Source organism: Ammodytes marinus (genome assembly GCF_949987685.1).
Source record: "Ammodytes marinus genome assembly, chromosome: 18".
In the NCBI taxonomy this organism is placed as follows: Eukaryota; Metazoa; Chordata; class Actinopteri; order Uranoscopiformes; family Ammodytidae; genus Ammodytes; species Ammodytes marinus.
This window is the reverse complement of record NC_137222.1, coordinates 12172439-12291963: the sequence shown is the minus strand read 5'-3', so window position 1 is coordinate 12291963 and position 119525 is coordinate 12172439. Positions and strand designations below refer to the sequence as shown.

General features: G+C 40.1%; 8 protein-coding genes across 9 annotated transcripts; 5 read left to right on the top strand and 3 right to left on the bottom strand.

Annotated features, from left to right (window-relative positions):
• Positions 1–7283: 7283 nt before the first annotated feature.
• ssh1b (slingshot protein phosphatase 1b) lies at positions 7284–23420 on the bottom strand (the record flags this gene model as incomplete). Its single annotated transcript, XM_080046781.1, has 15 exons — positions 23337–23420; positions 21430–21467; positions 17759–17859; positions 14605–14669; positions 14160–14281; positions 13987–14055; positions 13529–13594; positions 12663–12857; positions 12247–12340; positions 11651–11779; positions 11259–11305; positions 10295–10441; positions 9309–9509; positions 8517–9138; positions 7284–7916 (listed from the first exon to the last, which is right to left on the bottom strand). Exons 1-15 carry the CDS (start codon positions 23415–23417, stop codon positions 7284–7286), a joined length of 2610 nt encoding a protein of 869 aa, XP_079902907.1. The 5' UTR covers positions 23418–23420.
• A 960-nt stretch (positions 23421–24380) lies between these two features.
• Positions 24381–30523, bottom strand: svopb (SV2 related protein b). Of its 2 annotated transcripts, none has more exons than XM_080046304.1 (16): positions 30428–30523; positions 30080–30207; positions 29210–29295; positions 29019–29117; positions 28844–28915; positions 28636–28760; positions 28487–28550; positions 28047–28172; positions 27063–27191; positions 26863–26936; positions 26462–26538; positions 26249–26353; positions 25845–25956; positions 25673–25754; positions 25499–25588; positions 24381–24785 (listed from the first exon to the last, which is right to left on the bottom strand). In XM_080046304.1, the coding sequence occupies exons 1-16, from the start codon at positions 30487–30489 to the stop codon at positions 24597–24599; spliced, it is 1620 nt and encodes a 539-aa protein (XP_079902430.1). In that variant the 5' UTR covers positions 30490–30523; the 3' UTR covers positions 24381–24596. The 2 variants fall into 2 exon arrangements, with proteins under 2 accessions (XP_079902430.1, XP_079902431.1); XM_080046305.1 differs by having other exon boundaries at positions 25845–25932.
• Positions 30524–34240: 3717 nt separating this feature from the next.
• Positions 34241–49294, top strand: myo1hb (myosin IHb; the record flags this gene model as incomplete). Its single annotated transcript, XM_080046328.1, has 32 exons — positions 34241–34270; positions 38270–38431; positions 38831–38946; positions 39566–39764; positions 39867–39947; positions 40439–40618; positions 40705–40803; positions 40917–41030; positions 41131–41202; positions 41316–41435; positions 41532–41599; positions 41686–41791; positions 41873–41953; positions 42058–42149; positions 42288–42382; positions 42741–42787; positions 42964–43044; positions 43150–43255; positions 43379–43496; positions 43655–43768; positions 43876–43952; positions 44039–44107; positions 44224–44308; positions 46820–46982; positions 47116–47199; positions 47406–47499; positions 47838–47893; positions 48070–48205; positions 48341–48411; positions 48877–48974; positions 49083–49182; positions 49268–49294. The coding sequence occupies 32 exons, from the start codon at positions 34241–34243 to the stop codon at positions 49292–49294; spliced, it is 3141 nt and encodes a 1046-aa protein (XP_079902454.1).
• A 1812-nt stretch (positions 49295–51106) lies between these two features.
• On the top strand, positions 51107–60439 carry LOC307265045 (sushi domain-containing protein 2-like; the record flags this gene model as incomplete). Its single annotated transcript, XM_080046614.1, has 16 exons — positions 51107–51167; positions 51618–51819; positions 52340–52491; positions 52593–52760; positions 52861–53035; positions 53156–53357; positions 54342–54427; positions 54899–55167; positions 55272–55406; positions 55588–55746; positions 56498–56746; positions 57084–57267; positions 57583–57677; positions 57768–57947; positions 60162–60258; positions 60394–60439. 16 exons carry the CDS (start codon positions 51107–51109, stop codon positions 60437–60439), a joined length of 2460 nt encoding a protein of 819 aa, XP_079902740.1.
• Positions 60440–61980: 1541 nt separating this feature from the next.
• Positions 61981–63793, top strand: LOC307264760 (heat shock protein beta-1-like; the record flags this gene model as incomplete). Its single annotated transcript, XM_080046257.1, has 3 exons — positions 61981–62371; positions 62500–62563; positions 63186–63793. The coding sequence occupies 3 exons, from the start codon at positions 61981–61983 to the stop codon at positions 63355–63357; spliced, it is 627 nt and encodes a 208-aa protein (XP_079902383.1). The 3' UTR covers positions 63358–63793.
• Positions 63794–67969: 4176 nt separating this feature from the next.
• taok3b (TAO kinase 3b) lies at positions 67970–73475 on the top strand (the record flags this gene model as incomplete). Its single annotated transcript, XM_080047103.1, has 8 exons — positions 67970–68080; positions 68890–69126; positions 69274–69402; positions 69492–69695; positions 70349–70588; positions 71252–71464; positions 71863–72045; positions 73314–73475. Exons 2-8 carry the CDS (start codon positions 68941–68943, stop codon positions 73473–73475), a joined length of 1317 nt encoding a protein of 438 aa, XP_079903229.1. The 5' UTR covers positions 67970–68080; positions 68890–68940.
• A 5139-nt stretch (positions 73476–78614) lies between these two features.
• On the top strand, positions 78615–79337 carry m17 (IL-6 subfamily cytokine M17; the record flags this gene model as incomplete). The annotated part of the gene is made up of 2 exons (XM_080046613.1): positions 78615–78740; positions 78870–79337. 2 exons carry the CDS (start codon positions 78615–78617, stop codon positions 79335–79337), a joined length of 594 nt encoding a protein of 197 aa, XP_079902739.1.
• Positions 79338–81970: 2633 nt separating this feature from the next.
• Positions 81971–85795, bottom strand: tescb (tescalcin b). Its single transcript, XM_080046181.1, has 8 exons — positions 85560–85795; positions 84709–84778; positions 84402–84482; positions 83739–83878; positions 83594–83655; positions 83081–83188; positions 82624–82671; positions 81971–82423 (listed from the first exon to the last, which is right to left on the bottom strand). Exons 1-8 carry the CDS (start codon positions 85618–85620, stop codon positions 82346–82348), a joined length of 648 nt encoding a protein of 215 aa, XP_079902307.1. The 5' UTR covers positions 85621–85795; the 3' UTR covers positions 81971–82345.
• Between the last annotated feature and the right edge of the window lie 33730 nt (positions 85796–119525).

The following is a 119525-nucleotide window of genomic DNA, read 5'->3' as shown; positions in this document are numbered from 1 at the left end:
ACTTTAGTCAAATGTTGACCCAACTCAGGCTCAAAACAGGCTGTGGGGGAACTCTTAGCATGTGCTTCCAGACCGTCAGTCATGACTGAAAGTGTGCCCGATGTTCTCCTGTCTTTCATGTCATTACGTTTTTCTTTAGGGGCATTCCTGGAAGGTTCTGCCGAGGGGTCTTCCTCTACTGTTCTCCTAATAGATGAGTGAGGATTCTCAGTTTTAATCCCATTGACAAAAGTGTTCTTATTTTCTCCGTCACATGACATCCACATCTCATCCTTTTCGAGCACCACAAAGTCTTCCTCATTAGTGTTATCGCAAGATGTTAGACTTCTGCTTTGACTTCTGGATGGATCCGGAGTGTCAGGATCCAACTTGCAATGATCAAGTTTGGATTTCTTCCCGTTTCCCTGCTCTCCCATGGTTGTGGTCCCAGGATAGGCCACAACCTTGCTCTCAAAGTCTCGCTTTTTGTTTGAAGATGGTCTTGTCTCTGCAGGGATCAGGACCGTTTTTGACTCCTCTGCGGTTCTAAGGACACTCTGCTGCTCCCTGTCTCCTCCCACCCACTCAACCCTGGTGTTGAAAGGGCGCTCCTGCTGACCTAGAGGCCTGATTGGCTTCCCAGTTTGGGGATCTGTTCGTGCAGAAGTCCCTGTGACCTCCCCTGCTTGCTCAGTGGCCCAGCCGCTGACACTGATCCCACTAATCCCACCTATACTGTGAGGGGGCGCTAAACTGCCATCGTCCCGATCCACGCTCTTGTCTTGTTCTGCCATCTCTGACTGTTCTGTCTCCCCAGTCTGCCCAGACCAATCCGAATGATCAAGTGACTCTTCATCTTTTTCCGACAGCTTCTCCAGTTTCTGGCCCATGGTTGTTGTTCTGTCTTGGCATTTGGAAAAGGGAGAGACAAATGTCAATAAGTCACAATGTCGTAATGAGGATTGCTTCACTCCCCATCCCAATGTATTTAAGTCACACAACGGGCATACCTATCTATTCTTAACTATATTGAATGTTCCTCTATTTTTGTATATTCTATACCACTCTCACTTGCCCTCCCAAGGCATCTATATCTATCTCTCCCTATTCTATTGGAAAGGAATGCTGTGGTGGCTATAATTAAAGCAGTTGGACTGACTGCTGCCAGTGAGTCAGGAGGCCAAAAAAGAAACAAGACAAGTGAGATAAAAGGTCAACCTTGAGGTGCAAAGGTCAATTTAAACACTCATCTAGAAATGCTGCTAAATACATGATCATTTGATTTTTTATAATGCTCTGTAACACTCAATAAATATGTCTTATTTACATCAAAACCTCCTTATTATATGAATTGCTACTCTAATAACTAATTCTGTAAACATGTCCCTTCTGAGGTGGCACAGAGTGCAACATCATGCACTGTCAATAACTGCTTTGGAGACAAAGGGTGTTTGTGGTGTGTGTTCTTCCTTTCCAACTTAATGCATGTTTATGGTTGTTTTGGTTACCAGGTCATTATGAAAGGTCACCTTGAATACGTGATTCAAGTCACAAGTGCTTGGACTTCTGAACTGGATTGTTTGTCCGGTGCTTGATGAGAATAGAATTTAACCACCAACATGATGGATGTTGGGAGAGAGATTAGTACAAAAGGAAAACGGCTCAACAAACTTAAAAGTGGCATGTGGAATCTGAGTATTTTTAGCTCACAAATAACTACAGTTACATCACGTGTTGTCAGGAGCATACACTTAAATGAATCCAGACAGTTGACAAAATGCTAAGCTGTCCTCTGATGTTGTCGGCTGAAAGGTGAGTGATAAAAGAGTTGACTGGCCCACTCTACGTCCTGCATCTGCAATCATGCGCTCTGCTGTTGAAGCTATTTAAAGCCTGAGAGGTGTTGAGTGACCCTTCATTTCCTTCAAGCCTATATGTCTATTTAACAAATGTGCTTGACCACAGAATGTAAATTAAACTATTCCCCTTGAAGCTTGGCTCCTGTTCATCGATAATTGATCTCCACACCAAGCCAGGGTCCTCGTTAGTGGAAATATGGTGGATTCCAATCATGTGGAAAAGACGGCTGTAACATTTGAACACCAGGTGCTGCAAGTACATGAAAAAGATTGCAAATAGCAGAGAAGGTAGCTGGTGGATGGTTAGCTTAAACTGATGGATAAAGGGTTGAAATAGTTAACTAAATATACAGGATAAATCATTGAATAGCAGCCGTCTTCTGCTTTTCACATAAGAGGTTTGGTGTGTCATGGCACTAAGCCTACTGTGTCCCTTACAAGGCTCCCCCAGTTATATAGCGTTCATCTTTAATCAGCTAACATTGTGAAACTATAGCTTTGGTTTTCTGGTGTAATGCGGCTAACAGCAATCCAACAACCTGACAGATGCATGTGCTTGCAGCTCTAGTGTAGCTGAAGTTTTATTTTGGGATGGATGTGTTATAATGGCAGCAGTGGGAGGCATCTGTGACATTGGCCTGTGAAACTCCCTCCATCATTCTCTCTCGCTCTCTCTCTCTCTTTCCATGTCCCATTCTGTCATGCTTCCAGTATAAGCACAGTTTATCAGAGACTCGTGACTGAGTTCCCAAATTATTAGCCCGGACTTGTTTTTCCCAACAGGGTAGGTTACTATGCCTTTCCTTCAGAGAATTAAGTGTATCAAATGGTTTAAGCTCAAATAGAAATAGTCAGTACAACATTATATTCAGAGCCACAATCTACTTTGACAGTTACATTTGTATATCATTCAGTAAGGCAGGACTAAGGGTCATAAAAAGATTAATGTTCTGCTACTGGCCCGGTATTTTTGCAGTGTACCAGCTCATAAGTTCCATGGCTTGAATAACTATGTTCAGTAAACATAACGACAGGAGTGTACAGTATCACCATATACAATGCAGGTATGAAATGTTAACTTCTAACAAACATTTAACATTTCAGTTCTCCTGGTCTAGTATAACATTTACAATGACAATCTATACTGACTGCAATAAACTGTGAAATTACACTGACATGAAATTGAATATATTATGTACTTACTGACGCTGGAGTTTAAAACTGATGCTCTGCTTGCCCGTCGTTCTGTAGGACTTTGGTCTTTGTGAGAGATCTTCTCCAGCCGTCACCTGCCCCTGGAAGTCAGATGGACTTCATTTGACTAATTCGATAAGGAAGCTCTCTGCCCAGTCCATTGAACTTAAAGAGCAAGTGTAATCCAGAGGCAGACAGAAGCATTTCAGTTTTCAGATACAGTTAAATTATAGGATTCAATAGATAATCTAAATATAGATTTTAGTTTTTGCCAGAGATGTTTGAGAGCACAATATACAACTTAACTGAATAAACAGATTATGCAGAGGAAATGGTTTATTTCCATGATAAACATTGGACTGGACATCATTTTAACAAAATGTAAAAAAGAAAAAAAGAAAAGTGCATTACACATGAACATTGGCAATGTACAGTACATTACACAAAAGTTAACAAAAAACAATTAACGTAACAAAATCTTACTCCCAGGTAGGTTTTTCATGTTTTAAGTTTTCCACTTGTCTCAACCTTGCATGCTTTGGGGCAGACTTGTGCTCTATAAATACACTCTATAAATGCCTGGATCCCCCATTAACTTAAAATGCATCTTGATATCCTTCCTCAAAAAGTCCTCAATGTCTGGCTCTTCAGTAGGATTGTCAGTTTGATGGCTGCTGCCTGGGAATAATGCAATAAATAAATAAAATAATTTAAATTTTTGGCGAGCCTGAAGACATTTGCCTAAATAAGAGACGGCCCAGAGTCTTTTGATTTTTTTTTTGCTGTGGTACAAACACGAGAACTTAATTATATGGAATTTGTCAATACACAGTAGCATTATCAGTGCTTTTCTTAATATTGGCCACATCTGCAAGCTAATGTACTCAATAGCAAACTGTAGAGAAAAATATATACATACTGGCAAATTTCAAATACTTAAATTAATCCTATCTATTGTTTTAATGTAAATGATAGTTCTCATTCCAGCAAGTACGGTTCTTCAGCCAGCTATTGAACCAATACAGTGTACCACGATTTTCAACAATATCAAACAAATACAATATTATTATAGGCTATTGATAAATGGAAGTCCATCAAGTATGTGTGTATTGGGGCGGAGGAGGCTGATGTGCAGGATGTGTTGTGTGTTTGCATACAATATATAATGTGCCTAGTACTAGGGAGTATGTATAATATTGGGAATGAGGTTAATTAATGTACAAAAAAGCCAGACCATCAACACACACACAGAAACTTTGCAACGCCTGTGATGCTTTATGATAGAGCTAAGGCCAAGGCTAAGGCACTTAAATACAAACAAATTCAAAACATGAGGCAAATAACCAAACGTAGGGCTGTGGTCTGGGAACGTAACTAAAAGAGGATTTAGTCCCCCTCAAAAAGGACGTTATATTAAAGGGATAGTTCAACATTTACTTTCTTACTGAGAGTTGACTCCTGTCTGTCAGCAAATATGAATCTAAAGCCAGTTAGCTTAGGTTAGCATAAAGACTGAAAAAACAAAAACAAAAAATAAACAGGGTGAAAACAGCAAGCCTGTCCAGCAAGCCAAAGACATTTTCCACCGAATTGGACCTCTATTGCTCACAATTAGAAGTGTAAAAATGACTAGTTGGTAAACAAATTAGATGTAAGTTAGTAAGCTTCAGAGGTGCAGGCATATGAATACTGTCAGCTTCAGATAGAGCCAGACCAGCTGTTTCCCTGTTAGTCAGTCTACAAAGCTAAACTAAGATTACGAGCTCCTGAACTTCTCACTCTCTGGAACAAAGTGAATGTGTATTTCCCAGAATTTTGAACTATCCTTCAGTTTGTGACTTTTTCCAATGTTGTCAACAACTTTTTGTGTTTTGTAACATCATGCTCCATTTGAACACGTGAAGATGGGAACGGTTTAAAGGCAAAACCAAATTATTTAAATCTAACTAGTGGAGCAAACTTGCAGCCTGCTGTAATCCAGTTAAGGGCAGAGAAGAAACAGAGGATGCATTGTTGTTTTCTACCAATCTAAACTAAAGAAATGCAAAATTTACACACAAAAAACACACTAACCCCATGGTTAAAGAAGATTACATCATTTGCATTCATTCCTTGTACAGTTTTCATGTATTCTGAAGCACTCCTATTAACACAGTAATAACACTCACCTGTGCTTTTCCTGTACACAAACAGGCTTCATTCAGTACCATTCCAGCACACCCAGCGTGCCAAAAATAGTAAGAACACAACTCAAACCAAACAGGAGAACTTGCAGAGTAAAGAGCAACTTTGGATTGGCGGCACAATTTGAACAAAATATGCCTTTAGCTGTGTAAAAAATTTACAAAATGAAGAGTCTAATAATAACTAATGAAAAAAAGGCTTTAAGAAACTGATTGTAGGGGCAGAAGAGTGTGCATTTTGGGCTTTGCAGTTTTTTCCACAAGTTATTTGTTTACCACTTAAAATAGAGAAAATCTAACAAATTAGGAATATCATTTATAATTTTCACACTGTAAATAGTAATATTTCATTTGGTAATTTGAAAGTCGCAATAATAGCTGATAGCTAAAGATTTTATTTGTTTCACAAAAAAAGTAATTATCAACAAATATTACAGCAGCATCTGCTGACTGTAACTGCTTATTATCAGATCAAATAAACTACTCATAAGGATGAACTGCAAGCAAAGGACGTTACTACTTTGAAGCATATTGTAGATTTTTATATTAAGTCTCCATTTCTGATTTAGTATTGTCAAATTAATCAAAATATGTAGAGAGCTGCAATATGTTTGCTTGTGCACTGTATGAATGGATACTAGAGTTGTGCTGAATCTATAAATGATTAGTGTGCCTCTGCAAATTGAGTTTGGGGAAAGGTAGACTAGGTTTTTCAACATGTGACCAAAACCAGGGAAAAAATGACTACCCAGATGCAAACTGAGTTAGAAAATAAGAACAGTATGCATCTTATAACCGAGGAAACTGTGTTGAGCTTCATTGCTGTCTAAAAATAATGACGGTGATTTGTTGGATCTAGCAACATGATATGGCTTTCATTATATCAGGAGTGGAAAATAAATCTACAATGAAGCTTGTGAATGTTTCTTGACATCTGAATGAATGAATGAATAATGTCTTCCAACAACTGATACAGTGTTCTTTACTTTGAGGGATTAGGTTCATTTTCGATGTATCATCAATCTATGTCACTTGAACTGAATGTTGAATGCCAAAGGTTTTCAGTATTTCAAAATGTTTTTTGTTTAAACATGTTGAAGATATGTTTCGTAATACTGCAAAGTCATGCGTGGGCTAAAGTTATCACTGTAAATGCATGATTACATTAACTTTAATCTGGGTGAACCAGCCACTTAGCAGACAACAAAACAGTCTTTGACCAAAACAGTCCGAGATGCTTGTGGTCCGCGGTACGGCGATTTACAAAGAGGCATAAAAAGGGCTCACATATGCTTACATCCTTTTCTTTCTTTCTTTTTTTTTAAAATTATGCTTTCAAGTGAATTTCCCTCTTGTGATGCAGAAGCAGCTGCAGCAGGGATAATGGAAGTCAAGGTAAATGAGTATTCAGCTATCAGTGGTACCATGAGGAGATGCAATCAACCAGGCTCAACTGCAAACATTCACTGAGCTCCTTCATGAACACTGTTGATGAGTTGGATAGAAAAACATACATCACACTGACAGAAGCATGTTTCTTCAGGTATTTGTCTTTCCATCAATATCAAAGGGCTAGCCAGAGCCTTTCTCAGGAGTTAGAAACCACCACTGTTCTCCTGATTTTGGGAATATGCCAAACCTGTCTGTTGAGGGTAAAATGGCAGCATAACGCTCATCTCTACTGGGCTGTGGGACAGAGTGATGATCCTGTGTGTGATGTAGGGCTCAATAGAGAGTTGGGACTCTGGGTCTCAGGGACAAATGGAGGTCACAGAGAAGTCTTCGGGCCTTGCCTGACCAGAAGCATTCAGACTTTTAGCGTATGGTCAAACAACCAGCCTAATCTGGATCTTAATGCCAGTAGGCAATGACAGCATCCCCCCTGTACACACAGAGAGGGCTGTTGCTATTGTTACAGTGCAGCTATGAGGCCATAAATGACAGTAGAGGTCAAAGCAGAGCTTTTCTGGCAGGACACCACAGCGACAGGCCCACAGCCATCAAAGTGTACCTGGTGGAGGCAGTGGTAATCCTGCTCCTCCATCTCATCCATGCTCAGGCCCCGGGATTAAGGCAGTGGCCCCACTGGGAGCTGGCCCTCCATGGCCAAGTTTGGCAGCTTTTCGAGCTGCTCTGCCCGCTGTCGCATCAGCTCCAAACCAAATCCTATCCCCAATCCTGGCATTTGCATCTGGGCCAAAGCCTGCTGCTGCAGCTCCACTGCACCACCAGGCTGTAATTTTAAACCTGCAGCAGTAGCACTGATAGCGCCTATACCCTCTCTTGATATTTGTTGTCCCACGTCGTCCCCCTGTGGTTCGTCCATGTCCTCTGTCTCCACCAAGCTGCGGTCAGGAGGCGTCTCCTCACAGCTCATGGGTGAGACCAGTTTCTGGCAGCTAGTTAGTGGGACAAGTGGGGTGCATGTGGCACAGTGGTAGAGTAGATTACAGGGCTGGACCATGTTTGTCGAAATGATTGCAGGGCCTTGCAGAGAGTGCAGAATTGGGGTGGAGGCAAAATGGGTCCCAGGAGGATCTATGCATATGGAGGGGACAGTGCAGTGGCGGGAGGGGTTAAGGCGGTGGGAACGGCCTCCTGCCGGACGGTCACAGCGCCGCCCTTGTGGTAGACGCAGGCAGTCTTTACAGGACTGATAGGAGGGCTTCACTTTTAAAGGGTTTCCTGTGCTAGCACTGTCCTAAATGGAGAAACAGAACACAGTATATTGTCAGTAGTGCGCAGACGATTTAAAAGTTAATAACATAACAAAGGCTTCAGCCATGAATGCAGTTTTGTTAAAGGTCACATGTAATGCTCGGTTTAAAATTGTCATTTGGGTTTCTACTAGAAAAAAATTTCTTGGTGTAGTGTCTAAAAAACCCTTTATATTTCTCACAGTGCCATTGTTGAATCTCCTTTTCCCCCTCCATTTTAGAGATTGTCTATTTAAGCCCTGTTTTCCAAAAAGCCCACTCTGCTCTGATTGGCCTTGAATTCAACTGGCGGTTTGAATCTAACTGGCAGTTCAATTCAGGAGGGGGGGGGGGGGCTCATCACAGGTGGAGGTAGTGCTAAGAGCTGGCGTGGCTTCACCCCTGAGAAGAATCTGATTTGGGCTTACATATTTTCAGAAAGGTGGAGGTGAAAAAGAAAAGGGAGAGGGTGGTTTTTTCTCATACTTTGGGAGTCTCGGGTCACACCGGGGACCCATACAAATGTTGAAAAACTATGACTTTTTTGCACATTAGGTGACAAACGCATACAATGACAGTGAAAAACTGTACTTTTCTCAACTCACGTCAAAAGTTGCAGGGCAGCTGCGCTTGGCAGCGAGACGGTTGCTGTTGTTGGTGTTCAGGTTGGCTAGGCCTAACCGGCTTTCCTCGGCCTCCTTCCCATCAGAATTTCCAGGCGCTTGAGCCAAGGCCGCCATCTCAGCCTCCTCTTTCTTGGCCTCCTCCTCGTCCTCTTCCTCTAACGTACTGATCTCCAGCCTATGTCTCATGTCCTCCAGGGGGTCAAGGCGGCCGCACGTCTGAGCTGCCGTGCCTCCACCAGGCAGGGCTAGATGGGCCATGGGGAAGCCCTCATCCTCCAACAGGGCATCCCGCTCCACATCCTCAATCTCAATGAAAACTCTTTCCATACCCAGCAGAGGGGGTCCCCGCACTGGAGTGGAGGGCTCGCTATCTAGTGCAGAGTCTGACAGACGTCTGAAGTAATAATTGTAGTTAAGAGAGTCGAGGGGCTCCATCTCCAGACCCGTGCCCCTGCAGGGAGATGCCCCGCAGCCCCCCCAGGCTTCTTCCCCTCTGAGCCCCGGTGTCTCCTCCCCACCTGTGCTGTGGCCAGAGGCTTGCAAATCATCTGATCCCTCCTCGTCTGTTTCAGGCCTCCATAGCTTGTTGTGACGGTGTTTACTGTGAAGGCAAATAATACGTTTGTATACATATGAAGAAACAGAGAACATCACAAAGCACCATTACATGTTTTTATGCCAGCAGCATGTGGGTTATGGCTAAAAAAGACCTAGGTGACTGCAGGTGGCTAAACAAAGTGCAAACCTGAGTGAAACTGTAGACCTGCTTACCTTGCGTCCAGGATTCCCTGGTATTCGGCCAGTTGTCGCATGAAAGCAGCATTTGGCTGAGCTATACTCCGTTTCAGCTTGACACCGTTGTAGGCTTTCTCCAGAGACCAGCCATACTCCTTCATTGCATAAGCAATCACTGTAGAGGCAGACCGGCTCACCCCCATCTTACAGTGCACCAGGCACTTGGAATTGTTCTTCCTAATGGAGATACATTATAGTTGGTAATGGTGAGAGGTGACAGTGTGGCAGTATACTAAATATTAATGGGTTTATTTTTAGATTCCATGTTTCAGGATTTTGCTCTGACTCAACTTTCCATTGAATTTAACTTTTTCCACTTTCAGTTTACATGCTTAGACAGTTGCATAGCAACCGGACGGATTGCACCATTTCATCTCTCTCTCTCTGTTACTAGCACAGCTCTGTGTCTTGCATTTGTGTGGGAGAAAAATGTGTCTGGTGTGATCACAGCTCCAGCATCCGGGCAGAATGCTTGATGAGCAATTCAAACTTTGATGATTTAAAAATGTCGTCCAAAACTCCATCTATAAATACCCAAGTGCAGTCGGAGCACAGTTAGGTTTTGACTGTGCCTTTTTGAATCTGCATTACAGCCCCCCATCTCACCTTTCTGTCCAAAGCAACACACATTTAATTTATTGTAACTTGTGTAAAATATGTCCTATTTTTATCAATGAGCGGGCAAACCTAGCCGAAATGAAATTGACTTTTCAGCATTGCCAGGACCTGTTCATAAATCAGAGTGCCAAAAAAGAAAGAAGAAGAAAAGGAGGGAACTGGCAGGGCCTTTAGACCCCAATAACAATGTTCTAACACGTTTTCTTTTCAGTCAGCAAAAGCTACTAGCAGCTAGCCTGGTGAGACCAGCCTGATATGGCAAGCTTCACAGTCATGAAGGGGGCCAATTCACTGGATCTTTTCAGGTCCCCACCCATTGGTGTGGGTGGTCTGTACGATCTTACTTGGCTTTGACAATAAAGTTGTAGGTGTCGTTCCAGTGCGCCAGCAGGTCGGTGGCCTCCTCGTCGTACACGCGGACATTGTGATAAGAGAAAATCCCCGGGAAGAAGTTGTCAATCTCTCTGGTAACATTCAGGATGTAACCAACCCTGCAACCATAATTATAACATGTCAGACTAGATTTTACCGGCTTCTTCTCAGTTGAACTGTGATGACAGTCTATACACAACGTAAAAATAAATCAGTTTTGCATGGAGAATCAGACTGAATATCTACATATCATTTGATCAGTGATATAACTTGATTCTTTGCCTGCCAAAGCCTAAGTTGTACGACTGAAATATACATTTTTCAACCGTCACAATGTCACATTTCAGTTTTATTACCTCATGTAACAGATGAGGCATGGTGTTGTAGCTCTAGGCTTTTTCTAACATAAATAATTGCCTAACATTGTCACACATCTCACTTATTAACACGGAAAACCCCTTCACCTTGCTTCCTTCCACCCACCTTCTTTTAAAGATTTTTTTGTCATTTTCAAGCTTAATTAGATAGTACAGAGTTGAAATGGGGAGACAGAGAGAGAGGGGGGACAAACTGCAGCAAAGGTCCACGGGCCGGACTCGGACCCCCGACCAATGCAAATAAGGCCGGAGCCGGTATGGTATGCACTCTATCCACTACGCCACCGGAGCACCCGATTGTTTTTAAACTGAGCTTTGATTAATTTTTCACATTTGAAATGACATAGTAATAGACTTTATTGAATGGAATCAGTACAATCACCCAAACACAACAATACCTAGTCTACTAGGATTTATAAAAATCCCTCGTGTAAAGGTAATAGCAACTTTCCAGTTAGAAATACGCATGTATAGAGATAATTTAATGCTGTATGAGAAAAAACTGATTTAGGAAAGAATCAAAACGTCATGGTATGCAAGTGCTAAGCCAACAGCTTACCCGCAGTTACGTAGTTCTTCGAGGTTGGAAGCGTTCCACTCAGAGCCCTACAGAGGCAAGAAAAGCAGGAAATTATTAAAAATAAATTCTCAAAATGACTGTTCAAGTTCATTGTGTTTTACTGATGTAAGTTTAAACAGCAGTGCAGTATGTATATAATAATAATAATAATAATTTTATTTATAATGCACTTTATATTCAAGAATCTCAAAGTGCTTAAAAAGGGGGAACCTCAAAGAAAGTTTAGCTAAATGCTCTTTTAAAGAGATGTGTTTTGAGGTTCCGTTTAAAATATATGCGTGGAGGGAATTAAAAGAAAGTTTCAAATAAAAACATGTAAACATAGCATAAGTAAACATAAGGTAAACCTGTATAAAAGAAACAGTTCTCACCAAGTACACATGGTCAAAGATGAGTGTGGCCTTGTCCATCTGACCCAGGATCAACAGCATCTCATTGTCTATGAACTCTTTGTACTCTGTGAGGTTACAGCTCATGTGCTGCTCCAGCACGTTGCGGATCTGAGGACGAGGGCAGAACATCTTTACCAGAAACTCTTTACTTATTGGAGAGAAGCAATAAAAGCATTTGTATTGCACAACGAAGCTCTACTCCCTGATTTTACTTACTCAACACAATTGTAACATGCATCTCCAACAATAAGTCAAATAGTTACTTCTGTTCTTAACTTCTTCTTATTTATTTTCTAAATTTTGTTATCAAAGCACAAGGCCGTAGCAACTTTGAATCATTTCCATCACATGGTTGTGTGGTACCTGAAAACCACAGTTTGACAAAGTGTATAAAAAACATTAATATGATAAATGTAGGCAGAATGAAAAAAAAAAAATGTGTAGTTTAGAAAAAACAACAAGCAAAATGTGCTTCCTACAGAATGTGTCAAGTTAATGAGTATTGCATAAATAAAGGCAGAGAATCAAATGTGTCTTCTCCTGCCGTAGAGGTGTCGGTTTGGCACATACTGTACCTCCTTGGATGTGATGTTCTCCAGATCTTGAAACATCATGATGTTGCGTAGCTTGGCTTGAATGAGAGACTCAGTTCTCTCTCGTTCGGTTGGCCTGCACAAAATGAGTCAACCAGTCAGTGCTGCTTTCTGAAAATGTGCGTAGCAGTTTCCATAGCAGGAAAAACAAAAGGACGGTAACCAAAAGGCAACAGACTTAAGATTTTTTGTTTTCGTCTGATGCAGATTCCCACAAAAATCCCACCATAATCATTTTAATATGTTTTACAATGAAAATGAGAATAATGATGTAAAAGTGGTAATTCCCTCTATTATTGCTAATCATATTTCAATTGAAAAATCAGTCACAAACATTGCAATTAGAGACTATATCTAAATCATGCAGTGCTAAAAAGAAGCAGCGTGCCGGGTCTCACCTGTCTACGAACATGGTAGGCGAGTCAGGCCGAGTAGTCTCCAGGTCGGTCATAGCATTCCACTCATTGATGTAGCTTTGCTCCGAGGTCATGCAGCTCTCATAGAAGGCCATCCATGTGAGAGCAATGCCCCCCGGGAAGTAGTTGAACCGGCGCGACACCTCGCACGCCTTGTGGAGGATCTGCAGGGCAGACCTGCAGCACAGGAGAAAATGCTTTAGCATCACAAGTCACCATCAGGCCGAATCAGAAACCTGCTGCCAGACCTGTTTATTGGTCATTCTCAAAAGTGACCAGCAGGTGGCGTGTGAAAACAACAAGACTGTCAGAAGTCTTTGAACAAAGAGCAGTGACAGAAGTGACACAGTAGCCCAAAAAGTCTTACTCAAATAGTAATAATCAAATATTCTGTGGTTGTTTCGAAATATATTTTCATTTGGTAGATGTGTGAGGTTGAATCTTTCTAAAAAGTTTATAAGTACCAGTACAGTTTACCCTAATGTGCTTCTCCAGCACATTAATAAGCTCAGGCAGGTCATTTTTCTGCTTCTAGTTGAGTGAAATTGCTGGGTGTCTATGGGATAAAGCACCCACACAAAAGCAAGGGGAACTGTCTGCGCAATTATACCTCACACGATAGATAGCTATTCGAACCCCCATTTAAACGTTATTTACATATTCACAAAGTCCAATTTTTTCATCAACAAATAAATAAATTTCATAAGGTGACGACATAACACATAGGTCTGTTCTAAAACATAAAAGTGTGAAAGACACCATTTAATTTATACAGCGTGGGTGTTAATTGGACACACAGCGAAACACAAACAACAATCCTCCCGGGCAAACACCAAGGATTCACTCACCACATGGCCTGCACAGACACAGGCTTGAAGACATGTGACCGCCCTGCCGTGTTCACACTGAAGCCTCTGGTGAGGAAGAGGAGAGGAGAAGAAAGGAGGATCAGTTTTTTGGAGTCTGGATGAGTAATGTAAACACAGACTGGACACGGCTCAGTCATGGGGCCGTTCAGAACGACAACCAGTGGAACATTCCTCCAGCATACAGAGGCAGACACAATGTTAACAGGTCAGCAAGAACGCACACAGAGAAATTTTTTTAACGTAATTCACTCCTCTGCCACTGGTAGGCGGTAACAACCTAAAAAAAGGACAAACAGCACCTCAGGCAGAAAGTGTTCCTTACAAACTGGCCTCACAGGAAAATATGCTTAAGTAGTTTTGTACCTATTATTATGTTCAGCTGGCGGATTGAAGTATTTATTATTCCATCTGTTATGAAAGGACAAACTTAAACTCACCCATCTCCATCTAAATGTATGTTGGTGTCACTCCACAGTGGTAGCACCATCCCAATAGAGCAATCTTTACTGCAGATCACAAAGATTCAAGAATAAATTGTTAAAATGTACAAAGCTTATCATTGGATTAAGTTGCACTAATGTAAATCTAAGGCTGCGGAGGGATTAATCACCTGTCCTTGTCTGAGAAGTCCATTCCCAGGACAATATTTTCCTCTGTATCCTGATGGCCATTGGTGTAGATTACGACCATGTAGCGCACCCGGTCTGACCATCCGCTCTCCAACCGTACAGCCTGTGGAGCCAAAAAAGGAGAGTATGCAATACACTGCATTTAAAGTAAGATTAAAGTATCCAGTATTTACTGGTGTCGTTGGGAGATTATTGTCACACAAGCCTTGGACCAAACAAGACTTTTCTGAAATTTAAAAAAAATATGTAAGAGAACTAACGCTTGTGATGTCAAGTCTGAAATGTCCTCAATGTGTAAGGAAATGAAATGACTTTGAGTGTGCAGCACCCATGCAAACAACACATACCACCTTGTATCCTAATGTTTCTGGAAGGAAAAGTGAAGTGTGAGGGATGTGATCTGTGTGTATGTGTTGTTAAACTGACCAGCTTGATGCGATCTTCAGACCGGAGGATCTTAAACATGACCTGCAGGTGTTGAGGTAAATCACCTATAGGGGAAACAACAAGTGTCATTCAAGTCGATTAGACTCAAGGTCATTATCACAGTCAGACGGAACTGGACATCAAAATTTTGTTTAGCAGAAAAAAAAGGTTCTGACAGAGAACAAGGATTTCCTGATACAGTGACTTAAGCTTTAAATCAGCAATGCAGCAAGTAACTAAAAACTACTTTTAGTAAGCTGACAAATATTGTAAAGGTATGAAAAAAATATAGAAAAAAATAATTTACACTTCAATCACTGACAGGACTCTTAATTACAAACTGATCAGTCAGCTTCTTCTACTGTAAATTCTTTTTTGATTTCCTTTTCCAGTGGGAGGAAATGTGTTATCAGCCCTGTGACCTTCAAATCTAAAATGTTGGTTAGCAACACCTCATGTCCTCAAATGACCTCCGACGCAACATGGACGTCAAGATTAGACCAACTTGTAAACATCGAGCATCTATAAAAGACCCCACTGACTGAGGATTTATTTTTAGATTGTGCAATATGGTGCTACATTTTAAACATCACTTTCATGTAGGGACATCAAACATCAGAAGCAGCTGCTGCAGCAAAAAGACTGTAATAACAGTCTTTAGTAAAAGTACTAATACCACGCTGTAAAAATTCTGTTACAAGTTGTATGTCCTGCATGGAAAATGTTATAATGTATAATGAACCTTCTTGTATTCAAAGTAAAGAGTGGAGGATGTTGAGATGTTGCTTATTTTTAACCAATGTGTATGTTTTGTAAAAGTTGGTTTGTAAAAGTTCTGAAAATAGTTGGAAATGCTGTCCCAATTGCCCAGAACCTAAAGCGACACCTTCAGAAATGTTTGTTTCGTCCAACCAAAATATAGAACTAAAACATTCAAAACAAATTTTAATTCTTGAAAGGAAAAGGAGCTATCCTCACATTTGAGAAGCTAGAATGGTAGAACCATGAAAAACACTTGTCAAAATAGCTGCCAATTATTGTTAGAATTTTTTAGGCTTTGTGTGTGATGGTTTATAGACAGGGAGGATACATTGGGAAAGAGATGTAATCTATTAAAAGATGCTATTTTTCAATCTAACTTTGGTATTGCAGTTTAGCCTCTCTGCAAAAACGCTCTCTCCCTCTACACTCTGTTTGAACCTGGCCAGTCAGAGAAGGCCGGTAACTGCATGGCAGCAGGCACGCCCCCCTAGTTTCACTTTACACTGAGCGGAAAGCAGTGTGATATGGCAAGCCGATTTAACATAAATTTGCCTCACTAGATATGTGTAAAAGAACATTTCGGATATCCGCAAGGTGTTTTGTCCTCCCAACGGTGCCTTGGAGGCAGCAAGGTTAGGGTAATGGGAAGGGTCAGGGTTAGCTGCCTCCAAGGCACCGTTGGGAGGACAAAACACCATTGAGCTATCCGCAACTACATTCCTCATATCCACAGCTATCATTTCAGATATCCACAAAGACATTCCGCCTAGGAGAAATGACATCACTTTTGCCATTCATGTCTATGGGGTTTCTCATTACAGATATCTGCAATTCAGTTGCGGATATCCACTATGTGAATTACGGATATCTGCAACTGAATTGTAGATATCTATAATTCCAGATATCTACAATTTGATCCTGAATAGTCACAATTCCAGTTCAAGATATATTAAATTCACCTCAATTCAAGATATCTACCTGTCCCTTTTGAGATATCTTAAATTAAGTTTTGACATGGCGAAATGACATTGTAGATATCTCTAACTGGAGTTATGACTAGTCAAAATGACGTTGTAGATATCTCAAACTGGAGTAAGGGATAGTCATCATTTAATTGTAGATATCATTTATCAAGTTATAGATATATTTTTTTTTAAGATATTTTTTTGGCATTTTTACGCTTTATTGACAGTGTAGAGACAGAGTTGAAATGGGGCAGAGAGGGGAGTGACATGCAGAGCTTCTGGCCGAGGCCCATGGGGGGCACGCCCCACCAACTGAGCTAAGGGCGCCCCCAAGTTATAGATATCTTGAAATGAGTTTTAATTACAGATATCTAAAATTGTAGATATCTGTAACTTTCATTCCGCCTAGTCAAAATGTAATTACAGATATCTTGAATTAGAGTTTTGACTAGACAAAATGACGGCAGCCGGAATTGTCATTTATCATCTAAGTTTGACTATCCGGAATTACATGGGAGATATCAATCACTGGAATTACAGATATTTATGTCAAATTGGCAAGCAATACTTAATGACGTTTGAGATATCTTCAACATTCATTCTGCCTAGTCAAAACTGAATTACAGATATCTCTATCTGTCGTTTCGACTAGTCACAACTACTTTACAGATATCTTGAAGGAAAATTCCATCTATTCAAAGTGTAATTACGACTAGTCAGAAAGAAGTTGTTGATATCCACAATGTTAATTCCGGATAGTCAAACTTAGTTGATAAATGACAATTCCGCCTACCATAGTGCACAGCCACCTGCAGCCACCCCAGACAGTAAGCAGGGAATATGTATAACATGCATGTATGCCATTATCTGACACTTTGGTATCATTTAGCATGACTGTATAACATTATAACAACATTTATAGGTCAGAAAAGGTGAAAAAGCACAATAGGTGCTCTTTAATCATTTTGCCGGCAGTGCTAAATTAAACTTACCAACCTCCATCTTTTATAAGCTCTTTAAATGTTTTTTATGCAAAAATGTGAATTTTTAAAGTAACTATAGTTGTCAAAGAAATGTTAAGTAAAAATACTTATTATATATCCATTCGATATGTTATGAAGTAGAAGTAGAAAGTTGCAATGAAAGAGAAGAAGACCAAGTACGTCAATTATACTACAGTACGTGAGTAAATATACTTGATTTTGTTTGAAATGTTGTGTGAGCATCCCTAGTGCTCAGTTGCAGGTCACCTCAGGTAAGCCCCAGCTAAGCAATGCTTCCCATCCCAGTTTTGATTGAACATACAAACCCGCAGGCAATAAAGTGACCTCGGCAAATCCAATTTTTCATTCTGTCCGGAGCTTATTTGTGCAAAGAATATGATCCAAATAAAGAGAAAAAAAGCTTCTGCGGTTGTTGGTTCCTACCTGCATGTTTGTGGTGGTTAGGGGTGTGGGGTTCTTGTGCGTTGCCGCCCTCCTGGAGGAAGAGGGCGGCTCCTTTGACCATGAAGAAGCTCTCACTGAGGCTGGAGGAAGCAGAGATGTTAAATAAATTACTTTTCAGAGCAGTGTCATAATCCAACTGCACTCAACTTAACACTTTCACACAAGCTTAATAATGTTTTACCAAATCAACCCTTCCATTATGAATAATTCTAAACCTAGAATAAAACACAACTGTGGTGAGAAAAAACCCAGAACAAATGTGGAGCATGTGCGTCACCATACCATTAGTCTGTTGTTTCCCCACTCTCTTTACAAAGGAAAAGGTGAAAGTTATTTTCTCAACATCATTTAGTTTAGTTTATGATTTTGTGGACAGTTCCTTTACTTAACTGTTCAGTAAAAGTTGCAGCTTTAGCCCATATGCTGTAGCCCCTGGCCAGTTGCCAGCAGGCACCCTTAAATACAATACTACTGAATACAATAGTTTAAAATAAAAAATACTGTAGATTACATTACATTTATAAATACAGCAAGCCTAAGCAAAATGGAGAACGACATGCAAACTTATTGCACACAATTGGAGCAAGTACAATACATGTAACAATATTGTCAGGAACAACTTGAAGATGACATCTTCAAATTGCTTGGTTTGTTCTGATGGCAGTCCCAAACCCAAATATATTCAGTTTGCCCAAATCAAACAAAGGAAAACGTAGAAAAACCCTCAAAACTAATCTATAACCAATGATTGCAAAACTTTCCGATTACGTTTCCATCAAATGACCGACCTGCGCGGTCATTTGAGTCTCCACAATGTTTCACATCAATCATTGAGGCCTAATTGGCGTTTGAATCCCGCTTTAAATCACAAAGCAGCGTGCTCAAGGTCTGCTCTGAGAATGGGACATTTTGACACGGCTGCGGTCGCGACACCGTGCTTACAGCGAGCAGCCAGGTGGAGGCTACATACTTATTAAGCCCTGGTTGGTTCACTGAGCAGGACAGGAAGAGCATCAGAGAGTCAGCAGAGTCCTGATGCAGTGACTTTTACAGCACTGTGTTTTTATAGCTCGATTAACACACTCTAATTGATGTGCCTGGCAGACCTACGGTGAAACAACAGAGTGACACCGCTTTGTGCTATCCATATGTATTGACAGTCAGCCTGTGCTGGACACAGTCCTCCCAGGTCTGAGATGAAGGCCACTGCAAGCAGGATGAGAGATTAAAGCACGCGCACACACACACACACACACACACACACACACACACACACACACACACACACACACACACACACACACACACACACACACACACACACACACACACACACACACACACACACACACGCTTAAAATGTAGAAAAAAAAATGTAAGTTCCATGCTGGCAAATGAAACTCATGATGACGCTGCAATTTGTTAAACTTTTAAGTCCACAACCACTTTTTGTGAAAACTTACATGAGACAGATATCCCTCTGAGTCAGAGCAGCTCTCTCCACAAAGTGAGGCAGCATGGTGAACATGGCTTAGTTCATCAGCGTAGTAGTCACGTGTACTATTTACAGTCAAAATCTAACTAAAAAATAAGTCTATTATCATCATCCTTCCCATCCTTCTAAAACACCTGCGTATTCCTGGTCTCTTGTTCTGATCCTTCTGTAGCCAGACTTTCCTCCTCCTTCTCCCCATCCTCGGCCTTGAGGTCTCCCCCTTCCATGTTGCCCCCATGTCCCCTCAGCTCCTTATCCCCTCGTGTGTTCCTCTGCAATTGGCTCTCCCTATGCAACGCTCTGCCACAATAGCATCATTCATAGCCGACGCTGGGAGGCGGTGGAAACGCTACTTGCCGTCAGTCTCTGGTCTGACAAGTAGAATCCTAAATTAAGACTTCAACGTTGATTTATTACAGAGCCACAGAGATATGTTAGTCATTCAGACACTCCCTGACATGACTGTTTCAACTGTGAATAACCCACGCTCACTCTGTCACACACACACACTCACTCACTTTCACACACACACACACACACACACACACACACACACACACACACACACACACACACACACACACACACACACACACACACACACACACACACACACACACACACACACACACACACACACACACACACACACACACACACACACACACACACACACACACACACACACACACACACACACACACACACACACACAGTGTGTGTGCCAAAGTGTTCGCTGACAATTCATGACTTTTGTGACGTCGGGTTTGATTGCAGAAAAGCTTTGTGACTGAGCTGAAACCACAGTTTTTGTGCTTTAAAGATTTAAAAAAAGAATGTGTCACATTTATTTAAACTTTCCTTCCAGAAGTATTCTTTACCTTGACAATAGTGAGAGACCAATGGGCAATGGCGAAAATAAACTGAACAAATGATACTGAACGGTTCTGAGAGAGCCCCATTCACAGACATCACCGAACAGTCAGGAAGACTGAGAGAAAGACACACAGCTCAGCACCTACTGTAAAGCCCTAATAGGTTAAAAAGTTAAAGGTGGAGTCAGCAATTCAGGGGAATACTTGTTCTCAAAATCACTTTGTCAAAATCAGTGAATATCTTCTCACCATCCGCTACCTGTCTGTACTGTGTGTGCTGAAAAAAATCCAATGTTAAAAGAAGCTACGAGGAACATTCAGTTTCTAGCGGCAACTTTGGATACAAGTGTTTAAACTTGTACAGCACCTAAGCACATGCCGGAGGTGGGTGCATTTGTTTAGGAAGCGAGTGAAAGAGAAAAAAGAGAGACTGCATGCAGGGTGGATCGCGATGAGGTCAGGTATTTATATGTTATTCATATGCGAAATCGGACCTGTGCTAAAAATAGTGTACTATTCACTAATAGCAGATTGTGAGGAGATATTTACTGTTTTCTGACCAAAGTGATTTTGACAACAAGCATTCTCCAGAATTGATTAACTCCATCTTTAAGGCAGAGTTGTTCTTTGACAGTCTGACTTATTGCTTAAATTTTTTTTGAAGTTTTACCGTCCTTGCCAAACTTTTTTACTTTAATTATGCAACAAGCATTTGTCAGAAACACGGCCACATAATATGCATCAGAGGGCAGCATATACATTAGAAATCTTAGCTTGAGACTAAGTGAAAATTTAAAAAAAGTATATTTCATGACATGAAGACTTCATAAGATCTATGCAAAGGTTTCCATCTGCACTGTTAAAATTCAGCTTTCAGATGAAATAATATTATATTTTGCAAAACATCAGGGTTAAAACAAACATTTCACAAGTGCTTAAAGCCAGATGAATATGTAAATAATATACAAATAAAGAGGGCTAAAAATAAGTGTAACTGAACATTGCTTTCAGCATTGACTGCTACAGCCTGAACTATTCACTAACATTTAGTTCAGTTTTCCTTGCAGTGATACGGAAACTGAAAATCACAGTCCAAGACACTGTCAGCTGGTTATTCCCCGGTGTTGGCTCATCCAGGCTCACCCTACTGACCACATAAATACATTCCCCAGATAGAAGTACAAAACATCTCCATTTCTTTGTTTAGTCAGTAGACATCTCCACCTCTAGAAATCTTCTAAATAAAATACATGAATTTTCAGACAAAAAAAATAACTTACATCTGATTATTCTTCCGGTCATCGTCGCTTCCAAAATCCTGGAAGACAAAAACAAAAGTCAATAACAGTGTGATGCTGTGAAAAACTGAGCCTTAACATTTAATGAAGAAACTAAGAGGTTTTTTACATTTTCTTTCAATTTTATATTCTTTGGGTGCAGTCCAACTGAACCATAGACATGTTCCTCTTGTATCACTAAGTAGGGTCCACTGCACTGAGCACATTTTGACTGCTGTTTTGAGGAGGCATGCGTTCATTGTGCACATAATTCATCACTACTAGGTCCAAAAAGATGTGCGTCTGTATTTGTGAAAGCTACAGAGCCACATGAGCAGAGTTTAGTTCAATCTGCCAATAGATGCAGAGTGCCGCACAATCAGAATTAGAAGGGGTTCCAGCACCAACTGCTGGTCTTCCCTGGTCAGTGCTGTGATCTCATCTGCTATGGACATCCTAGGAAGCCTGACAGCTGAATCATTAAGCAGCTCAAGTTCAGCAAAAACACACACGCAGGTATCCCCCATGATCCACTTTTCCTTCATTTCTTCTGTAATGGTGAGAGTGATAATTAAAACCCAACTACTCATCATCAGGGGAAGGATGTCACTGCTTTTTTTTCTTTTTTCTTTCAGCCCTCTTCAGAGCTCATAATCCCCACTCCTGAAAGACTAGAAACTGGAGCACTAACCGAACTGATGTTGTGATTTCCCTGGGATTTCAAATCTGGAACTGTTCTGCATTTAAAATGGTTGATTCTGTGTTGCACAAAGGTACTATGCCCGGCAACATGTGACAACACTTATCATCTCTTGCTCGTTTACCTCAGTGGCATGACGTCACTCATTAAAAAGGTCAGTGATTCTGGAGAACGCTTGTTGTCAAAATCACTTTGTCAAAATCAGTGAATATGTCCTCACGATTAGCTGCCTGTCCATACTATGGGTGCACTGACAAAAAAATTGTGTTAATACACGGCCTAGGCTCTGTAAACGGGCATGTAAACAAATGGTCTCGGAAAACAATGTTATTGATATAGGATATTGCCATGAAAATACAGGTATCATGTGTTTTTAGTACGACTGAAGCAAGCATGACAATGAGCTGGTCTTCATTTAAAAAGGTTTTGAAGCCAAATAATGATCAAAGCCAAAGTATAATCCAAGCAATGCTTAGCCTCTATCAATTCGATTGCATTGTTGCTAGCTACGGTGGGTCAGTCCCAGCCACTTTGTTTACTTTCCTGTTTACAAAGCCTAGGCTGTGTATTAACCATGAATTTGTTTTCTAGGCACACATAGGGGATCATGAGGAGATATTCACTGACGTTGACAAAAAGTGATTTTGACAACAAGCGTTCTAGAGAATCACTGACTCCACCTTTAAGTTAACCCCCCCCCCCCCCCCTTCAAGTTCCTCATGGAGCAATTATTAAGAGAGTTCCTGAACACTTGGCTGAGCTGTCCTGGGGCAAACACTATAAGCATAGGCCTAAATAAAAACATTAAAAAATATATATGAAATTCCCCTTTAAAGTCTCCTCCCCCAACACAAGCTGCATTACTACAACTAAAAGCTCCAATAACATGGAGGGAGAGCAACCTGAGCGCAGAGCAGCAAATGTTTGTGCAGCAGCAAAACGAGCACTTTGTTCTGACAGCTAAACCCAGCAGGCCCCCCCTCTCCCCCTGCAGGATTTTGTTTACAAATCCGCTCCCACAAGCATAGCAGCCACAAACAGCTCTCTGCTGGTAATATTGCAACAATATATCAAGTTTTTTTTGACACACACTGCAATAACCCTTCCTATTAAACAGCCCGTTGTTGATACGGGCTGCTGAATGACAGGAATCACGCAGTGTCCTCACACCGCGCACACAAAAAGACCGAGCCCCGGCTTTTCCACTGACCTCCCCCGCACTGCTGTTGGTCGTGCTGGCCGAGGATGCTGCACTGGGGGTGGGAGAGCGCTGCAGAGTCACCAGGGCCATGGTCGGTGGTCTGCAGCGCAGGAGGAGGAGAGGAGAAGGGAGGGTGGGAGGATGTGGGAAGATGCGCCGCTGAGATTGTCTCTGTCACCGGGGAGAAAATGCCTAGTCAGACTCTCATCCAGCAGCACAGCCCGACTCCAGAGCCCCGGCGGTGCTCCCTCTCTCGGTCCTGCTCCGTGCGTCCTCTGCGGCCGCCGTAGTCCTCATGAGCGGGAAGGCACGAGAGATTTCCTCCGTTTGTAGCGAGCCAGCAGCGGCAGCAGACTCTGAGATTTCATCCCTGGTGCGCAGACAGACAAACAAAACACGGTGCAGGTTGCAAGCGGGGCAGAAATGACATGCAGCTTTGCCGGACGCCTGTGATTGGCTGGCCTAGTTCGCGTGTGCGCTGTCATTGGGCCAATGTTGTCAAGGTGACTGGCCAGACTAGGAACTCCCAAATACAAATGATGAAATAATATTCCGCTCGTGTTATGAAACGCAATGAGGTTGACACAATGGTGAGTGGGGCATTAACTAATCATTTTTTTCTGCTCGACTCATTATTTGGTCTATGCTACATCGCTTAACACCATAAAACAGATTTAAAAGAAAAACGCCATCACAAGCTCCTCGAGTCCTATAGGCAAAGTGATGTATGCCTATTTTTTTCTTTTCCTAAAGTAAAAATTCAAGTAAAATAGCTTACATTCACATTTGAGTAGAATTCCTGGATTTTCATGTTGTTCTGTTGATCCACCTATTGTAATCAATAGATAGGCTAATTTTAAAAGGCTGATACTGATTCACACAAAAAACTATATAGAGCCTAAACCTTGATTGAACAACTTTAATTAGCAAAGGGCATGTGATTCCATGCATACATAAATACAAAATGTAATTTAAAAAGAAAATATATATATATATATATATTATTTAAATCAATGGCTCAGTTGAGGGCAACATGTAAAAAGTGTTGCTCTGGTCAGTCTTCACAGTTTATCTAGATTTTTCCGAGATTTTCATCTATTGCTCACCATGGCCCAACTTGTAAACAAAACAGTCCAAGTTCAACAAAACATTGTTGTCCAGCTCTTCTTTGGCAAGGAAAGTCGCTGTCTGTAAGGAGATTCTCCCCTGTTGTTGACCGACATGTTGACAAAATATCCTCTCTTTTCCTTTCCTCTTGTTGGATCTACCTCATGAGGAGTGTGTGTTGCCGTCTGTCTGGCTGTTGCTCGTGCTCTCTCCGGCCTCCTGGTCAAGATTGGATTCCTGCAGACACCTGCCCAGCGTCTCAATGGGAAGAAGCAAGGACGCAACGCCGGCCAGCAGACCACAGGTGATGTACAGTGTCAGGCTCAAATACACAGAGGTCCTGAGCAACACCTAGAATCCAAACGCAGATGTGAGAAAAACACAGCCTAATCTGAAGTAGTCTGATAGCAGAAGAAAATCGCAAAAGACTCTCTGTAATATCACAACAGATATAGCAATAGTTTTGTTTTCACCATCAATTTCTAGAATATGACTCAGAGTTGTTATTCAAGCTATTATTAAAGGGAAATTTGAAAATTTCAAACTCAAAGCTACCCCTTGGAGATTTTGACCACTAGTAGCGCTATTTGGAGCACTTTATGAGGGGACTCCTATTTCAGTTTGTTCCCAGGCATGTAAATGGGGACGCAGATGCATAAACATATACAAAATGTGTTGTTAACATTCCCTACATTGATTTTTATGTATCTACAGGTGACATTTAATATGCCCAGCAATGCAGAAACAAACCAACAAAAGCAGAAAAGATTTAAAGAAAAAAACAAATGGCAAATTTTTTATAAAAAGGCACTCTTTCCTGAAAATAAGTCCTAATTCAAAAAATTCCCTCTTGACACACACTGGTCAATTACTAGGCGTTTTGAAAAGAAATGGTGGGATATGCAGTGAGTGTTTCTGATCTCCTCATCCTCTGTGTTTTTGTTGATCCTTTGATTAGTTATATTGTAGGGTTCTGCAGCCTGTAGTTGGTCCTGAAAGAATGTTAAAATCACTCAAAAGAGTTTTCTTGGAAAGTATCAAAACAGATGGTCACTTCTGCATACCTGTGCCACAAAGGGAGTAACAAGAGCCCCCAACCTCGCTATTGCACTGGAAGTGCCAATCGCCAAGGCTCTGCTTTCTGTTGGGAACACCTAAAGAGAGACAAGTGAGAGCATTTTGTTCAGTTCAAATGATCCAAAAGTAAATATATTTAATGTTAAAAGTGATAAACTAACCTCTGGTGTGTAAACAAAAGCAACTTGGTATCCTCCAGAGATGAAGGCTCGGGCAAGAAAGATTAAGATTGTGAGAGTTACCCTGCATGAACAGAAAGAGAGACAGAGAGTTTGTTATATAAGACCTGATGCTTCAACATATTATTGAATTAACAGGCGGGGACACACTTACCTCCCTATACAAGCATACAAGGGCAGAATACATAGACTGAACATGAAGAAACCCAGAGCCAGGCTCTTCTTCCTGCCAATACGGTCCACTAACAGAAGGACTATTAAAAGACCTGAAGCAACAATGAAAAACAAACAGAAAACTAAACGGTTCAACTCACACGTCCAACAAAATGTTTGCATTTTTCTTAGATCCTTATTATGCGTTGGCTTTTATACCCGTTTGTGATTTAAATAGAATTTTAACAGAAATTGTAGACATGGCATAGCTTTTTGTTCTTGATAATGACGAAATATGGAGGAACCCTTTGCATAGGGGCTCAACCCTGTTCCTGGCAGTGGAATCACAAAAGGTTTCAATTACACACCACCGCTATGACAAGATGCTAATAGGGATAATTTTACCTGGGAATTCAGCCAAGGTCGTCCATAAAAGGTCTTTGTAGTCGGCTGATGTCAAATAGTTACATTCCAGACTACAGCTCGGTTCTATCTTGTTCCCTTGGATCGCTATAAAAGGAAGAAGGACGGGTTCATTGGTTGTTGGCATTTGTTCAGATTTGAGATACAAAATGACAAATGTGTAAAGCTGATTCACCTGGAGTAACTATTACCTACCCCCACATGCATCTCCAGCTTGGAACAGCTCAGTTGTCAACAGGACTATCCCATAATAGCAGAAGGCAAAGGAAAACCTTTGAAAAAAAATCTGTTACTAATTTAAAAAAATATATAAAGCATTAAAGCACATTATTCAGTTGAAATAACAAAAGTCTTAAAACTACATTTTATCACAGGGCATCCCTACAAGATCTGGTAACAATCTAAATCTTATATTGTTTTTTACTTTTAATGCATACTTCCAAACAAATTAGCACAAACCAGCTGCCACGCAGCAAACCTGGAGGTTACCCAAGAAGTATCCTGCTTTGGTAATACTACAGCCTGGAAAAAATATTCACCTGATTAAGGAAGGTGAATCGAAAGGACAGAGTAGAAAATGTATCACTCAAACTAACCATATGAACCACAGAAGAACAGTTGTCTTCCAATACTGAGCATTAAACAGATCTTTGATCGTTCCCCGGTCAGTCTGTGTAATTAAAAAGACACAAATGGAAAGATTATTCAATAGTGTCAACATATGAGCAGCACTGTATCGGACACACATGTCCTTCCTCTGTACAAACCCATTGACCCGTCTTGTCTGTGACCTCACCTGTTTATAGGCAGCAAGCTTCCCTGGAGGCAATGCCTTCCCATTTTCTTTGGCAATGCTTGATAAAGTTGCCAGGGCCTTTTCTCTTCTTCCCGTCAGCGCTTCAAAACGAGGACTTTCAGGCAGCCACTGTGCAATGCAGAGAATTCATTTAAAGGTTTGGCTTCAGCTGGTATAATAATAGGAGGCTATATTAATGAGAGACTTTGGCTGTGTTCGGAAAGCCATACTAACGTCCTACTCATACTCATTTTGACTTCAATTTGAGTATGTGACGGTTGGGTATGCGAGAAATTCCCGGATGAGTACTAACTTCCGGGAAGATTTTGGGTATGAATCGATTGGATACTTTTCCTACTCAACCGCCCCACAATGCACTGGGTCAATTCTACCCAACCAGGAAAATGAAATATTTTCGAGCAAGTTGCTAGGCAACAACATTATTTGGGGTCCGCGATCTGACAACTGTACGGCTACGTGCAGTCATTCAAAGATTAGATAAGATATGAAGATAAATACCTAACAACATTAGAGTTACTAAGTGAAATGACAAAATGAGTGATGCCAGTCTGATAGTGGAGAGAGATCAGAACCATAGATAGTATATCAAATCAGATTAGAACTGAATGCTGTGTTCCACACAAGGGGCTCGTCCAGCTCAACTGACAGACAGCTGAGTGCTGTCGCCACGAAACGTGATTAGTGTTCTTAAAGATAGGCCTACTTAGATTATAAAACAAGAGGTCTAAAACACAGATGATGAACAGAGGACTGTAAAAATCTAGTTCAATATCTAACCTGTGGAGGGCGGTAACACGCTAAACAGCGTCTAAACGGCCTGAATCTTGTAAGAAGAAGAAGAAATTATTTATTGCTTGAGTATACTTCAAGTGAAAACGTTTCGACGCACCTCGCATACACAATCGATCTTTGAGTAGACAGTATGTAGTATATATATGGCTTTCCGAACACAGCCATACTTACATAGCATAGGCAAACAAAGATTGCCATTGGTATAGTGGACAGGCCGAGCAGCCACCTCCAGCCAAGAGTGGGCATTATCCACAACGCCAGCAGGACCTCCAACACAGCACCAATGGACCAGAACGCCTGAACGACACACACACACACACACACACACACACACACACACACACACACACACACACACACACACACACACACACACACACACACACACACACACACACACACACACACACACACACACACACACACACACACACACACACACACACACACACACACACACACACACACACACACACACACACACACACACACACACACACACACACACACACACACACACACACACACACACAATCAATGAGCAGTATAAACCGATTTCACACTGTAATATAGTAAAAAGTCATGCATTGGTAACCAAACCATCACAGTACCCCAATCAGAATGATGTTGGCACCTCTAGCCTTCGCTGGGAGGAACTCTGAGTACATAGTCACCCTGAAACGAGAGACCACATATTTATTGCAAATCATGTCATGAATTTTTTTTTAAATATGTGGGTCTGTTGAAATTGTGAACTTACGACTGAGGAGCTCCTCCGATACCGATTCCTACGAGGCCCCGCAGAACCAAGAGCCAGCTGTACACCGGAGAAAAGGCACTCAGCAGTCCGTAGAACAGAGTCCAGCTCATGCAAATCACCAGACACTGTTTACAGAAACACAAATGTGAGTTAAACATCGAATAATCACCAAATCATAAATGGAAACAATGGAAGATATGAGACTCACTGCTTTTCTGCCGAAATTGTTGGACACACTCCCCCACGCAGGTGAACCAATCCCCATCCCGACAAACACCACCTGAAGAAAAAAGAAGGGCTTGAGAACAAACCTTTTTCCACACATTTAAAAAAATAAATAGTAACAAAACACTTTTCCAAGAAGACCTAAAAAGGGACTTTACCGCTGTTATGGCAGCCACCTTGTAGCTGGGCAGCCTCCACTCACAGTGCAGCTGGGGGCCCAAGATACTGAGGATCATCATCTCCATGGCATCTCCTATCTACTCTCAGAGAGGCACAGCGCTGCGTCAGAAACATAAACTATCTAGAAAATCATTGCGAAGGACCTTTTAGCATTTTTAAGGATTCTTACCCATGCCAGTCCGGTGATGAGACATACTTTCAATTGGGACTTCCCAAATCCAACTGCATCCAGTGCATCATCTATCGTAAATGTGTCTGCAAAAGTGAGAAGAGACAGTCACTTCGAGTTCATTGCAAATCTGGCCCCCACGGAAAGCAATTCAGGTTGAATGGCTTAGGAATTCAAACATCATGACATAACCCTAGTTTTGGGTATTGCACATACAAAAAAAGATTGCCCTTTGTTAACCTTTACATTGGGGTTGTAAGAGCCATTTATCCTCTTCTTTGTTTACTTGTATTGTTTGTTAAATGCACAACTTTACCGCCTGGTGGCAGTACTGTAACCGGATGCAAGTTCACTAGACCGGATGCAAGTTGCGTAGCAGGGACGCCAGGTGTGCTTACATGCTGGCAAACAGTTTACGACCCTGTTTGTGGAGCTCACACAGGTTAACAGTAAATAAGTTGTATGTTCAAGTCTGACCTTCAGTTGTGTTTGTGAATAAACTAAGCATTATAAACTCTAGAGGAACAAGTGGACATTCCGTAAGCTTGAGCTGTAACCTAGAGGCTACGGCACGCGTCAGGAACACCAGCCGACATGCAACATAGTGGCTAACTGGGAAGCCGCTACAGTGGTATTGCTAATTTTATTATCTAAATACTTCTTACACCACTGATGATAGATCAGCCAATTGACACTGTTACAGCTGAGCTCATGTGCATATTTGTCTTACAGCTTTTGACTAGTAGGTATACAAGCACAGTCAGGATACACTGCCTTCAGCTTGCAAAAAGGATACCTTTACGAGACATAGCACAAAGACAAGATCCAAATGTGTGGACTGGAAACTGAAACTAATTTTACTTCACAAACCTTTATTAGATCCAGATCCTGATGCAGAATTGTCACCCCCAGTTTTGGGTGCAGCTGAAGCGATAGTGCAAATCTCATTGTCTGTGCCCTGGTCCTCATCGATTTCACCCACAAAATGCAGCTCATCCCTAAATGTCAGTGCACCAAAAGAGAAACAGACACAATCAAGCACAGAAGTTTGAATTTGACCTCATTCTGAACATTCACAGCCCCTGTGTGAAATCTATGGTATGTCAAACACAAGCAGGGCAGGTTTTTTTCTCAGTCTGCTACCGTTTATCATCAGAAACAATGAGGTAATTAAGAAAGAAACAATAATTAAACAATCAAATAATCTAGTTGTTTCACCTCAATTCAGGATTTCTCCACCGCTTGTAAGAAATCATTGCCGTTTTGCTCCAGTTCTCCATTGGAGTGTCGCCGTTAGAGAGCTGGGGTTTTTGAGGAAACTTGTTTGGTGGAGAAACCTGCACTTCAGGTTTCAATGAGACAACAAACACCTTGAGCAGAGGGGGGAGGAGTTACTCCAGGCAGCCTATAACAGTGCAGGAGTGAGGGGACAAAAGTAATATACAGTAGGTTAGTGTGTCACTGTGTCAGAATAGGTCAGTGTGTGTGTCCTCATCTCTTTCTCATCCCCTTAATCAAGATGTTTGGCTTATGTTTTTATCTAGTATAGGACTTATCAATAAGTGCAACAGTAAGCTAGGCTAAAGCTTAATGAATTATTCAACAAAACATTAAGTAAACACAGGCAGGTTGTGTTCCGAGCTCCTTAAACCGCTACTATCGCTGCAGACAAATGAAACAAGAGTGAAGGATGTGTTGGCTTATAATATCTATGATTCACCAATACAGGGTTGGCATGAGGTGAGGCTTACAGCTGCTCTAGCAAACTTTGTTTCAGCAGCGGATTACCTGTCATGGCCTGCAGCTGACAGCAGGTTGTGCTCTAATCCTACTGATACTAGTTTGGTATTGGTGATAACTCAAATTGCCAGAGGGCACTCTCTCTCTCTCTCTCTCTCTCTCTCTCTCTCTCTCTCTCTCTCTCTCTCTCTCTCTCTCTCTCTCTATCTCTCTCTCTCTCTCTATCTCTCTCTCTCTCTCTCTCTCTCTCTCTCTCTCTCTCTCTATGTAATGGTTGTTTTTCACAGGGATGTGTGCCTGTTGTTGGTTCAAATTCACAATTAACACAACAATCATGGTGGTAGTTACACTTTTTCAAAAGCCTAATTTGTATCTCTTCACAGCTGCCTCAGGAGAGGAAGGACCTAAATGTAAGACCTGATATTTTGTGGATGTAGCATTATTACATCCTGTAGTACGACTGTGAGAACAGTAGAGTCAGGCCTGCTGCTGCTCTGACACTGGGCTCTGGAATACAGTATCTCAGACAAGTTACTGCAGACTACATTGAACAGAAACCAGTGGCTTCACAGAACATATAAATACATACTTCAAACATCTAAAACACTATGCTATGCTTAGGAAAATGGTCACCAGTGACAAGAGTATGTGAGATCTCTAGTCAATGAGAAGCACTGAGATACTTTACCTATAGGTAAAAGTACAAATACAACAATGCATACTAAATACCTAGCCTGGTCCAACCAGACCATCGTACTTCATGTAGGCGGGCCTCTTTGGCAGAACAATTTAAAGACAACAAAGTAGACGAACAAGTTAGTGGCTAATCTAATCTTGAGATATTTGTAAAATGTAAGTATATATATAGGCCTACTTTATATATAAATATTTATATTTCTAATCCCTTCGTTTCACTCTCATCATATACTTTCTTAAATATTTCTGGAGATAACTAGTAACTGATATTGTAATAGCAAAAGAAAAGTAATCTGGTAGAATGCATGCACCTCGAAATTGTAGATACAAAGGTACAGTACTTGAGTAGATGTTCTTTCCACCATTGCCAGTGTCGCATGTTGCACGAGCAAAAAAAAAAACACGTTAAAACAAAGTTAACATTTCCCAAACTGAAAGTGAGTATATTTATCCTTGTTCCAAATCCGAGTTTGTTTTTCTGTTACTCGTGGAGGCTCTCAGTCTACCGCATCCCCTGCAAAGTGAACAAGGCCAACCATGAGAATAAAAAGCTAAAGAAAAGTAGGACACTGTGAGGACATGCTGAGGCTGCTGCATTATGGGACGGTCATAAATACAGGTAGCAATACTACAACGCATCCCTCTGGCCCCACATCCTCTGGTCACATCAGCTACTCCGCCGGACTCACACCAAACCTCAGCCGACCCTTTTTTCATCCGTACAAAGAACTACGCCATGGACCCCAAGGTAAGATTTCAAATCTACATTCTGAAAAGGCTGAATGCCAACATATCATTGCACTATTGTAGATCATTTCATTTCGACATGTGAATGACCCATCCTGCTAACATTTCTCAGACAAACAGCTGGTTGTGTGATGCTGTATGTAATTATTTTTGCTAGTTGTTCAATGAAAGATCAGATTCTGAACCTAATAGTATCTGGTTTTGGCCTTAAAGGTCCTGCCCCAGCGACAGCAATCTGTTTGCTCACATGAATAAAGGATCAGTTGAGGGTTAAGTTGTTTGGGGCTAAGTGGGCCTGTGAATATTTATTTGGACAAGTGTACTGTCAGGGACACGCTGAGATCTAACTAGTCTGTCACTTTGAAGTCATTTGTGTTTGAAAAGTTATCATATCAAAGTATTTCAGTGCCGATGATTGTGACGCAGCCCCTCCTGCAAAGATTTTATGGATGTGTGTGTTCCATAGTGGGTTTTTCCCTGGGTGCACTGTAAATCAATAGGATGTGGCATTTGACGAGCATAGTGAGTGTGATTTATTTGGCTTTTTTCTATTTCGGCTTTGACTCTTTATTTATTTTTTATTTATTTTTTAGCAGTGGTCCTCTTTAAAGATTGAGTAGATCCTAGAAATCCTTTAGAATTTGCGTAATGGATTACTTTATGTTAATGATGACTTTTTCCATCATGCTCTCTCATGTCACCTTGTGTGTTTGGCTGAAGTTTAGGTAGTAACATAAGAGGCCTTTGTTGATGCCTACAGAAAGCACAATGTTAAAATTTAAACAGACGGAATGAGACGGCAATGTTACGCTTCCTTGTATAACCCAGCCTGCGGAACCACAAGAAAAACATGAGACGAGAGCACGTGGCTGCAATGTTTTTCCTATGTTGATTTTAATAATACCATAAAGTATTATCTGTAAAGTTTTAGATATTTAGAGAGCATCCGGGGAGCCAAGTTCCATTGTCATCTCTCAACCTCATTAGCTCTCTCTCTCTCTATCACACTTTCATTTAAATTCTTATCTGTGTTCAAGGTGGCACCAACAGAATGCATAACAATCATAGTAGCAAATTACTTAAAATTACTTAAGGATCTGAAGTAGTATAATCCCGAAATGGTCTGATGGCTGTTGCTCTAATGAGCGGTTAGTAATTAGTTTGAAATGCATCTGCCTAATCAAAGATCAGTAATTGAATACCTGTGCTGTAATTTTGAGGAGGAAGGTGAGGACGGGTCTCTGCAAGTATAGAGTTACCACATCCTTGTATTACATACTTGCATGTGCACACACACACACACACACACACACACACACACACACACACACACACACACACACACACACACACACACACACACACACACACACACACACACTCTCTCTCTTCCTTAAACACACAGTGTAGCTGTTCAACACTCAGGCGAAGAGCTGAATGAACATTTGCTGCCGGAGCTCCATGCATTTTTAACCAGCCCCCAGTTGCTTCTAGGGCCAGGTAGCTCATTACTGCCTCATTACCTACAGTACAATGCAGGGGCACCAGCCCAGCAGGAAGCAGCAGTGTCTCACTCCTCCTCATCCTCTTCTCCAGCCTCTCTGTCCCGGCCTGTGGTACCGGGCCTGCTGCGAGCCAGTGTCTGAATCAGGGACCCACGCAGCCAGAGGAGAAAGTGGTGAACATACTGTAGATTCTTGGACACACTGAACCACTGCAATGGGAGTACTGACTGGCTACTAAAAACTGCCATCACAGGCCGTGTCTGTGTGAGTTGTATATATCTGGGGACCTGAAGTTCAAAGTCATCTGGATTTTTCAGGTTCATCACTCAAGACCGATTTAACCATGACGCACATGGTTTTGGAAGAAAAGCAGGTAACTACATGGACATGGCTTGTGTGTCTTGGCTGGAGTTGTGTTCTTGAGCTTAAAGCCACCTTTTGTAGATTTTTAAAAAGTGAACGTGGCATCCGTCAAAGTAATTTGATGCACGATTCTTTCTTATGGGGGTATGGTGTGTGTAGCTGTTTGCTTTGGGCTCTTTTATGATGCCGGATGACCAACAGTGGGGGCCGCCACAGCAAGACATGTTTAATTTACAATGCATGATGAAATTACTTTAAAGATGCACTAATCAATATTATATGTAGGGGAGAACGGGGTAATTTGTCACACGGGTTGGTTGTCACAATCGTTATATCTCGGAACCAGAAGGCACTGTCTGTGAAATTTTGGTATGTAAATATCCAGAATTGGGATCAGAGGTCACCTACATAGTCTTCCTTGGAGTAAGGGACCACTCACACTAGTGCCGTTGGAATCGTGCTGCAGCACGATTCCCCCCCCCCCCCCACAATGTGTAAGGGTGTCTTTGATGATTAATTTCTTCTTTATTACAATAAGATAGAAAAAGTGAGGGGTACACATTTCAAGCCAACACCTTAAGCTTCAATTTAATGTAGGAATGACTATTGAAAGATGTTTAGGTGATAAGCAATTCTCACTAGAGTAAAAAGTGTGCCTACTTACCCCATTCTCCCCTATATATATTTTCTCGAAGTGTAATATGAAAATGATCCTTCATAGTGAGGAATCCACAGAGACTTATCACCTGAAACTGCAGTTTCCTCGTAGGTTTTTTAGTTCATCGTTTGGGTTTCACATCCTGCTACTTTATGTTTTCGGTTCATTGTCAGCCTCATTTTATAGATAACACAGAAGTTTATTTATTCCCCAACACAGTTGCCAACTAGCTTGTGACCACAGTGGAGCATTTGGCAGATAAAGAGCCAGATGTTTCCCTCAGAAGTTGGTGGATACCAAAAAAAGATTTTTGGATTTAACAGGTGAACGCAATTATGACTCCCATATTAAATCTAATTGTGCTCTGTATTTGCTGGATGATGAAGAAGGCAGATGTTTGCTGACAGGTAAACTCCCCCCAAAACAACAACAACAACAACAACAACAACAACAACGGCCATGTAATGTGATACAATGGGAATGTTGTGTATTCAGCCTTTTGAAACTTGAAAAAAATAAAATTAAGAAAGAAATGCAGCTTTAAAAGCAAAGAATGTTACTGTAACATTTTAGACAATTATATACCGTTAGTCATGCACACATCCAGCCAAACACATGCACCTCTGTGCTTGTGTGAAACATTAGCAACAGAGGAGGTACTGTATTGTCTGATGTGATGGAGGCCTGTGATGGTCAGGTTTCTTTAGACACCTGGAGCCCCCTAAACGTGTGTTGCCCTGGGCGATGTGCGCTGTCAGTCAATGGCCCACGAAGAGTGCTATCTCTTTCAGGAGCCTAACCGCCACTTTGTGGCTGCGTAACAGGATCCCGCACCATACTGGATAGACAGGGACAATGGCGGGCCCTCTCAGGTGATGGTCTCCAGCTCAGATAGACTTTCTTATTCCGCTGTATAGCCTGACATCAAAATTTGATGTTTATGGTATTCTTCATGTAAAATGTTTCCCTTATATAGCGCTTTTCCCAGACCCAAGGCGCTTTAAATTGTTTTGTACACATTCACCCAATCACACACACATTCATGCACGGATAGCAGCAGCTACCACGCAGGGTGCAAGCTAACTGTCGGGAGCAATTCGGCGTTCAGTGTCTTGCCCAAGGACATTTTGACATGTGGCGTGGAGGCATGGGATTGAACCACCGACCCTGCACTCCAGTGGATGACCGCCCTACCCACTTCGTCACAGCCGCCCATATGTGTGTGTGATCTTTTTCACCAGACTATGTTCACTACGGGTACTATGGGTATATTATGCCCATATCTTTGCCTTGAAATCTTAAACATTCCTCAGCACTGTCTAGTTTACATCTGTGTCCCAAGACATCAAAACTGTCCATCATAGTGTTGTTTTACCATCAGCCATGTATTCAGCAGAGGGAATCTTTCCTTTGAATGGCAGACAATCTCTGCCCTGCGCTCAGTGCCTGCTCACACACACACACACACACACACACACACACACACACACACACACACACACACACACACACACACACACACACACACACACACACACACACACACACACACACACACACACACACACGTGTCCTCAATGTGCAAAAAGTGTCTAAGTCAGACCTAGCTGTCTGCTACTTTGTCTTCTCTTTGTTTAGTTTGATGCAAGACTTGTTGGGCCTTTACAACAAAACTCAGTTTATGAAAGAACCGCTGGCGTGTCAAAAAGTTATTTAGGCATGTTAGGTAAATTTAGGAGCATGTTTTGGAGGCTTCTGGTTAATCATACTATGTTCTGCTACCAATTGTCATACTTCTCTCCTTTGTTGTGCAGATTTTTGGTGAAAGTCCCCCTCTGTCAACAGGAAAAACCTGTACTGTGTTTGTTTCACTGAGGGTGAAACTAATGGTTTAATATGTCACTATTATTTAAGTCTCTGTTACTTTTTTCTTTTCTTTTACATTGTCAAACACAAATAATAAGCATTTTTATAGTCACAAAGCATAATTTTAATATTTTCTTTTAGCCAGTGTGAATGTTGACATTGATAGTTTTATTAATTTATTTTTTATTTTTTGCTAATGAATTCCTTCACTCATTGCAGCCTTTCCAGCATCCAATTTTATTTGATTTTGAAATCCATAAAAAGTTTTAAACAGTAAATTGTTGTATCTACAAACACAAAAACATAAACCCACTCACAGAAATACATATTTAGTAATGAGATTTGCTTCCCTTGTTGGACGCTCTCTACATTATTGTTGGTTTCCTATTGTGGGAAGTAGACACTGTAATCTGTCAGTGTTTCCTGTCACCCCGCTGTCCCTTTCCCTTAAATAAAACCAGATGTTCAGTTCAGAAAAGGTACAGGGGTGCATACACGCACATCAGGGACCTTCAGGGGTAGGTACGTTTTTGCACCTTTTTCAAGAAAATATTTAAATCTTTTGAATAATCACATGTTTTTTTTATGTTTTATGCATTATATTGTGACAGTTTGCTGTAAATGTCTGCTGGGTCAGTAGAGCAGCAGCTTGTTTTACTGGAGAATGATCTGTGAGTGTCAGTTACTCCGACTTGGTGACAGGTCAACTTGGCAGTGATGAGAGCCGAACTAGCGGAGCGCAATACCATGGTGGCTCTTTCATAGCACCGTAATTAAAGTGCATTACGTTTGCTGATTATCATACCTGGCACTTTTTCAGATGTGTATATTTAAGTAGCAGAGCATATCCTGTGTTTATACATATGCTAATAGAGCAAATTGCTTCTGTGCATTACTTAATAAATATCTGGATTCAGTTACTACTAAGGCTTGTCAAACTCGCCGTCAAACTGTCAAGCCTGGAGTTTACGATGCCTCCAGCATAGGCGAGGTATTTCGTGTTCGTTCTGTCCTTGCCATGAACAAGAGTGATGATAACACAGAGACAGATTAGATAGTGGAGGCTGAATTTAGGTTTGGCATGTTGTTAGAGGATGTAGCCAGGGCCACTTACGTCCTTGACTAAAAGTCACAGATATAGGGGGGCAAAACAGGCAGGAAATGAATCACCCAATGAGGAAATATATATTCTAGGTTGTCAATGATTATGAGTGTGTTTGTGTTCTTCAGTGGTGACAACCTCAACAAAAACAGATAACTCTTGAGAAAAACAGGACGCAAAGGAAAAGGATGGGACATATAGGCCTGGTCCTGACAGAAGGAACGAGAACCAAGCCCAAAATAACTCATTATCTGTAGATTTTGTTAAAAGAGAGTTATACATTGTATTACTGAACCCTCAACGTGCCTAATACTGTTTTGTCATGATTAATTTTTCTGTTGTGATACCTTGTTTCCTTGTTATGTGTTCCTGCTGGGGCGCAGAGCCTGGAGGAGCGCTGTAACCAGATCCTGAAGAACATGGAGGCCTCCCTGACGGCCCGGGATCGTGTAGGCATCCAGGACTTTGTTCTACTGGACCCGTACACCAGTGAGAGTGCATTCCTGGAAAACCTGCGCAAACGCTTTCATGAGAATCTCATTTACGTAAGTCTTCCTGCGTGGTGCAATGCTGGCTAACCTGGTTCTTTCTCTTACTCTAATTAAACTTCACGCCCCCGACCTTCAACCAAAATAGGCCCTAATGCTACCTCGCCCTCCGCTGAATCTGAGACCTTGAGTTGCTGAAACAGCAGCTCCTGTTCTTTTCATTTGCAGAGTGAGCAATCTAAAGGTCACCGATGTCCACAAGGTCATGACATGTGGTTAACCAAAATGATTGCTTTTGATAAGAGGGACAAAATGACTTATCAGCAGTGCATGGACACCACACTGCTGGAAACATTTTTTTTTAATGTCATGTAATGTTCGAGAAAAACAATCTCCTCTGTATCAAATGTGCTAGAGTTGCAGAACTGGATTTCCTTTCCTTGTCTTTCTCTGCAGACCTACATTGGGACACTGTTGGTGTCGGTCAACCCATATAAAGATCTAGATAACTACAGCAAGAAACAAATGGATACCTACATGGGTGTTAACTTCTTTGAGCTGCCACCTCATATGTAAGATATTTTTTTATTCTGTCTTTACTAACTTATGCTAAGTGTGAAATCTTTTCTATGCCAGATGAATCTGATCTGGAATCAGATTAACCTTTTCTTTAATAGCCATGCTAGTGCCATGGCACCAGGGATGGCAATGTCATTTGATCTGTTAACAATATCTCAATATCTATTGGATGGATTTTGTGATCCCCTGGTACGATATCTAGCACCATCATGAGGTCATAATCTTCATCTCTCCAAAACCTTTGGTTTGAGAGCAATACCTGCAATACTTCAATATTTCTGGTAAGTGCTAATTGACAAACTAAGATGTTGTTTTAAGTTAGTGAACTTTAAATTTAGCTGCAACTTAAAAAAAAACTTCTTTATACTTTATCACATTAAAAGAAAAAAGATAGGATGTCAACTTGACATAAGAGCTTATAAATGATAGATGAAGGGCACTATGGTGGCCGAATGCAACTTTTGTTTCCGATCAGGGACCTTTGTTGCAGGTCATGCACCATCTCTCTCTCTTCTCAATCATTCCCTCTTAGCTTTCTTATCTCAGCTTGTAGAAGCCAGCAAAAGAAGAGGGAAAAAAAAGACCTACTTTAACCTGTTACTGCACTTTCAGTTATGCACTGGCAGACAACGTCTTCCGCACTATGCAGTCCGAGTTCAACAACCACTTCATCCTGATCTCAGGGGAGAGCGGGGCCGGCAAGACCGAGGCCTCCAAGAAAGTCCTGCAATTCTACGCTGTCAGCTGTCCAAGTACCAGACTCTTGAACAACGTCCGGGACAGGCTACTTCTCTCCAATCCAGTCCTTGAAGTCAGTTGAATGGATGTGTGCACCAAAGCACAGTCATTTTTAGAGAAAAACATGATTTTAAAAGAAGTCTTATTTTTGCCTCGCATGTTTTATATATTTCAGGCTTTCGGAAATGCCAAAACCCTGAAAAATGACAACTCAAGCCGCTTTGGGAAATACATGGACATCCAGTTCGACCATCAGGTGGACTGATATATCTCTATTACATTACAACACTTTACACTAAGGGTACATTGATTAACTGTTAGTTAATGCTTAGCTTAATAAACATTAAATAAGCATTAATTAGCCACTAAAAACTGTTAAGGTGATGCTCAATAAGCATTAATTAAGCATTTACTAACTGTTATGCTTAGTTAATGCTTGCTTAACATAGCATTAGTTAACTAAGCATAGTTAATGCTTAACCAAGTATTGACTTAATGTTAATAACCAGTTAACAGTTTTTTAATGCTTAATTAAGCATTAAGTACACATTAACTAACCGTTAATAGCATTAACTAAGCATTAAAGGAAAGTTAACTCATATACCCTTTTTGTAAAGTGTTACCCTTTACATTGCATTACATTACAGTGCAAATCACAATATCAAGATAACGCAACACAGCAGTGTAATGACCTGAAGGTTCACAACAAGCACTGACTTTGGCTTATGGATTTCCTCTTTATCCCAGGGTGGTGCCGTTGGTGGACACATCCTGAGCTACCTGCTGGAGAAGTCACGTGTGGTCCACCAGAACCACGGAGAGAGAAACTTCCACATCTTCTATCAGCTGGTGGAGGGAGGAGAGGAAGATCTGCTGCGCTGGCTCGGCCTGGAGAGAAACTGCCAGCACTACAGTTACCTGGTGCAGGTCAGTGAAAAGAAACAAAAGAAACAACAATAATTTGTTAAAAAAAAACTCCATTCTGAGATCCTTTTATTCGTTGTCTCCTCCAGGGTGATTGTGCCAAAGTTAGCTCGATCAACGATAAGAGTGACTGGAGAACGGTGCGGAAAGCCCTCTCTGTCATAGAGTTCAGTGAGAAGGATATTGAGGTGAGGTAGTATAGTGAATATTTGCACACTGGAACTGGACAAAATAAAAAACTATATTGAAAACTTAGTTTGGCTGGTGATACGTGGAGTGTTTCTTTCTGTTTGGAATGCAGCACCTGTTTGGAATAATTGCCAGTGTGCTCCATCTGGGAAATATCAAGTTTGAACCAGATGCTCGAGGATACGCCTCTCTCAACAAGAACCAGGAGTTGCACTGGGTGTCAAAGGTGAGCCCCCCCAAAAAACATCTGTCTCAATACAACTTTGTGATGGAGATGATGAAGAGATTTCTCTTTGTTTTTGCTTTGCTTTTGTTTTTTTTTGCAGTTGCTGGGGATTCCTTCTCAGGTGCTACAACAGGGCTTAACCCACAGGAAGATTGAAGCCAAAACAGAGGAGGTTACTTGACTTCTTTTTTGTTTTTCTACTTCTTTTTCCAAATTATTAAAGATGTCAAACTTGTGTTTAGTGTTTTGTTTTTTTAATGTATCATCATTATTCTCATGTTATAGGTGTTCAGTCCCTTCTCTGTGGACCATGCGATATATGCCAGGGATGCCCTCGCCAAAGCCATCTATGGCCGCACTTTCAACTGGCTTGTCAACAAGGTTAATGAATCTTTAGCTAACAAGGTAAGAGGTCTGGATACACAAACACCATCCATTGCAAATGTTCCCATGCACAGATGGAAAACCTGAAATCAATCAATCTGTGTCAATTATCTGTAGGATTCCTCCAGGAAAACAGTAATCGGTCTGTTGGACATCTATGGTTTCGAGGTCTTCAACGTGAACAGGTGTGAGACTGATGAGCTGATTCTTCTAACAGCGACAATGTGAATTGATCATTTTTAATACTGACGGTGTCTCTGAATTATTTTAGCTTTGAGCAGCTTTGCATCAACTACTGCAACGAGAAGCTGCAGCAGCTTTTCATCCAGCTGACCCTCAAGTCAGAGCAGGAGGAGTACGAGATGGAAGGGATTGAAGTAATGCTGCTATTATTCCCTCCATTTGATTCACGTGTTTGCCTCACAGTGTTACTAATGTATACTTGTTTTAATGCACAGTGGGAACCAGTGCCATATTTCAACAACAAGATAATCTGTGATCTTGTGGAGGAGAAACACAGAGGAATCATCTCTTTATTGGTAAGGATGTAGTTGAGTTACAGTTTGACAGAAAGAAAAACAATTATGCTCTCCCATCAAAATTAAAGCATTCGCGATGGATTGATACCTTTCCTCTCCTACAGGACGAGGAATGTTTACGTCCTGGAGAGGCCACGGATCTCACCTTCCTTGAGAAGATGGAGGAAAAGATTGGGGGTCATCCTCATTTTGTCACGTGAGTTCTACACATTTGCGTAACAGCAAATTGCACTTTGTCTACACATGGTAACGGAACATGACCCAGCAGTCAGACCAGCACATCCCATAGCCATACACATTTTAATAACCCACACTAACTTCTTGCTTCCTGCAGACACAAGCTTGCAGACCAAAAGACCAGGAAAACACTGGACAGGGGAGACTTCCGTCTCTTGCACTACGCTGGGGAGGTTACATACTGTGTTGTTGGTAAGAGATACAATGTCATTCTCTATTACAAGCCAATGTGTAACCATGGCCAAATGCTCAAATGTAGTGTAATGGTACAGCAAGTAGAAAAGAGTCATAAACAACTAAATAAAACAATTAGTGAATACAAAAAAAATAACATAAATAAAATTGATATTTTTGATGAATTCAAATCATTTCTTGCTTTATCTGTTGCACTAACATTAGTCACCATATGCTTATGTTCATACCAGACCAATACGACATGAGTGTACTGGATTAAGCAAGAGTGTTCTTTACTGTTTTTCATCCGTAAGAGGAGGTATGTGTTGTTGCCAAACAATACATGTAGTCACGACAGTCTTCTTTAAACTTTCAGGATTCTTGGACAAAAACAATGATCTCTTGTATCGAAATGGGAAAGAGGTAATTGCATTTCATTTCTATGAAGCCAGGTGATGCCCAAGTAAGGTTGGTTGTTGATTCCTTGAAAATCAATGTGAATGTGTTGTTAATTAAATAGTTTTATAAACAGTATTATTTGGTACATACTGTATCTCTGACATGTTGGGTGCTTAAACAGTTTTCCTATTCTCCTCAAGGTCATGCAACAGTCCAAGAATGTTATTATCAAACACTGTTTTCCCTCCACTGAACCGGACAACAAGAGGAGACCTGAAACTGTATGAAATGATTCAGATGATGACGCTCAATGACCCACTGATCTCATGATTTACAAAGCTCCTATATACACATGAAAACCTGCCACTTTACCTGTGAATTTCCAGGTGGTAACTCAGTTTAAGAGCAGCTTGGTGGGCTTGACTGAGACCCTTAAATCCAAGGAGCCCTGGTACATCCGCTGCATTAAACCCAATGAAGCCAAGCAGCCAGGTAAGGCCTTTGGTGCTGTGTTGTGTCTCGGCTAATACTTTTTACTATAGGTTCACCGTACGGCGAAGCTTGACCCTAGACCACATAGTTTTGACTCTGGATGATATGTTGTGTCCCCTGCAGGACGCTTTGACGATGTGTTGGTGAGACATCAGGTGAAGTACCTGGGGTTGATGGAGCACCTAAGGGTCAGGAGAGCTGGGTTTGCCTATCGACGCAAATATGACATCTTTCTCCAGAGGTACATTTAGCACACTTTAACTGCTCTTGATTTGGTCGAAAATGCACGCAAAGTTCCTCTTGCAATAAGACATTTGACAGGTTTTCATTGTGTCCACATATGTTTCTGCTGTTGTTCAACCATAAAGCTTTGTGTACCTTCCTCCTTCTACGTCACAGGTACAAGCCCCTGTGTCCAGACACCTGGCCCAACTGGAAAGGTACGGCAGCAGAAGGTGTGCGGTGCCTGATCAAACACCTGGGCTATAAACCTGATGAGTACAAGATGGGCAGGTAGGCAGATGTTAATGGATGGGTGGCATAGACTGTCTATGACGGGTGCTGGTTCACCTGGAAGAGATAGAGCCTGGTGCCTCATTGTTTGCGTCTTTCCCCTGAAGGACAAAAATCTTCATCCGGCACCCGAGAACTCTGTTTGCCACAGAAGACGCCTTTCAAGTCTGCAAACATAAGCTAGGTGAGACATTCTGTACATTTTGTCCTAAATCTACATCATGTGTCTTAACAAGCATGAGGGTGACATTTTAACTGGCATTGTTGCAGCAACACGGATTCAGGCCAAGTACAAAGGCTACAGGGTGAAAGGAGACTTCATGAAACAGAGAGAAGCCGGTGAGCGTGAAAATGCCCTAAGATTTGTTCATAAGATCAAATTAAATATAAGTGAATGGCCCACATGACAAGCGCTTTAAGATATACATGTTTGTTACCTCGGCTTATCTAAATAGCCACGAAGATTGAGAACTGCTGGAGAGGTATGATGGCCAGAAAGGAACGTGAGAAGAGGGCCTGGGCTGTCAAGGTCATCAAGAAGTAGGTTAACTCAATGTAATCTGTTTGAAGGCTTAATGACAAGGCAAGGCAAGGCAAGGCAAGGCAAGGCAAGGCAAGGCAAGGCAAGGCAAGGCAAGGCAAGGCAAGGCAAGGCAAGGCAAGGCAAGGCAAGGCAAGGCAAGGCAAGGCAAGGCAAGGCAAGGCAAGGCAAGGCAAGGCAAGGCAAGGCAAGGCAAGGCAAGGCAAGGCAAGGCAAGGCAAGTTTATTTATATAGCACAATTCAGACACAAGGCCACTCAAAGTGCTTTACAGGGGCAAGATTAGAATACATAAAACACATTATAAAACATTTAAAAGCGAATAAAAGAAGCAAAGAAAATAAAAATTGCAGGTTAAAATGGAAACACATTATAAAACATTTAAAAGCGAATAAAAGAAGCAAATAAAATAAAAATTGCAGGTTAAAGAGGACCTATTATACTACTTTTCTGGTCTTAATTTCTTGTTTTACACTGCTATAGAGCAACCTGACACGATTCACATCACAAAAAACTATGTAGATTTTCAGCATGCCTGTGCTTCAGCCATCTCCGCTCCCTCCGCCTGTGCTTCGGCCATCTCCGCTCCCCCCGCCCCCTCCTGCAAACCCCACTCCGTTGTGATTGGTTACCTTCCTTCCGGAACACTTTCAGTGGCGGGAAGCGCGAGCATGGACCTATAAAGGTGCGAACACACCAAACGCGTTGGTTGCGTTGGCCAACGCGCCCACCGCACCTGATCTGGCGCGTGGTCATTTTGTGTCAAAAAGTGGTTCAACGCGTCCAACGCTTCGCAGCTAGTCTCCCCCCCGATATATTTATTCCCCTAATCAACCATGGCTGCGATCAGAACCGACCCGACACAACAGCGATCATGTCCGCACAAAAACAACAACAACACGGCCAACAATTGTGCCAAAAGACAAATAAACAGCAACTGAACGGAACAAATAGCCTCAAAACAGATTCACGCCACTCGGAAATGAACACAAACAGCAAGGCAGCACCATACCAAACACATGGTTTGGTATGGTGTGCAGGGCAGTAGAAAATAAGGCAACTAGCCTACATTACCCTACCTGGCTGTGACAGGGGACCGTGGCTGGCGTAGATATAAACACCGGTGCTTCGCTGTACTCGTTGTGAAAGTTCCCCGGACCAAGCCGTTATGTTTGGCTTCATTATATGGAGGTGGTGGCCGCACACAACCGGGTGAGTTAACTAATGCTATCCGACCGGCGCTAACTTGGTTTATCGGCTAATGCACAGCCGCACATATTCACTGAATTAACCAGGAAGCCCTTTCTCCTTGTTCACTTTCCCCACGTCTTGTAACCCCGAGTTGACGCTTTGGTAACGCGGCTGCCGCGCCCAAAGCGCCGCTTTGCCGCGGCCAACGGATCATCGCGCCTAAACCAATGGTTCCCTATGCAAAAATAGGATTTTTCAACGCCGCCACCGCACCCAACGCGCTTGGTGTGTTCTCACCTTAAGGGCGCGAGGCAGACGCGAGCAAGGAAGTGACAGCATTACTATACATGGAAAAATCCGCGTGGTGACGACACCAAGTTACATGCAACGTCACGATGTTACAAAGCATCAAGCCGCTTTGAACACGTGACTTCTCGACTGGCTAGAATAGTGTCTAGTGCTCTGCACAGACACCCCAGACGGTCAGCAGGGAATACGTCGAAATGCATGTAAGTCATTATTTGATAATTTAGTATGGTTAAGCATGACTATAAATCATCATAAAAACGTTTATAGGTCATAAAAGTCAAAAAGCATCATAGGTCCTCTTTAAAATGGAAACAAAAAAGTCTTCAGACTCGATTTAAAAGAACTGAGAGTTGCAGCAGACCTCAAGTTTTCTGGGAGTTTGTTCCAGATTTTTGGTGCATAAAAACTAAAAGCTGCTTCTCCTTGTTTAGTCCTAACTCTGGGGACTGTAAGCAGACCTGTCCCAGACGACCTAAGGGCTCTGGACGGTTCATAACGTATCAGCATATCAGTAATGTATTTTGGCCCTAAACCATTTAGTGCTTTATAAACCAACATCAGTATTTTGAAATCAATTCTTTGAGTGACAGGAAGCCAGTGTAAAGGCCTCAGAACTGGGGTAATGTGATCCACTTTTTTGGTCCTAGTGAGGACTCGAGCAGCAGCGTTCTGAATTAGCTGAAGCTGTCTGATAGATTTTTTTGGAAGGCCAGCAAGGACACTGTTACAGTAGTCAAGTCTACTAAAGATAAATGCATGGATAAGTTTTTCTAAATCTTGCTGAGACATAAGCCCTTCAATTCTTGATATGTTTTTTAGGTGGTAGTAGGCTGATTTATTAATTGATTTAATGTGTTTCTTGAAATTCAAGTCGGAGTCTACGATAACACCAAGATTTCTGGCTTGGGTGTGGTTTCTATGAGAAACCACACCCCAAGCCCAATGACATGAGAATAGTGTAATACAGTCCACTATATGTTGTGAGGTTATCTGTCAATTGATTTCTTCTAGGTTCATCAAAGGCTTCATAACTAGAAATCAGCCAGCCTGCGTGGAAAACAGTGAGTACCTGGCATATGTAAGGCAGAACTACCTCACCCGGCTGAGGGACAACCTTCCCAAAACAGTCCTGGAGATGCGCTCTTGGCTCACCCCTCCGCCTATAATGCAGGAGGTTAGTGACACATTCTTTAAAAACTATTCCACAACGTTTTCTGGTTAAAAAGCAAATGCATGAAGGCACTGGTTGGGGATTTATCTTTTAAAAAGCGGCTGTACTATGTCACGGTTTCAAATTAAAATTGTAGGTTTCCAAGCTGTTGAAAAAGATCTACATTCGCCACATGGTGGGGAAGTACGTTCATGGCATCACAACACAGAGGAAAGCACAGGTACCATATTTTACACAAACAAATTAGTAGGAGCCACAATACATGCTCTCACAGAATATGCTTAGGCTACTACACTAGCAGTTTTGTAGCTTGAATCCCAAACATTTAATTTTTAATTTAACTTTTATTTAAACAAATTGACTTCAGGAAATTAGGAATCTTAACTTGACTTATTTTAAATTATCATACTGTTTCCTTGTTTCCAGCTGCTGTTGAAAGCACAGACAAGCTCAATGTTCAAAGGAAAGAAAGAAAACTACCCCTTCAGTGTGTGCAGACCGTTCCAGGACACCAGGATAAGTAAGAGTGTGCTATTATTTTCTTATTATTTAGCGTACTTAGAGGACACTGCATTGTGATTTTTAATGCACACGTACAACATGATAAAAATAGCCTTCGGGGAATGCAGATGCATGCTTTACTGTATTTTAGATAAGATGTTCCAGTTTTATATCTGAGATATTTGGTTTTTTAAATCAGGATGAAGTTTCTTTCCAGTTTGGGAATGAGTCGACAGTGGATTTTCATGTACAAATTGATAAAACAAAATCTAATTATGCACACTGAGATACAGTGTGATCTTAACTATTTTGCACATTTATGCAATGGATCCCCTATCCTCTTGTCATTTCATGTAGGTGTAGAAGATATAAACATCAAAGTGCTTCAGATGATTCGGCACGAGCACATCAAGGTAAATCAACATCGGTATTTTCTTTGCATCCTTGTCCCCCCCCTCCCCCTACTCTGACCGTGTGTGTGTGTGTGTGTGTGTGTGTGTGTGTGTGTGTGTGTGTGTGTGTGTGTGTGTGTGTGTGTGTGTGTGTGTGTGTATGTGTGTGTGTGTGTGTGTGTGTGTCCCTCCCACAGTACAGTGTCCCAGTGGTGAAGTATGACAGGAATGGGTTCAGGCCTCGTCTCCGGCAGCTCATTTTCACCCAGGATGCCGCCTACCTGGTGGAGGAGGCCAAGATCAAGCAGCGGATAGATTACAGCTCTCTGAAAGGTAGCCAGTGAGACAATTTGGACAAAATAAGCATATTTATCAATAGGGGGAGCTATACTGCCGCCTGAAAGTTACTGTTGTACACACTTGTAATGTCAGTTTAAAAGGGAACTTTTTCTCTTTGTATACGTATAGGTGTGTCAGTCAGCAACCTAAGTGACAACTTCCTGATCCTTCATGTTACATGTGATGACATCAAGCAAAAGGTATCAACAGCCCTGCCCGTTATAGAGAAGACACAACTACTAATGTCTAACTTACTTTAAGAACAGATGACATCGAGGCATAGGTTTCTTTTGACGATCACAAAAAGGTCTGCAAAGGCAATAATGAAATTGGGCATTCTATACCTTCATTTGAGCGCCAACATTTTGGTAAAATGACAGAAAATCAGTTGGACGTGAACCAGGGACTTTGTGGTTCATGGTCAGTACTTGTACACCACCAGAGGGCTCTGTTGCTCAATTAATTAGTGACCAGTTTTTTTTGTGACCAGGAATCTTGCTAATCTCCATCTACCAGTAGAAGGGCTTCAATAATTATAAAGTCAAACATATGAGGCAGACCCCCAGATCAGACCAGAAAATTGTCAAATTACTGAATTCAAGGATTAGGGATTATAAACTCACCATCTCTAACAACTGAAGGACTGAAGCCATGTGTTGTTTTAGGGGGATCTGGTTCTGCAGTGTGACTACCTGTTTGAGGCCCTGACTAAGCTCAGTGTGGTTGCGGACAAGCTGAAGTGCATCAAAGTGGTCCAGGGCAGGTACAGGAAACTGGAATTTACGTAGTTACATTATTTTGAAAACCAGATATGTCTTAAAAGCAATAAATTAGCCTGATTCAATGTGGAATTGTTCTTGTGCATTTGCAGTGTGCGATTTGACATCCAGCCCGGCAGAGAGGGGTTTGTGGACTTCAAGAATGGCCAGGAGTCCATGGTCTACAGAGCAAAAAATGGCCACTTGATGGTGGTGAGTGTGAAGTTAATTGTTAAGGCATAAAGTAGAATTCCAAATTGCATGAACAATTGACCGAGTTCTTAACTTTCTCCCTTAGGAATCTACAAGAACCAAGTCCAGATGATTTTGCCACCAGGGGATTTGGGATGATGTTGCTGCAAGTTCTAGCAACAGCCATGTATGTTCTGTTTACCTGCTCCATGGTTGTTGCCAATTGCATTTTATGTCAGCTGATTTTTACTAAAAAAATGTTTGCGTCTTTATGACAATGTTATCTAATTATGTGTATGCACCAATAACACAATTACTGCCAATATCTTAGTTGTAAATAACAGACAACAAGCTCATGGCAGAGCCAAGCCAGTGGCTCAGCTTGTTCCTATTACAGTATCTGGAGTTAAAATCATTTCTAAATGAACAAACTAGTTTCAGCTCACATTCATGAAATCAACTGCCCTTAATTTTAATAGAAGCACTTGTAAGCTTTTTTGTTTTTAGTATTAAACATGTCTGACATTTTGTTTGGATGATACTACTAGTAGATGTTTTTTAAAACACATTACGTATCTGTGTAGCCATGAATGTATCAGTGTTTATGATACCTCACACATGTTGTACTGTTACATTAAAACAAGTTAAACTACAATGGCCACTGCATCTGTATTCTCATTGGGAAACTATTTAGAACACAGCAAAATACTACAACACATTTCAAATTGATTCTTGGCAATGTATACACCACAGTTGATTCCTGAGGCAACAGCTCCCCTCACTGGGCCACTGCCAGCCATACAGGTCCCTACAGGTGCTTTTAAGTTACATAACGAGACAATGTCCATGGAAACAAAGAAAAGCACATAATGTATCAAATATTTAATTAGGTCTTAACCATTGCAATATGAGTTGTCTCCCTGAAAGCAATGATAAACAGCAATGGATAGCATAATCTACCAATGAACAATTTCCAACATGCAACGACAATGTTGACAGTCTTATTATGGCCTTATGAGGAAAAAGAAACCACTTTAATCAGTCATAGGTTTTCAATGTTGTGGAAATTTAAATATCAGTTTATAGAGCAGATGAGAGTTTGTAACACTATTTAGATTCTCTCTTTGCAGTAGATCTGTGTTGCTTGTAATAGCCATCATACCACAATAAACCTGATTAGAGCCAGTTCTTCGTCAGATATCATAGTTTGATATTCGGAATAACACATTTTTTCCTTGCTTCACACAGTCATTTATGCTCTTAACTCAAAAGTATACTACCCGTGATTGTCTTAAAAATGTAGAATTCTATTATTAACACAATATTATAAAAATAATTTCCCTCACATTACCCTGTTGGATACATTTGGTAAATCACAAAGCTTAACAAGCATAAGATGATTTAGCAAGCATTCAGATATTTCTGTGATAGTTTTGTTGACCCATTGTTGATCACAACCCACAAAAACATCTTTCAGTCTGTAATCAGCTATTGTAGCACTTTGAAATAAAACAATAACTGTAGACAACACAGGGTGCATGTGTTTTCATTCAGACTCAAGGTTGCACAATCGTAACTCAAACACAATCTTGTTCTTACATGAGTCACTACTTACTTACATACGCCTTACACCCCTACTGGGGTATAGGCCGTCGACAAGGGACCTCCAGAGTTCACGGTCACTGGCGTTCTTTTCTATCTGCGACCAGGTGCCTCCCAGTCTCTTGGTGTCTTGGTGTCTGATGGTCAAAGGTAGCCACCCACGTGTATAAATAAAGCAGTCTCAATGACCTCTGGTTTATGATTAAACCGCTGTTTGTGAACGCCTGTGATAAAAAAGACCAAGGGGTATAAGTATGCTGAGTATATCCCCCTAGGATGAAACTGTAGAAGCAGTCCAGAGAATCAACACAAACCTTGACTAAGAATTTCTGTCTCTGCCATAATGGAAAGATTCTCAGCAGTGCTATGTGTCCTTCTGTTTGTATGTATCTGCAGGGCATTAGGTAAGTACCCACACACTTTAAAAATAAGTTAAATCTTTTATTTCCTTCTAAAGTCACCTCTTTTATTTAGAAAAATACACCTCTTTTCTCTCCGCTTGGTCTGCAGTTACATGAGAGAATCACAATTGTATGTCTGAGTTACTGGTAACGATTGAATGCAGTTGAAAACTGTTACTGTATTTACACCTGACATGTTGTGTTGCAGAGAGTAGTTTTTATAGCAATTGCTAATCAGCTCAACAACTTGTTTTTGAGGTTAAACATGATACAAAATATATTTAGTAAATTGAATAATGATGTTAAGAATGTTAAAGTCTCTATTGAATATTTTGCAAATCCATTATAAATTCCAATTATCACTTATTTCATTTGATGATGAATCACTGTATTTTGATGTGAAGGTGGTGGCACACTCCAGACTTTACACTTCTTTCTCCTTATGTTGGACAGGACAGACATGTGAAGGATTCTGTGGGGTAAGAGTTTTTACCGAATGCTCATGCGAAGTAACATGCAAGTCTCTGAAGAACTGCTGTGCCGACTATAAAGAGTACTGTGTGGAAATCCTTCCTTATTCTGGGTCCATTCTGGGTGGGATGGATTTTATGATCCTTGATGTGAAATTCAATAAGAGTGCTAAGATTGTGTGCAGGTAAGATTTTATTGAACTCCTAATTTTGTACATCTTACTTAAGGTGGCTACAATGAACAGTCAGTTTGTGTTCTATTCTAGCGCCCCCTTTGGACAAAAGCGTTAGTGATTTTAGGATTCCAGCTGTTGTTCCTCGTTGGGCATACTTGGACAAAGGCATAACGAAAAGCTATATAAAAATAGCATTCTTAACACTCATGGTATAATTTGTGTTATATGTAATGTATGATCATCGGAGGAAAAATTAGACTGTTTAAGAAATATCTAAAAGTTCTTTGTAGCTACTTTAATCTGTTCTGGTTGTGTCTTTGATTGACTGATTACAGCTAAGAGAAATACAATGATGCTAATAGAACACTTTAAAAAAAGTATTTTAGATAGCATATTCCTGAGCTTTGAGACACATCTCACTGTCTACCTCAGTTCTCTTGAGCAATGTGATTGTGAGATTGACAAAAAGTAACATTATACTGGTAAGAAGTACATCTTTAAACTTTTTGATCATTGTTTATAATGGCAGGTTCAACGATAATACCGATACTGTGGGGTATGTGGCTGACAGCGGTACAGGCCATTGTATCTCCCCGCTATTGTATGAAACAGGATGGGTTCCTCTGCAGGTATCCTCAGATAATGGCACTACATTCAACAGAGTTGGATCCTGGCTCTCGGGTAAAATAATTGTTTGCATATTCTTATATGGATGACCTAAGAACTCACAATGTTGAAATTCTAATTACGTATTATTAATTTGATTGAAATTGGTGCCACAGTACATACTGGCAAGTATGATTCTAAGTTTAAGGCGACTCTGGTCAACTCAACACAATGGCAGTACTATGGTACACCTGGCGTGGGAGGCACCCTGGAGATGACATGGGACACATCTTTGGTGGGAGCAGAGAAGGTTAATATCGAGCTCTGGGGATACAGGGAGACAGGTAGGCTACACCCTGTATTTAAACACTACATGTCCACTTTGAAGGTGACATGACTATTCCTTGTGAAAGCCACTGAATGCTGTAACATGTTTCTCTGTAGGAGAACCCTATTCAGTCAACTGGCATGCTGAGTGGGTCTATCTGTACTCACTGGCAAAGGATCAGCCCAACAATGGTTCCTTTAGCTTTTTGCCCAAACCAGCACAAAACGGTTTTTCAAAATGGGAGCTTGGCGCTATACGTGTCAGCCCCAATATGTACCCTGATGGCGAGTGGTATGTGCCAATTTTTTTACAGAATGTAATTAAAAATAACATTATTGCCATCAATTATGATTTAATCAGATCCGAATCCTCCGAATATAGCAGCTTTATTTGTCACGCGTTTCATTTTAGGAACGTGCACGCCACATGGACTGAGGATCACGCTCTGGCCTGGCATCTGGAGGAGAAGTTCAGGGAGGACTCAGCAGTTTGGGCCCTGGATAAATGTTTAGCCTGGGACCAGCTGGAATATGAGCTGCCCAACTTCCTCAGCGAGATCATTGACTGCCCCTGCACTCTGGCTCAAGCGCGAGCAGATACAGGGAGGTTTCATGTAAGTGTGTAGCAAACCTAGATGTGGTCGCATTGCCTTCAAACAGCTGTTCAGTAAAGGTTTAATGATTGAAAGTGGTGCACAATTGTTAAAAGATGCTTCAATAAATCATTTGGGGGCTGAACAGGGCATATGACGAGCCCTTTTACAGTAACACACACCTTGTACCATTAAGTCATCCCTTACGACTGGAACACAGGCATAAACAGACAATCATTACTTCATTTCAAAACATAAAACATAAATGTGATGTAGTTAGTCTTAGATGGGCTGAAAAAGGAGTCACATGGTGGTTGTCATTGGAGCCTTTTACTACTGCTTATCAGTTCAAAGTCAAGGAGAGTAATCCCCTTATTGTAGTATTTACAAAGAGACATGTTCTCTGCAAGCTGAACACATGTCATTATCCAATGGCATAGGCCTACAATGGTAAAAATCAAGGTGTTAGGGGGCTTTAGTTTGTTTAATATATATTTTCATGTACATGTACATTTAGAAAGTGTGTTTTAGTGTTAGCTATATTTGCGTAGTTGTTAGTGATATGGAAATTTAATTTCTTTTAGAAATTAGACATTTTGTTGGTCATGGTTCTTTTTCGGGGATATGTATCCTCCCAGTTTAGCTCATTATTAAGCAGAATATATATATTTTTTCAAGTGTCAGGTCAGATGTGTTAACTGTATCTTATTTTAACTTCCTTGAGTTTTCAATCTAATCATACTGTATGTTGGTAAGCAAATGCTAGTTTGGTCAGTTGGTTCAGTCAGCTTCGCAACAGTTACAACTGGCAGATTGTAAGTGTGAATAGCTTGTAACAGCTAATCTCTGTGTAAGAAATACTTAGTGTGGTTAAGTGATGTATACATCTCAATTCATGTTTTATTTAGGAAATGTTTTAAGAGCTAATACAACTGGCCGTTTAACTGCATCACGGTAAAATGCACTTTGATTGCCTGGTCACAGACGTTGTATCTCTCTCCTCAGACTGACTATGGCTGCGATATAGAGAAAGGAAGTGTGTGCACCTACCACCCTGGGGCTATTCACTGTGTACGGGCTATAGTAGCCAGGTGAGTCAGATGGGGCAAAGCTCCACTGCTGTCAAATACATAGATGAGATATAATGATGGATGGTTTGATGTGGAAACTCACACTCTGACGTATGTAGTCTGTCATTCCTTTAGGTGTGTTCATTATTGAACTGCACTTTGTAACCTTTTGATTACCAATGTATCAATGACCCTAATACTTACCTTACCTTACCTTACCCTCATAGTAAATCATTAGTATTTATTATTACTCAGATAACAGCTGGCTCTGGTTCTCTACACCATATGGATGTTCAACTTGTATCATTGAATAGTAAAAGTAACACACAAAACTACGAAGAAAAACATGGCACTATGTAATGTTAAGCATATTGCAGGCTTATGATCAGCATATAAAGCATTATATTGTGTATATGCTGGTATCATGATTTTGGTTGCAGCAAAAGTTCACTGTTATAATTTACAATGTTTTTGGACTTTTTAAAACAACAGTCCAGTGTATGGAGCAGGACAACAGTGTTGCTATGACAGCAGCGGGGCTCAGATCCTGACAGCAGACTCAATCGGGGGTAGTACCCCAGACCGGGCCCATGACTGGGGCTCCCCTCCATTCAAGAATCCGCCCAGAGTTCCTGGAGAGTCCCACTGGCTCTACGACGTCCTCAGCTTCTACTACTGCTGCCTCTGGTCCGACAACTGCCACTACTATTTCAAACACCGGCCCTCCAGTGGCTGCCAGAGGTACCAGACACCCAGCTCAGGTGAGAGAATTACCCCATCTCGGTATTACAGTAACAGTGTCTCTCTCATATGGTTATTGTTTGATGTTGAGTCTTATACTTTTTGTGTGTGTGTGTAATGCCAGCTGTGGTGTTTGGAGATCCCCACTTCATCACATTTGACGGTACCAGCTACTCCTTCAATGGCAAAGGGGAATACACTCTGGTGACCTCGGCAACGAAACAACTGGTGATCCAGGGGAGAACGGAGCCTTGGAATGGTAAGGTTACTCCGCTCATTAGTCATCGTTCTCTGTCATTCTCAAGGATAATCAGTAGTTGCTACTACCACTTAGCATTGATAAGATATCTATTATCTAATAGATAAAAAAACACTCCACATTATAACTGTTACGACAATTCCTTTTCCCTATGACATTGATCTGATTCTCGCACCATTAGAAACCCTGATAAAAGCAACAACGCTGACGTCTGTGGCCATGCAAGAAGCATTCTCTGATGTCATTGAAGTGCGGCTGGTTAGCGGTCACGCCGGCCTTGAAGTGCTTCAGAATCAAAAGACCCTCTCCTTCACTGAGCAGAGCTGGATGGACCTGTCTGGTGAGAACCTGAGAGAACCTTTACTCCATATGACAAGGTCACTGACCTTTGAACTGTATTCCCCTTTGTTCCTTTTATTTGACAGGACAGAGATGTTGGACATTGGAATCATAATATATATAGCCTACTGTATATTATTATATTTGTGATTCACAACAGAGTGTAAGGGGTAAAAATAAAATAGACTGACTGTCAGTATTGACATACTGTATGTAGCAACCAAACAAAAAGGTCAACACAAAGCAGATACTTGACCGGGATTGAAATCAGTGGGACTGAGTTATAAATGTCTCTTGATAAGATTAAAGAACTGAACAGAAGCAGCAACAGGCCGCTGATTTCATTGTTTAGTGATACTGGTGCCAGTGTTGGACTATTAGAGACAAAACAGCACATACAGAGTTGCAGTCCTGGAATGTAACTGAGTACTGAAATGACTATTCAAGTACTATAACTTAACAATGTTTAAAAGATGAATATTATACTTTTGAATTTAAATTGACTGAGTTACTTTAGAGAACATCATATTACACAAAAATGTCATACAATGCTATAATCATGCAAAACTATCCAGTATTAAATAAGTAAATGTATCAATTAAAAACAATCTGATAATATGACCCACCTTATATAACACTCACAGTGGACCCTGATAGAGAAACAACTGTATGTTTTCATGGTCTTCAGATGTTAGGTGTTAAAACCACACTGTTAAAAATTGCATTTATAAAAAATCAAATCTCTCTCCTAGGCGTGTTTGTGTTTTCTCCTGCCTCCACAAATGTGACCGTGATGTTCCCCTCCGGAGCCGGGGTGGAAGTGCGATTGAGGGAGGGAACCATGACAACCACTGTGCTCCTACCAGAGGATTTTAAAGCGACCACTCTTGGACTGCTGGGAGATATGAACGGTGTGGCCAAAGATGACCTCGTTCTCAGTAATGGTGAACTGGTGCGGAACCACAGCAATCCAGAAGAGGTGTTCAGCTTCGGAGCAAGCTGTAAGAAATGATTCACAATGCAGATCGTGTCCTGCTGTTCAAAATGCGGTATATAGGCCCATGAGCTATGTATGTATTTGATCTTTTATCTATGTTTCCCTCATACATGTATTTTAATAGGCATAGTGATACACAATGATTTGTTCTCAGTAAGTTTTGGGTCCTGTACACTTCACGGTACACTTTCATAGTAGGAAAACATATTCCTCAATTCATGCATAGATCAGGCATTTAAAGAACATCCTTTTCATGTCATGACATACAAGCAGATATTGCTGCTAAGTTTCATCTTAAATTGAAATTATTTCAATGGTGTACCTTTCTTTTTGTCTTACAGGGGCTGTCTACAACAAGTCTGCCTTGTTCACTTATGACTCAGAATATCTTTTGGAGACGTTTTACCATAGACCCAGACATGACCTCAGTTTTATTCCAACATTTACGGTCCCTGACAACCCAGATGATCCATTAGCCAATCAGACATCTGAGATATGCACTGGAGAAGGCTCTCAGTTCTGTAGGTATGAGGAAAAAACATATTTCTACTTTTACTCATTACAATAGTAATTTGATCAAATATTATTTTTATGAAAAAAACACATCTGAAATGCTCAAATGTTTGCCATCTCCGGAAGAATTAAGATAGTAGAGTAAGATACCACTCAGAGTGTAAAAATAGCTAAATAATGTACTATTTGGCTTTGAAAGGACACTCTATAAAGTCTGATAAAAACAAACACACACGTTGCATTATGGGAGATGTAGGATTCAATGTTTTTAGAGCTGGTATCTCAGCTTTTTATGATTCACTTCTAATCAGCACCTCTGCCCTGCAGGTATGACATCCTGGTAGGCCGTAGTCCAAGAATGGGAAATGCTACCAAAGTGTCTTTCCAGAGTCACATTGATCTTGTGCAAGATCTAAAGCCAGGTGAGTAAGTAAAAAAAAGATGTCCAGTGATTATTATGCACAACGTTGTGTACTTGGTTTCATAGTGTTACTCATTGTATTATTGTGCAGTGATATCCTGCGGGTTGCTTTCACCGCCAAGTAATGGGAAGAAGGAGGGGACCATTTATTTACAAGGAGCTAAGGTGCAGCTTTCCTGCGACGACGGCTACAATCTCAAAGGATCAACGGAGCGCGTGTGCCAGGAAAATGGCCAGTGGTCTGGAAAAGAGACAACATGCAACGCTCCCAGTATGAATAAATAATAAAAATCAGTCCTGTCCAATGATTCTGAGCCTCACAAATCAGATATGTGAGTGTCTGTATTTGAGCATGCATGTGTGTGTGTTGAGGGTGTGTGTGTGTGTGTGTGTGTGTGTGTAGGTGTGTGTGTGTGTGTGTGTGTGTGTGTGTGTGTGTGTGTGTGTGTGTAGGTGTGTGTGTGTGTGTGTGTGGGCGTTCCTCATTTGATCCATCGAATCAGCTCTGAAATGCACAAAAAAAATCATATTTCCCTGTTGCATGAATATGAACATAAGTATGAATCAAGTTCAAGATCAATGATTCTCAATCAAATGCACACATCAGATCTGAAATACAAAGAATTTAGAAATGCAACAGCTCCATGAGCCCTTTCACAACAAAGTCATATCTCTAACATATAATCCCGTTTCCCTTCTCTCCTTCAAGAGAGAAATACCTCAAAATTGAATGACAATGAGTACAACTACAAAAAGCAAGGCTTTGCCCTTTGCTGTGGGCTCCCTGAGCACTTTTTTACAGAAACAAATAAAAGCCATGCAGAAAATAAGAAATGATAACAGCAATGTAGAAAATGAAAATACAAATATTGATTGTCTGATAAGGGCCAAACCAACAATTAATACAAGCAGATATATCCACTCAGATTAAAACTTGATGACTTGGACCCGTAACTCAGGTAAGGACTGGACTCAGACTCTTCTTTGGTGATTCGGACTTGGACTCACACTCAAACACTGAGGACTCGAAAATGACTTGATGACTCCATTAAAACACTGCCTTATCTTATTCCCAACAAGACACTCCGTGCACAGTAGGAGCAGATAGTCTCGTGTATGCATCCAACTAAAAAGCTGAGACCGTGCTGCTGCTAGGTGAAGAATTTAGGGATGTTTAGAACCCAACTCTATTGGGACAATGATTGTCTGTACCAGAATTAGTGGCAGTCCATCCAATACTTCATATTGGACGTTTACTTCATGTTGTGTTAGAAATTCATTAGGATTGATAAACTGTAAACCTTACAATGTCTGTGCAACATTTTGTGTCGATAAGTGAACGCTTAAAGGCCTACTTCACCGGTTTGAATATGAAGGTGTATTGAATTCTGAAATCCTATGTAGTATAAATGTGCGAAAAAAATTGAAATCGGTTCATCCTAGCCTGAGAAAAGGCAGAAAGAGTGTTTTTTTTAACCCTATATTTCTCTTTCTCGTGACATCACAGAAAGAGAAATATAGGGTTAAAAAAAAACTTTCTTTGTAAATATTACTGTGATGTCTTTTACTGTGACATCACAGTAATATTTACAAAGTACGTTTTTTTTAACCCTATATTTCTCTTTCTGTGATGTCACGAGAAAGAGAAAAATAGGGTTAAAAAAACACTCTTTCTGCCTTTTCTCAGGCTAGGATGGACCGATTTTTTATTTTTTTTGCACATTTATACTACATAGGATCTCAGAATTCAATACACCTTCATATTCAAACCGGTGAAGTAGGCCTTTAAGTCTGATGTTGGTGCTACATAAAATGGCAGGGGATCAACAACGTTATCGTGAGTCATTCTCAGGGAATCACAAGAGTCTGTATCACAAGTCATGGTGATTTAATTTGCCGTCTGAAACAAAGAAACCACTGAGCGACCCACAAACATTGCCTTAACAAGCAGAATCATCACGAATACCTTGCTATTTGTGGATCTTTTTCCTGCCACATTCCTCTCCATTGAAACATTGACATAATGTGCTCACACTGTACAAGGCTATATACAAGGCTATACTTATCATCTCTTAAAAACAATAAAGTAATTTAATCATAGTGTGTTCTATAACAACATATGAAAGTGCTTTCCATGAGAGTCAATAAACAACATTTATCCAATATGTACTAATAAATCGTAAAAAGATAGACTGAATTAAATACAACCCTTGGGAGGACTGTGTAAGGAGAGTAGCTACATTAAATCATTGAATGTAAAACAAAGGCTTACTACCTTTAATTAGATTTATTTATTTATTTTAAGGTTGTTTTGCGAAAAAGTCATGGTACCACAGCACATATCTGCAAAGTTCCCAGTTTGATTTTGGCCCGGGGACCTTTGTTGCATATACTCTTTATTCCTGTCTGAAGCTATGCAGTAATCCATGTTGTTTATGCAATAACTTTTAATCTGAATACATGTTTGTCTTTTGTCCTTTTTCAGTCAATGCAGGAATCGTGGCAGGTATTGTCATCGGAGTTGTCGCGCTGATTGCAATAATAGTAACAACAATCGTGCTTGTCGTCAGAAAACCGAAAAGGTATGGTTCAATTCATCTATTATTAGTTCATTTATTTGATCTGGTAATTATTTTAGGCTATGAAATTGTGTTTCTGCAAAGGACTGAAAACAAAGATTTTGTCTTCACTGTTGTTGTTTTTTTGTGTTTTTTCAGAAAATCTGCACGTTCAGAAAGTGACATAAACACTTCGGCCTTCTAACTTCATCTTCCTCTTCTGAAGATTTTTTTTTTTAATGAATACGAAACTCTGGTCAAAGGGGAAAACCATACGATGCAACTTGCTACTGTCTAAAAACACTCCTTCATAATGTAAAGTGTTATGATTTAAAAAAATCACATATTTACAGAAAACAACAAAACTAACATTACATTAACTCTGTACTGTACATGTAGGCCACTGTTTGTTTGATGTCATTGAATGTAAATTAATATTTTGACAATAAAGTTTTTAGAATATACAATAAAGCCTATTCTGTTGCTCCTTTTTTAGGTGAATCGACCGTTTGACTCACATGACCTCTGTTCCCATCAATCTGAATGAAGATAACTATGATAAGACTCAACAATTTTATTCTTAACCGTGTGTATAGCTACAGCAAAAATGCTCTTACTCTTTATATGAAAGGCAATACAGGCACAGAATACTCAAAATATACCACCACAGGAACCCACCAACAACAGCAAAAGGTTAGCTAAGCTGCTACATTGAAGAACACATACACATTTATGGAACTTTTGAGTTCAATTCAATATGATGTTCCTGACCTCCTGACAATGTCATTGTTCAAAGTGTAGACACCAGCTATAGTTACTTTGTGACGCTGTATTTCCACCATGTCTTGCTGAACATCAATCTCCCTGATACCTTTGACTGATGCTCTGGATGAGCGCAGATGGAAAGGCCACAGTTATTGCCTCATATATAAATACCATTCCTCTCTGACGGCAAATTGCTTGATTTACTTCTCTAAAGCTGGGTTCATTATTTGTACAACGTAGCACCCATGAAGACATAGCTCTACATGCAAAATTCCTCACCCTCGCTCCACTGCGTCAGCTTTTCAGTGCCTCTATTTGTCCTGGATGTAAACATGTCTTTCAATGTGACATTTGTCCTGCATGCTCACATCACACAAAGATGTTTCTTTGCAGTTTTGCAGTTTTTCTCCTTCGAATCTTGCGTTTAGAAAAACAGGAAGTAACTCTGTTGTTGACTGTGCAACCCTAAATGATGTGCGTGCTGTTCCCTCGCCTAACACCGGGCTGTGATTTCTATGGACAAAGGGCACCAGTATGTGACAAGACTGCAGAGGCCAGCGCTGAATAAAACTGCCTGCTCAATGCTTCGAGGGTGATTCACCAACAACTTGCCACAGACACTCCAGAGATATAAATACAAATAATTGGCATTGTCCTCTACAGGTCCCGGGGCAACGGAGGAGTAACACAACAGCTCATGACAGAGCGAGTTCTTCTCACCCCTAAGATCACACTTAATGCTGGACAAGTGTTAAATTGTATCAGCTGGGTATATAAAGTGTGTGAGTGGAGGATTACAGATTCCAAAGCAACCTTTTTCACCCAGACCTCCTCCTGCTCACTTTCTGTTGAGTATAAAAAAAAAAATACAGCTGCCCCTTTGTTTTGGTGTCCAGGTCATCAACCTAACAGGGTGGAGCTACAGGCTTTTGCAGTTTCACTTGTCTGCACTTCATTCTGAGCTTAATTTTTTCGAGGGATATGGGTGAACAAGATAAAACATTATGCCGTCCCATTTTCCGGCGAGATGTGAACTGGGAACCTTTCCCCAACTGGACACAGCCGAGCCGCATCTTTGCTCAGGACTTTGGACTCCCTCCTTTCCTGGACGCTAAAGATCTGGACTGGATAGATTGGTCCAAGAAGAGGCTGGCCTCTTTCACCTGGCCTGCGTTTGCACAAAGTCCTCTTCTGCCTCCGTTCGGTGGGCAGCATCCCCCGGTGATGAACCAAAAGGGTCTGAAGCAGCTGACAAGCGGGGTGTCAGAGATCCAAACAGGGCCAGACAGCTGGAAGATCAATCTGGACGTCAATCACTTCTTGCCTGAGGAAATCACAATCACAACCAAGGAGGGTTATTTGCAGATATCAGGTGAACTGCACATGCCTTTTTTTAGATTTCCAACAAGCTGTTGTTGTGAAACAAATGATGTGTCCAAACAAAAAAGAGGCATCGTTCTTAAATTTTTTTTAATTATTATTTATGTTTTTCATTGCAAGGAAATCATGAAGAAAGGCAGGATGAGCATGGATCGGTTTCCAGGTGCTTCACCCGGAAATACAAGTAAGGAACTTTGAAAACCGAGATAATTTCTGATCTCTGTGTGTTTAAAATTGTTGGGTGTTGTATGAACAGTTTATTTTGTAATGCAAACAGATAGATAGAATGCATGAAGAGGTCAACACAAACCTGGATAAGCCAAAATAGGCTTAAGTTACATGGTTAAAAGGTGGGGTCAGGTATTCCGGAGAACACTGGTCAAAATAATTTTTTGTCAAAATCAATGAATTTCTCCTCACTATCCGCTACCTGTCCGTACTGTTTATGTGATGAAAAAAATCTGTTGTTAATACACAGCCTATGCTCTGTGAACAGGTATGTAAACAAATGGAACAGGCCCACCCATAGCTGGAAACATTGATAGACGTTCACAGGGCCAAGGCTGTGTATTGACACTGGATTCTTTTTCAGCACACACACAGTATGGGCAGGTAGCGGACCATGAGGAGATATTGACTGATATTGACTTGACAACAACAATCTCCTAGAATAGCTGATTCCACCTTTAATTGAGCCTTTCGAAAAAGTGATAATACGTCTACTGAGCTTGATTTGGTGTGGGTTAGGATTAGTGATTGAGTAAGGGTGCTATTGCTGATAAACATCCTCTTTAATTTCTTTAAAGACTTCCACAGGGGGTGGACTTGCAGCACATCAGTTCTTCGCTGTCTGGCGATGGAGTTCTGTCCGTAGAGGCCCCCTCCCCCGGGACCTCCACCAGCGAACCAATCAATGAGCTTGTTATACCCGTTCAGATCAGACACACACAGGACGGTGAAGTCAAACCAGTCACCTGAATTTAAAAAAATACAACCAGATGTAGCCACAGCGCTGTGTGTAGGCTACAATAGTAACCTTTATAGCACTGGCTTAAGAAAGACAAAAACTACAGCTAAAATAAACAAGCATATTTTCTGTTGTAAGGTACTGTTTCATACTGTAATGCATTGTCATGAGTACAGTACAATGTCAATGATGTCGTCAATATGATACAGAGCTGACTTTGAAAATAACTTTTTTTTGCTAGTTGACACTTATAAAAGGATTAGCATGACCTTGTTTTTCTTAAAATGTTTACAATTTTAAGTCACTTCTAATGTCTTTATTATAAAATAAATAAACAAAAATACCTGTTAGCAGCTGTAGTTGTGAACCTGCATGACATAAGGGAGTATTATACCTGAATGCACAGGTCAAGAATGGACAGTGGGGATAGCACAAAAGAGTAATTGTCCTGGATAGTAATTAGACTTTTTGGTAAAACTTTACAATAAGGGTACATTAATGAACTGTTAATTAATGCTTGGTTAATGCTATTAAGCATTAACTATGCTTAGATAACTAATGCTTAGTTAAGCATTAACTTAGAATAACAGTAAGTTGAGGCTTATTAAGCATTTCCTAAGCATTTATTAATGGTTAGTTAATAATGAGTTCATTTTGAGTATGCATTGACTAAGCATTCACTAACAGTTAATAAATGTACCATTATTGTAAAGTGTCACCGACTTGGTATATCCAAACTGCTTACATACTGTCATCAAACATGTGTGTTAATCAGATGGAGCTCCTGTGTAGCAGGGCAATATGTTAGAAAGATAAAGAATTAGTCCAAAATGTATTTTGCTTTTGCGGTAGAGGAACTCTGTCAAAGCTGTATCATAGATTATTGTTGTGTGTTTGTACTGGAAGTTGTATATTGATGTTTTGAATAAGCAGCCTCACAGAGCTGTCCTGATATCACATCATCTTCCACAAATGTATTAATCAGCTTCTGCCATTTTAATAGAAAAAAAAGAATGTAAGGTAAGGACTTTCAAGGTGCACTATGCAGTTTATGGGGAGGGGGATTTGTTTACATTGACATAGCCTGCAGTTACTATACAAATAATATTTTCTCTACATGTCATTCTTAGTATTGAATAATTCTATCATCATAAATCAAGTCTAAATTATTTTGAGGCCCCTGGAACCAAATGTAAGACTAGAATGTTTGTGAACCAAACTGTGGGCCCTGCTGCTGTAAACAGCAACAGTGAAACAGTACATTGTTGAGAAGCTTTCTAACTTCAAACAGTGTTCCAGGGATCCAAGTTTCCTCAGAGGGAAGTTTGTTTATTCAGTTATGAGAATATATCTTAGAAAATGTTCACTTCTCTGACACATCAAAAGTTACCTAGTGCACCTATAATAGGAACCAGTTTTACCTAGATTGATTGATCCATTGCTCTGTTTCTCATGTTATTTTTTTCATATTGTCCACTAGAGGGCAGTAAAGTCCTGCTTAGTTTAAAATATTTCCTGCTTGAGAGAGTTTTATCTAAAAAATTTAAAATAATTAAATTAAAAGTTTCTCTTAAATACCTAAAAAAGAAATCGGCGTATCTACATCTCCCTAATCATCTTTTACACTGAAGAATTTTCCTTTAAGATTATACAAAATCTTTTTTTTTGTTGTTTGATTTTAACATTATATGTTGCACCTAAAAATAAGTTTCTATTCACAGTGTTCAAAGACAAAGGTACAGCAGCATTACAACTGGATGAAATTGAACTACTTGGCAAGTGGAACAATCCACACTAATGTAACGGCAGCTTCAAATGCAATGGAGGCTGAAAAAGTAAGGTGCAAAGCCGATCTGATGAATACAGCTGAAAATTCTAGTGCTTGATTACTACATGTTAACTGAGATGCTTTATTTGTACTGTTTGTCACCTCATGTTTAACATTAATGCAATGCATTGAGAAAATGAATAAAGTATAGGGAAAAAAAGCAAATATTTCATATGGAATACGTACACATTATTGATTCTAATGTTTGTGTTCTTTGCTTGGTTTGTGGATTATCCAATCATTGTTTGGCAATGGCATACAAAATATTTAAGGAATCATTTCAGAGTAATTTGAGGAAATACCAGCGATTTAATTCAATTTAATTAGCTATCAAGAGGAGATTGGCAAAGCACAAAGTGTCCATAGAAAAAGATTGTTAGTCTATTCATTACTTTGTGTATTTAGAAATAAAAAAACAATAGGGATTCGAGGTTCGATTTGGATCTAGACAGAGAGAACCAAAGACAATGTCATCTCCAAAAAGTCTTTAGAGCTAATGTACAGGTCTTTAAATAATACCAATTATTTCTTCAACAGTTATCTTTTGAGGTTGATAGTATTATGATATGAAATGGTCTAGTTTTTTCTTAGGAAAAACAGTCACTTTGAGATTAAATTGGCATTCAGGTTCTTACCAAACTAAAGTTTTTTATCCTCCACACGTTGGAATCTTCATTTTACACCAATAATAGTGTATGGGTTTGGATAAGCTTAAGAATGGCTTAAAATGTCTGAAAACAACCCCCTCACAATAAGGTGAATTTTACCCAACAGACTATTAAGTTAACATACATTAACACATCCAGCAGTGGCATACCCCACTGAGCCACTCTCTGCTACAGCCCCATAACAAGTGTTCATGTTCAGAACAGTCCTCCGACCATATTTATCCTCACATTATTATTTTTAATTACAAGAAAAGAGAAAATAACATAAGGCATGAATTAAATCAGGCCTCAGTGTTCAAAAGAAGGCCCCAACTACACACCACACCAAGACCAGGAGTAGACTAGATATACAGTGGATCAGTAAAATTCACATTTTAAGGCCATTTTTTGTATTCCCATGTAGAGTGTATACACTATTTGGTCATTCATACCAGTCATTTATGTAAAGGTAACATTACAAACTTAACAAGCATGCAGGAGGAACAATCCTGGACCTTAGTTTCTGCTCACAGACAACTGGAAAGTATAGTAGCTTAACCAGGGGAAGAGAAGTCCACTACCTGAAGAAAATGTAATCTTAAGCCTGCTGCCGGTCCAAAATTACTCATATCAAGATAGAGGTGTGTGTGTGTGTGTGTGTGTGTGTGTGTGTGTGTGTGTGTGTGTGTGTGTGTGTGTGTGTGTGTGTGTGTGTGTGTGTGTGTGTGTGTGTGTGTGTGTATAGTGTTTAGTGGACTGCTAGGTGGTTTCTGGTTGGCTCTGAGAATGTTGCCAGATGGAATCTGTGTTTGGATCAGTCGCGATTGTGGCTCCGTTGGTGTATTGAATATCTGGCAGGGTAGTAGGGGAATTTCTATGCAACCCAGGGTTTTACTAGGTTGTTGTTTTGTGGTTTGCTAAGGTTTTCCCGGCGGTTTATAGGTAACTAGTCCACTGTAACTTCAGTCTAGTTGTTGTGAGTAGGCAACTGCATGATAGCTAAAGTCTACTTGTGTTTGTTTGCAATGACAATGCATTTGATATAGTGAGATAAATTGATTCAGCACCATGGAGAGGGAAATAGACTGCATGTTCGTTTTTGTCGCCCTCTATCGGCCACGTGAAGTAACAACAGAAGTAAAAAAGGGAGGCAAAAATATCCTCAAATTTTTGCTCCACATTATTACTGCAAAATAAAGAGGGATAGTCACAGTTCAAAGATCATTTAAAAAAATATTTTTCTGCATTACGTCAACATGAGTATAACAGTAATATTAACATTTAAATAAAATATTTAGCCTTCAATGTAGGATACAGTATATATGGCTTGATTTGACATTGATCTTAACGTATAATTTATTTGTCAGTTATAAGCAGGATTTCATAACAAATATGATCTTGCAGAGCCTGATGTAAAAATAACTTTAGGCTGGTTGAGACGTGCCTGTAGTATTGCAGTGTCTCTTTAAAGGAAGGGGGAGTGTAGGGAGAGGGACAGAGGAAAGAGATGAATAGAAGGCACCAGAACCACCTACCATGACCAAGTGCGCTGTAAATGTAGGACAGAAATTCGAGTGGAATACAAACGGATCGTCAAGCGACACAATCGAGGGAAAACCATGTTTGGATGTGCCTTATTATCTGATTCCAATATTTTTAAACATGGTGCCACATGCGATCACTGGAACACAGGGAAAGTGTTTTTCCTCCCAAACATTTCTGGCATTTTGAAACGGAAAAGGAGAGTGGCAGTAAAATACATCCCAGTGCTATCTTTCTCCGACTGTCAATGGTAGGCATTGCATAATTCAACCCGTATCCACCGGAGCCATTTGGTTCCTTCTTTTTGAGAAGAGGGGTACGCCAGAAAAAAACGACTACATCCAGTTTAGCTGCCTTCTCTGTGGTGGTGCCTGCAATTGTTTGGCAATGCCCTTTTCTCTCACAGGAAGAACTTGCAGACAGTAGCGGGGGACCAAGCGGGGGAAGGATGCATCTAAAGCTGGATGTGTGCTGCATTCAGGGAGATTCGGCAATAATAGCAGCTCGAGCAGAAGCAGCGAGTGCGGAGGGCCTGGGAGGAAGCACCCAGCCCCACTATCTCCTCCTTTTCCTCCCCCCCTGCAGGACCATGCTTGCGTGAGGGATGAGGCTGTGCACAGGGACACCAGGCCAGAGCTGCGGCCTACTTCTCACAAGAGCCGGTCTCCCGACTGCAAGATCTGTGAACACATTGCCACCATCAAATCAGCGTCTTTGGTACGCAGCACCCTCGTTCTCTCTCCGCCGTTTGCATACAAAAAAAAAATAGACAAGTAAAAAAAAAAGAAATGCGCGTGTGCTCGCGCGCGCGTGTCAGTGTTGTGTGTGTGCGTGCATGCGTGCTGGCTGGCGGCGGGAGGGGGGGGGTGTGATGAAGAGGGGGGAGGGAAGGGGGTGTCTGTGTTCTCAGCTGTACATCTGTAGTCATGGCAACCGGATCCTGTTAATGGATGTCATTTTTTCCATCTTCCAGCTTCCCTTTCTGTCCCTGCTTTTATGTGTGTGTGTGTGTGTGTGTGCATTGCATTTGTATGTTTTCCGTATAAAACCGGCCGGCCTAATGTCTACTACCAATTTAGTTTTGGTCAGATTGTAAATGGTGCATTTCCACATTCCCATCTTCTCTAATAGGCTTTAATAGTCGTTGTTCAGATTGGTCTTGAACGTAATAGTGGCATCATAAAACCTACACGTTATTTATTTATCAGATTGTTTAATTAATGTGGCTTTATATTTGTCGAGATTTGATACTAATACAGAATATCAATTGGGCTGGAATGTTTTTGATATTGTTATCTTGACTTCGATACCGATTCCTGATACTCAACATTTCGATACACAACTTTTATTTTAAACTCGATGGTATCGAGGCATTTCAGTCGGGGCCATAAAAGTATTGAACTTCGATACCCAGCCCCTGTAGCCCCTGACTTACCAGCTGCCCGTCTTCTTCATGTCTCCACCGCGCCAGTTGTTTCTCTGTATATTTGACTTCTTGCTCCATCCATGTTGTTGCCTCCATCCAGGTCATCAGGTAGATCCAGGAGCATGAGCAGAACTTTGAGCTGCGGGAGCAGATGTCTGGGTACAAGCGCATGCGGCGGCAGCACCAGAAGCAGCTGATCGCCCTGGAGAACAGGCTAAAGGCCGAGATGGATGAGCATAGGCTCCGGTTGCAGAAGGAATTAGAGACACATGCGAACAACACTTACATTGAGCTGGAGAGACTGGCCAAACGCCACACCGCTCAAACAGACAAAGAGGTAGAGCCTGCTCTTTATGAATGAGGTGGACACTACAGAGTCATTTCATTCACTCAAAGCCACAACTTGTGTGACTGTACAGGCATTTCTGGCAGTTAAGAGCGCAATAAAGGGTAACAATTTGATCATTTGAATGTCTCTTCACAGATGAAGTCAGTTGCAGCTGAAGAGAGAAGGATCCAGCAACAAATCATTGCTCAACAAAAGAAAGAACTGACAACTTTCTTAGAGAATCAGAAAAAGGAGTACAGACTTTGCAAAGAGAAGATCAAAGAAGTAAATATCATGAACACATATGTTGCAATGTTTATGATTTCATACATTACCTGTATGTCTATTTATTCAATTATTTTTCTGTGTTTCAGGAGATGGGTGAAGAACTTTGCACGCCCAAGGAGGAGAAGCAGGAGCGTCTGTCCAGGCACAAAGAAACAATGCAGCGCTCCCAGGCTGAGGAGGAAGCTCATCTTATGGCCCAGCAGAGGCTGGTCTACGACCGCAGCTGCAGGGCCCTCAAACGCCGGAGTCTGTTCAGGAAGCACGAGTTTGAACAGGAGCAACTGAGAGAGGTATTACCCTGATGATACATAACCCTACCTCAAAATTAAATATTACAGTTTTTTGTGATTTTGATTAAAGAAAATGTTGGGATGAACAATCTAACAATTATTTTCATTAGGAATTACTGTTGCTTCTCGTTTTCATCATTCATTGTTATATTATACTGTATATCAAAAAGCTAATGTTCACCCTAATGACAACCCAAATGAACCAATGGAAGGGTCAAGTCTTGTGCTTTCAAGAGCAACCATGTGCAATGCATTGTACACATACAGTAGTTGAAAGCAAGAAACATGGTCAGTTTATTAAAGGTGCTACAAGGAACTTTTAAATATTTCTGAAACAGTCTCATCTTTCCTCTGATGACCAGAAATGACATGTAACAACAAACAAGACCATCAGTGCAAAGAAAGCTATTTTTATGTAGTTTTTCTTAATGACTTTGTCTTGGGTACGCTCATCCAGGAACAACAGCAGCCGTAGTAAAAACACTACCGCTTTTGTCCAAAGGGGGTGCAAGAATTAACACCAACTGAAAGTTCCTCGGAGCACATTTAAGTGTCTGAAAAATAAATCAACCAGCCATAACGAACAATGAAAAACCAGTTTCATGCATCTTGTGTATATTGTCGATAATACTATATCCAACTTCTTGTCCCAGGAGCTGAACAAAAAGGGGACCCAGAAGGATATGGAGCATTCCCTGATGATCCGGCAGGACGAGTCCACTCAGGACATGGAGCGCAGGCAGCTGCACATGCTGCAGAAGCTGCGCATTGAACTGATGCGGCTGCAGCACCAGACGGAGCTGGAGAACCAGGAGGAGTACAACGGCCGGCGGCAGAGAGAACTACACAGGAAACACACTCTGGAGCAGCGGCAGCAGCCCAGAGACCTCAAGGTGCCCGTTACTTTCTCTCTCTCTGCCACTATGCAGTGATTTAATGAGTTGATTAATCCAGCAAACTTTATTTCAAGAGGTATTAAAAGTTTTTAACCACACCGTAGATAAGTGAAAAACGTACTTTCTGTATGCAAATGTTAAAGGGAACTTAAAATAAAGATATGAATGAATTAGAGTAACTATTTAGAGGAACTGTTAAATATTTCTGTAAGTGTAATATGTATTTTTTTCCTCTGATGATCATACATTTAATTTGACAGCAGAGGAAACCATCAGTGAAAAGAACACTATTGTTTTACAGTTTTTCCTAATGCCTTTGCCTGGGGCTGGTCACCAGGAAAGTGAGCTGGTGTAGTAAAAACACTACCGCTTTTGTCCAAAGGGGCCACTAGAATCAACACAAACTGAAAGTTCCTCGTAGCCCCTTTAATTAGTTACATGTACCACTTTATCCAATTCATAAATAAGTTGTTTGGTTGTCAGTCAACAATATAAAGTAATCAGTCAGTAACGTAACTCACTTTTGCATCCATGTCGAATTCAAAACCTCTAACAATAATTGGATAACTTTTGATTTGTAATCGTGTTTTACCATCTAAATACAACATGGGAGAAATGCCACTAAACACAAACATTCATTTGTCTTTGAACTCTCTATAGACACTGGAAATGCAGATCAAGAAACAGTTCCAGGATACTTGCAAGGTGCAGAACAAGCAGTACAAAGCCCTTAGGAACCACCAGCTGGAGGTCTCTCCTAAAGGCGACCATAAGTACATCCTGAGGAGCCTGAAAGAGGAGCAGACACGCAAGCTGGCTATACTGGCTGAGCAGTACGAGCAGAGCATCAACGAGATGATGGCTTCACAAGCGGTACGAGGATCCTGATGCCTCTAGTCATGATTAGGAAAAGTGTTGTAAATTTATTTTGGCAACCCATTCGATCACGTCAGATTACTGGCAACAGTCACAACTCTATGGGATGGTTTTGTAGACATTGATTAAGCGTAGTCCTTGACTAAATGTAATTCTGAATGAAGAATGTCCATTGAAAGTACAATTTAGTCCAGGACTTGGTCCAATATCTGCAAATCAACTTTTTCCCACTCCATCACAGCTGTGACTTTCTTGAGCGCTATCTAATGCTGAACTTTTTCTCATTTTTATCTTTTGCAGAAAAAAGTTGCCCTGTAGTTTGTTTAATGAGGACCAGCGTATGCTTGTTGTCAATGTGTTTGTAACCACCTCCTTCTCTACCGCCGGGTCTCTAGATGCGATTAGATGCGGAGCAGGAAACCGAGTGCCAAGCTCTGAAGCAGCAGCTGAAGCAGGAGATGGAGCTGCTGGACGCCTACCAGAGAAAAACCCAGTCACAGATGGAGACCCAACACGAGCGAGAGCAGCAGAAACTTGAGCAGAAGGTCTCCATACGCAGAGCGCACCTTGAACAGAAGGTAGGCTTAAGATGGGAGCCATTCTAAAACGCTTCAAAGAAATGCAACATGATACCACACTTTGTTTTGTTTTTTAAAGTTACCTCAGGATAAGTAAGCAGAAAGATACATGTCCAGGGACACACCTTCCATGTTGACATCACTATTACAGCAGCAGTTTTGTTGGGAGATTTTACAATTTAGTGCACTGCTCCTAGCCCCTAGAGGCTGCAATGTTCTATAACACTATAGAAGTCTTAGAGATGATTGGGCTTGCATATTTTGGGCTGAACCTTTCATGTGTCACAACTTATTTTTTCTGGTGAAGCTCATCGGTGGCAGGTGAAAAGAAGTGGCTGATAGACTGATACAAACGGAACAATATTGCTCATGGGGTGGTGCTAGAAGAAAGAAAAGCCATTTGATCATTCACAAGGTTCAAGGCCTTTCATTATTCTTAGACCTTACCTCTTCATTCTTCGGGGTTCCCGAGATCCTAATGCTTGTATGAATGTTATGATAATAATTGCATAAAACAAGTTTTTTTATTTAAATGACCATTACCATACCGAGAGCAGCTCACCACTAGGCTGGACTGGACAATCTAACCAACTATAAAATAACATTACATTAAGGATCCCCACAGAATACATTCTAATGGCTTTGATAATCCCTAGACATGTGTCCTATCCACAATAAAGTTACAATTTGTGTTATTAAGTGGATTGCCATTAACGTTGGTACACACACATCCATCACCCATTTTCCACAGAGGCAGTTTCAAACAGTTTTAACCCTAACCCTCAGCAATGGGGGGGGGGCATCTTTGGCTTTTGATTAAATACTGCAGAACTTATAACATTCCCATCAACCTTACTTTGTCTTCAGTGCCAATTAGTGAATGTTATCATTGTCAACATGATTTAAGTAAGACTGTAAACATGGAAAAGATTATACAGTGTCTGCTTTGCATCAGCATGTTGATAGTGTCACTGTAATGATGTTAGCATGCTGCTGTTAGCATTTAACTCAAAGCCCTGCTGTATAGCACCAAAAAGCCGTTGGCATAGCTGCAGACTCATGGTTATGTTTTTCTTTTCTACCAATCCTAATAAAACCTAATGTGTTGAAGAGTATTGAAGAAGTAACCCTTCCCTTGCACATATTATATCAATTAATTATTTCAGCTTTTGTGATTTTGGTGAACAAAGCTCCATCGCTAGCTGTACAAAACACAAACTGAAATGTATGTAGACTACATCGAAATGACAATTTTTTTTGTATTACAGATTGAGGAGGAACTGGCCGCCCTTCAGAAGGAGCGTACAGAGAAGATCAAGCACTTGCTGGAACGACAGGACAGAGAAATGAATGCTTTTGACATGGAGAGTAGGAGCCTCGGCTTTGGAAGCCTGGGATCTATGGACTTCCCCAAAGAAGACGACAGATGAAAGTGGTTCTATCTTTACAGGACAACATATCCGTGCCCTTTTCATGTCCACTTGACCGTTTGTCACATCCAATGGGGACGGAGCTGGATAACTTTCTCTATTGCTCTCCGTCTCTCTTAGATATGGCCTCTTTGAATGGAGGTGTTACGTGCAATGAGAACTTCTTTTTGTGAAACTTAAAGGGGGAAAGTAAAACAGAACAAATCTACAAACAACATGTCAATAAAAACCCAACCTAGTCAGTGTAACTCAAAAAACGTACATGTGAAAAATAACAGACTCTCTTTCCTCCATGCCATTTCCTCCTTTTGGTATGAATCGAATAAATCAGGAACTTTTAGTAAAATTGGCACTTTGATATGTTTAAGTAGAAACCCATCATGTTCGTATGATGCTTAATGTGTGTCTCACATGGAGGGACATTGTGGAATGTGAGCTGCGGACTCCCCCGTGGTGTTAAGCTGCTTCGTCTTTTATTTTTTTTATTATTTTATTTTATTTTATTTTATTTATTTTATGCTCTGAATGTGAATATTACTGTATGGGGTCACTGGATAAAGTCAGAGTTTATTCATTTGAATATTCATTTCTTTATTTTGGTTCATACTTCCATATTGTGCTTATGCATACAGTATACTGTGGTCCCTCACTTTTTATAGGCAACAGTTCTTAACTTTTCTTTTCTTTGATATATAGGATCAATTGGCGTTAGCTTGATCAACCCTGTTTAACTCATCACAATTCAAGATCCCACATGGTAAAACTGCTTATTATTGCATGCACTTTAAGGACAAATTCAGGTTGTGAAGTGAAGCATGAATCTGTCAGAGATTTTAGCTGTTTGTAAATAAAAGCATTTTTTGTTTTGTTTTGTTTTAAGCCTATGGATACTGGACATAAGCGCCATATTTGATATGATGATTTCACAATTGCCTTTATTTAAGTTGTGCCTGAAGCAGATTTAAGTTATGTGTTTGTTATATCTATATTTTATTTACTGAGGCACCATTTTTGTTTTGGTTTCATCTAAACTTGTGAATCATTTAATGTTCACTAATCAGAGTTCTTGTAAAGGAAAATGGTGAGAATTGTGCTGTATAACTTTTGATATGAATATTTGTACATGAGAATATAGCTAGAACATACAGAGACACTGGTCTATTACTGATAACAGAGCTTAACGATAAAGATTTTTGCTTAGTTTTTTGTTATATAATATAGAGATATGGTCATACAATAGCTCAATATATTGCTAAGTCAAATCACTAGACTCTCAGATTGTATAAATGCTGGTGAATGGAACCACAGACTTCTTATAATATCAGTGCGATGATCTTTCATGGATCAGCGGTTCTAAAACAGCAAACACAACAAACATGTGGGGCCAGATTGCATTTGAGTAATAAGTGTCTAATGATCAGATTTACATATGTCTTTGTTTTTTTGTTTTGCCATGTTCATTATGGTCATTGAACAGGTTGCACAATGTTTCCATTCATAACGAATGGAAAGATAATTGTTTGGTGCTTAATTTCTAATACCACCTTTAGCCTTGTAGTTTTTTGTCTTGGAGAGATGATTGATTTTTACAAAATGTAAAACGTGACGCATTTTGAAACCCCCTCTGAGTCAAAACACTACCTAGTTTTTTCGAAACACTCATGACATATTAAGAGTACCCCATGCAGTGAAACCCTTCTAAAAATGAAGTATATGTAATGAAAAAAATAAATACTATTTTATCACGGGTCAGTTTTTGAAACATTGTTTAATGTGGTGGTCTTGAATGCAACCCTGTTATGTTTATGGCAGGTATGTCTTTACAAGTTTTATTTTATTTTTTATTTTCATTTCATAGCCACAACTTGTATTAATGTTTGGTCATATTCCTCACAGGGCTGAAAGGTGGAAGATGCCCCCTGATTTAACAAAGTATTTTAAATGTAGGAATACAATGACATTCAATTTCTGATGGCAATAGACCTTAAATGCTCTTCTTTTTACTCTGTAGAAACCTAAATTCAGAATTTGTTATGTTTTGACCAGAGTGTGTTCTGCAGTTGAATGGCTCCTCCAAATTTTTCAGCCTTTTACATTTTCACAAACTTTCTGAAATTTGATGAAAATGTTTCTCGTATGCAGTAAGGCCTTTTGTCTGGTCACGTATAACTAAAGCCTTGAGGACAAATGGTTCCATTAAAAAGAAAGTGCTATTGGGGTGCTTGGATAAGGTTTGCTGAGAGCCTCTGAACAGTTATGAACCTTACAACTTGTGTGAATTTGAAGTTATTAGAAAGATGTATTTAGTTAGAATAAAGGGGACTTTCCTAAACAACCTTATTCACCATTTCCTGTGCAGTTCAAAGACAAAATAAAAAGAGATTCTGTTGAAAAAGAAAAGAGTCTCAATCAACATCAACATCCTGCATCTAATAACAGTGCATTTCTTTTTGTCTGTGGTTGCATTTCCTTGTAACGCTCTCTTATGTGGTGTAGGAGTTCTCACTTTTGCTTTTCTTTGGTGTCACATGAGCGCTGGGACCCACTTTAGTGTAGTATCCTTTACTGTAAATCTACAAACAAGCATGCAGGTCAAAGATAACGTGTGAGAACCAGAACCTTGAAAGGGGAAGAGGAGGTGAGAGGGAAGTTAAACAGCAAGGCACCCAGTGGTTTCCTTATGTTTCAGGGTAAACTTGTTTGATTTAAGTAACCCAAGTGTTTTTGGGGTGTTTTTTTCTTTTCTTTTTAGCACGCCTGCAGTGTTTATTCTGGCAAGAATCCTGCTGTAGTTTCCTTGAATTGTTAAAGTCTGCGGCACCATCTTTAGCAGTTACCCACCTCACCACAACTCCTTTTTTTATATTATCCCCTGGGGCAATTGGAAAGCCCCGAGGACGGTTAAAGAGTGCTTGGCCTCTACCTGAAGTAGTGCTGACAATGGTTGTGGTGCGGTGAGTTCCCCGTCTTTTCTCAAGTAGTCAGTGGTTTGACAGCAATGCCACACTCGGTGTGGATGCTTGAAACCAAGACTTGGTCACCATTGCAAAAAAGCTGAGATCATGTCAGCTCTCACTAGGCCATTTCGGTGCAAAAGTTTACGTGCTGCCCCCACACAGAGCAGAACTCCCATCTTCTGTAGCCTGATCTCCTGTTAACCCATGTGATGCAGACAGCTGGCTTAACTCGTCATGGGGAGTCTCCGAGCAGGAGTCAGCATCCCTAGAAGTGCGTTGTGGTGACGATAATGAAGTATGATAACACATGAAAATCCCAGTTTGTGTTATTTTCATATTTTTGCATAGTCATCCTTTGGCTCCTCCTCACACACTATACCCAAACAAATCCCTGCAACACAGCCATCATATGTCACTCTGTTAACGTGAGAAATAGCAGGTCAGAAGCAATGACAGTGACACATGGCCTGCTTTAGCTAAGCGGACCCTCCCTTTTTACGCACTTGTAAATGTTTCATATTGAGAAATGCATTTCCTGTGACCTTGCCAGCTTCCTGAGAAAGTGACCACATGAAAATGATGTTGCGAAAAGACACACATGGTCTGTGGAGCAGTTGTAATAGTTGAAATGACACAAACTGAGAAGATCTGTTTATGAAAATCAAGAGAAAGTGGCAAAAACAGTGAATATGATCTCAGGGATTGTTTTTTATGACGATGCTTACTTATTTCAGACCCAATTCCACTTTAGAATACTCTTGTCTAACTAAAACTCCCTCAGAAGTCATTTTTGTTTTGGCTGATGTATTAGGGTTGATTTGATTGTTAATCATTGTAGCATCTGCCGGCCAATATCTGCATGAATGTGGTTTTGTTGGGAAGTCAGTGAAGCCACTGGAATAACCACTCAAATCCCTTTTCTGGTATCCGATTGTTACGTTGTGTTTCCTTTTTTCAAAGAACATGTGAATACTTTCACTTCAATTTAAGGAAACTGAGATGATACTCAAGGTATATTTACTATTGCTATGTACATGGAAAGAAAATAAGAAACATCATGCCTGTGCAACTGTGTGCAGTCATGTGGAGAGCACTCTTTTACCTTTTCATATCCACTAAGTTCTTACCTTCTCACCCACACTCTCTAGAGAGCGGTAAAGGGGGAAACAAGGGGGGAAACAAGTGAACTGTGTCAAAGGGTGGGCTGTACTCAGTGGTTCAATTATTTTCATGCACATCTGTCACTATTTTTCTAAATTCAGTGGTTAAATGTTCCTCAAGCGATTTAAATATAACACATTTGTGTGTATATTTCCATACAGAAATAAAAAAGGAAGTGCTATTAAAAAACTACTTTGTCTACCCACATTGTATGATCATACATGTACAAATCATTAGACCTGCACTGCGAAGAGGCATTTATAAGGATATAGCACACTTGAAAAAAAAATCCACATCAGAAAAAAAAGGAGGAAATTCTGGGAAATTTGGTTGCCTCACAAAGTGCACGTCATTTCCTTCTATGACAAATGTGTGGTTTCTGTCTTTTAAAAAAGTTTGAAAGGAGTGTGATCATGAAGAGTCTGCGCATTTCGCCTGTGATACAGAGAGGAGAATGAATGGTCATGTAAAGAGCATGTGTTTTCAACAGCTCCTGAAACCAGCAACAAGTAAGTTCTAATTACATCTGCTTTTCTGTTATCAACCCTAAAAAAAAACAATCACACACACTTGCAACTTTTCTCGTCACTATGTACGCTTTTGTGGTTATTGTCGGTGCCTTTAATCTGTCAGCAGCTGCCTGAAACTGACTGAAGTTTCGGGTGTAGTTTCACTGCTTATCACTTATTTATTTTTTTAACAAAGCAATGTTTTAGGCATCAATGTAATGTCAAGTCAATTCGTTCTTGAACAGTTTGGAGACTCAGGGGAACAGTTTGGCTGACACTTAAAGAGACTGCAAATGTTTGTTGACATGATATGATTGTATACAATGTCTGAAATGATAACAAAGCAGATTACCGTTGTTAATTTTCCATTTGCTTGACATATGCAAAGGGAAGAATCTATTTGTATCCCTCCTGCCTTTTAAAATACAGTTCCCCTCTCACCGATGGGATGTAGGACAACCATAACTGACCAGTTCCTTTCTTCCTCAGCATTACTCTCTCTGCTGCTGGTTATGGCTGTTGATTCAACAAGGACTGTGTCAGCCGGCAGAAGCCAGCAGTGTGGGAATTCTCTGCAACAGACTTTGAAGCTCACCAGGCTCGTACATAAGGAATCCGTCGACCTAATCAAAACATATGTGAGTACAGACATAAAATCTGCTGTGTCTTATTTTGCTGTGTTAAATCATCCTTCTGCTTATGCACACTGTATATGCCACCCTTTCCTTGTTCCTGAGGATTTATACTTATTTGTTTTTCTTTTGCAGAGAGCCTCTCAAGGAGAATTGTCGGAGGTCTTTTGCAAGGTGTCCATCAACAATGTTCCTGACCCCAACATCTCAGGCCTGGAGCCTTCAGAGAGGATAGTGAGCATCTACACACACATCCAGGCCTTTTTACCGCATCTCAAACGGGTTTACGACCAGCAGACAGATTTGCAGTTGCCCACCAGCCCGCTGCTGACCCAACTCTACAGTGTCAGCACTCGAAGCAGGAGCCTGGCCGCTCTGGTGAACAGCTTTTATCAGAGCGTCTTCCCCAACCTGCCCGTCCCCGAGCCCGCAGGGGGGCCCACAACACTACCGCCACCTCAAAATGTTTTCCAGCAGAAGGTCTACGGCTGTGTGGTCCTGAAAACCTACAAGGAATTACTGTCGAACGTCTCCCGAGAACTGAGGACTCTAAAAAACAAGGTGTGCAGAAGGAGGATACAAATGAACACATTCTTCTTCTGAGGATGATCTAAGGCTGGCCTTCAGAGAACAGTCTATGCCAGTGTCCAACAACACTTGCACTCACTGGGTTGGTAAAGACTTGAAAAGATAAGCGAGTATGATATGAAAGTGGTTGTGCATCAGTGTTATGAAGCCTATTTATGGTATTTAATATTTATTAACTTGTGTGTTTCTACAAACTAAAGAAGAGGAGTGATGTTAACAAATCAATTGTGTAAAGGTATCTCTATGAAAGTTATGTGTATTTAAGTTGTCTAATATTATATTGCTGATGTTAATCTGCTTTACACAGAATTAATCAAATGTACTTTGCAGCTGTACTATTGTATAATGTTTCATTTCTTTTTGTGATGGCATCAATAATGTACAATTTCATGTCTGGAAAGTCATGCATTATACATTTCTTGTTATTCCCTGGACTGAAAATATAGCTGTTTCTACATTGTTAACAACTATTGTTTTGGACAAAGTAAAAAAAAGTATTCCTGCTCAAAGCATCATGTGCTGTTTTCTGCAAAGGATCAGTCCATCAAAAGGGGTTAAAAGAAAAATCAGGAAGCTGCTGAGACGCTGACTGTGTGATATCAGCTCGGAATGACGCATGTGTTTAACACAAGGCTGCATCAGATAGGAAAGATTTCATGAAACTGGCGGGCCGTCTGGCCGGTCACAAGGTGTGGGTTTATGTGGGTCAGATAACTGTATGCGATGTTTTCACCATTGCGTCCTCAAAATAGATTGAGATGCAAGTGTGTGAAGGGTAGGGTGGGGAAACTGGAGGGAAGCGAAACCTTTTTTTAAAATAGATGAATACATGACACCTGATGCAAACTTGACATCTATACAAACACATCATTAATAAAACATAGATACCTTTTTTTAAGTTCTAGTGAATAAATAGTTTACTAAGCTTTCCTCAGAAAACAAGCTTTCGGGAAACTGGAAGTAGATAGGGGATTCACTCTAGGTCATGAATCAAGTTCCCTGTTATAACTCTGCTTTATTTAAAGCACCAACACAGAGGGTACCTCAGGGCAACAGTCATTCTGCCGTCTACATTATTCATTACATTTCACTACCCACTTAATGCTTTAAAAGACCTCAGTAAGATATGGAGCCTTTCCCAGAAGATACAGTATTAATGAAAATGTAGACACTTTGAAATAGCTCCAAATCCTCACTGTAAAACACTCTCTAATCCACTTGACTAGCATTTTTCTTTGCCTTTTGGAGCAAAACAAGAACAAGTTCAACCCCAACACAAGGAAGGACATGCTACCCCAACAGAACTGCACAGGGCTGGAGATTTAATGCAGCATCTGTCTCGGCTACTGTAAACTAGCCACTGATCCACCTGACATACTGTAAGTCACATCGTTGTGATGATGTGTCCACTTTATACTGAATATATATTATATTTAATGAAAACTACTGTTTTCAAGGTGAAAAATCACTCTCACCTGAAATACTGTTTACTGTAGGGTTGTATCCCTAGAGTTAATACTACTAGAGAAATAACACTGAAATAGGATGAATCGAGGAGCAGTTTTTTTTAACATTTAACATGCTTTACATATTTTTGATCTGTAGAGGGCAGTATACACCATGACAGAATACATTGAAGTTCTCATGGACATTGTACAGTTCATCACCTGGTGTTCACAGGAAGTAGGCCTATTAAAAGTTTAAGCTGTCATTGCATATAATATACACTGTATCTGTAAACATTATAACTCAAAACAGGACACCTCTGACTCCCCTTGCATACTTACCTTGCATTTATTCTCACATTACTTCAATGTTGATTATATTGGAAAGTTACTACAAAAATGTCACACAAAAAGCTTGGAGCTATAGGACTGATACTAGCTCCTGGAATAAGTATCAAGAGCTTAGGTTCAACATTAAGTTAGGATTTGAACTTCTAATATAAAGAATGTGAAGAGGCTGCACAAATTTGGTTCACATGGTGTGGGAATGAATTGGGTGTGTGTAGTTCAAGGGTAGTTAGATGATCAAGCGTGACTCAGGTTTTCATCACACTAAAGACTAAGGCTGACCAATATTAAAACTGCTGAGACAGTGAGCACTGATAATCAGTTTCCATATTAGGCATGTTGAGAGGTTCCCAAATATAAGATATTGAAAGGAGATTATATAACACATAGCACAAGATTAACAAAGGTCATTCAGTAGATTTTTTCTGAGAAAGTTGGGTGTGATCTCAGTGTTTCCAAAGTTCAGGTCAACTAAACTGTTTTCATTTAAAATGTCAGTGAGACTAATTATCTTAAAAATGTAATAATAATAAAGACAATCAAGAGAAAGCATAATGGAAAAAATGTAATGTAATGACCTATATTGCCTCCTGTTCTTAAATGAGGACTATTCCCATCCTGCAATTATTTTTGCACGAAAGCGTTCACATTTCCTTTGCATCAGAAGTAACCAAAATGAACTAAAGTCAGACCTGTTTCAAGGAGATTTCTTTTATTGTGCAAATGTAGTGTCCAGAGCATGCACCAAGTGTCATATTTGTAACAATAAAACAGTATAAGGCATTTAAAAATATTGCATTCATATTTTTTAGACACATCTATATATATATATATTTAAAGCTTAATTTCCCTGATAATTGAGAGTTATTGATTTGTTGGCATTAACATTAGTACATTTTCTTCAAGCGTTCCTTTGTGCATGCAGAGTGTCATGCTGTCTGCTACTACAGACGTTGATATTAGATTATTGCTTTACAGGCTGGTTGTTATTTGACTGACTATGTCATATTATTGCTCAAAATAAAAATAAACTACTTCTAATACATCCATATTACACATTGATTTTCTTTGAATTTGCATAGTTATTCAAACATGAGTAGTAAGGCATATATTCAATGCAAACGTCAAACTGGTGTAGGAGACAACAGGTATGTGCCATTATAGTGAAACCATGGTTATGCATCATTACAGGTTCCCCAAAAGCCACTGCATAGTTTATTGCACCAGACCTCACTTACATAAGTTTATTGTGTCCATATACAAAAAGCGAACGTTCATTCTGGACTCAAGTTCAAAGCCATTCAGCAACTACAAAAAAAGAGTTTTACATGATTTAAAACATGTCATTATCTTTGAAAGCGGTAAGGTTGACTGTATTTTTAGTCTAAAAAACTAACTTAAACAATTTCAATATTTTCCATATCACCTTTAAATGCAATTTCAAATTATGGTATTTAATAGTGGTCTTAGCAAATGCTGAATATACATTTTGTATTCAGAGTACCAACCTTGAGAAAATGCTCAAATGTGATTCCCTCATAGAATTCATCAGGTTCCTACGTGTGAAAAAAGTTAGATTACTGACGAGGTCCAAAACAGAATGAATCCAACTTAAAGGTGAAGTCAGTGATTCTGGAGAACGCTTGTTTTTAAATGCACTTTTTGTCAATATCAGTGAATATCTATGTGTGTGCTGAAAAAAAGAATCCAGTGTTAAAGCACAGCCTAGGCTTTGTAAACTGGCATGTTGCTAGCTATGGTGGGCTCCCTTTGTTTACATACCAGTTTGCAGAGCCATGTATTAAAACCAGATTTATTTTCATCGCGCACACACAGTACGGACAGGTAGCAGATCCTGTGGAGATATCAACTGATTTTGACAAAAAAGTAATTTTGACAACATGCGTTCTCCAGAATCGCTGGCTGAACCTTCAATGTCAATTGGAGATGCAACAGCTTACATACCATGTGACCCACTGAAATACTGGCCACCTCCAGCATGGCAGCATCAGCGATGCTTTTGGCTGCGTCCGTCCCAAGCGCCTCGCTGAGAGACAACAGCTCCTCTATCACCTGGACATGTGAAATAAAACAATATGACCACAGAAGACTCAAATCCCTAATTTCAGAGGAACAGAAAAAGGTCTCCTCCTTTCCCTCATTAGCTACCACTTTTTTTTTTTTACCTTTATTTATACAGGTAAATCCCATTGAGACCGAAGACTCTTTTACAAGGGAGACCTGTTTTCCTTTCCCACGTTACCATTCACACACACATTCATACACTGATAGCAGGCTAACTATCGACATTCACACAAGGCAAGGTGGGTGAAGTGTCTTGCCCAAGGACACAACAACTATGACACAGGTCGCAGGGCGGGGATCGAACCTCCAACCCTTTGATCATCGGCCGACCCACTCTACCAACTGAGCCACAGTCGCCCCACTTAAATGTGCTGTAGGAAGTCTATGGCTTACATGTCGGTATTCCTGAAGGGTTATTGTCCCGTCGTTGTCTGTGTCATGCATGTTGAATAAAACTGCAGAGAAAATTACACCTGTTTGTCAGCCATGGATTATGCCAATCATGTGATGCTGTGAATTTTTTTTTTTAAAGACATACATCTTAGTTTCTCCCTCCTGACGCCCTCACGCTGCTCCTCTGTCATGTGCTGCGACGGCGGCCTGAAATGGGACATGACCACCAGGAACTCCTCAAAGCCGATCTCATCCACATTACCCTCGCCATTCTTCCGGAAGTTTCTGAAGAAATGTGGGGAAAGAGCAAATGAGCCGACATATCCTCCAGTTATGTCAATTGCATGGAGCAAATTCTTACATTCTATCCCAATAGAAACTGCTCTTCCCCCTGCCCACAGGCCATAAGAGTGACCAGAGTGCACTTGTTTTATGCCCGTGTATACTGTACATTTATATCTATTCACATCACAAAAATATATCACATGTACTGTACATACGTTTATACCTATACTCTATTCCTACATTTAAAAAAAGTTTGCACTATTTTTGTCTCTATGCACTATTTATGTATTTTATTTATGTCTTTGCTTTTCCTTTCTGCTTGTTTTATTATCTAAACATTGTATATGTTGCATTGTTTGAGCAAGCCTGAGACTCAGGAAATTAATTTCCAACAGCAGCTCCAGTAAATGTTGTCCACGTGAACAGTAAAAGACCTTGACTCGACCACACATTGAATTTTGAAAAGGGCGATGTGTTCAGACAGACAGCTGTATAGGCAACTTTCAAACCATCAACGCTTTACCTCCTGTCAAAGAAGGCTTCTACGATCTGGGAGCGGATGGGATTGCACGCCAGATCAGGGATTCTGTTGAAGTGATCTCTCCTGAGGGAGTAAAAACGATATTTTTAAGGAGTGGTTCATTGTAATATGAAAATGTTGGCCACAAGTTGTCACAAGCTGTAGTGTCAACATTAACAGGCAGGTTAGGCAGGTTTCCAGTTCCAAAGAAAGTTTGGGAAGTGGATTTTGTTGATGATGGACATTGGCTCAATAGAATGCATCACATTAAAACTAAACCTGAAGGTGGCACTGCAAACTATTTACTTACTGGAGAGTTTCTTCATCGTGGCTCAACTGCTTGAATCTTTTATGGAGGACTCCAATCTGTTCAAATGAAACTGGAAACAGAAAAGTCGCAATTTACGACCAAATGCAATTCTTGTCCATGCACAAGTCACGTTAAAAATGCTTCCAAACACAGTGAGACACTAAATAGTAATTCATACAAATAAAGTAAACAAATTAATACTCCTTAAACAAATAAGTACATGTTGTTTGTTTAAAGTATGGTGGTAAGGCAGCTTTACTAAGTTTTACAAGAGGCTTTCGAGGCAGCAGATTTGGATATTCATATTGTATGTAAAACACTTTCTGTCTCCTATTTTCTGTCAACCTTCAAACACACCAGCCTCTTTCATAAGAGGCCACTACTGAGAAGCCATGGGGATAACTAAGTCTTAATAAGGTATCTGTTAGCTTCCCTTAAGTTTGTTTGGGACTGCTCTATTATTAACTGCAGCTCCCCTCTGAACATAGTTTATACTTCCATTAACTTGCAATGTAAATAATTGAGCACTATACTGCACCAAACAGACTGGTTTCCCCGAGACACAGAGATGCTGTACATAGGATACATATGATATAAACCAAGGACAAATAATAATAATCTCTTTGCTTGACGCATGATTGACATTAAATGCCGAAATCGTCGGATATTTCCGTTAAAACTGAATTTAAATTAAACTGACAAAATTATATTTCCGGTGCGGTGGGCTCATGTTTTCATACATCCTACTTGCCTGACTGATGTCTCTAAAAAGAGAGAGAAAGAGAGAGAGAGAGAGGGGGGAGAGAAAAGAGGCGGTTAGTGCCAAATGCACACAGTAACGATATACTCACAGCCAGTCTTTTCCGCCAGATCGACGTATCCTGGTGCAGGTGAGGACTGTAGTGCACCCATACCTAGCAACAAAAAAAAAAGAAAAACAAAAAAAAACCTCCTTCCCGATTAATCCAGTTTTCTAACAGATCAATACCGCACAGCAGCCGTTGGAGCTGAAACCAATTTCAGAGAGGATCATGTTTTAGAATCATCCATCTCTGCCCGAGCGCTGGTCATGGACATATTAGGTGCTGGTGCGAAACACTGCGAGCTTCTCATCCTCTGCAAACAGCGAAGGCTACTTCCGCAACAACCGTTCCAGTGACGACACACACACACACACACACACACACACACACACACACACACACACACACACGCACACACACACAACTTAGTACACACGCGCGCGCACACAACGTACTGCAGTTTGAATTATTAACTCAGACTTTTTTATTTATTCAGAGGCTGCGACCATTTACTGTGACCTGCTTGTTTATACTGAGCAGCAGTGGTGGATGGATTATTTCGATTCTTCACTTAGCCTACCTTAAGTAGGCTTCAATACTCTGCTACAAGTGGAAGTCCTGCATTCAAAATCTTAGCCTTATCAGATAAAGTGTAGTGGTCCACTATCAAATAAACACGCTTACTCAAATGACTCAATCACTCAAATATTAGAGATATTGTTTTAAGCAGCGCATACATTAAAACAATTTTAATAATTTAATATGATCAGGCCAAAAAACTCATATTAAACATCCCTGGACATTTCAAAGCTTCCAAAATCATCAAACATGTTATACAACTGGAAATAATTAAACAAAATCATGTTCAAGAAATACAGGCTACAATATTTCTATTTGGTGTCAAGGTGTAGCCGTACAATTGTGTCATAAATTTCCCCTCGAGGTCCATTTGGCAGCCGCCCTTGAGCTTTGGATGATTTCCCATGGGCCTCATCCGTAGGTTTGACCTTTCTTGACCTTCAAATGATGGAAAGCTCAAACCCAGCTACCAAATGGAACTAGAGGGGAGAGACCATTTTGTCAAGGTCTTTTTTGCTGCTGCAGTAAAAAGGTCAAATGTCAATGTGGTTTTATTTGTATTTTGTGCTGCCAGACTGACACAACGTGCCCTCCTGCATCTTGAGCTGAAAGCTGAATTGTTTGTGGATGTAGTATATATTCCGACATGCTGTAATAGAATTTAAGAATTTAATTACATTTATAATAAGACAAAACAACAGAGTACAGAGTGTAAAGCTTCAGACCTACACGGTCAGCGCCCGATGGGACTGACAATATATTTTGGTCAAACAGAGTTTTTAAGGCCCCCTTCAACAACGGGGGTGTCAACTAACAGATGGTTAATAGAGTAAACAGGTGTCAGGGGTTTATTGTGGTCAGCCACAATAAACCTTAAAATAGTTTAAAGAGATCCTACTATACTACTTTTCTGGTCTTAATTTCTTGTTAAAAACTGCTGTAGAGCAACCTGACACAAATCACATCACAAAAAACTATGTAGATTTTCGGGACACTCTTCCTCTTACCCTAGCGAGCACAGCAGTCTCTCTCTACACACTGCTTTGAGCTTCTCCGCCCCTCCCCCCCTGCTGCAAACCCCACTCCGTTGTGATTGGTTACCTTCCTTCCAGCAGCGGGAGATTTTCAGGAAGGTGGGGGCATGCAGCCGGAGCTTGCCTGAGCAGCATTACCATACATGGAAACATCCGGGTACTTGACTCACGATACCCGGAAATTTGAACAAGTTATTTCTCGACCGGCTGCCATAGTGTTTAGTGCTCTGCATAGCCACCCCACACGGTAAGCAGGGAATACGTCGAAATGCATGTACGTAATTATTTGATACGCTAGTATGGTTAAACATGACTATAAATCATTATAACAACGTTTATAGGTCATAAAAGTCGAAAAGTATCATAGGTCCTCTTTAAGCAACTGTTTTGTTAGCACATTCTTAGAGGAAAGGCACATGTGTTAAAAACGTATGTGATATACATCTGAAAAACAGATCAATTAGATAGTTACAAATAAATCTGCCCTCACAATTCACCCTTTGACCATAAACTGGTTAGCCTGGTCCAACCAGACCATCGTACTTCATTTCATTTGTACAGAAGGTCTGGAAGTGCTGTAATTGGCAAACGTTCACTCACTTGGAGGCGGGTGTCTGTTGAAGTTTAAAACTATTGGATCTGCCCAGTGCCACTCTGGATTAGCCAACCAATTGCATAACGTTTGGTCATCACGTGTGTCATGAGCCGGCTTCTGGCGGTGCGTTCCAGTTGGACAGGGAACTCGGAAATTTCCGACTTCACTACATATTGTGGTCTATGGATCTACCGGTACCTGGCAACGGTATCTTGTTAGAGCCTAACGTTTAGTTATTTGGACGAGAAAGGTTGTCGGCGTCCATACTTTCGCGAGCAGATGCACTGGAACACAGACAGGTCGGAACTCGGAACTACCAAGTCAGAAATCTCCTTCTTCCGAGTATAAAGGAACGCAGCATTCAACTGAAACTGGAGCACGACTTCGACGTCATCGTTCTCAGCCACTCGCTCTGTTCGCTGATTGGACACACAGAAATATGTTCGAGCAGGATCCCAATAATACGCCCCATCACCAGACTGACTACTGAAGGGAAAATGAAATTTGGCCGGATGTAGGTAGGCGGGCGGAGCCAGGCTATAAACTGGTCACATAAAAATACAAATTTACCATAACATCAGTCAAAGTAATCAGTTATTTCAATCAGACCATATAATCCAGGATCAAGAACAAAACATTACACATCAGTCAATGTCCAATATCAAGATCCTGGAAAATTATTTAAACTATAATTCCTCAACCTGAAATCTAAGTTTTGTCTCTTATCTTTTGTTTGGAAAATATACTAGACATACACATCATGATAACCTTGTTAATCCTAAATCCTACAAAAAGAAAGTGATTATTCCAGTCACACCATAACAGTTCAAGTTATATCACCACATTTTCCAAAAATTAAGGTATATGAAATCTATGCATGTACCAACATTGTACTGAAGAGTGTTATTAGCAAGGAGTTTTGGTTGGACATACATAACATAAAAACAGAACACAGTTGCATTATGAGGGGGACTCATTTGAAAGATTGCATTCCAATATGCCTAAACTGCTACCTTGTAGTCTCTAATGAACTTGAGTGCTTTTATTGGTCTTTAACATTAAAACATCCAGTAATTCAACTGCCTCACTTGCACAATTTAGTTAGGATTTTAGATTTATTGTATAAATGTATGTACAGTATATGATAGATAAAGATATATGGATTGTATAAATATAAAACAATTATAGAATATCAAGTTAAATATCAAATATAGTATATATAGTACAGTAAATTGTATATAGATAGATTGTATAAGAAATGATAAGGAACACAGGAAGCTAATATAATATGAATTATTGAGCTGTGGAAAAGGGGTGGGATTAAATAAATGTATACTTCTACCTACTCCTTTTCAGGCATTTCAATTCAATATGTAATTTGTTTCAAATTATTTTTATTCTCTCAAGACAAAGTTTGATATTCTGGTTTCAGATTCTGACTTCATGATGAGCACATGATGTTAAAACTTCCCTGAGCTAAACTTGACAATCTGCATCCACCTGCTTGCCAACAATTAATGAACGAATGAAAAGAGAGTGTAATGATAAAAGATGTAAAGCCTAAGGCTTACATTGACAGTGTCGTTTGAACAGTCATCGGTGTTGCATTTCAGGCCGATAATCTCTGGTAAACATCACTTATTTGGGTGTGACCTGAAATTCAACATGATATTTGAATGCTTCAAAAGTACAGTGGACCAAGTTGGCAACAGGTTTTTCCGCTGTGCAGGTCAGAGCCTGAACAGCTCAAATGTGTCTTATATTCAGACACATAACATACAACAACCACAAAAGAAAAGAAAAAAAAACTTAAGTCATCTGAATGATCTCGGAGAGCTCTGCGAGAATTTTTGCAAACTGTCAAATGTGTGAACTTACTTTTAAATATCACAGTACAACACTTTTAAGTTTCCATAAATAACATTATCTTGAATGCTGGTTCAGATTTCCCGCTTTAAAAGACACTGGTTTATATGCATGGTAACACAACTCTATGTACATTCACAGAAATGGTGAAACAAGTTGTATGCTAAAGATATTATTGATCAAAACAATGTAGTATTAACTTACACCACATGGTGGTAGCAGTTTGTCAAATATGTAATATAACACCACTTTCTGACTATAGAGAGATATCAGGTATCCCTGATGTCAGTTTGTTTTGGTGACATCGAATCAGGGGAAAATGATATATGGTGTGTGTGTGTGTGTGTGTGTGTGTGTGTGTGTGTGTGTGTGTGTGTGTGTGTGTGTGTGTGTGTGTGTGTGTGTGTGTGTGTGTGTGTGTGTGTGTGTGTGTGCAGACATTGATCATCATCTCTTTTACCCCATGCTCATTTTGTTTCGCCTGTTTGGAACTTCTTCAATACTTAAAAAAACGAATACATTAAAATATAGCCCAGTAGAATCTGACATGTTGTGACACAGCATTATATTTTTTTAATTTTAGTAGACTGACGTGTCATTTGATTTAAGACAACAGTGCAATTTTACAATATGAAATTACATTTCTGTAAGATATGGTACAATATTCAATTATACCATAACGATCCATAAAATGAATCATTAAAATCGAGTGTTGTGTGTATAGCATTTGGTAGGCTACTCATTTGTATCAACAATGACATACTGTCACTTTTCTTTCCCCATCATCTGTAAGGCATTGTGTTCTTCTTCTTTTACATGATAACTTAAAGTGAAATGTGAGACAACCTATTGACATTTTTCTCTTTTTAATAATGATCAATTATCAAGTAAATGTATAAGTGTTAGTCCTTGCTCTATGTCCAGATTAACTAGTTAGGAGGACTAGTTGTTCTTAGGCTCCTATTGTCCTGGGTTACGGGGTTTAAAAAGTTGTAATATGTAAAGAAACCATTAACTAAAGTGAAAAAAGTAGATGTATTAAGTTACATAAAATGAAAATACTCTTGAATAAAGCTCAAAGGTCAAAGGTTATATTCTTCTTAGTCCTGGCTCATGTTTGATGAATTGACAATAACATATATTTTGTAAATTTAATTTGAGTTTTTTGTGTGTGTGTGTGTGTGTGTGTGTGTGTGTGTGTGTGTGTGTGTGTGTGTGTGTGTGTGTGTGTGTGTGTGTGTGTGTCAACTCTGTGCCATTTAGAGTGTAAGTAACTTGTCCAACTGCTGCCACCAAAAAGTAATGGAGATTACTGTAAACACAGTTTGAAATGGTTTGTTACCTGTACACCTTTGGCCTCTCACATCAGAGCACGCATAACATGTTCATTTCTTTTTTTCCTGTACTACAAAATCAATCTGGTCTAAAAAAAAGAAAGGAAAATTCAACAATACGTTTTCATTTTCTTTATCAGACCCTGCCCTTGAAATGTTCTTTCCCATAAAATTGCCACTCTTGTGTGTGTTGCGCGACTATTGCTGGTGCATACTACATCTGATGGCTTGAAATTGATTCGAATATATAGACTTTGCTTGAGAGCGTGGAGGAGGTGGGGGGGGTGGAGGGGGGGGGGGGGGAATGAGGAGGTGTATATACGGAGACAAAAAGGGGGCGGAAAGCGTGGCCAAGGATAGAGGGGCAAACCTGAGCCTGTTTTGCATGCAAAGGGCCTTTCTGTGTGAGAAGGAGTTGACAGGCCGCCGCAGTGCTGCCTCCAGCTCTCAGACAACAGCTGCTCAGAAAGAGGAGATGTCCTGAGGGTGCTGCGACATGTCTCGCTCTTTCTCCATCCCTCTTTTCACCTGTCTGCCTCTTCCTTTCACCCAACAGACATGTGTGCAACACACTGCCTGCACTGCATTCACACACACACACACACACACACACACACACACACACACACGCACACACACACACCTCTTTCTTAATGACACAAATGGGGGACTGATGACTGTTGTGAGATTCATGACAAAATTCGAAGGCTGCCTTTGTTTGCTCAGACGAAACACTCAAAATAAACCAGGTAAAGCTGAATGTTAAAAGGGATTTGTTGTTTGTTATGTTTACTGAGAGGTATGTTCATGAAGAATGATCACCAGCACTTAAATGGAAATTAAAATTAATTCTGTGCTATTTTTGAGCTGCTGATGACAAAAGCAGACAAGCCTTTGTATATACATCAACTACCATATGCATCAGAGTAATTGGGTAATGTTTAAGATTAACTTCATCGTTTTTGATAGAAAACCAATTTCTGCCTAGTCATTTTATTCACCTGGGAACCAAATGCTGCATTGTTTTCGTTACTATTGTCACCACAACCTGTATGAGATTGATGCATGTATATGTCGCAATGACAAGATTGATGACATGACAGCTCGCATGATTTAAGATTGATGGAACCTTATGTCACAGACAAAATGTTATTAAAGAAATAATCTTTATTTTTCTCTATTTAGTATTCAGAAAGAGAATACAAATATAACAAATGGTTTACAAAATACTAAAAGACAATCTAAATAAATATTCATGTCTTAGTAACTATAACACATCCTGTGGGCATAAATAAGTAGAATATTGGGTATAAACAGATAATGAATCACAATATAGTAAAACAGAAGTATAATAACATAACATTATGTCATAGGAGAAGTGACAAATACTAGACATTTATCATCAATTTAAAAGTTCCTCATAACTACATTATAGTCTGTTATAAACGTGTTATCAAATGGAGGGGAAAATAATTGGTCATGAATCGATTACCGTTGCCATATGTTTTTTGTCTCTAATTTAAATTTTAGAGAACTCCTAAACTCAAGTTCATCCAAATGATTGAATTACAAAGGTATGAATGGTGGGGCGTGCTATATATGGATATAAATGTATCTGAAATCAGATTCAGTAGCCAGGTTTCGTTTGGTTACTTTTAATCACTTTTATCACTTTAGAGGTGACAGATCTAGAAATTCAAAACAAACAATAGTCGGGCACGTTGCTCAGAATTGAGTTGAAAATAATAACTGTATCACAGGATATTCGCTGAAAATACCTTCCGTTTCAATGGCTGAATAGAAAAAGAAAACTCGATTTATCTGAGTCCTGAATTTCCGTAGATTTTGAGTCCAAACAGTGGTCAAAATGGCAATGCTTGTATTGACGTCTTAAAACCTATTACTCATTCTAGTGCAAAAAAACCCTGTAATGTAATTTAACAGACCTCTTTTCAGTTTCCTTTTGAATTGATGGTACATAAAAGGACAGAAAACGATTCTTCCTTTGCTTTTTTGCCCTTGGTTTGTCAATATATATAAAAAGGAGAGGGGATTGCAGAGGTGTGGACAGGGCATATTCTGAACTCCAGACAGGAAGAAATCAATGTTCACAGAGATAGACAAAGACAACACTATAGTAACAGACGGTTGGGTTGAAGAAACGTTTAAAAGTTTTGGGTTGTTTGAGAAAAAAAGATTTAGATTAAGACATCAATCAAAACGATCCAGTTTTAAGTGAAAGCTAAAATAGGCAGAGCAACACAAAGGATATTTTTTTTCCGCTAACAACTTTGGGGTGGTCGCTCATCTCTCCCAGGGAAGATAGGAGCTGAAATCCCTCAAGTGTGTCTGTGTCTGGGCTCTGTTCTTGGGTGTCATGCCCGAGGACAGACTATGAACTGAGGCTGGTGCCGTTCTAAAGAGCAGTGCTTCAATCCTTAGGTTTTTTCCAGAATCACTGGGCTCTATCTAGACACAGATGGAGACAGAAGGAGTTTGAAAAAATCTCATTACAGTCCCTTTTATTTGCACCTTTTTCTGTGTCACTATTCAAAAGACCGTGTCAGCAGGTGAGTACCCGAATGAGGTCTGGCTGATAATTTGAGAGTTTTTATTTCATGGCTCAGCTCTCACTTCGGCCACAATGTGTAGACAGGTCCAGCCGGCCGGTTCCCCCGAAACTGATTATCAATCTCAAAAGCCTTGGTAAAGACACTCAGCCTGCAATCACACTGCAATACCTCACCTGAGCTGCTCCGCTTCTGGCAGCTGTTCCTTCCTTACTTAGATTGAGTGAGGAAAAAGGTACAAGGTCCATATATCTCCATTGAAAAGGAGAAATGCCACCACAGTAGTGCAATTTCATTTTTTTCCACAGCATTATCATTCAAAGTATTTAGCGCACTGGTTACTTTAAAAAGGTTATCACCAAAGTGTGTACATCCTACTGAGTGTGAATTAAGTTGTTAAAGAGGACCTATTGTACTACTTTTCTGGTCTTAATTTCTTGTTTTACACTGCTATAGAGCAACCTGACACGAATCACATCACAAAAAACTATGTAGATTTTCGGGAAGCTCTTTCTCTTATTTTGGCGATCCAGCACATCCTGTCAACACTTGAGTGTGTGTGCTTCGGCAATCTCCGCTCCCTCCGCCTGTGCATCGGCCATCTCCGCTACCCTCCCCCCCCCCCCCCTCCTGCAAACCCCACTCCGTTGTGATTGGTTACCTTCCTTCCGGAACACTTTCAGTGGCGGGAAGCGCGAGCATGGACCTATAAGGGCGCGAGGCAGACGCGAACAGGGAAGTGACAGCATTACCATACATGGAAACATCCGCGTGGTCACGTCACCAATTTTTATGCGACGTCACGAATTATGAAAGGGTAGACCGCTTTGAAGACGTGACTTCTCGACTGGCTAGAATAGTGTTTAGTGCTCTGCACAGACACCCCAGACGGTCAGCAGGGAATACGTCGAAATGCATGTAAGTCATTATTTGATAATTTAGTATGGTTAAGCATGACTATGAATCATCATAACAACGTTTATAGGTCATAAAAGTCAAAAAGCATCATAGGTCCTCTTTAAGCTCCATCCGTTACTGTTAGGCCTGTCCAGTGTTGTCAGCTTAGCACCTTCATGCTATTTTTTGTTGACTTTTAAGAGTCAAATACTTTTAAGTGTGTCAAAGCTATGCTCAGGTTTAACCTACCATATACTGTACAATGTCTTATTTGACAGTATAACAACCTAAATATCGGGTGAAGGAAATTCATGTCTTATGTTTTTCACAAGTGATTTCATGGTGAAGGAATGTGCGATTTCATGGTGAACGCAAAGGTCATATGTGGAAATACTGATAATAGTATCCATATTGTTCCATTAAAATCATTGCAGTCGATAGGTATGACCTTATATGGTCATACCTATCGGGCCCATAGGCATGACCTTATATGTAATCAAAGTCTAAAACAGAATTGTTTATGAGCTCGAGGCTCTGAATGCCAACATATGTAAAGGGCTTCTTAGACGTTATTTTAGAACTAACCGATGCCTAAACCTATTTAACCTCACAGACCCTTTCGTGGCTTCTTGCTTAGGAATTCAAATCATGAACTTTATCCATTGCGTCTTAATGTGAAAAAAAAGTCATGATCCCCAAAGATCCAAGTCATGCAAACTATATTACATCAAATATGCATAAACTGATATTAAGACATGAATATTTATTTATTTAAAGTAATACTAAAGAAAAAATAATTGCACCTTAGATTTCAATATTGCACTTACACGTGATATGCATATATTTAGGTATTACAAGGCAGGACAGCTGTTCAAAAGTTAAGAAAGAGAATATTGAGTAGATAAGGGGCGTCACAGAGGTGGTAGACCGTACACTGCAGATGAATACTTGATGATTGGATGGAGCAAAGAAACCTGCGATTATGAATTAAGTTAGTCTCTAGTGCCCTGATTCGATTACCAACTTTAAATGGGAACAATGGAAGTTCTTTTTAAACATTTGTATTATACTTTGGCCCTCGTTGGATGTGACTTCCTAAGCCAATTTGAATATGATGTGATAATGATTCATGAGAAGTTTCCCAAACCAGTTCCCCAAAAGCTTTGCATGAACACTTGTGTCATGACATTTGCTGTTTTGCCCCATCTGATATCGCATCTACTAAACTACATGCAACAATGCGTCATTCACATTAGCTCCAGTGCAGCCAGTAGTACCATGCTGGAATAAATACTGATTAGGTTGGATTGTGGTCATTTTGTTTCAACAAAATTGACATTTAAAGACATACGGTCGTGCTGCTCACCTATATATAGGCAAAAACTAAGGTTGGACTGATTTCTCTTTACACCTCAAATACACATTTTCATATTTAAAATGATGTGATCAGATGCAGACCCTCCCCCCCCCCCCCCCACACACACACACACACACATACACCCACCCCCAGCCCCCCTATTTCCTTCATTTCGTTCTTTTGTCCTTAAGGACATACTATCTTATTCAAAACTTAATTGGACAAGACTGGAGCATAATAACAGCTCTGGGTCATGGTTAAAGTAGTCGAAATGACAGTTTGGACTCCTTCCTGCATTATTCAGATCTAACCTAGGGCGCCACTGAGGTTTTGGCACAGTTTGCTGGAGTGGAAACAGACAGGAGCTCTGGGGTCCGGAGATCAGCACCGAAACTGCTGTTAGCTGTTATACCAAAGAAAAAAAACTGACAAATGATTCTGCTCATGAGATGTACTGTAACTTAAACCCCTGTTTTTTATGTGTATGCTTCTTGTCCCTAGCAGAGGAAATCAAAGGACGTTGGTGATCTCCTGACTTTTCTCACACACCAAGTAAGAGTACTTTTCTCCTTTCCCAAGCTGTTGTATCGCTTAGTGGGTAGATTGCTATTGATTTGCTGAACCTTTTTACAGTGCAGTACAAATAATTTCCTTGCAGTGTACGGGTATGTGAGTCAAATGTAATTATTGTCATTGTTACTACATTATCTACATAAATATAGAGTCATACAGTTTATAGAGTGGAAAGGCAACGGTGTTGGTAAAATAATTTCCCCTTCATCTATTATCTTTGATGTTCAAACAAATGCTGTAACACAAAAGTTGTTATATAAAGGCACATTATAACACATAACATCCCATTCATAGAATTTCAATATGCCACTGAAGGTTAAGTCTGTGTCTGTATTATCAATGTAATAAATAAAATAAACTTTTCCTTCTGGTGTGACTGCACAGTTCTTTGCATTTGACCTCAGAAAATAAACAACACACCTGTGAAGCCTAAGCTTACATTAGAATGCATTGTCATGAGCCAAGGACAGTGCTGGGACAGTAAACACACAGAGTTCCTACGCCATACCTGTCTGTAAATATACACTCTTTACCTGCATTTTCAGCAGGATGCTGGAGGCAGCCAGAGCCAGCTTCAAAAGATGTTTGGCAACTTTCCACTAGTGTCATCCTTGACTTTCTGTTGATCCTTGTTTTCCTGTTGTTTTTGCTATTGTTGTTGTTGCATGATGGACATTAGGCATTATACAGAGAGAGCAGCTTTTTCGCTTGAGTGGACACTGGTTAATGTTTTATTCAAACAAAAAGAAAAAAAAAATCGCAATAACAAGTATTTTTATGGATGATGTACTGACTTTGGAATGGGTTTGGACTATAAAGGTAACTTTAGATATTCAGATACTTGGTAAAAAGAGAACAGTTCTGGTAGAAAACAGAAAAATTGTTTGTGGCTACTTCTTGGTGCTTGAAAATTGATAGAGCCGCCCGGGATCTGTGCCCGAGTAATGCAATCTCAGTGAGCAAATGCTATATTGTGTGCTCACCTTGAGGATGTTCTTGGGGCAGTTTTTCGTAAAGGAATTTCTTCACCTGAGAGACACAGGCTCTCTGCGTCAGGGTGATATTGTTTATGACCCCGGTCTACTATTCTCTTCACTTCACCCATTTTGACAGGTTTGACGGGCGCTGCTTCGGCTGGGGAAGGCTCTCGAGCAGCTATATTGCGTTATCCAAGGCTCAGTGTCTCCCCAGGTCTCTGCTTAGGGCTCAGTAAGGACCTGTTGTGTTGAGATACCTGCCTGTGTCGTGCTGTGCTGTGTCATGGGCAGTGATTGGCTGTAATGTTTACCCGCTGCATTGCAGTCAAGGTCAGTGGATTGCGATGATGGCTCCTCCAGCCCAATTCTACGGCATCAGTTGAGACCTGTGCACAAGGTGAAGAGCAGTGTTTTTCCCCCCCACCCAGACCAGCTTGTGTCTGTGCCTTCACCCATTACCCTTTTGAACTACTGACTGAGATGGATGGGGCTTTAAGTGATTCTCCTGCAGGGTGACAGTCAATCAGGCTTGACAGAAAGTGTGCGTTTGCTACAGAGATGATCAGCTCCCATGAGTCTTCTTGGCAGGGTCGTGTGCCATTGTTGGGCTTCACTAAGCCTTAGAGCTAGAGGGAGGATGTCTGAGTTAACACATTATAACATAGTATATATCATATCAACAGCTATCTGCAGTTGCTCATGTGTGGTTGGCTGAGTATGTAAATACAAGCTGCTAGATGCAAAAACACAAAGAAGAAGAAGAAGAAGAAGAAGAAGAAGAAGAAGAAGAAGAAGAAGAAGAAGAAGAAGAAGAAGAAGAAGAAGAAGAAGAAGAAGAAGAAGAAGAAGAAGAAGAAGAAGAAGAAGAAGAAGAAGAAGAAGAATTGTATTTAGTCCTTTCACCTATTCCCACTTGTGTTAATAGACCCACCCTGACCTTTACTGTCATCTCTGCCAGACGTCTTTAGTGTTTTTGCTGCAAATACAGATTTTAATTGTTTGTCAAGGTCATTATAACTCAGACTTCACAATCTGTGACAATTGCAGTGGATCCTTAATAGTGTGGCAGTAGTAGGGTAATCAATCACAGTGTGTCGGGAAGCAACATTTGACACATGACATTTAAAAGCCACACACACACAGCTTGCTGATGTTTTGAAGCTCTGCCAGATGAGTTTCAAGAAGAAGCTGCCAGGAGAAATTTGCAGTGATCTCCCAAACCACAGCCCTCTTCCATGCAGTATGGCTTTACATCTGGCCTATAAGATCAGGGCAGCAGGAACATTCAGCTAGTCCAATTGGCAACCTTTATCCACTGCCTCACTCTCCAAAAAGTTAGGCAATTACCATAGATGTCTGTGCTATATTTTTTCTGATGTTTTTTTTTTACAGGAGCAAACAATGTTGTGAGGCTGATACAAACGAATTATATCAGGGAGCTTTAGTTATTTAAATTCACTGAATTACAACACGTTTTCCCTTCATTGTCTTTACCAAACCGTGCTTTAAATAAATCCATTAGCATATAACAATTTCAATGCATGCTTTCAATCTGACAAAGTTGACTATTTAGAAGTCCAAACACGTTTTTCACCTGCACACATTAAAGTCCTGTGTCTTCAATAATTCTGTCTGGTGAGACCTCTGCTTGGGGTTCCAGTTGGGTAGAGCTGTAATGAGATTTACATGAGGGCACCAATGTGATGACAGGAATAATAAAAGAGGATTTATTTTCGCACCTTTAGATGCTTATTAGCTCATTGTTTTGTTTGTCTCACAACACTCAATTTTAATAAATCATCCTATCGACAATATTATGGTGTCATGGAATATTGTACTATATCTTACAGAAATAGGATTTTGTCTAATCTTATTGCACTGTTGTGTTGACACACACACACACACACACACACACACACACACACACATACACACGTTGTGACGCTGAAATCATTCCCCATTCATTAGTTTGTGAAAGGAAACAAAAAAATTGTGAAGGCTGCCAGATGAGAGGACCAACCCGAGTTGCGTCTGACATTGTTTGTTCTTGCCAACTGACAGACTAAAGCAAATGGTGATTAAGGCAATAACCATGGAGAGGTCTAATGATTAAAAATAAGTGATTAACACCTGTGTGATATATGGGGCCAAAAACTGCATGGCTGTATCGACCGACCAAAAGTAAAAAAAATAAGCTTAATAAGAAAAATAAGAAACAATCTGAAATTCTTTCTTATGTCAAGTAATCTATTATCAGAGACTTGTCATGCATAAAGCAAGGCTGTAGTGTGTTGTGACAGGTTGACAAGCTGTGGTTAATTTATATGGTCCTCAACTATAAAAGATCACCCAACTGCACGGTGCATCACACAACCTAATATCTATTATCTGTACGCAACCAACAGCTTGAAAAGTTTGATCGGTGTGATGCTCCATCACATCAAAGGGAAGTAAATAAAGGGAAATCACGGCCGGTGGGGTTATTGAGCTGACATGTTGTTCTGCTGTGTTTGCTGCTCAGTCACACAGGAGACATAGAAGGATTTCCTCCACAGTGACAGGCTTTTTCTCCAAAGTGTCTTTCTGTTTTGAGTTGTTTTTGCTGATGAAATGGCCCCTCTCTCGCTCTCTCTCTCTCTCTCCCTCCCTCCCTCCCCCCCTCTCTCTCTCTCTCTGTGTGTGTGTGTGTGTGTGTGTAGATGAGTCACAGCAGGTTCTTTTGTACGTCAGGTTTCAATCTGGATTATCACCCCATTGCTGAATGGGAGAGGTCTCTTTGAAACATTTGTTATTCTCAAGGTGAGGAATCCTTTCAGTTGAAGATAAACCCATAGAAGTGGGGCCAAGGGAGGAAAATAACGAACGCATTTGTCATCAGAAATAGAAATGCTTTGTTGCCCAAACTAATTTAATTTTTGGAAGAAATATCAGGAAGTCAGTCAGAGGGATATCATTTGGTACAATGCACACACCTGGGCTGTACCGCCTCAACAAAGGATTGGTCATTCAGTGACAACTTCATTTACATGTTAAATAGGGTTGATATTGAATCATCTTTGCAGTCTATATCAACAACAATAAAATGTTGGGGGGGATGTTTAGGTAAAAAAACAGGTATATAGCGGAAAGTTACATTCAACTTTTGCAAGTAGAATCTCCCTGTCAACCTCCTTCCTGTTGGTCAAATGATCAACAGCTCAAGGTAAAGTTTTGTTCTCACATGTGTGGGTTTGTATTTAATAAAAATAATTAACAGTCATTGCTAATTTAACATTTACATTTTTTTTTGCCCAATACGTGCTTGTTGTCAACCAAGAAGGCTGTAAGTAAACACGTTGGATCTGTATGATACTCTGCATGGTTATAAGACCAGTTTATTACTGCACACCTTTTTTAAATCAATGTATCAATTTTGAATGCTTGTATTTGTCTTTTTTTTTTAAATAATTTGTATGTATTCCTTTAACTCTGTTGCCCGAAGTTGTCTGAACACATTAAATCAAGTCAAAGAGACATGAGCTGGTGCTGCTGGGAAAAATCTTAAGCCCTAGAAGCCATTTTTCTATAAAAGCAATAGGAACTTGATGGGTTCCCATGCAGCAGAAAGCAATCAAAATCAGATTTAGATTCTGTACCCCCATTGCCAGAACGGTGTATTGCATTTCAGGTCTATAATCAAGTGTGTACACATAGCAACCTCTGGCATCAAATCAACCTGACCTGTTAACGTGACAGATGGACTGAGAGGAGAGGCAGTGACCCCCTCTCTTTCTCCGGGTGAAACCATACTGATGTTGCAGAAAATAGACATTTTGACAAATAGAATTCTGATTAAATAAGTGGCCAGAGGAGACATGTAGGAACACTGCCTGGTTTTGCTTTCCAGACTTTATCCATTTAATTCTGTTTCGTTAATCTTGCCATTATGTTAGTGACGTTTTTTCAACTGATTTAAGAACTGATTTCATTTGCTGAACAAACGTTGATGAATATTTCTTTATACTGTCCATCAAAACGAATGAAATCGTTATCTGTATTTCATAATTTAATTTTTGCTTCATCATCAATGATCTTATCATCCATGACACTAAAGCCCTTGACTTTGGAAGATAGTAATCTTGAGGCTGCACCGCACCTTGGTTTTATATTGCTTCAAAAAACACAATGTTTTTTTCCTTCTGGGAGACGTACTCTCTTAAACCTTCAGTGACTCTCACTTTCAGAGATTAAAAAAGTCACCTCAAGCTGCAGTATCTGGATGTCCTGATTCAAAAACGCAATAGCTAACATATCCTGCCACACATGTGCAGTTTGACATGATTGCAAAGCACAATCTATAAGATTAAAAGAGCGGCCGCTCATGGAAACAGATCTCTCTATGTGAGGCCTGAGCTCATGTGCATAGAAGGGATTAATATGGCAATTGCGTTGGAAGACCAGTCTGTTCATGAGAAGTATTTTAATAGCCCTGATATATCTAAATCAGGCAGCCGCTGTCTGCACATAAATCTTCCTGCTTTCGATTGAAAAATGCCTTGTCTTAATTGGCAGGCCAGTATGGCGAGAAGATTTTCACCTGCAGGTTGCTTAACAAAAAGCGCCGGTTGTTTGCATTCCTGAGACGTGGACAGGCTGTGTGACTCGGGGAACAGTCAAGGGATTTACATTTTTTAACTTAAGGATATGATAAATATTGAATGGGGATCAGGAAAGAGACGGTATGGGAGGAGATTCACAGATGTTGGAGAAAAAGCCATGCATGGAGACCAAAAAAAGGAAAATTAGAGACATGGAGACAGATGTAATGGCTTATCCAGAATGGAGTTTCACCATTGGTATTCATTGAATCGCATGCTCGGATTAGAAGGTGTTTCTCACCCACAAAACGTTCTCATGGCCTGAAATTGGCACTTAATTCATGGAGCGCGTAATGAGATCTGGCATGTTTAGAAGGAAAAAAGCAGCTTTAGCAAGGAGCTCGATGGTATAAAGACATCTTAAGTTATTTTACAAAAACAAAGGAATGGGAACTAGTTATTTACTGATGCAACAAAATTGGGCCGGATGCAAACCAAAGTTAAAGGTCTATACTTCAGATCAGTGAGCCGCCAGGACACCACAATTCTCTTTCTTCACATAGTTCCCTTTCAAACAAAAATGCTGTTATGATCACCCGCTGGACCAAACAGGTTCGTACCAGAATCCTCTGGTAATGGAGTCTTACTTAATGTATCTTTAATGATTCCACAATCCTACTATCTCCTCTATATGTGATTGCCACCTCAACTGTAAACCCTGCAGTGACAAGCACACTCTAGAGAGACTGTATTAATGTGCCCATTAACATATGTTCACTGGAACAGTGCTACAAAAGTACAATCTGGGTAATGCCTGCCAGACTTGTAGCTCATGTTCATTGTCGGTATTAAAAAGTTTGAGATTGTTATCCCTGCATTTCTGCACATTTACCACACTATCCTTTGCACCAGCCTTTTAGAAAACAATCTCAGTACCAATCCAACATGATTTTGCATCTTTTGAGAGGATGGATCAATGTGTGAATCTGGAGATATATAAGAATGACTCTGCAGAAGCTCAAACACAACCAGATTATTTTAGCGGAGCACGGGTTCTGGCATAGCATTTGATTCTCTCCCCTTGGGCACCATTGGCAAGTGTCCAATCAGAAACAGTTCTTGTCTGGAGGCATGTGCCAAAGATAACAGACCCACAGGAGAGCAGGGACAATAAGCTGAAGAAAGGTCTGCGAGAAGCTGAATAAACACTGACACTTAATTATACTGCACTTGTTGAAACACACTCTGCACCAGAGCTAATTACACATGCAGAATAATCCAAAGCCACATTGGTACATACCCCATGCTTATTCATTCAGTACCATAACAGGACAAATTTCAGCATATTGTTTAGCGTCTATGCATCTAACTCTCTTGTTAACACTGCTCCAACACTGTGACATCCTCTTAGATAAACTGCTTTGATCTTTTTTCCTCCAGGAGTATGAGATTAAATGAATAAAAGGTGGGAAAAAGTCAAGGAGCTTTAACATTTCCCAGAGAAAAATACGATAGACGAAACATACACTGTTTATTAAACAAATGAAGTACCGCAGAGAATTGCATGTCTTTTCGGTAAAAGACAGAAATGAGCAATAGTAGAATTTCAATGCAGACAAGGCCTGACTATAGCAGACATACTTTAAACCAACAGTAAATAAACTCTTGGCTTGGAAATGAACACAGAAATGAACACAGAAAACCATGCATAAATACATAAATGCATAAATTGTCTTGTGATGAATGAAATAGAAACTTCCGGAGGTAATCTTCACATAAATAAGTGTTTGGACTGATCCCTCAGCCCATTCAAAACTGATACAATTCATTCCTGTAACAAGTAACAACAACAACAACTGCTGCATCTGCTTGGCCAGTGTGTTGACTGGCTGGACCAGCGCTTTCGGGATGTGTCCTGTTTCACTGCGGTAATTGAAACCTTGCAGGTGTGAGGCCCAGTGCTCAGGGACTTCATTAGTAAAGAGAGAGAGAGATTTAGTCTGACCCATTTTCAGTATACCCCGAATGCTACGCTGAGCTTTTATGACATCCCGATTCTTACTTTGACAAAAAGAGGAAGGGTGATCAATTAATTGCTGTGCCATATGAACCCATAGAGAACGTCTCTGGGTCATTTCCAGGACCTCTTGGACTCCATAACCAACGGTCAGTATGGCTGGTGATCAATCTTAAATGTTTACCTTTTAAACCATGTCAAATCCATGTGCCCAAAGCATCAAAACAATGCAGACTGGATTCTGTTTTATTTTTTCTACAAAAAAAAGAAATAAAACATCACGTGAGTATACAGTTGGAAAAAACTACTCAGTGGTTCCTTGTTCCTGTCATGCCGAGATGGAGAGATGTGGATCATTTAAAGATCTCCCTGCTAATCGATTAATGCACATGGAATTGTCTAGTTGGGAAATCACTTTGCTGCAAGTTGACTGTCCGCTCACTGGAAGGAAGCAGACGGGCATGAGTGGAATATCAAGTGTCACACAGATGGCAATCATACTACTGCCAGGTGAACGGTGCACCTGGTGAAAGTAATGATGAAAGTCTTCATTAGGAACAGCTTGTTCAATATGTCAAAAGTAGATAAGGATTTCAGTAATAGGATACAATAAGTCACTGTTTACCTGCACAGAGGAATTGACAATGACCTTGTGTTTGTTTGCTTATGTTACGTGAAGGTACAGTATGATAGATGAACACACACAATTGTTCACTTGATAAGGATTCTGTCCTTGGTACGTGCATCACAACATTATCTCTGAAATGAAACTGTTGTTTGTCTACACTGGTTAAGGGGATTTTCCCAACTTGATGCTCAGCTAAAACTGGCACACTTGACTCATTATCAAGATTATGCTCTATGACAGAAGTGTAGCATTTAATGAGTAGGTTTTGTTATTTCTTTGGTTAATATTAGCAACCACAATAATATGTTTACCACAATATGCAATATTTTGTGAGGGGGGGGTGAGTTTATGACAGAAACCCTTTAGGTGTATGCAGGTTTACCATAAATAGGATTAATGAGTTGTTATTTATTTGGGGAAAATGTCAAGGTTATAGCTATACCGGCTTCAACACAAATATATTTTTAATTCTTCGTTTTCAGACAGTAGTTGTCAAGCGGTACCAAAGCCTTGGTCATTTTGGAGCCAATGACTTGTTTTGGTAAGCAACGATAGTGATGCTGTTTCCTCTCAGATAAAAAAGTCCCGGAGTTGAGTCCGTTCCTTCATGAGTCTGGAGTCAACGACGGTCACAGACGTAATGGTTGATGAAAGGCTTATTTCACTCTGTATCAACTAGGGAGGAAGATTTTGACTCATCCCAGATCAGCATACTCAATTTACATTTCAAAAGAGAGCGACCCTTTTAATTTCCATGAAATTGGGTGTCTATTAGAGGGTGACTTAGAAACGCATAATACACGAATAAATCCAATAGGATTCTGACTCTGAGGACATCACACATGGGAAATAACTAGATTATTGACTTGTTAACCACCCCTCAATAGTTTATTTTCCCATTAAGCAATATTACCTTTCAAATATTCATAATCTAGAGCGTATCGATCCAATAAATACTTTGATAATCCAGTCCATATTGAAATATCATAGCCAAGGGTTTCAGCAGCAGACGAAAAACCTCCATGTTTTAGGTCAGGATTACTATTAAAAAAAAAGAGAAAATAAATATGTGTTCTTATTATTTTCTTATATTTTCCAATTTGCACATTCCTGTAGGTCTAATGCCTTTGCAAATGTTCTCAATGGTAGCTGAAATGTTAAATATAGCAATGTGATATGGCCTTATACATCTAACGTGTGATAGTCAGTATTACGTAACTTCTTATTCTGCTCAGATGGATCATCCTCAACACCTTCCTGGCCTAGATAAAAGTTTTTTGGTGACCTAATTCTCCACAATTAAGTGTTTACATGTACATTACAGGTCTATGAATAGCTCAAGACGTCAATATATGGGTCAATCCTTCTTGAGACTCTTTAATCCTTTAATTAAAAAAAAACAAACTGATTCACTTAATGCTGTCTACATTAAATCTTTCCAACCGTATAAGGTCTGTAATCCAGAGGCCAATATGAACAAAGTCAAACAAATGAATTTTAGCGGGAAAAAAGTTTCAGTGTGAGATTGTACCCTTATGACATATTCTTCCCTGGGTTCCTAATGATCTAGTGACACACTTGATCCTGGAAAGTGGCGTACGTCTATTGCTTTCCACACTTCTAATAGAAACATGCTGGGGTTTTGTTTTGTTTTTTTATTTTTTGTATTGTTCAATCTGTCCCTGCGAGCAGCTATATTGCTCGCTATAGCAGCTGTCTGGAAGCTGTTGCCAAAAAACACAGCAGATTAATTAGAGTGCTGTGTGTTGTGTTTTTCTTCTATGTCCTTGCTGAAACTATTTAAATGCATGTCTGCGCTCTAAATTATAGTCGAAGCATCTGCTACTGACAGTCCATGGCAGTGTGGGATAGCTGACATTTTAAGATATACATAACAGTGGCAAGTTTCAATAATGTAGTCTCATAAACGAATGAACCCATTAATTCACCTTTCTTAATCCATAATAATGTAAACCCAGCTAGCGACACACGTTAGCTACCGTAGCGGTTTACCCATGCCCATGCTAAGCTAATTGCATGCACTCTAGCCAGAACATAAGAGTCTTATCTTCTTATCGAACACTTCGCCAGAAAGCGTATTTCCAAAATGTCAAACTATTCCTTTAGGAATATGGTTGACATTTGACTGGTTCTCATTTAGCCTGAAGAAAAAGGAAATGAGCACAGGTTGTTGGAGGTAAGAAATCTGAAGATGTCGTGGGCCCGATAGAGGGGGTGCAGAAAAAGCTGATGGAAGGGAGAGATGACAGCGGAGTTAACAGGACAGAAACATGAATTGGTCTTTTCTTGAAGGGCAAAAGAGTACAGAAGATGGTGAGGAGAGATTAAAGCAGCTACAGTCGAGGGAGGACGAGCTCAGCTAAAAAAACAGAAAGAATAGATTTATCAAATAAAACACACAATGACGTCTTTGTAGAGAATCCTGTTGTTTGAATTCTAAACAATGCTTAATTTTCCAATTAAATTGATTTGACAAAGATGCGATGTTGAAACAAAAAAGACAGCTTTAGAAGAGGAAGATAAGGAAGGGTTAGGGTTTATAGGGAACACAAAGTGTGTTATTGTACAGTTAGCTAAAGAAATCTGAGGAAGTTTTTTCTTTGTTGTCTCTAATGAGATCTGCATAAAGAGGACATGATTACTGACTATGAATGTATAGTACGTGTCTGGCCAGACAGCTAAGCAGAGTAGAGCAGGTGATCATAGCCAGAGGGATCCTTACGAGACAGGCAATTTTACGTTTTATGACTAATTTCTTGAGATAAAGATCATGGACAGATAATTATTAAAAAGCATTAATTCAAAGATAAACGTTTAAAAGCGATTTAATTGAACATATCCCACAGCTTCTGTTTTTTTGAAGTAAAAAACAGGCAGATGAGGGTTTGATATGCCGAAAAGTTGGAACTTAAGGTCAACACAAGTAAGCCACCGTCCACAAATTACTGTGTTGTTTTGAATTTTGTTGTGGCTGGCAACATCTCGGCTGGAATAAGGGTGACGCTTTAATGAATATTTTATTTATTTATTCAGGAATGTCCCATTGCTATAAATAATATTTTGTTCCAAGGTCCAGGTCCTGGTCAAGAGATAAGAAACAAGTTTTCACATAAAAAGAAGCAGTTTCACATAAAACAAAAAACATAACAAAGACAATATTCATAGATGAAGCACACACAAATTATCCATAACATCCCGGAGTCAGTGAGGTCTCATTCAATAATAAGCTGTGTAGCTGTTTTAATGCATAATAATAGTAGTTTTATATTAAGGTACTTTTTTGATTTAGTATACTGCTTTTCTGTTTTGTACTAACACAGGGATACATCATACAATATTTCATTACATTTTTGATATATTTTTGTGTAACTGAGAGAGTTTTTGAAAGATAAAACAGAAATGCAAAGACCACTTACTTCTCTCTAGGCCTTTTTTCACAAGATACAAAAGGGGGAATAGCAGGGTGTATATAAAAAAATTAACGCTGGCTTAGTTCCATTGTGCTGCTTCAGTTTCAGGGTTTTAGTACTGTTCAAGCTGCCTCACTGCTACACTTGAATGGCTTACTGGAACACACAAATAGAACAGTGTCATTGTTCATTTAATTTGTTGCACCTGTTTCCTGCTTCAATTGGTCATTGTAGCTGTGTCCAAAATGACATACTAATTCTGCATAATAATAAAAGGCTTGAGTCTCGAGTGTACTGTTCAAATTCAAAATAATAGATGGAACAACTGGAAAAATGAATAACAATTGGATGGTGTTGAAACTGTTTCAGAGAAAATGAACCTTAACTAACTCTTAGTTGGTCCTTATTGGGTTGCATTAGGAGTGTCATTTTGCGGTTGCAGTTTGACTGAAGTTTGACGGAGCAAGTATTGTACTATTTCAGCAAAATCTTGTGCAGAAATAAGCTAAGCTGTATCCCGTTGGACTTTCCTGCGCAGCTCTTTCCTCCCCAGAGAGGTGAGCTCAATGTTCCCAAAGCCAATTCTTTGGACCAGGGGCTGTATTCACAAAACATTTTATCTTAGCACTAAGAGTACTCCTAAGGAGCACTAAAAGTTCTTAGTAAGGAGTTATTTCTTAAAACCTATTCACAAAGCTGATAAGACCAACTTTTACTAAGGAATAGGAGGGACACCTATAGACTAGAGGGCGGTGTTGACCCTGTTGCTATGGATGATGTCATGTTCATACCTTCTATGCCCTCAGTGATTGGCTGAGAGGGAATGAGAGCTAAGAGTGAATTTATGATAGAAACACTGTGGGAGATATCCATATTGTGTCGCTGTATTAAAGTAAAGAGTTTTTATATACAATTAATGTCAAGTGAAACTGATTTAACATGAAACCAAGATACTGCAGGGTTTCCCACACATTCGTTCACAATTAGCCTACAATAGCGCCACATTGGCCTATTCATTTTAAATTTTACATTGATTTGAATCGGAAAAAATATCCTCATTGAAGAGCTGCACGCCATGCACTCTCACTGTATTTCTCTCAAGTGCATGCGGAAGGAAAAAGGCGAGACGCGCAACTATATAGTAGCAGACCTGTGGAACGGAGGAGAGGCTGCGAAGCGCCACATATAGGCCTACTCTAGTAGGAAATTAAATCCAAACGTGACACCAACAGTAACTTTCAGTGCATCGTAAACCCAAAGCAACTACAGGAAAAGGAACTTAATAAATGATTTTTTATACAAATTTAATAGATATAAATGTGCATATACTTTCTAAATGTAGCTTTACTAAGATCATTAACCCCTTACAGCTATTAAGGTACCTTTTGTAAAGCTCACTAGCATTAAATCTCTCCAAAACACCATCAAATGGTTGTCTGTGATTTACTCTTAGTGACTTAGGAGTCCTCTCGATAATTACAATAATAATAATTATAAAGTGTCATAGACAATATCGTCTGTATCGTCTATGTCCGAAAAGGAGTGGGAGGAAGCCAAAGCTTATTTATTCCCACCACTTATTCAACTGCTCATGATTATCTGATATGAATTCATCAGCTTTAACCCTTAGGGGTCTCCCGTCACACCGGCGTCACACCTATTTACATAACGTGCATTCAATTATTCATACTTACAACAAAAAAAACACACAAATAAAATACAAAAAAGATTACATTTAGAAAACTGTTGGTGTAGGTGTTGCCAATATTTGGTCTAAAAGTTCTCAAACTTTCTTGTTGGTCCACATATTCAAGACAACCTTTGTTTGCCTACAGCTATTCCCACGGTGACCGCCAGCTTATTGTTTTTCAAATGGTTTAAAACGAAAAAGAAGAACTTTCTGTTGTTTCCTGCTTTTTCATCCTTGTCCAACAGTGGTCCATAGTGTGTTCTGGCAAAACATCCTCACCATCCCTGGAACTGTATTGGTATGTCTCCAGGGCCTTCCTGCCCAAGCGTCCAGCTTTGATTTATATCCTACCTGTATGTCAGCCTTAGTTTTGATGCTTGCCTGCCTTTTGGATTATTGTCTGCTGCCTTAGGACTGCTTTGAGTTGTCTGTCCTTTCTGCCTGCCTGCCTTCAGTACCGCTTTTAGCCAACCTTCTGTTCCTGTGAGTTGTGCTATCTAACAAAGGCTGCAGACACCCTAACTAACTTTTGATTTTTTTACTCTGCCTGCTGGAAAGATTTCAGTAAATTTTTGAAGAAAGAGGGCTGTGTGATATAATGACCTATTAGGGAGATAGGTGTCTAAAATTACCATTTAAATGAGCATGTTTATGTTAACTTATCACTGTTATATATTGTAGCAGGAGTATGATAGAAAACCTGGCAGGGTATCAGTCTTCTGGCATATTGCAGCTCCTTGTGTGTGGGTTGCATATCTTGAGAAACACAACACATTGATATATTTTGGCCCAATAGATGGAAAGATAAAAAAACTGCCAATGTCAGGAAAATGATATCACCGGATCATCCAATAGGTGGGAAAGAGGAGCAAGGAGGAAGTCTCCTAAAGTGCTTACATCGCCAAACATTTCAATAACAGCTTTACATTTTTTCTATTTGCTGGAACGTGTAGCCTTGCTGCTGATAATGTTATCTTATCATGTACTATTCAAAAAACGTAACTGGTTTTAGTACATTTTACTGCGGAGGGAGATTAAGGGTATATTGGAAGATGGAGGTTGACAGGGGGATTTATAACCTGGCCCTTTTTGTTTCCTCTCCATAAAACTTTACTTACCTTAAATCATGTCACCAGCACTTCCTTCGATGCTTGCATTGACACTGCCTGGTCAGATGTGTGGCACAGACTAGACAGTTGAAGCTCAGGACAAATCTGTCTGTGCAAACTGGAGTTTTTTTTTTGGTAATATCTCATAGCCGCTTGCTTCAAAAATCCAACTCATCAAGAGAGAGAGAGAGACACTCTTCTAAGTGAATGACACCCCTCCAATTGTCTGGTTTGCTGACGGGAGAAAGGCAAATTATTATCGCATGCTTTGTGAAAATTAGCCTGCATGACTAAATCTGGCACATTTACATGTTGAATTTTGGTGCTCATGTTTATCAATGTGCGCTGTCCCTTCTAAATAAATAAAAAATGCTTCCTGGGTTCTAGTATCCCTTCAAGTTCCACGAGAGAGCATCTGCTGCTTCATTAAGAAACCCAGCCAAAGGATGATCGTTCTCTGTGACAAATGAAGAAGCGACTCGAAGGCACCCCGCAGTGTTCATAGTAAACAAAGACAGTTTTGTTGACATTGAGTGTTCCTCAACACAGAACATGTTGTGTGTGTCCTTAAGGCCTAACAAACCATAGAATGCCTTTTATAACCTCATAAAACAAAAGCTTTAAAAAAAAAGTTATAGATCCTCTGAATAGTTTACCTCAGCTTTGGATTTTTCTTATTCTCTTTTATTGGTGCACTGTTATGTTTTCACACATTACCCTCACCGAATATCAATGTCACATCACGCTCACGATGTGTATGTGCACCATCATACTGTAGGGGAGAACGGGGTAATTTGTCACACGGGTAGGTTGTCACAATCGTTATATCTCGGAACCAGAAGGCGCTGTCTGTTAAATTTTGGTATGTAAATATCCACAACTGGGATCAGAGGTCACCTACATAGTCTTCCTTGGAGTTAGACTGCTGCATTTGAGGTGAGAGGACTGTTAGTGTTTTTCATGTCAAATTGAAAATATTTAGCTCCTCAGTATTTTTCTTCTAGGCTTTTACACAATGGGTTTATAACAAAACCCTAAAAAAGTGTGAAGGGTAAGCTATAGTTTAGATTGTTTTTAGCAAGCTAATTATTTGTCAGATGGTTGTTGGCCTTGATGCTAGCAAGAAATTCCAGTTGGGGTTGGTCGTCACATTTTTTGGGGGGTTGGTTGTCACATGTTATCCAAAGGGTGCAGCCAGGAAAGGAACCCAATAACAAAAGAAAATGTCAAGCTGTATCCTCACTGACACCCCAGAGAAGGAGAGAATTGAGCAGGAAAGGCAGCTAGCATGCAAAAGAGAAAAAGGGCAACAAAATCAAAACGACCCAGTGCATCCCAAACTAGACCAGTTGCCAAGGCTACTGCACCCCAGTGCACTCCACCCCAGCTGGGGAAGAAGAACCAGAAGAGAAAGAGACAGGAGGAGGAATCTTCATCAGATGAAGAGGATAGTTTGTGTTTGGTTTGTATGGAAACGTTCTCCAGCACCCGTTCAGGGGAGGTAAGGGAGAAGTGTTGTGTGTGCAACCAGTGGGCACACAATCTCTGCTTAGTTAGAGTGAGCAGACCCTACATTTGCCATCACTGTAACTCAGATAGTGAATGTGTGTATCCTAGTTGAGTAGGCTATTATTGTTAGACCTATTTGTTTTGTTCTTTATGTTGTTACATACAGTAGGTTGGTCTTAATATGGATTTCCTTTTTGTTAATTCCTTGCTCATTTTGTGTTAAGATGCATACAGTTATGTAGGCCTATTTTTCAACTTGACAATTAAATTAAACTTTCAAATGTAGTTCTGCTTTCTTGCCTTCTTTTTAAGATTTTTCCCATAAAGATAACATTGTGACAAACAACCCCATAGTGTGTGACAACCGACCCCTTGAGTGTCTTTGATGGTAATATTCTTTTTTATTACAATAAGTTAGACAAAGTGAGGGGTTCACATTTCAAGCCAACACCTTAAGCTTCAATTTAATGTAGGAATGACTATTGAAAGATGTTTAGGTGATGAGCAATTCTCACTAGAGTAAAAAGTGTGCCTACTTACCCCGGTCTCCCCTACATGCATGCTGATAAAACAAACATGCAGACAATCCAGGGACCTGCTTAGAAATAATCATTCCACACAGCTCTACTATAGTTGTCCATTTCAAACCGTCCTGGTTAATTTTTTACAAAAGCACAATCATAAGTATTGTCACATCTTGCGTCACAGTCTGCCTCACCTTCACAATTTTCCCAAGGACACATTCAGGGATGCTGGTGGTCCGCTGTCAGCTGACGACATACAAGGACTGCATGGCATAGGAGGGCAGCAAGGATCACAATACTGACCCTGAGAAAAATCTAGCCATCTGCTCAGAGAAACCATTCCTTTCTGAGGCGGTGCTGATCACCAAGATTAAACTTGAAAGATGGTATACCTGATCCAACCAGCCTTTTGTTTCTACACAGCTCTTATCACAGTATTAGTCAACGCCAGAATATGTGAGCGTTAAATTTACCAGCAATTCAAATTTCTTCTTGATCATCTGCAAACCAGAAAACATTGACGTGCGCTCAAGGATTATCAAAAAGCTCTGCCTTAATATTTCCCCACCAGCGACTGAACAGCAAAGACTGAATGATGTGAGGAGAAAACAGCTTCATTACTCCAGAGGCAACCAACCCTGGAGAACTGTAAAATTGGTCACAGAAATGGTATTGATCTGGCTTTTCAGAGCTCTGTTGTGACTTGACTCATAATGCTGTTTTTGTTGACGCTCCCTTCTTGGGCCGTCTTTCCCCCGCACTCTACCATCCACATGTGATATTATACATTCATGCAAAGTGTGAGAGAGAGACGTTATCGTCGGCTCCAGATTGAATGGCAGGGTTTTCATTACGGCACTGTCATTTGCAAAACGTTATAGTCATCTTCAAACTCTGCATATGATTAAAATGTATTAAATTTTGGTCTTTTATGCATAGAAAACGCTGGGGAAATAGCCCTGCCTGCAGAACAGCTTGTCAGTTCTCAGTAAAGTAGATCGCTCTAGAAAGATTAAAAATTCCCATAATTGATTGTGAGTCATGCAATCGAACATATACAGTACATGGGATTGCACCTTCACAGTGCAGGGTGACCTTGTCGGGAACAGGAATGGTCCCTACACATAGTATATTCCTGTGTGGTGGAATGCAGAGGATGAGCCATCGCAACCAGCTTCAGCAGACAATGAGTGATTGTATGGGGAATGCTACCTAACATAATGCATTTTCCGCAACATAATTGACTTTAGTGCAAGACAAGATCCCCAAGGGCTAACAGTTTAGCCTGAAGGTCGCAGTTTTGGGGCAGAACACAACAGAGGTATGAGAAGGTGTGTGTGTCTAGTTGAACAAAGGAGTATTATACACAAAGAGATCTATTATCCATGACCTTGCTTACAGCAGCTTTGATGAAAAAGTGAGGCTATGGATCCCATTTAATGGAATCCTGACATTTCACAAGAGCTTCTCCTGGGTAGTAATATTTGGTTCCCGGGAGTTCAATCATTCTTTTTATGGGATTGAACTTTTTCCCTTTTTTTTCGTAAGAGAATCAGTCTGTGAAATACACAGAGCTTGCTGCAGTATATGGTCATTCCATATGAAATGTGCTAGTGGAAATCGCTTTCCGTCGCCTAACGAGACTCGCTGACTGAGTCTGGCTTCTGTCTTTTGCCGGTAAGACAGCATATTTAGTGTCATCAGCCATCAAGCATCTGTCAGTCTGCTGTGCCTCTTACCCTGATTGATGGACACCCCCTTGGTGTATAGCGAACAGCGAGGCATCCAACCACAGTCTCACTTTATGCGCTTAATAACCTGCTCCAAGGCTTCGCATCAGAGAGCAGAAGTTTGCTGCATGTCTGCTCCGAAAAATCATGGCCAATGCATTTTGAAGACGCACATATATACTTAGTACATGCAAATACATTGGTTACCCACTCTGTTAAAGGATTGCAGGCAGGGTGCATGCTGCTCATAGTATTGTTCTACATATGCATAGATTACTTTTATTATCCATAACTGCAAGATAATGATTATTTACACTTCAGGTACATTTTCTAAGTAGTGAAGTCTATCAATGGCATTTTATCCTGTGATTAAACTGTGGAACTATAAATTAAGCAGGGGAATTCATGTATTCATTTATTTATGTTAAGTGAACGGCTCAGAGGTCCTTACGTGTATTCGGAGTATGTGATGAATGTGCACTTAATGCCCACTCTTGAAGCAATGCTGGTAATGTTTCATTGTTAGATGCAGTGGGTTATGGAGACGGACTCCAAAATACAGCCACTCAAAGTCCAATAAACTTGTCCTGTGGGTAAAATGTTTATCGATGGAATAATCGGCGCACTGAATTGCTGCTTTGCGTGTGTGGGCCATTATTCTTCAGCAGCTGCCTGTTATAAAAAGGAGAGTGAGTCTGCACACAAAAGTAATGTTTCAGTATAATTGTCACAACATAAAAGTGGAAGTGAGGCCGAAGAATTTTTACCAGGAAATGGCAAGGAGGGATCTGCCTTCTGTCATCTGTAAAAATGAGCTAAAATCTTTAATCCCCCGTTGGGTAAACCCTGCATCTGTCCCGGGGATACAGAAAAGACACTATAATTGGATGTTGGAATTTAAAAACAATTATATTTTCGGGTGTACACAGCAGGCAGTGATTTCCACTCCAGATCACATGCGAAATAAGAAGTGTTTCATTGTCTCCATTCAAGTGGGGGGGCAATATCCAAGCAGTGTGAAATGAGCTGAACGACTTAATGGCTAGTTTTATTTAATACTGATTGAATACATTTGAAGAATGTACGTGACTGGGGAAACGGGTAAAACAAAAACAAAAATAAATGTGATAAAAGAGCATGAGAGGGCTTTTTCGTTTCCAAGGTTTTTGGTTCTCGTATCTTCGCCCAGGGACATGTCTACTAACAGTGCCTTTCTATTAAACACGAAGCTATACCTTCAGAGATTTTTTTTCAACTGTCAGGAGATCTGCTGTTGGGGGGGCAGCAGCCATGTTTTCCTGATTGTGGGATTAAGTGGAAGGGGAGGAGGATAGCAGTGCTAGAGATGGCATCAACACTGTCTGCCAAACAACATGATGGCAGCTGTGTCAGTTGATGGCCTGCTCAACCTCATCGGGTGTCTTGTTTATTTCTGCTTGCCTCCAAATTGATCCGATGAAACGAGTTTGATTGGACAGAGCAGACATATGCACAACACTTTCAAACGCAATCCACCAGGTATGACAGACATCTTGTTTATTGACATGTAGAGCTTTCTGGCAATAACACCCCTGACTTTAAAAGGTACCCATTTCCTTTTAATGATTGTTTATAGTGTAGTCAAATAAATATCTCAAATATAAATGCAATTCTAGCTGAAATAAATCAGTTGTAGTAATTATTTTAAGAAAAAGTTTTTTGTTCTATTGATCCATGCTTTTACTTTATCTTGTAATAGTCAGTCTGTGTGTATCGAGTTCTGTTGTATTAAGTGTTTTTAATTTCCGAAAGTTATTAGTTGCTCTATCTGTGATTGGGGGGGGGGCTGTTCTTATTCTTTTTGTGTTTATTCTGTGAGGCGCTTTTTGCTGCCTTCACTGTTTATGAAAAGTGCTATACAAATAAAGTTTGATTGATTGAAGTGAATCCAGTTCGGTTGATGTTTTGCAGCATGTGCTTCTTTCACGAACAGGTGAACAGGCAAAAAAAAAGAAGAAAAAAAAAAGATTTTGTCCAATCAGAAAGGCATTTCAAAGAGACAATTTAGTGACTAGCTGGGGAACAGTGGGGCATTTAGTGGAGCATTTAGCAGCTGAAAAGACGGACATTTCCCTCAGGAGATTGGTAGAGAAGTAAAAGAACAGGACGAAGGGGGTCAATATAGACTTGATCGATATTACTGTTGCTCCGTAACTGCTGGATGTGTAACTAAGCAACTGTTTGCTAAGTTCCCCATATCAACTTGCAGTCAGTGTTGCATGTACATGTTGTTTCGCTTGGAGTGGCAAGTGTTAACAAGGTCGTATGGCTGCACTTCGAAATCTGCCCCCATATGCCAAGTAGCTGATCTATAATACAGTAGATGAACCGCCATGGTTGATGATAAAGTGTTAATGTGAAAGTATTCAAAGATCCAACATTTCATACACATTTCTCAGTTGAAACGCAGCTATTAATTACTAATTTCTCTCTTGTCTCTTGTTCATTTTGACGGATAGATGGGATGAAACACAGACACGTTTGGTCAGACCTTTTTCCGCTTGTCAGGGGCTAAATCATTTCAATCCTCTCTTTTGAAAGTCATCGTTTCTGCCTCGAACATGGCCACCAGCCAATCCTAACTGTGGATTTAGGGCTCTCACCAAGGGCCAATCAGATTTCTATGCCACACAGGCCCCCGGGCATTAAGAGATATTCAGAGGGGGAACAGCAATTGATGTCCTCATTAGATTTTAATACATCACTTGAATAGGTGATGAAGTGAAAATTCAATAAGCATTTTTAGGTGCTCTTCTGGCACTCATTGGAGGCCTTCGGGGTGCAGAAGAAATGAATTACATCGCTATTGGCCATGAAGAGGCATGATGAATATTTCATCAGGATCCCAGAGAATTCTTACAATTGCTGTTAATGACAAAGCGTGCCATCTGCGCCAGCAACAGGCCATTAAAGGAATCCGTCATGATCTGTTGTCACAGATGTGAACAGAGAATGAGACAGTGCCACTGCAAATGTTTGGTTGTCTGTCCCCTGAAAACAAACAATCAGTTTATAAGTTCTCCGTTCAATATGCTGTAGTCTGGTCTAATGTCTTTGAGCATTACTGGGAGTTATAGGTATTAAAAACAATGATTGATACATTCAAGAACTGCATGTTTTTCTCAAGGTGTTAAAGCTTGATGACATAGCCATTCTAGGCCATGCATTGCAACCCTTTGTTAACATATAGGCTGGGGTGTGGTACAGTCTGACTAAACCTAGGACAAATTAGTGTCATGGAAGTTGTCTGAGCCTGAGTAGGTGCTCATGGTGAATGTGAATTGCAATAATGCATTTTATCATCAAATATTCATGAATCGCTGTGCATTAGTGTCCCGGCCCCTGTTGTATGCCAAAGTCTAATTACCAATTACACCTGCAGCTCACAGAGCACGATGGTGAAAGCGATAAGCGAGCCCAACATTATAACGCATAATTGCTGAAAACACATGTTGTCGTTTATTGATACATTTCTCCTCTAAAACCCATACAAATAATAAACATCTTAATGGCAATGGTTGGAAAGACAGTCTCCTCTGTTAGAAGATATAAGAAGGTGACCTAAGGAAGAGTTTAATAGCAAGCAACTCATCCATCCAACAACAAAAAACACGATCAGTTGAGATAAAGAGACGTGTCAGCCACACTGACATCTTAAGAGCCTTCTTTACGGTGGTGAAAAAAGACAAACATCCTTTGTTGCCAGCATTTCTCCTCTGTTAATGCACGTATCCAGGCCTCCTCTCCACTTGATTATTTCTGAATAATTCTCTGCTAGTGGATACTTACGTTATGAAAATGATCAATTGTTTATTCTTGATGTATTGAGTTTGGAAATATATATCTACAATAAATATTAGGTCAGCCATTTTCTATGAAGGGTTTGCAAACAAAAGAAGTGTTTTGTACATAGAAAAAAACGCTTTACTTTGGTTCAACCAGACTGAGTGAACTGAACGGCCAGAAAGAGACAAAGAGAAACCTCAGTCATCAAAATCTGCCCAGATTTAAACAGCAACTGGTTTCTGTTTCAGTGTCAGGTGCTCAAAGCATATTTGAAGAGGAAATGGTATGCAACAGTATTTTTACGGTTATGTAACATTGTGAAGACATTGTCCAAATGGACTTTATAATAACTGAATTCTTATTTTTTGGGGGTCCAAACTATTTGTATATGTAAATATGTTTATATCTATGAAAGAAACACGCAACTTAATTTTCCACTGACTGATTAGCTCAGGCCCTAATGAACTGTGCCAAGCCTTGAGCAAACCCAGAAGATAAAGCAAAAGACATATACAGTAGGTGTGTGCCATTTTCTTGTGGTGTGTTTACAATTCTGATCACACAAAAGCTGTCTGTGGTGCGGCCTCGTAGTTTCTGAAAATAAAGGTTCTTCAGCCAATTATAGAAGCAATCAATATTCTCAAATGAATCCTTGATGGTAAACTGCTTTGATGTAGGGGCCATTGATGAGATTTTGGGAACTTCTTTCTGCACTGTTAGTTTTATAAATTGCATTTGCCAAGCAGAGAAAACGCTGTTCTAGATAGTTCATTCCTGTGTTTCCTTCAAATATACATGAGTCTGATCACAAGTAGCTAGTTAGACTCTTCCTCATCACGTAAAAAAAAAAATAATAATAATAATAATTGAGACACGCAACACTGTATGAATATATAAATTAATTCAGCAACTTGGTTGTGTTGCATGTTGTATTATATGTTGGTTCTTGAAAATTATAAATAGGACACAATTTGCTATGACTTTTGGGGTACATGCAAACATATTTCCAGAACCAAAAACATGGCAAATGTTTTCCTTTTTTTTTCTTTTTTTTAAGTTAAAATAATAACTTTCTTTGGAGAATAATTCAATATAGAGTAAAAAAAAATCCAGTTGCCTAAAATCTCAATGCAGTGCAGGGCTGAGATGCAGTGTCTCCTGAACATGGCAGGTCTCAGTACCTGTGCTGCCG

Bases quoted from the DNA above. Each gene is read 5' to 3' on its own strand.
- svopb (XM_080046304.1), bottom strand. From the start codon at position 30,489: ATGGAGAACTGGAGCAAAACGGCAATGATTTCTTACAAGCGGTGGAGA. The intron at 27,192-28,046 runs GTAAGTATGGCT...TGCATTGCACAG, and splicing joins TCTTTGTTTGCCTATGCTAT to TGGCTGCCTGAAAGTCCTCG. The intron at 26,354-26,461 runs GTAGGTAATAGT...TTCCTTTTATAG, and splicing joins AGCTGGAGATGCATGTGGGG to CGATCCAAGGGAACAAGATA.
- tescb (XM_080046181.1), bottom strand. From the start codon at position 85,620: ATGGGTGCACTACAGTCCTCACCTGCACCAGGATACGTCGATCTGGCG. The intron at 84,779-85,559 runs GTGAGTATATCG...TTCTGTTTCCAG, and splicing joins TCTGGCGGAAAAGACTGGCT to TTTCATTTGAACAGATTGGA. The intron at 83,656-83,738 runs GTATGTCTTTAA...TTTTCTCTGCAG, and splicing joins CAGGAGGGAGAAACTAAGAT to TTTTATTCAACATGCATGAC.